This window comes from Scleropages formosus, chromosome 22 (assembly GCF_900964775.1).
Source record: "Scleropages formosus chromosome 22, fSclFor1.1, whole genome shotgun sequence".
NCBI lineage: Eukaryota > Metazoa > Chordata > Actinopteri > Osteoglossiformes > Osteoglossidae > Scleropages > Scleropages formosus.
The window spans coordinates 19773433-19917611 of record NC_041827.1 but is presented as its reverse complement, the minus strand read 5'-3'; the positions used below and the strand labels follow the sequence as shown (position 1 = coordinate 19917611).

The 144179-nt window shown below is 43.5% G+C and overlaps 1 protein-coding gene across 1 annotated transcript; it reads right to left on the bottom strand.

Annotated features, from left to right (window-relative positions):
* Nucleotides 1–82031: 82031 nt before the first annotated feature.
* cntn3b (contactin 3b) lies at nucleotides 82032–142738 on the bottom strand. Its single transcript, XM_018734052.2, has 23 exons — nucleotides 142692–142738; nucleotides 128906–129040; nucleotides 120542–120686; nucleotides 114859–115034; nucleotides 111168–111263; nucleotides 108122–108325; nucleotides 107510–107612; nucleotides 106662–106846; nucleotides 105944–106080; nucleotides 104922–105051; nucleotides 104105–104255; nucleotides 102118–102245; nucleotides 97667–97842; nucleotides 94013–94130; nucleotides 92826–92984; nucleotides 92028–92177; nucleotides 89846–89916; nucleotides 86498–86732; nucleotides 85877–85986; nucleotides 84705–84891; nucleotides 84087–84199; nucleotides 82995–83160; nucleotides 82032–82427 (listed from the first exon to the last, which is right to left on the bottom strand). The coding sequence occupies exons 2-23, from the start codon at nucleotides 128958–128960 to the stop codon at nucleotides 82330–82332; spliced, it is 3093 nt and encodes a 1030-aa protein (XP_018589568.2). The 5' UTR covers nucleotides 128961–129040; nucleotides 142692–142738; the 3' UTR covers nucleotides 82032–82329.
* Between the last annotated feature and the right edge of the window lie 1441 nt (nucleotides 142739–144179).

Here is a 144179-nt window from a genome sequence, read left to right as displayed (position 1 = left end):
CCTGCGTCCGCGGCGTGCCCGGACCCCTTCTGTTTAACATCTGTCTGCGTTTCCAGAAGCTTCTGCAGGTATTTCCAAACCAGAGGCTTAAAAAAAAAAAAAAAAACACGACGCCGAAAACGGGGCTTCTTTTATGTTGGCAGTGTTTTGTGCGGGGCTATTCTGAATTTAATCGAAGTTTCTTCTTCTTGCCTTTATGCGAGCACAAAGAGAGCGTCTTATCGGGAATCTGGGCTCTCCGCCGGTGCCGCGGTGCGAAGGCGGCCGATAAGCGCCCCGTGACAAAGGCAGCGAAGCCCCCGGGTCCAGCTGATTCCACCCAAACACTCATTAATGAAGCGGTTCCCGCCGGTCGGCTGCTGTCACGCTTCGCACAGAAAGTGTTTTTGCATTCCTGGGGGAGGAGGCGGGGGGGGGGGGGGACAGCAAAGCCTGACAGCCCTTCTCCCTACACAGGTTCGACTAGGGTGGGGTGGGGGGTGCTGCTCTTCCAGTTAATTGAAAAGGTACACAATGACATACTTGTTTCCCCAGGCCGACCCACCCTTACTCACTTACCCCACCCCCCCCCACACCCCACTCCTCCGCCAGGCTCCTTCAACAGGCATCACCCTCGACATCGCATCTCCACCCCTCCATCCTTGGGACGAGCTTCTCGTTTAACCTTTGGGTTTTACTCAAGATAGCCTTCTGTTTTCTGCGTTCCCATCTACAATTGGCCAGTTTGCTACGATTGCTTATAGAGTCACGATAAAACATCGATTACGTGTTTCGCCTCTTTTCACCCCTTTCTCGAATTGATGCGCTGTAGACGACACGTTCACTTGTGCGCGTGTACGAACTCCCGAACGTGGCGTTCGATCCTCTGCTCTTTATAATACCCTCACCCTTTCGTTTCCCATGGCCAGATCCGAGCGCACAAACACACACGCATGCGCCACACTATTAGAAAATGTGAACGAAACGCAAAATTCGGTGAAAGCGATGAACATTAATTTTATTCAGTTCAATTTATTTTTCGAGCGCTCTTCATACAGTGTGACACAGAGCGCTGAACAAAAGCAAAAGGGCAAAGAGACAAATACGTATGGAAAATATACAGAAATAACTTCCGATTACAGACTAGCGTGACACGTCACCAATGCAGGTATTAAAGTTATAAGAATGCCGACCGGCCGCGGAGGAAAGGACCCAACAAACTCCCAACTGAAAGTCAAGGAAGAAAAGAAAACAGGAGGGGGTCCAAGTGCCAGTCCATATTGACAGTGACGCATCTCCACGGTTAAAGTCGACACGGTCTACGCTCGGGCCGCGAGCAAATCCTCCTTCGGGAGCTCGCGCCGGACTCCGGCTCGACTCCACGCTTCGGCGACTGGCGGATCTGGTTCCCGCCGCGGTGTCCAAACGCAGGAGGGCGAACAAGAGGGAGCGCGGAGTGAAAACGCGACCCGCCGCGACGGGCCTTTTGTGTTCGGCTCCGGCAGGCGAGGGCGGCTGTAACCCGGGGTCTCCTTTGAGGAAGCACAATGTCCCTCACCCGAGCTGACACCATAGATCAAAGTGGGAGCCCACAGCCGTCTTAAATCATGCGCACGGCGACTGTTTCTCTGTTGTACCTTGATACCGTACCCCCCGTGACCCCCTCCCTCCTCGAACGCATCTAGGAAGCGCCTCTGTGCTTTATGGTTGTTCGCACCTAATTTATGGTTGTTCGCCCTTAGTGTGTCGCATGTTTCTCTTCGTTGATTCGATTATTTTCATTTACGTATTTTGCGGCTGCATAAACGAATCCAATGAACAACGTGCATTATTTTTATCTATTTAGTTGATTTCTCCCCAAAGAGGCCGAGAGCAAAATGAACCTTTTCACAGTTTTTGTCCTGTGTGTGAGATATTATCGTTTCTGTCGCTGACAGTTTCTGCCGTGCAGCTTACAGCGTTAAGCTACTGAAAGTGGTTAATGTATTTATACAGCTGGGCAGTTTTTACTGTATCAGTTCAGGGTAAGTACCTTGGTCAAAGGTGGGATTTGAACCCCGGTCCTTTGAGGGCAGCAGCTTTAACCAGTATCCCACCTGCCCAGTCCCCAGATTACGAACAAGTTCCGTGTCTCTAAGTCAGATTTGTATGGAAGTCGGAACAGTTAGATATGGTTTGTGTCTAACGTCACTTAGCAAATGTTTCTCTTAGTATATAGTGTATCGTGTACCTTTCTACGCATAAAAAAACATTAAAGAAACACTTCTGGATACACTAAAGTATCTTTAATATAACAATACAGTAATAATAATAATACAATGTAACGATATAATGATGATGATAACAATAATAAATGTAACTATAGTATTTATGATAGAGAGAAAGAGACAGGGGAGGGAGAGAGAGAGAGAATGTGTGTGTGTGTGTGTGTGTGTGTGTCGGTATAAAAAATATGAAAGAAACTTTAATGTTTGCTTTTCCAGCGTTTGTTGGCATTTTACCTTTTCCCGATCGCTTTATTATTTCCCCATTAGTTTCAGTTGTGATCGTTTCCCTTTTCTTTGATGCATCATCATCACTTTCATCACATTTACGCTTTGGTGCCATGGTTAAGAGGGTCAAAACAAAAAAATTAAAGCCAAATACAATAATACAAGTGACACCGTGAACAGCAACGTGGTCCGACTGAAAAGAAGGAAATCCTTGTCCTACCTCGGGCTCACGAGCCGACGAACTGCTGTAGATGCGCAATGTGTGTGTGTGTGTGTGCGTGTGCGCAAAGTAGCGCCGTTTTTTATTACAAACCATTGTATGTAACTCACACACACACACACACACACATTTTCAGAACCGCTTGTCCCAAATGGGGTCACGGGGAACCGGAGCCTACCCGGCAACACAGGGCGTAAGGCCGGAGGGGGAAGGGGACACACCCAGGACGGGACACCAGTCCGTCGCAAGGCACCCCAAGCGGGACTCGAACCCCAGACCCACCGAAGAGCAGGACTGTGGTCCAACCCACTGCGCCACCGCACCCCCCTCTGTATGTAACTCGAATTTTTAATATAATAGGCTTCAAGGGGGATGGTTTGTAACTACGGGTTGTACGCAAGTCGGACGTTCATAACTCGAGGAGTGCCTGTACAATGGAAGAAATAAATGTAAAACAGCGAGCCATCAAAAGTCAACCGAATGCAGTGGCCCTTCAGCTTCTTTAATATTCAGCTCTGTCTGTATGTATACGCTATGAGGAGGCCACACCGTGACCGAACAGAAGGCGACGGGTTCGAGAGATGCACCAGCTGGCTGAGAAGCGGGGAAGACGCGTGAAATGACACGATGCGCTCCGTGTCGGGTGCGAAGCGGCGCAGATGTGCGTTCCGACTTAGCGGGACGCTTCCCGGAGAGACGACTTCATGGAGCCACACGCACGTAGAAGAGCTGCTGCTGCTGCACCCCATCCCACCAGAGACACACAACTGCATGCAGTCCTTTTGGAATTTGGAAACTGGAACAAAATTTGGAAACTCCGAGTAACTCCGACTTTATTTTAGGCCGAAACGCATGCACTAATAATCAGCCGTCGCACACCGAACCTGGAAGGCTTTGCCACATTTGGAAATTATGAATAAAAGCTTTTTATTAACGGGCGGCTCCGCTGAACATCTAACCAGATCTTCCGTTTCTTGCAAAGACAGCAAAATATTTGACCTCAGCCGGATTTAATTTATGGGAGAGCCGTGCGTATGAGTTTGATGTGTGTGTGTGTGTGTGTGCGCGCGCGAGACCAAGAAACACACTCATTAAGAGAAGTGGGCTGTGTAATCAATGGCTCGGATGATTCGTGCTAAATTTAGACACGCAGAGGATACGCTTGTGCCGACTAAAATAGGCTGTTTGCTCTCTCTCTCCCAGCCGCGTCAGCCGCTGCAAAGGTTTTGCGGCGCGCCGAAATGTGGGGCGCGCTCCGGAGCTCCAAGGCGAGCTTAATTTCTCGTTTAATCCCATTACAATTTCTTAATGTAAAATTAGAGCAAAAGAGGCTGTTAATAACTCCGCGGCTTTACTTTCGCTCTCGCTCGAGAGCTCGCCGACTGGCGCGCGCGGCCGTGGGAGAGGGAGGGAGGGAGGGAGGCGACGCCCGGCACCGGGGATTAGAAGGACACTTGGGGGGGGGGCAGCTGCCGACCCTGCGCTCCAAACCCAATGCTGCCCCCTGTTGGCCGAGGCGGTTGTGTGGCGTTCTCCCGCGCGCGCAGCCGCTCTTCGGGAGGTCGCCCGAAATGCACCGCAAACCCCGTAACTATTTTTAAGGCCCCAACCCCACCCTCTCCCGCCTCGGCGCCTGGAAAAAGAACAGTTTGGACATGGCCACCTGGTAGTGGATGGGAGCCCTCAGCTGGCTTCCCCCTGTGTCGTCAACTTGTCCTTTTTATTTTTACATCTAAATAATTATTGCACGGTATTTGAATTACACGTAGTTGAGAACATTTTTTCCCATCTAATGCTGCATGTTTAGTGTCATGTGTGGGGTAATATAGCGAGACAAAGTCAAAGTGTAAGATACAGAGTAAGGTGCGTAAGCGAACTGAGTGGCCGCATCGCTGATTAAATCAGTATTAATGCAGTAAATTTGTACCCTACGTCTACCCTATATAGATTACAAATATTTTTTGCAAGCCACTGGAGGGCAGTGAGAGAACAGTTTATTTAATATGAAGGCTTCCCTCCAAAGTGCTGTATAACTTTGCAGAAAGCAATATAAATGGACAGTAAGACAGGGCGCCACGGAAGGACTATATATCTCCCAACTGGAAACAGACAGAATTGCATCTTTGTATTCTGGGGTCGTTGCTCTTTCTGCGCCGCTTCATCTTGTGGATCTGACACTTCTGCCTCCGCTGAGGGGTCTTTCTCAGGATGGAAAACGCCTTCCCGCGCCGAGCCCGGCCCGCGGTTCGAGAGCCGGCAGCCGCCGGAGTTGGCGGTGCGAGTCGGCCGCAGGGCCCTCGCCGCGCTCGCGAGCAAGCCGGCGGGGTGGGACCAGGTGGGCCGTCCGCATCTGGAGGAATGCTGGGGAAAAAGCCACCTTTCATAAGGCGCAAACACGGTCCCAGACCTTGTCCTTCAGCAAGGAGACCGAGGAAGGGCTCCGGCAGAGAGGATTCTGGGTAATGGTTAATTACCTCCTGAAAGGACGACATTGGATGGACGAAGCAGTCAAGGCTGCCCGCAAATCTCATTCAAAGTCACGAGTTTGTTGCACACAAGCAAACAGACCCCTTCCAAACTGTAACTTATTAAATTCCTTACTGCAGTAAATTACCCTGATAAGGAGGCCCAGCCCCCGTCGTTTCGATTCCCACATCCTGCTGCTTTTTATTGAAATTCTGTCCCTTCAAATACTGTACTTTGAACTAAAGACATTTAAACCTGAAAAATGCTGGCAGTTAAATAATTTTAAAACTAAAAAATAAATTTTAAAAAAAAGCACTGCAGTTTGCCCAGTTAGAGTAAATGTGAGTAGATGTGAATAAAGTCAATTAAACGACCACGCTGAGCAAATGACAACTTAAAATTTTCTTTTGAGTTTAGTTGGGTGCAAAACGGAGGAAAACAGCACAGGCCTTTGAGAATTATGCCCCCATCAGGTTGTCTGGAATATTTTAACAGGCGCGGAACTGCAGGAAAGTGTACCGAAGTCCATTTGAGACAACGGGAGCAATAGATCAGATGAACGCTCAACTGCGGAGGGTTTAGATTTCCTCTCCCACCGGTCCAGAGATAATCATCCTACACACTATGGTTTCAAGAACGCTCCCTTGAATGCACTGAATGGAATCATTTATATTTCTTTCCTATTTGAGGAGCAAATGCAGCATTCCTCAAAAACACTGTGGGTATTAACAAAGACTAACACCTTGAGCCAGGTAAAACACCAAAAATCTTCTTTATTTTCGCTGTCTCACAGCACCTGGGGGGTGCCAGAGGACAGGGGTTCGATCCCCGCTTAGTCTGTGTGGAGTTTGCATGTTCTCCCGTCTTTGTGTGGGATTCCCCGAGTGCTCTGGTTTCCTCCCACACTCCAAAGACATGCTATTGAGGTTCACCCATAGTATGTGAGTGACAGAGAGAGTGTGTGTGTTCCACTGATGTATGGATGAGTGACCCAGTGTAAGTCGTGTATCTAGCAGTGTAAGTCACCGTGGTGAATATAGTGTGTGGGCTGGTAACACTACATAGAGTTCATTGGAAGTCGCTTTGGAGAAAAGCATCTGATAAATAAATAAATGTAATGTAATCTGGTCTTGAGATGTCCATAAATAAAAAATATGTAAAGAGCAGAAATCAGACCCAAATAAGATTGTAAATTAACATCTAAAGAAGGCTAATGGTGAATAATAAACTAAAATCACAATGAACACAATTGTCCTGCAGCTACAGTCTTCAATGTGTGTCCTCGTAGCAGAAAGTTCATGTTCTCCTTGGCTGATTTGTCCAGTTCTTCGCAGCCGAAACTGTCTCCACTCCTCGAGCTGTTCCGAGGCTACTGAAGAGGGCCCTCATGCAAATGACTAGTTGGGACCAGGTTTGGAATTTTTCCTTTTTGCATTTGGACCAGATGCTGACAGAAGTGCCAACAGCTTTAGCTCACTCAAGGGTCCAAGGGAGCCTGTTATTGGAGAGCAGAAGGGCCTCGATACTGCGGTCCAGTGCAACGCGGGCCATTATGAAAATAGACCGATATTAGGGAACAGCCCTGACCTGCACACGTGGACTGATGCTGGACTGACTAACCAACAGCTGCTGTGGTCTAGATTTCATCAGCCAAGCCTGGCAGTAGAGTCCTACGGTCAACACCATCCCCTCCCGTCAATTACAATTATGCATTTATTAGACGCTTTTTTCCAAAGCGACGTACATCTCATAGAAAATACAGTGTGTGTATTACATTAGGAGAAAGAGAGACTTAGATGTAGACGTGTGATTCTTAAGTGCAGTCAATTTGTTTCTTTCCTCCATATGAACGTTCATCACACGAGTAGCTGCTTAAAACTTTATCAGAATATCGACGATTCCTGATCACCTTCCTAGTAATTAATATATTTTCTGAGATGCATATAAACATTTACGTTACATTACAGGAGTAGCTGTGTAAAAGTTTATTCGGACATGATCTTAAAGTTATAGCGAAGGAGCATTTACACGTTAGATGAACTTAGCAGATTATGGGTGAAGTGAGTCTGGAAGAGGTGAGTTTTAAGACCCTTTTTAAATGTGGACAGGGATTCAGCAGTTCTGAGTGAGAGGGGGAGGTTGTTCCACCACAACGGAGCCAGAACCGAGAACCTTCGTGTATTACCTTTCATGCATGGGTCCACCAAGCGGGCAGATGTGGAGGAGCGTAGCGGTCTGGTTGGGGTGTAGCAGATGATCAAGTCCTGTAGATACCTGGGAGCAGTTCTACTGATGCTTTTGTAGGTCATAACCAGGGTCTTAAATTTATATATACAGTAGATAAAGACACATTTTGGTCCTCATTTAAAAACAAAAAAATGGAGCAATGAACTCTTTGTCTTCACCCCCTGCTGTCCTCTTAGATGTATTCAACGGCTTGATGTCATTGTAAGCAGCCACATTTTGTAGAAAGTTGTTCTTGGACTTGACCTCAACACCTTGATTGAGTTTCTGCCGTTGGACCAAGCTTCCATCGATGAAACATTTCAAAAACTCATCCATCACTGGGCCAACGGGTTCCGTGACGAAGTGCAACGGCTCACGCTGACCCACAGCACTGGCGAGCACATCGTCCACAGGAGAACCAGGTTGGGGACTAGATCCGTATCGTACAAAGTGCCAGTTAGGAGGAAAAAAATTCAACGCAAAAAAACAGACCAGTGACAGGTGAAGAGTAAAAGGGAGATTCTACCGATCCTCAAAGAAGCAAACAACACAAGCCACCCTATAGCAGCAGCAGCACAGTGCATAAAAGTGCTGCTGTTGCAGGTTCAAATCTCTCCTCCTGCTTCTGCACCCTTGATGAAGGTATTTTCTCTGACTTGATATAGTAAAAATCGCCCAAGTGGAAAAATGAGTAAATCTCCACATGCTGCTTCGGAGAAAGCTCTTAGGGTCAGAGCAACGCCTCCATGTCCTGCATGACTGCCCAGCGGTCCCCTTCTGCATTATTTATCTTTGGCCTCGTTGGGAAACTGCCCCCGGGTGTGTTCACTTGTAACGGCTGAAAGGCAGCACAGGAGACAAGTGCAGGCGTTGGACGGCTCAGCAACGTGAGCCAATAGCCTTTCGCTCGGCTCACCCAGGTGTTTGCAGGTGCGAAAATAACCAGGAGAAGCATCGACAGGGGCGGCCTGGTTCCACAGACTGAACATCGGGTGCAACAGGAAGGGCCCGAAGGAACAGAGGGAACAGGGATTGTGTTGTTTTGTAATGTTCCATATCATTCATCATCCATAACCACTTGTTTGACATTGAGCCCTGGTGGTCCAGAGTCCATCCTGGAAGCGTAAGCTTTGAGGCAGGGTACACCCTGGATGGGATGCCAGTCCATCACACGCACGAAGGATCATTTAGAGTCACCAGTTTACCTGAAACGCATGTCTTTGGGCTGTGGGAGGAAACCAGAGCACCTTGAGGAAACCCACGCAAACAGAGGTAGAACATGCAAACTTCATGTCTCGAGCCCGTGTCTCGTCCATTGGACCAGGAGATGTGAGGCAGCAGCACTACCCGCTGCATCACCTTGTCACCCAGTATAATACTGTTTTTGAGTTGTTATTTATCTGACTTGTTGGTCCAAGACAAACAACAGCGTCAGGTTTGCGCACTAAGCTTTACAGAGCTGGGTCATTTTTACCGTTCCAGTTCGGGGTAAGTACCTCGCTCCCAGGTCCGCAGCGATGTGACCTGCTGGCCTTTATTGTATTCCACCCTGATGTTTATTTCACCACGTTATATCTTCGGGAGAAGGACACTGTGCATCGATTTGTAATGTTTATTCAAGTGCTGCTGTTTCACTTCTCGGTTATGTCTGGCTGCAGGCGACTTGAGCGAATCCAGTCTGAGAGACCGAAAAGGTTGCTTCATGCGAGAGCTGTGTCTGAAAGGATCGGCTGTTCTGGTTCTGGATGTGTTTTGGCCCTCGGATGCGCTCAAGGCTGCAGCGTAAATGCTCTGTGATGATCTTCAAACATCCCGTGTTCAAAATCCTCTGCAGCGCAGCAGCGATGCTCCGCTGAGCTATGGAGCCCATCTCCTGCTCCATCTCCACATCGTTCCCCTGGCGACGAAGACCAAACACTTTATATGCAGCAACTGGCTGAAATATCATATGCTGCTCAAAGTTCCTCTTTTCATAAGGCTCTGGACCTCGAGCCGTACACCTTGAGAGGGGGGGACAGCTGGTAGCATAGTGGTTCGAGTTACTGCATTCGGACCCAAAAGTCACAGGTTTAAATCCCACCTCTGGCTGTAGAACCCTTGAGCAAGGTACTTACCCTAAATTGCTCCAGTAAAAATTACCTGGCTGTATAAATGGGTAAATAACTGTGATCTTACCACTGCAAGTTGCTTTGCAGAGAAGCATCAACTAGATGAAGTCATGTAAATGTGTCCTTATAAAATACACAGCTAATTTTGTGCATGTTGAGAAGACCAATTATTTGGCTTGTTGTCAGTAACTATTTATGTGACACATGTGCCTTTGAGCTTCTTTTCATGATGTATGAGATGCTACTGAGGAACATACAAGAATAATATAGCAATGTACTGTAACAGACTTCAAAAATGTACAAATGTGACTCTGTGACTTATTACATTTAATAATGTTGCAGAAAAAAAGTGAACATCTTACTCAAAACGCAGGAGTGGGGTTGTAAGAAGGGAGCGGCACACACTGGTGCGTCTCTAGATAAACTTAAATAGTGTCAATTTGTCAGTTTTTTTTTTTCCTCAGATTTGCAACACTATGATGCCGCTGTAATGTGTCATGGATTTCGTTTACATTTATTTACTCAGCAGATGCTTTTCTTTTAAAGCAACTTCCAATGAACTCTATGTAGTGTTATGAGCCCACACACCTTATTCACCCCGGTGACTTACACTGATAAATATACTACTTGCACTGGGTCACTCATCCATACATCAGTGGAACACACACACTATGGGTGAACCTGAACAGCATGTCTTTGGAGTGTGGGAGGAAACCAGAGCACCCAGAGGAAACCAACACAGACACAGGGAGGACATGCAAACTCCACACAGACGGAGCGGGGATCGAACCCACGTCCTCTCGCACCACCCAGACGTTGTGAGACAGCAGTGCTACTCCAATACAGATACAATACAGATACATATGTGTGCAGCATAAGGATATACAGTTAATCTCTGTTTAAGCCTTGAATATCAGCCGTGTGTCTCCCATACCCTGTTTAACACATGTGTTACTATAGTCAGGTGTTAATTGTACAAACTTGGCCTCGATTGAAAACAAGAGACAATTGGCACCATGTGCACAGCGGAACCTGTCCCTCACGTGGGCTCTGCCCTTCACCATAGTTCTCTCTCCCACCGACTCAGAATGTAGGAAGAAATTTATGTCTGTAAGGACACACAGCCCACAGAGCAGGTGCAGTTCTTCATGTTACCATCTTGCTGCCTAAAACTGTACTTTACAGTATGAGAGGCGTCACCGTGAGTGAGATTTAATCCATACCAGCGTTTGGTGTTTTCAGATTGCAATCACACACACTCACGTGGCTGCCCTCTGCCCTCTGACATACGAGGATTTAAACCGATTGCGCTAAGCTGTCATTCGTCTTCATGTTTTCTTTGCCGGCAGAATCCCCCCAGCTTGAAAGGAGAAGAGGAAAAAGATGAGGGGTGGGGAGATGCATCCGGCTGAAGGAAGAAAGATCCGGAATTTCCGACAGGCACGGAAAATGCCAGAACGCCTTCATTGGTAGTCAGGAGCACAGGCCACACCTTCTTCGTCCCTCGCCGTCGTGCCCTGTGGCTGGAGCGTCAGCGGCAACAGCTGGTCAGCGCCCCCCCCCGCGCCACCCCCCGCACCCCATCCCATCTCCAGGGCTCCTGGCTTCGGGCACTTGGCATCCCCTGCAAGCCAATGCAAACTTTCATCTCCTGACAGTAGACAGCAAGTGCAGATGTTCGTTTTCATAAGCAATAAATCATTCATAACGACCGCAGCCGGCTGCCGTTTTGGTTATCGGAGCTTTCGGAAGGACACCGCCAAGCTATCTCCCGCACAAACTCCTTCTGGATTCCAACCTAGCTCATTAGTCGCTAAAATGGGATATTTTTCGACGAGCTATTCCTCCTCCTATTGACCGCTATGCAGATATGACACGCTGCTCATAAGCCTGATAAAGCCCGGCTTGCGAGGACGGGCCGGGCAGCATGACGCGACTGCCAACGGAGTCGGGGGCCTTCGGAGTCTTCCACTTGATTAAACTGCTCAATACTTGCTCTAATTTAAAGCCGAAAAAAGTAATGAGAAAATAAAATGCGAAGATGCGATGTAATTGACTTTGCCGATCATCCAGGAATCAGAGTATGTTTGATTAGCAGGACCTAATCATCCTTTAATGACCAGATTAAAAACAAACTCGATTCCGTTCCCTTGGAAGCGCTGATGTTTGGGGTCTGGCCAGCAGAGGGCAGCGCAGAGACCGGTTGAAAGTTTCTCGAAAAACGCGCTGACGGACAGTTACTTTTAATTCGCTTCGGATGTTGCATTCGTTGTCTTTAGATATGCGAGCGTGACAGCTCGGGGGCTGTTTTTATAGCAACGAAACTAAAGGAGGAGCGCCAGCGAAAGTTTCTGGCATTTTGTAAATGTTTTTTTTTTCCTCTCGATAATATTAGCCGAATTATGTGATGGATTGAACATTTTTCCATCATGTGCTCTAAGCACATGCACAGCGCTGTTAATCTCCATTAGGCTTTAGCAATGTGCAAGCTCCAAATTACATGGAAATAAATCACGGACGGACTAAATCAGTTAAGTACCCAGCAATTGCCTCCTAATTTTGCTTACCAAAGCAAGTCATCAATTTGTGGCCAAGATATGTCAGCCTCGAAGAATATTTTTTTTATAAATTACTGTGATTCACAAGACCCTCGCTGTAGGGGATGAGACTGATCTAAAACTGCCGCTCTCATCGCTTGCTTGGGAAAGCGGAGGAGCCGACGTGCCGCTCCGTGAAAGTGAGAAACGATTGTTGGGGAAACGTGGTTTTACCCAGTTTTTAACTGGCCTCGGATGCGATGTTGCGCCAAGGCCAACGACCGGTCAGCTGTCTCAACAAGGTCTTAGAAATCTCGCCTGTTCCCTTTCTGTCTAGCAATCTGTATGTGATTGACATCCCGAACACATTCTATTCAGCCCTTGTATCCAGGGATGTTTCTCCAAAGTCCACTTTTGTGGATCGCCACGGAAACACAAGCTTCTGCTCGACTTCCTAAGAGGCATTCAGATGAAGGGAGAAGGGGAGAGCGGATCAGGCTGGATGAAGGGCCGCGCCAATTCCATTTTATGTCCCGCTCTTGAACCACGGCAGCTAATAATGACTGGAGTTGGGGGTGGAACATTCTAGAACTCTTCTTAATTTAATGGCGCTAGTGTCTTGCTCCGCGTAACCTTTCTGCCAGGGATGTCCACGACGTTTTCTTCTGCTTGCTACACTACATGGCTTTTGCTGCAACCCACACAGAAAATATCCCACATTCTCCGTGAAGAAAATCTGTGCTCAGCGCTTTCATCTTTACACTTTTTCAGAGTAGGAACTGTATAAAACGGCTCAAGGAGCAGATGAAACGCTGTGCTATTAGTACCCAGGTTCTGCTTTAAATACTGTTTATGCTATATTAGTATACTGGTTTATGGTATTTTAGATACAGTATACTTTGTAAGAACTCCTTGGTTGACGTCACGAAAAAAATCACAAAGTGCCCTTTTCATTCTTTACTAAAGTTTTTTGACTCTAAACTCAGCAGAACTGCATCACTATGGTGTGACATGCGCCGATCAGCCACAACATTAAAACCACCGAGAGGTGAATTGAATAACATTGATTTTCTCGGTACAATAGCACTTGTCAAGGGTGGGATATATTAGGCAGCAAGTGAACAGTCAGTTCTTGATTTCGATGGGTTGGAAAGAGGAGAAATGGACCAGTGTCAGGATCTGAACGACTTTGACAAGGGCCAAATTGTGATGGCTGGACGACTGGGTCGGAGCATCTCCAAAACGGCAGGTCTTGGGGGGTGTTCCCGGTATGCAGCGGTTAGTACCTACCAAAGTGGTCCAAGGAAGGACGACTGGTGGACCGGCGACAGGGTCATGGGCGTCCAAGGCTCATTGATGCTCTGGTGGGCATGGGGTTCGAGTCCCGCTCGGGCTGCCTTGCAATGGACTGGCGTCCCGTCCTGGGTGCGTCCCCTCCCCCTCCGGCCTTACGCCCTGTGTTGCCGGGTAGGCTCCGGTTCCCCGCGACCCCACGTGGGACAAGCGGTTCAGAAAATGTGTGCTTGTCTAACATTTTAAGTTTACTCAGACAAAGCTGTACCTTAAAAGAGGTTAATCACACTAACTGACCGTTTTAATGCCGTTTTCAAACTTTTGCAAGCCTTTTTCGAAAATATGCAAAGCAAACAAATGTTAATGGACTCTGAGAAGCAAACATCTTTGGGAGACTGTACGGCGCTGAACAGTTTGAAAAGTTTTGGGGGAAAAACTGTACAGTACACATCTGTCGTTCGGTTCCTTTAAAGGAAAGAGAAAATGTACCTTGAAGGTGATGCATCGCAGAAGAGGGGCTCGTTGTACTAGTACATCCAGGGCGGCTGCATGAAAATAATAAAATCCCCACATATCCCCAGCTTTTTGACTATTCCATTGAAATTGCAATGAACGGGCGATGCCGCAGACCTTTCCCAGCCCCCGATCAATATGAAAACAGGTATCGAGTGGCATTTAGATTTAATGAGAGTATGCAGGCCCACCTGACAATTTGACTTTTTAGAGAAGGCGAAAACCTATCGATAAAGTACTAAACCTCCCTCCGTCCTCCGGAGGACTCTGAGAACGAGAACAAAATAAATAATACAAACAAATGCTGAATATTTTATCAAGTCTTGTCCAAAGTTTCAATGTGACCGTGCGCAACTACAGTAAGTTTCTTTTTTTTTTTTTTTTTTGATATTCTGCATCTGTTTTTAATTTTCACCTACATTAACGGGCCCTGAAGTGATACTCACATGCAACTAAAGGCATTCGCTTCGGCAAATAATTATATTTAACACAAGACGTGTTCTCTGCTAATTGCATTGCGAAACATTTTGCGCCGGGAGCCGCGTAAACATCTCGGTTTACTCCGGGAACGCTGGTCAGCGGTACGGCTTTCCTGCTGTAAAGACCCGTGTTGCAATTATCTTTACAAATTAAAGAACATTAGCGAGTGTCTGGTTGGTTATACCACGAGTAAATGACTTCATTAAAAAGAAATAATCAGTTCTTACGTCCGCATACTGTTGTCTAATGAGGTCATTTCGATTATCATCACACATCTTGCGGGCCAACTGTTTCCCTGCCCTAGAGAACCCCCCAGACCTCAAAAACCGCTTATGATCACGGGCATTGTTTTCTCCGTGAACAGTACAAGCTGTTGTTGAAAGGTTTAAAAGACACTATTTTTGTGTCATAATCTTGCAGGGGCAAAAACCACTTTCTGGACCAGCTGGTGATGACAGTACACTCATATATTACTGAAGAGTGTAACCTGTATATGCGCACACACACACACACACACACTGTCTGAAACCACTTGTCCCCAGTGGTGTCGTGGTGAACCGGAGCCTAACCTGGCAACACAGGGTGTAAGGCTGGAGGGGACACACCCAGGACGGGATGCCAGTCCATTGCAAGGCACCCCAAGCGGGACTCGAACCCCAGACCCACCGGAGAGCAGGACCCGGCCAAATCCACTGCACCCCTTCCTCTATTCGAGAATGTTTGCTGAAATCTGTTTTAATGCGGTGAAACTTTTTGTGAATATGTGGCTGCAACGAAATCGGTAGAACTCTTCTCACATAGATTTGAACTGGTCTAGTGTCCTGTCCAGGGTGTACCCTGCCTCATGGCCTATGCCTCCAGGATAGGCTCTGGGCCACATGGACTCTGCATTGAACAAGATGTTATTGATGCTGGATAGATGCGCAAGCGAATTAATGAATTAATTAAACTTTACTAAAACTGAACTTTGAAATTTCTTTTTACGTTACATTTATTTAGCTGTTTCCTTTCTCTGAAGCAAGGGGATGCGGTGGCACAGATGGTTTGGCTGGGGCCCAGCGTGTGGTGGGTCTGGGGTGCATTGTGGCAGACTGGCGTCCCATCTGGGGTGTGTCACCTCCCCCTCCTCCAGCCTTGCACCCTGTGTTGCTGTGTTAGGCTCTGCTTTACCGCAACCCTGCTCCGGACAAGCAGTTGCAGACCTTGTTCGTGCGACTTCCGATGAACTCTATGTAGTGTTATCAGCCCACACACCTTGGTCACCAAGGTGACATACACTGGGTCACTCATCAGTGGAATATACACACTCTCTCTGTCACTCACACACTGTGGGTGAACCTGAACAGCATGTCTTTAGACTGTGGGAGGAAACCAGAGCACCTGGAGGAAACCCACAGAGACAATATGCAAACTCCATACACAGACTGAGTGGGGATCAAACCCACATCCTCTTGCACCACCCAGGTGCTGTGAGACAACAGTGCTACTTGCTGCACCACCCCGTGTAGAAGAAAGAGGTTCTGAAGTGTGCAGGTATTTATAAATGATCATCCACTCCTATTGTTATCTATTCCAAGAATGTTTTTATGTCATCAGAAAGAGGATTATAGAACTGGCTGAAATATTACAAACTAAGCTCGTTTCTTTAAGACATTTTTGCCTGGAAGAGCTAGAAATCCCGGAGATGGACACAGGGAATATTGAAAATGTTTAGGTCGGGTGGCTGTTGGTTCGGCTCCATCTGTCCTGCAGTGGAGTCGCTGGACCCACAAAGTCATATGTTCGAATCAGACTCTCTGCTCGTCCATAATTATCACTGCATACACAAAATGCACAAGTCCCTAACACTCCCCTCCCCCACCCACCCCAGGGACACCAGGAAAGGGTAGCACTTTGAGCTTATTAAATATGCATTCTCTTCAATAATCAGCTACCAATTTGCAAGCACCATGTTGCCCTTGTTCTGATGTGACAGTCCACCTGTGTTTGGTTGTCCTGCAGAAAGTTCCACAAAAGGTGCCTTTGTTTTCTTCCAAGTGTCTAAATTAGTGCTATTTTCCCTCTAGGTGTCCAGTCCTTCAACAGTGAGGGTCCCTTTGACCTTTGTGATTGCACTCCTGGGGTCATTCAGAGGATGAGGGTCTGTAGCCTTTCCCTCCTTGTATTGTCAGTGTCACACCTGTACTCACACCTTGGTGCACCTGCTGGGCTGGTAGAGCTGGCATTCTGTTCCTTATGGTGAAGAGTGGCCAGGAAAGGACAGAGGGGTGAACAAAGGTATCCTGGTGACTGTCATACATTTGGATTTGAGCGGAGGGTACAAATTTCTGGCAACAATGTATCCAAATCCCACAGCCTGAACTGAGACTGAGTGGAGAATGATTTGATTCACTATTTTATTTACCATGCAGTTTCAGTCATGGGCCGTCTAATTTTAGTCTTTAGTCTTATTTTAGTCTAATTTTCCTCTTGAAATGCTGTGGCATGGTAGCACAGTGCGTAGTGCTGCTGTCTTACAGCACTTGGGTGATGTGAGAGGGTGTGGGTTCACTCCCCACTCAGTCTGTGTGGAGTTTGCATGTTCTCCCTGTGTCTACAGGGGTTCCTCTAGGTGCTCTGGTTTCCTCCCACACTCTAAAGACATGCTGTTGAGGTTCAGCTGTAATGTGTGAGTGACAGAGAGAGAGAGAGAGAGAGAGAGAGTGTGTGTGTGTTCCACTAATGTATGGATCAGTAACCCAGTGTAAGTAGTGTATCTAGCAGTGTAAGTCACCATGGTGAATAAGGTGTGTGGGCTCATAACACTACAAGGAGTTCATGGGAAGTTGCTTTAGAGAAAAGTGCCTGATAAGCAAATAAATGCAAATATCCACCAGCACAGTTATGCAAATTAAAAAGCAGTGTAAATATTATGATGTGACATTTTTCTTCTACTACAGTTTACTGCATGTTTAACAGCAGCACTGGTATCAGACAAGAAACGGTTTGAATCCATATGAGGGTGCTCAGAGTGTACATGTTCTCCCGCTGTTCTGAAAAGGAGAGGGACAAGACAGCAGTAGGTGACATTCTGGTTAAAGCTACAGCCTTTGTGCTCAAAGGTTGTAGGTTTAAATCCTGCCTCCTGAAGCAGTACCTATGAGCAAGACACTTACCCTAAATTGGTGAAAATTGGTGAAAATTACATGGCTGTTTGAATGGCCCACTCACTAGGTAGCTGAACATTGTGAGCTGATTTGGAGACAAGTGTCGGCTGAACTAATGAGTGCAAATGACGGGTTGCCTGGTGGTTAGAGCTGCCAACTTTGGACCCCAAGTTCACTGGTTTAAATCCCACCTCTTGCTACAGTACTGGTGATAAAGGTACTTACTGTAAATTGCTATGTTCAAAATTACCCTGCTACATAAATAGCATAGGATTGCAAGCTGCTTTGTGCCAAATAAACATATAAGGCAATCGAGAATCAATTCCTTGCCTTACCTTCTCAAGTTCGACTCAAAGACTCACTCACCTCAACCCGTATAAAATAAATGGTTAATCCGATACTGCCGTAGTGTTACGTCTCAGTGTTACCCTCTTGCGGATCGAGGGTCAGTATGATAGAGCAGTTGCTCCAGAAAAGTTGCAAGAGGAAGAATAACAGACACCTTCTTTAAGAGAAAATGTACATATTAACTGTGAGTCTGTTTATAGAAATGTGTAGGAATCAATTTAGGAAGTAGGTGGGTGGAGCAAAAATTAAGAAAAAAAAATCAGTGTTCAGTTTCGTTATTTGAATTAAATGAGAGAAAACAGGAGATACTCTATCTATGGAAAAATGTTATTAATTTTATCACATTGTACTGAAAGATATGAACAAATTAAAGTCAATTTTTAGTCTTGAGTGAGGAAGTGGAACGGTTGAGGACAGAGCTTCTTATATGTAACGCTTAATTTTGAAGACTCTTGGGTAAAGACCTTGGAGTTGTGTAAAGACTGGTCGTTACATAGTGAAAGACTCGAGCCTGTAGGGTACAGACACGTTTATTGGGGTAAACACACAGTTACACATATTGCAATGGAAGACTTTGCTTGGAAATAAAACTGTTGTGGATCAAGGTGCTTCACCTTTGTGTGCAGCCGGTCTGGTGACAATCAGTCAAACTCAACCCCCAGTAGAAGTCTTCACTGAATGGTCTGGATCCAAACTCTTCATAGTGATGACATCTGTAGGAGTGTGTATGCCACAGACTTCTCATGATGTGGAATTGCCGCTCAAGAGAGCAAAGAGTGGCAGTGGAATAGTGGTTAAGGAGCTGAACGTTCTTTGTTCGAGCCCCCTTTTCTGTTGATACTCAAGCAAGGAACTTCGCCATGGACCGTCCCAAACTCGGTTGAGAAAGGAAAGGGTTAGACATGGGGCTAGCTACCCCACACCGTTAAAACCTTGCCAGCTACAGAAGTGCCAGCAAGGAAACTTCACGACATCTCAACTCTTAGGGACACATGGAGATACCTTGTTGGCAGCCTATGCCCCAGGAAGGCTGGAAGGCATAAGAAAAAGATCAACTCAAGCGTGGAACTTCCTTTAATTGCTCTAGTAAAAATTGGTGAAATACTTTTCGTCGCTTTGGGTTGGAGTGTCTACTAAGCAATAATTTAATAATAATAAGTCAAGCTAAACAGGGTCTCCTTCAGGTTGGACCAAGCAAAAAATGATAATGACTCAAGATAAATAGGGTCTCTTGCGTTTCTACAGCCAGCAATGTGTTTGGTGGAGGCCAGCAGCATTCCTCTCCCCTACGTACTCTACAAAATGCACTTGATTAATTGCATAAATTAACGCTAGCGGATACAGACTTATTTTATGTCTTAATTTATTTCGGCTGGTTTATTTAGTGCAGCCCACACTTAGGGTCATACATATACCGTGGCGGTTCGAGGAGTTTGAATGCCCACCAGAGAATTTAATTGGATAAAAAGCCATGCGTCTATGTATAGCTGACATTACTTTCTCCTCCACCTTTTTCACGACACGCAATAAAGAATTTTATGTGGGCAATTATGATTTAGCTCCTTGCCCGAGGGTGCAGAAGCACTGTCCTAGCTAGTGTTTCATGAGTCGGGTGTTTGAAGCATTAATTCATAGAGCGGCCCAGTTTGCTCCGGCCATGCCGCCAACGCAGAGAGGCGACTACTGGTGTTCAAAACACGGCCAAAACCAAACTCAAGGAAAAATGTGTAAAATTGGCGTCTTAAAGCCCAGCTGTGCCTGAAAGGCTTTGGTTTGAAATTGGCCTTTTTCTTTTTTTTTTAATTTATCTTTGGTGGAAATGATCGTTTATACACCAACGGAGGGTCTCATGTTCTCTTGTTCCAGATTTGTGTTTGTCACTTCAGCAGAACAAGGAGAACAACGAATCTCTAAATTCCGCTAAGTCAACGGTGGAGGCTAAAGGTGTTAAGGCCACATACCACACCACTCTGGTTTTGGGAATGAAATCCTGAGAGGAAATTAGTGATGTGAGAAAATGTGTGGTGTTTCAGAGGTTTCTTGTGCATGTGAAGCCTGAGGGGTGTTTTTCCAATGTCGCCTCGAATCGAGTCTGAAGCACGACCTCCGGGTCGCCAGGTCAGAACAAGGAGACACAAACAACACCGTTGTACACATTACAGATACTCATTAGCTCTTCTCATTGACGTACGAGCACCTAATTAATGTGAAGCAAAGAGTCAAAAATGTCATCACCATATCTTTAATAAGGAAACCCATGTGGCACAACTACTTGAGACATTATTCTCAGATGCTCACTGATTCATTCCTAGCAAACATTTTAAGTGTATTTTGAAGTTTAGCCAGCTCAGAAAAAACCATTACAACTCCACCAAAATTTTTTATGCTTTTATTACACAATGATTCTACTTAAAGCCGACTAAAAAGTATTTTAGTTACAGCTAAATGTGACTAAAATGGATTTTAGTCACATCCAGTTTTAGTCACAGCCATATTTTAGTCATGTTTCAACACACAAACTCTGCCAAAGTGAACCATCCAAAACAGGCAGCCAGTGTGTACTCAGCCTTGATTAAATCCTGTTGAGATTAACTCAGAACCAGGAGTTAAAGAACAAGTGATTTTGTGAAATATTCAATAGCATTAATATCCAAGCTCCAAAATACAGAATTTTTTTAAAAGAGCAATTTAGACAATGCGGTCTTACCTCCTCATATGTCACTGGACATCTCTTCCAGACACAACAGCTGTTCCTCAGAAAACTCTATACATGTATATAATATTGTAATATTATATACGTTTAACAACTGTAACTGAATTAGTATGTTTTATGTGTCAGGGAAGCTGTGCATGTACAACTGCGGGAAGGAGATGAGTGTTTTGGATGACTACATTCATTCCAGAATTTTCCTCCCTATGGCTCAGTGGACCAGCTTTTGCTCCTCTCCACACTGCTGTGATTCAGCAAAAAAAAAAAATTAGCCTGCGAGACTTGTGTTATCAACTTGGATCATAGCCTTCTACATGACCAGAGCATACGGCGAAAAAAAAATTAGATGGTGCAAATATTGCAAAATTGGTTTGCACACATTATTAGTCTTCTGCTTTGAGATTTTCCTGAAGAACCTGTTAATTACATGCGAGAGCATAGGGACGCTTCCCATGGAATCCTCCTCCCGATAATGAACATACCAGCACATGCCAGGCGCCGTGCGGATTTCTGCCCTAATCAGTTTATATTTATCAGGCTCCCAATAGAGCCGCCGGCGGTGCCGCGCAGCAGCGCACAGCGATCGTCTTCCCCGAGTCGGCATCTGATTTGTCGCTCGCTTTCACCCGCCTCTTCTATGCATGAGGCCTTCATATATTCGCTGAGGCTTTTAATAGAATACTGACAAGCGGCAGGGATCGCGGCGTTGCGAAGAACCAGGCTGGGATCTTCACTCACTCACTGGGCTCCCTGGCGAAGCCTTTGCCGTGCCACCTTTGTGCAAATGCCCCGGTTCGAGACTCTGATCCCACGCAGCCCCCTCCACTTTGTCTAGGTAGAACGTGAATCGGGGTTCACCAACATTTGTCCGTATCCAGGCAATAGGAGCGCACCAAGAAGGGTGAGCGGCACGTTGTACGTTTGAGACACCGCGGGCCAAATCAGTGCCATCGGTAACTAGTCTCTTGTGTTTCCGGTGCTGCACATCTGGCCAAGACAACTGAAGGTGGTCAGAGTGTACTGCTCTCACCTCCACCACCCATGAAGGACATTGCGGACGCAGGGTGGTTCCGTAATTTTGCCGAAATTTCGGCCCATTTTCTCACCAAGCGTTTCTGGCACCATGTTCACAAAATGCTCTTTGAGAGACAATAATTGCAGAAATTCGGGACCGATAACAAATTTAAGAGTGCATTTCCGCTGTAATACAGGTATGCTCTGGTGGGAATTTACTTTAGTGGAGCACATGAGGGTCAAAGTAATCTTTTCGCAACGAGGAGTATGAAAAACAACCTTGACAAGAAACTCGGAGAGGAAATACATTTTATAAGTTTGCTGTGAATCTAAATGTTTGTAGATTTGTCGACTGAGGCCTGTTGGGAGGGGAGAGACTCGCTTATTTTGAGCAAAGCACCAAGAAAATGTATTGTAGAAAATCCTAGATAGGCTGAAAGACACAATATTTCGAACATTCAGGCTATATTCGACTGTATAAGATATATTTGCGAATTATGTGTCCTAAGCTGTTGTCCAGGGAGCCTTACATGGTAATGAGGCATTAAAACTGTACATTGCATTTTGCAACATAACATATTTATTTAATCTAAATTTCCACATCGCTGTCCTTGTAGAGTAAGATTTTTAATTTATGTGCCAACATGCATAACTCTGAGGGCTAATTTTGCATGCATACCCTGTTGTGCTGATCTAAAAACTTCACTACTACGGAATAATAGTGTGTTATTGAAATAATGCGGGGGGTGCGATGGCGCAGCGGGTTTGGTCTGTGCTTGCTCTATGGCGAGTCTCGGGTTCAAGTCCCGCTTGCGGTGCCTGGTGTCCCATCCTGGGTGTGTCCCCTCCGGCCCCGCACCCTACGCTGCCGGGCCGGACCCCGGCTTGGCGTGACCCTGCCTGGGACGAGCAGCTTCGGTCGGTGTGCGAAATAATCAGCGTCTCCGGTTTTCTGTACGGCCGAGTTTTTTCACGCTGCAGGGAAAGCGGCTGCTCTGCAGACAGCTGGTGACGGGATGGAAGCCACCGGCCCCGGAATTATGGGAAACTGCGGGTTCGGAGGCAGCAGCAAGAGTCTCATTAGTGGAGACATGATGTGACGTGACCTGTCAAAGCGTGAGGCCGCGACACACATAACACGTGAACGCGCCGCATCGGCTTCTATTCCCGCTCTCCATGCCACTAATGGAACCGGGGCTCTCCAAGCGGTTACATTTATTCTCTACTCTTCACGCTGGGACCTTTATGTTTTGTTTTTTGTCATAATAATGCCAGAATTAACTATCCCGCTCGTGTAACAGAAGACGAAGGTACATATGTTAGAGACGCGACTGGAAATGCCAGCCAAAACCACAGGGAAAAAGTCTAATAAATACCAAAGTGGATCAGCAGTCACGACACGACAAGGAAGCTCAGGAGCACGGGCTGTGGGAAAGGTCAAACTGCAGCTCTGCCCCCCAGAGCGAAACTGTAAATGAGTCTAAATATCATTCTGCTATTGCCTCCGTGCGTAAATTATCGCTGAGAAGGGGCAGGAAGAGGGAAGGTGGGAGACTGGTAAAGAAGGGCCTGAGCGTTAGAGCCTCGGTTCCACAACCGTAAAGCAGCGCCTTCTGCGTCTCAAACCTCGTTCTCTCTTCCTCCAGAGCATCTCCCACATCCCTGCCCCACAAATTAACTGCTGAGCGCAGGAGCTGAGTGAGAGCTTAACCACCAGGACCACAAGTGTGAAGAATGCCATATCGCCAACTCCTCATACTTCCCAGGTAGAGAGCACTCCTTACATTTATTTAGCAGACAATCTTGTCCAAAGCGACTCTCGATGAACTCTATGTAGTGTTATGAGCCCATACACCTTATTCACCGTGGTGACTTACACTGCTAGATACACTACTTACACTGGGTCACTCATCCATACATCAGTGGAACACACACACACTTTGGGTGAACCTGAGCAGCATGTCTTTGGACTGTGGGAGGAAACCAGAGCACCCAAAGGAAACCCACACAGACACGAGGAGAACATGCAAACTCCACACGCACTGAGCAGGGATCAAACCCACGTTCCTTTGCACCACCCAGGCCCTGTGAGACAGCAGCGCTACTCGCTGTGCCACCCACAATCTAGGTGAAAGGCTGTTCCAGAACAATCCACCTAGGTGGTTATGCTCTCACACAGCTCCTGTGCTCGCCGGTTAATTTGCAGGGCAGGGATGTGAGAGATGCTCCGGAGGAAGAGAGAACGAGGTTTGCGACGACACCAGGGGTGAAGGAGATGCAGCTCCCTAAATATAGAGGTGCATCCAAGGGGCAATGGAAAGGCTCTGCTCCTCGCTCACCTCTTTATTTATGTATTTATTTATTTATCCTTCTATCCATCTCTCATGGTCCGACATCTGTTCCCCGGCTTCAGGGGAAGCCAAAGACTGATGAGTTATTAATCGAGTACAGGGTGTGCGACGAGCAGCCAAAGTGGAAACACGCAGGCGCGACCGACACGGGGACCAGATGCTCGACTTAAAACGCTAACGTTTTCAAGTGTGCTTCCAGCTCCCGCCGGCGATCGTGAAAGGGGCCCCGAAGCACAGCGGACCCATCCTCCAGAAGGTCAACGGAAACACGGCTTCCGGAAGGAGCGGCGCAAGAGGCGAAGCGACGCCATTCTGTGTAATCTGTCAAGGCGGTTATTACCATAATTTTACGGCGGCATTTTGCATGATAATGCATACAAAAGGAAGTTCATTGTGGCGGGAAAAGGGAGCGGGGGGGGGGGGGGGGCGTCCCTAAGCGATGCCGCTGAAAGCAGCGGTGTTTGTATTGGCGATGGGCGGAAAATTCCAATAATGTTTGTCCAGCTGGCATGTTGCTGTCACACTGTTTCTTCCTGTCTGTCACTCCAGCTTCCTTTATTAGGGCATCATTATTCCATGACAGGGTATTAAAGATTCCGCAGAGAACAGATATGACAGGCAGAAGCCCTTCCCCTATACTTGTCACCAGTAAATAACTATAAATGGAGTCACTCAGGCTGAAAATGCGAACCACCGCCGCGATTTGGAAAATACCAGATATGGCATCGTGCTGCAGCGAGCACAATAAGCCCTCAGCTTCACGGCACAGGACAAATATATCTGGGTTTATATCACGCACCGTCACATTAAAGAGGACTCTTTGTCATTCCCAGAGACACGTTGCAGGAACCCGAGGATGAGAGAAGCCCGTTGCTGCAAGACACCGGCTGTTAAGTGTGTCATTTCCCACGATTCGTGAAAACACATGCAAGTCAAACGAATAGACATGGATTGTTCCGGAAAAGCCTTTTCTTCTAGTGTGTGTGTGTGGCATGGTGGCACAGTGAGTAGTGCTGGTTCACGCAAGAAGACATGGGTTTGATCCCTCCTCGGTTTGTGTGGAGTTTGCATGTTCTCCCCATGTCTCTGTGGGTTTCTTCCGGGTGCTCTGGTTTCCTCCCACACTCCAAAGACATTATATTCAGGTTTCCCCATAGTGTGTGAGTGACAGAGAGAGAGAGAGTGTTCCACTGATGTATGGATGAGTGACCCGGTGTAAGAAGTGTATCTAACAGTGTAAGTCACCACGGTGAATAAGGTGTGTGGGCTCATAACACTACATAGAGTTCATTGGAAGTTGCTTTGGAGAAAAGTGTCTGATAAATAAATACATGTAAATCTGGAACAGCTATTAGGAAACCACAAGGAGAGGCAGAAAATATGTCAGAGAGGAAGAAAAGCTAATTCATGTTGCATAAGGAAAAAGGAGCAATGACAATGCCTCTGATTTATGGGTAGGAATATTTAATTAGTCGCTGCCTAAGTAGATGTTGTAAGAGCGCAGAACGATACTGCGAAACAATTCTGTTGTCCCTGCACAAATTAAACTGTCACCTACATCACTGTGTTAGACCGGTGTGTTAGTGCACATTTGTACACCAGAGCCGGAGGCCCAGTCAGCGACAAAAGCAGCAGCAACGTGTGACTCGGTGGACGGTTTCCCCTTTTCGCGCTGAACTCTGCGTGTGGGTTACCTAGCGACAAGAAGCCTTGGCACTCTTCTCCCTCTTCAGGGAGCCGGGGTTATGTAAGCAGTGCGGCGCTTGTCTTATTTTGCAAATGGACCCGACTGCTGAACGTAAGAAAGAAACCCAGTGGGACATGTGTGTCACCATCACCTCTCGGGTATGTACCTCATGTGTGCCGATAGATAGATAGGTGGGTGGGTGGGTGGATGGATGGATAGATAGATAGATAGATAGATAGATAGATAGATAGATAGGTGGGTGGATGGATGGATGGATAGATAGATAGATAGATAGATAGATAGATAGATAGATAGGTGGGTGGATGGATGGATGGATGGATGGATGGATGGATGGATGAATGGATGGGCGGACGGATGGACGGACGGGCGGGCGGGAGGGAGGGCAGGCGGATAGATGGATGGATGGATGGATGGATGGATGGATGGATAGATAGATAGATAGATAGATAGATAGGTGGGTGGGTGGATGGATAGATAGATAGATAGATAGATAGATAGATAGATAGATAGATAGATAGATAGATAGGTGGGTGGATGGATGGATAGATAGATAGATAGATAGATAGGTGGGTGGATGGATGGATAGATAGATAGATAGATAGATAGATGCATGGATGGATGGATGGATGGATCGATAGATAGATAGATAGATAGATAGATAGATAGATAGATAGATAGGTGGGTGGATGGATGGATGGATGGGCGGACGGATGGACGGACGGGCGGGCAGGAGGGAGGGCAGGCGGATAGATGGATGGATGGATAGATAGATAGATAGATAGATAGATAGATAGATAGATAGATAGATAGATGCATGGATGGATGGATGGATGGATGGATGGATGGATAGATAGATAGATAGATAGATAGATAGATGCATGGATGGATGGATGGATAGATAGATAGATAGATAGATAGATAGATAGATGGATGGATGGATGGATGGATGGATGGATAGATAGATAGATAGATAGATAGATAGATAGATAGATGCATGGATGGATGGATGGATGGATGGATGGATGGATAGATAGATAGATAGATAGATAGATAGATAGAAGCTTTACTGGTCTTGCAGAAAACAACCGCATGTGGATAGACGCCTTGTTCTCAGGACTTAGTCCTAAAATGTTTACACAGGTGGGTTGGGGATCTACAGCAGCGCCTTGACATATGAGGTCATGGGAGATTAGGACCACCCACATAGGGGAGCATAACAGGCTTCGCAGGTTGACAAGTCAAGTTTTGGGTGATTCAGAGACCACAAAGGTAACGGACACCTGCTTTCACATGTGAGCGGGGGCGGCCATGCCCAGGGGCAGCGCTCTCCACTACAACCCCTCCTACGCTACCTCTCTACAGCTGCAATGGTGGACCGTCTACCAGCTAGTGGGGGGGAGGGGATCTGCCTGTCTGGTCATGCAACTGGTGTGGGAAGGGTAGCGGTAAGAGGTCACCCTCCTCTGACCTTGAAAGGCCAAAACTCTGGGAACTCTCCTACTTCTGGGCGGCTGCACGGTCGTCTACCCGCTGCTCTTCCGGCTCCGGCCACGGCGGATGGCGGAAAAGCCTCCCAAACCCTTCGCCAGAGGTGCGGTACAGGCATCATAACTCCATACCGATCGAAAGGGAACGCGGCTGAGTTTGCCGGACAGGTCATGGGCGTCATTTCCTAGGAATCAGCACTCGATTCCTGCCTCGAGCGTATGCGTCTACGGGATATGACGCGTGCGTGTCGCCGAATATTTCTCAAAAACGTTTTCGTGAAGTCTGCTTTAATAACTCTGCTGGTGGGAGAGACTGCCCTGCACATGACAGCCAGCCCATCCAGGGTGCGCTGCTCCTTCCGCCACGACCTCCTTGGGGCCGGTTCCAGATCGGCGCAACCGTGACCGGATAACAAGTTAGCGAGAGCGGTCGAACGCTCCTATGTAGCGCTAATATTCTGTACGGGCATCCAAGAAGGAATTTATTCATGCGAAATAAGCTGAGGATCCATCAGACCTGCGCCAATGCTGTCGCTGAAGATAATAAAGGTCACTCCTGGGGTTCAGTTCATCATTCTGCATCATGTAAACCGTGTTTATGAGCAGCGGCAACATGCTTCCTTTATACCGTCGATAATCGCACTGTGTTCCCGTTAACTTTTATCTGCCATGAATATAGTTTCTTTCATCTGATTGTCATGCGGTTTCATGAGATCCTCCACACCAGGCATCCGAACACATAAAATCAATGATCACCGCTTTCACTGAATTTTATGTGTTTCATTTGCATTTTGTACACCTGTGGTGTGTGTGTGTGTGTGTGTGTGTGTGTGTGCGTGCTCAGATCTGACTGCAGGAAACAAATGCACAAGACTTTAATAAAGAGCAAAGAGTTTCAAATGCTCAATTCAGTTGTCCACACACACACACACACACACACACACACACACACACACACACACACACACAAAGTGCTATTCTTTGAGGTAAATTGGGCATATAATCATAAATTCCAGAAAGAAGCGTAAAACTTGTGATAATAGCTAGGAACGGAAGGTTTAATGCAACATTAATTGATGATCTATGTTTCATAACTATTTATGGACGGTTTTGGGTGGGAACACCGGTGTTAGAAAATCATCTCACAGTGGATCCAAGAGTAGCTCATAGTCTAGTGGTTGGAGTTACTGCCTTTAGATCTGAAAGTTGCAGCTTCAGTTCCCATCTGGCTGTAGTGCCTTTGAGCGAGGTACTTACCCTAATTACTCTGGTGAAGTTACCCAGCTGCATAAACGGATAAATAAATATAAGCACTTTAACACTGTAAGTTGCTTTGGAGAAAAGTGTCAGCTGAATGAATACAGGCAAGCACTCTTGTTTCTGCTAGACTTGCCCTTGTACCTCTGGAGAAGGGAAACGAGGGGGTTATGCACTAATTTCATGTTGTTTCGGGTGAGAATGCACATTTCCTCTTGTTGGGTTACAACTTTAATTCAAAAACTGAGCGGTGTTGTTCTTTACTATCCATTTCCTCCCTGAAGGGATGCCCTCGTCAAGGTTTGAGCGTCTCACGTCGTCCGGTCACACCGGCGGCGTCTCTTGAAACCGCTGCATCTATTCGGCCAAAAATGCAAGGTGATGTTTTTAACCGGGTGAGAATAAAGTCTAATGACAGTGTTATAACAACGTGCGGAGCTGCTGCTGTTTGCAGACGAAGTGAGCTGGACGTGAGGCCTTTTCCCCTTCGCTCCTGCAGATTAGAGTGAACCCAGAGTAAAACGAGTCGCCGGTAGGTCTTGCTTTGGCCCGATTTATACGTAGAGTGAGTTACACGGTCGAAATTGGGATTTCCATTGTTGCGACCCCATGAGTTCATTCCTTTAAATCTGAATCGATGTTTTCCCCGAGGTGAACAGCAGCCACAGGTACAACGTTCACATTTTTTCTTGCAGCGGACACTTTTCTCCAAATTGACTTATAATTATTTGTCCATTTATACAGCTGGGTAATTTTACCGGAGCAATTCGGGGTAAGCGCTTTGCTCAAGGGTTCTACGGCCGGAGGTGGAACTAAACCCGTGACCTTCGGAGCCAAAGACAGCAGCTCTAGCCGCTACGCTCCCAGGTGCCCCCGGTCATCGCTCCGGTGCTGAGCATTCTGGGAACGAACACCGCATCAGTCTATACGTTCCCTCGAAATGTACGTCGTCATCATTCGCTGTCGAAAATCAGATAAATGAATCGTTTGACAGACCAGCCAGCATCTAGTCACCATCTGGCCTCTCAGTTCTTTAACTAGTTGAATTGATTGTTATGTTTAGGATAATATGTGATAAATATTAATCGTATTTTATGTTTCTAACTTTTTTGTCTGATGTTCCTTCCTTACTTTTAACCGTACTTACACTACATACATAACTTAGTACAGTACATGTGTACAGTACTGTATTCACAGCTATTTAGTGACAGTCGTCCGGATTTTTGTAATCATATTCCCTGCTGGGATGGGACTATTTATTTAATTTTATTTGGGTTTTTGAGTGATTTTCACTTGGCTACTACTTGGAATAAATTTAGAATCCACAGACACATTGGCTGAAGCTGCTTATCCCAAGTGAGGTCCGGTGAGCTGGAGCCCAAACTGGCAACACGGGGCGTAAGGCCGGAGGAGGAGGGGACGCACCCAGGACGGGACGCCAGTCTATCACAAGGCACCCCAAGCGGGACTTGAGCCCCAGACCCACAAGAGAGGGGAACACAGCCAAACCCGCTGTGCCACCTCACCCCCCCGTTGAACTTCGAATGTAATTGCCAATTTTATTTATGAATTTTCCCCTAACCAACATATTTCCAGGAATGAATTAGGGTTGAGGGGGTGCGGTGGCGCAGTGGGTTGGACCGCAGTCCTACTCTCCGGTGGGTCTGGGGTTCGAGTCCCGCTTGGGGTGCCTTGCGGTGGACTGGCGTCCCGTCCTGGGTGTGTCCCCTTCCCCCTCCGGCCTAACGCCCTGTGTTGCCGGGTAGGCTCCGGTTCCCCGTGACCCCGTCAGGGACAAGCGGTTCTGAAAATGTGTGTGTGTGTGTGTGTGTGTGTGTGTGTGTGTGTGAATTAGGGTTGCGAACCGAGGAAGGCAGTACTTTCCCACCTGGTTCAGAACGTAAGCGAATTGCGGCGAAAGCTCGGTTCCGCTCTTTGTAACACAGCGCACGGCACTTTTTCTCCCCAGCGCTGGCGAAATGCGAAACAAGATGTTCTCGGTGAAGGCTCGGCCTCGGGCATCTTCGACAGACCTACTCCCTTTGATGGTCGAAACACCCGGGCTGCCACGGTTAATAGAAAACACGACCACTGTCCTGTCTGACAGCTCCTGACACGTCTCTCATTGGACTCCCAGTTATCGCCGTACTCGTAGCGAAAGCCGCAGCGTAAGAGGTTCTGTTAAATAAAGCCCGTGGAGGTTTGTGCAGCAGGTTCTTTCTCAAACAATCCAGTTATTTGCCCTGAAAAATTTCTATATGACTCGTCTTGGGGGGTAAAATTATATTGCTGTAGCTGAGAATTTTGCCAGAAATATATTTGTGCCCGGGGGGGTGCGGTGGCGCAGTGGGTTGGGCCGCAGTCCTGCTGTCCGGTGGGTCTGGGGTTCGAGTCCCGCTTGGGGTGCCTTGCGACGGACTGGCGTCCCGTCCTGGGTGTGTCCCCCTCCCCCTCCGGCCTTACGCCCTGTGTTGCCGGGTAGGCTCCGGTTCCCCGTGACCCCGTATGGGACAAGCGGTTCTGAAAATGTGTGTGTGTGTGTGTATATTTGTGCCCCTCCTTCTGTACAGCGGTCACCCCTTATCCACGGTTTCAGCTACTCGCGGTCGACCGCGGTCCGAACATGTGAAATGGAAAATTCTAGAAATAACACGTCATAAGTTTTAAATTGGGTGCCGTTGTGTGTAGCGTGATGAAATCTCGCACCGTCCCACCTGGCACGCGAATCACCCCTTTGTCCAGCGTATCTATGCAGTATATGCTACCCGCCCGTTGCGTTGGTCACTTAGCAGCATCTTGGTAATGAGAGCAACTGTCGTCGTATCGCATTGCTTGCGTTCAAGTAAACCTTTTTCTTTTTTTTTAAAGGAAAAAAACCCTTGTTTATATAGGGTTCAGTACTATCCATGGATTCAGGCATCCACTGGGGTCTTGAAACATATCCCTGGCAGATAAGAGGAAACTACTGTACTTCCATTTACTTATTTATCAGACACTGTTCTCCAAAGCGACATCGAATGACCTCTATGTAGTGTTATCACCCCTCACACCTTATTCACCATGGTGACTTACACTGCTAGAGACACTACCTGCACCCGGTCACTCATCCATACATCAGTGGACCTCACACACTCTGGGTGAACCTGAAAACCAGATCACCCACAGACACAAGGTGAACATGTAAACTCCGCACATGCCAGGTGGGGATCGAACCCACGTTCTCTCACGCCCTCCTAGCACTGCGAGACGGCAGCCCTACTGGCTGTACCCCTGTGCCGCTTTGCTTCCTATACTGTGCCTTTTAGCATTTCAGGAGAGACACTGTTTAACTTCTGACAGAGCACTTTAAGTGTGATGTGTGAAGTAGGCCGGTGCGGCGCAAAACGGAGACCAGAGTGTCCCCCCCAGGCTGGGTTCAGGTCCTCTGCTCTGTGGTTTTGACCTTTGCCGAATGTGCATCTCACTGGCAAAATGTGACAGGTAACCCGGGGACAGATGGATGGTCTAACCTCTGACCAATTTATTCCAGAGCCTCGGCGCCGCATTGGGACACGATGACCGTTATTCCGGGGGCGGAACACGACTGCGGCTTGTCGTCAGAAAACTGCACCTCATACAGGATGGACAATATCGAAGCAAAACTCAGACGTATGCGAGGAGGTGGAGGCGTTACCTACCAGCATGTTGCTTTTAAATTTTTGTTTGTATCAAGCATTTTACTAGAAATGTTTTTTTTTTATGCATAAGCTGAATTACTTACTTTTGCTACCCTGAATTATCATCACTCATTCACTCAATATCTTTAACCGTTTGTCCGGCGGTCCAGAGTCCATCCTGAAAACACAGGGTGTGAAACAGGGTGCACCTTGGCCAGGATGCCAGCTCATCACAGAGGGAATTACACACTCATTCACAAAGGGCAATTCAGAGTCACCAGTTAACCTAAAACACATGTCTTTGGACTGGGTGGAAACCAGAGCAGCTGAGGAAAGACACTGAAACACGGGCAGAACATCCGAACGCCACAGAACTGAGCCAGATTCGAACCTCTGCCCGGACAGTTTCACTACCCACCTTGTGTTATTACTACATGTATTTAGCAGATGTTTTTTCTCCAAAGTGACTTCCAACGAACTCTATGTAGTGTTATCAGGCCACACACCTTATTCACCGTGGTGACTTACACTGCTAGATACACTACTTACACTGGGTCACTCATCCATACATCAGTGGAACATGCTCTCTCTGTCACTCACACACTATGGGCGAACATGAACAGCATGTATTTGGAGTGTGGGAGGAAACCAGAGCACCCGAAGGAAACCCACGCAGGCACAAGGAGAAGATGCAAACTCTATACAGACTGAGCAGGGATTGAACCCACATCCTCTCGTCATGCCACCTAGGCATTTACTTCATTCCGTGATTCTTATTCTTATTCTCAATTTTGTTGTTATAATAGCAGAAAAACAGAAAAAGCAACAAAAAACACGCAACCAAACACCCAGTTTGACAGAATCAATGGCGGTAAATGAGCGACGGGAGCATTGCGTGCTTTGAATTCCCGGTGGCTTTGAGGAGTCTTACTCCACTGTGTGAGAAAGGAGAGGGAGAATCCGGACGGGCGACGCGTGTTTTTCCCAGGCAGCTTCCGGACGATCGGCGCTCGCGCACCGCGACGGGTGACAGCGGCGCCGTAGCCCCATTGTGTCACATCAGAGGGCTGCGCTCGAAGACAGCGCTGAGGGGAACAGACAGGTTCCCCAGCCCCCGTCACGGGAAAATGCTTACATTCGTACCTGAACGTGGGCCTAGGTGCCCGGCAATTATTTTTGTCAGATGACAAAAGCGGTTTTGCGCAGGCCTCTGACCCACTTCCCGAACGGGGCCCGTGGACGGAGGACGCCGGCGGGCCGCAGGCGGGCGAGGTGAGCGGGGCCTCGTCTGGCGGACGCTCCGTCGGAGCCGTCCCGCTCGGTCCTCGCTGTCCACACGCGTCTGCCGTGCCGGCGTACAAACCCCCCATACCTCCACGTCCGCAGGTCGAGGTGCCTCGGCAGGAAAGGCGAAGCAAAAATTAAAGTAATTTGAAAAAACCCACCAACTGTTGTTGTGAAACAGTTCGAGCAGCGGCTAAGGTTGACTCTTGTAAAACTGGATTGCAAAAAACATTACTCAGAATTACAGTAGAGAATAAAACTACTGCTATTTTAGTAAACTTTTTTTTGTATATCATTGTGCTGTGATGTATTGTGACCTTTTTGCCTTGAATCCTCACTCTATGTATGTGGACATATTTATAATTTTTCACTGCACTGTCTCTCTATATGTTGCTGCGAACCTATGCCAATTTTATACGTATATCAATGATCTATATATATATGTAATGTATACATGAACGTGGGGCATGGTGGTGCGGTGGGTTGGACCGGTTCCTGCTCTCTAGTGGGTCTGGGGTCCGAGTCCCGCTTGGGGTGCCATGCGGCGGACTGGCGTCCCATCCTGGGTGTGTCCCCTCCCCCTCCGGCCTTACGCCCTGTGTTGCCGGGTAGGGTCCGGTTCCCTGCAACCCCGTATGGGACAAGCGGTTCAGAAACTGTGTGTGTATATGAATGTATTTTAATATGTATATATAATGTCTAATATATAATAATGTATAATAACAGGGGTTGCAGTGGCGCAGTGGATTTGACCAGGTTCTGCTCTCTCGTGGGTCTGGGGTTTGAGTCCCGCTTGGGGTGCCTTGCGACGGAGTGGCATCCTGTCCAGGGTGTGTGCCCTCCCCCTCCAGCCTTGCGCCCTGTGCTGCTGGGTTAGACTCTGACTCTCCGTAGCCCTGCATGGGATAAGAGGTTTCAGATGGTCTGTGTATGTATAATAATTACATTTAATTTAATATTTTTTGGTAAAGTTTTATGCAGCTACTTGTATGATCAACATTAGTTCATATGGTGGAAAGAAACAAACTAACCGCACTTAAGAATCACACACGTTGACTGAAGCCACTTGTCCCAAGCAGGAGCCTGATCTGGCACCACAGGGTTCAGCGTTGGAGGGGGAGGGTACACACCCAGGACAGGACACCAGTCTGTTACAAGGCACCCCAAGTAGGACTCGAACCCCAGGCCTACTGGAGAGCAAGCACAAGACAAACCCACTGCACCATCACATCCCCCTTGCTTGCAGGTTTGTCTCTCTTTATTATATTTATTATTATATTTTCTATGCCATGTAAGTCACTGGAGAAAAGCCTCGGCTAAATGAATAAATGTAAATGTAAATGTAATATGTATATATAATAATATGTAATAAATACATAATCTATATAATTTAATTATATATATATATATATATAGTGGGGGCGTGGTGGCGCAGTGGGTTGGACCACGGTCCTGCTCTCTGGTGGGTCTGGAGTTCGAGTCCCGCTTGGGGTGCTTTGCGGCGGACTGGCGTCCCGCCCTGCGTGTGTCTCCTCCCCCTCCGGCCTTACGCCCTGTGTTACTGGGTAGGCTCCGGTTCCCCGTGACCCCGTATGGGACAAGCGGTTCTGAAAATGTGTGTGTGTGTGTGTATATATATGCACACATATATATATATATCCATCCATCTTCCTCTGCTTTTATCCGGGGCTGGGTCGCGGGGGCAGCAGTCCGAGCAGAGTCCTCCAGACTTCCCTCTCCCCCCACACCTCCTCCAGTTCCTCTGGGGGAACCCCAAGGCGTTCCCAGGCCAGCCGGGAGACATAGTCTCTCCAACGTGTCCTGGGTCTGCCCCGAGGCCTCCTCCCAGTGGGACAAGCCCGGAACACCTCCCCAGGGAGGCGTCCAGGAGGCATCCGGAACAGATGCCCGAGCCACCTCAACTGGCTCCTCTCGATGCGGAGGAGCAGCGGCTCTACTCCGAGCTCCTCCCGGGTGACCGAGCTCCTCACCCTATCCCTAAGGGTGCGCCCAGCCACTCTGCGGAGGAAACTCATTTCTGCCGCTTGTATCCGCGATCTCATTCTTTCGGTCATGATCCAGAGTTCATGACCATAGGTGAGGGTAGGAACGTAGATCGACCGGTAAATTGAGAGCTTCGCCTTACGACTCAGCTCCCTCTTCACCACAACAGACCGGTACAATGACCGCATTACTGCGGACGCCGCACCGATCCGTCCGTCAACCTGCCGCTCCATTTTTCCCTCACTCGTGAACAAGACCCCGAGATACTTAAACTCTTCCACCTGAGGGAGCAACTCCCCCCTAACCCGGAGGGGGCAATCCACCTTTTTCCGACTGAGAACCACGGCCTCGGATTTGGAGGTGCTGATTCTCATCCCCGCCGCTTCGCACTCGGCTGCAAACCTCCCCAGTGCACGCTGCAAGTCTTGACTTGATGAAGCCAACAGGACCACATCGTCCGCAAAAAGCAGAGATGAGATCTCGCGGCCACCAAAACAGACACCCTCCGTTCCCTGACTGCGCCTAGAAATTCTGTCCATAAAAATAATGAACAGAATCGGTGACAAAGGGCAGCCCTGGCGGAGTCCAACATGCACCGGGAACAGGTCTGACTTACTGCCGGCAATACGAACCAAGCTCCTACTCCGGTCATACAGGGAACGAACAGCCCGTAGCAACGAGCCCCGAACCCCATAATCCCGAAGTACCCCCCATAGAATGCCACGAGGGACACGGTCAAATGCCTTCTCCAGGTCCACAAAACACGTATGAACTGGTTGGGCAAACTCCCACGAACCCTCCAGCACCCTAGTAAGGGTATAGAGCTGGTCCAGTGTTCCACGGCCAGGGCGAAAACCGCATTGCTCCTCCTGAATCCGAGGTTCGACTATCAGTCGGATTCTCCTTTCCAGTACCCTGGCATAGACTTTCCCAGGGAGGCTAAGGAGTGTGATCCCCCTGTAGTTGGAACACAATCTCCGGTCCCCCTTCTTAAAAAGAGGGACCACCACCCCGGTCTGCCAGTCCAGAGGCACCGTTCCCGAACTCCACGCGATGCTGCAGAGGCGTGTCAGCCAAGATAGCCCCACAACATCCAGAGACTTGAGAAACTCGGGGCGGATCTCATCCACCCCCGGAGCCTTGCCACCGAGGAGTTTTTTGACTACCTCAGCAACTTCAGCCAGGGTAATGGACGAGTCCCCCTCCAAGTCCCCAGCCTCAGCTTCCTCTGTGGAAGGCGTGTCGGAGGGATTGAGGAGATCCTCAAAGTACTCCTTCCACCGCCCAAGAACATCCTCAGCTGAGGTCAGCAGCGCACCACTTCCACTGTAAACAGTGTTCGTGGAACACCGCTTCCCCCCTCTGAGTCGCCGGACGGTTTGCCAGAATTTCTTTGAGGCCGACCGAAAGTCTTCCTCCATGGCCTCACCGAACTCCTCCCAAGCCCGAGTTTTTGCCGCGGCGACTGCCAGAGCCGCGCTCCGTTTGGCCCGTCGGTACCTGTCAGCTGCTTCAGGAGTCCCATGAGCCAACCAGGCCCGATAGAACTCCTTCTTCAGCTTGACGGCATCCCTTACTTCCGGTGTCCACCACCGTGTTCGGGGATTGCCGCCGCGACAGGCGCCAGAGACCTTATGGCCGCAGCTCCGAACCGCCGCCCCGACAATGGAGGCGCGGAACATAGTCCATTCAGACTCAATGTCCCCCACCTCCCTCGGGACCTGGTTGAAGCTCTGTCGGAGGTGGGAGTTGAAGACCTCTCTGACAGGGGCCTCCGCCAAACGTTCCCAACAGACCCTCACTATGCGTTTGGGCCTGCCAGGTCTGTCCAGCTTTTTCCCCCGCCATCGAATCCAACTCACCACCAGGTGGTGATCAGTTGAAACCCCTCTCTTCACCCAAGTGTCCAAGACATATGGCCGAAGGTCAGAAGAAACGACTACAAAGTCGATCATCGACCTCCGACCTAGGGTGTCCTGGTGCCAAGTGCACTGATGGACACCCTTATGCATGAACATGGTGTTCGTTATGGATAAACCGCGACTAGCACAGAAATCCAATAACAACTCACCGCTCGGGTTCAGATCAGGGAGGCCGTTCCTCCCAATCACGCCCCTCCAGGTGTCACTGTCGTTACCCATGTGGGCGTTAAAGTCCCCCAGTAGAACGACAGAGTGCCCAGTGGGAGCGCTTTCCATCATGCCCTCCAGGGACTCCAAGAAGGCCGGGTACTCTACACTGCCGCTAGGCGCATAAGCACAAACGACAGTGAGAGACCGTTCCCTGACCCGAAGGCGTAGGGAGACGACCCTCTCATTCACCGGGGTAGACTCCAACACATGGCGGCTGAACTGGGGGGCTATTAATAAGCCCACACCAGCCCGCCGCCTCTCACCTTGGGCAACACCAGAATAGTGGAGAGTCCACCCTCGATCGAGTAGAGTGGTTCCAGAACCCAAGCTGTGAGTGGAAGTGAGCCCGACTATATCTAGACGGTATCTCTCAACTTCCCGCACCAGCTCAGGCTCCTTCCCCGCCAGTGAGGTGACATTCCAAGTCCCAAAAACCAGAGTTGGCGCCCGAGGTTTGGGTCGGCCGGGCACTCGGCCCCGACCGCCGCCCAAATCACAATGCACCGGCCCCTTACGGTCTCTCCGGCAGGTGGTGAGCCCACCGAAGAGCGGCTCCACGTCATGGCTTCGGGCTAAGCCCGGCCAGGCCCCGTGGGCATAGACCTGGCCACCAGGCACTCGCATGCGAGCCCCCCCCCCAGGCCTGGCTCCAGGGTGGGGCCCCGGTGACCCCATACCGGGCGGGGTAAACGGAAGCCTTGCTTTTATTTTCTTCATAAGGGGTTTTTGAATACATATATATATATTTACATATATAATATAGTATGTATGTACATATATAATTTCAATGCTTCAATGAGGTCCAAGCAGCACCGGAGTCAAAAGTGGCAAATAAAAAAGAGCAGTTACTAACTGGCATAAAAATCCTTTACATTCACTGTAACGCGCTTCACCATCATAAGAAACACATGGGTAGTAAAAAATTAAAATATCCACAATTATTCGATGCCCGACACAGAGTAATCCTCCGGAGGAGCGGAGCCTCATGATTTCGGCGAGCTACATGAAAAACCTCTGTTGCGTGCCGTTTACACGGGAGTAATTTATGTGTGGATTCCATCCCCGGGAGAGAAGTTACTCCAGCAAAACCACGTCTGCCTGCCGCCGACTGGGTATTCCGCACCGTCTGCGCCGGTCTGGAAAAGAACGCCCCCTTGTACCGCAATAATTATCAAAGAAAAATTGCCGGCTCTTGCGAGCGCACCGCATACGTCATTTCACCGCGGGCTGTCGGCGCTGCGGACTCTTGGGCCTCCTTCCCCGCTCTGCCGCGCTCGCTGAGCCACTATTTAGCTAAAGCTGCGTCTGTCGGCCCTTTTAAAAGAAGGTATATTAAACAAATATCCGTAACCTCCTGAGGTCCGTGTTCTAGGAAGATCCAAATCCTAAACGTGATGCTTTGTTTGAAACGATAGGATAAGATACCATGTACGATACGGGAGATTCAGGTAATCCTCGATTTACGACATACGTGACTTACGACCACCTGGATTTACGACAACCGTTCTGAACACGTTATTATATTATTTTCGAGTCCCAGACATCGGTCATAGCGTTTAATGCCGATCGCTCCAGCTGCTGTACAATAACATCGACGGGACACGCAGCCGTATGGCACCATATTCCTTATTGACCCAGTCAGTGTGTCTATTAGATACTGCATTTTATTACAAAAATTTTTTATTTTTACAATATTTGTCTCTGACACCGTTCAAACAATTTTTTACTAACAACGGCTAACACGTGAAAAGTCAGTGTTCTCACGTGCGCAAAAGAAAAAGTGAAAGAAAAGAGATTTCAAAATGAAAGAAAAAATAATAGCGCGGCATGAAAATAAAATTAGTACTGTGCCGTGTTTATATTACAGTTATTCTACATTAGAACTATTTTAACGTAATTAATGTGTAAAATTTAACAAGGCCCTCTTATGAAATACCCATATGCACATTAACGGAGCTGCTTGTCCCCTTCAGGGTTGCAGGGAGCCAGAGCCTAGCCCGGAAACGCAGGGCGAAGGGACGCACCCAGGACGGGACGCCAGTCCGTCGCAAGGCACCTCAAGCGGGACTCGAACCCCAGACCCACCGGAGAGCAGGACCCGGGCCAGCCCACTGCGCTACAATGCCCCTTGTTATCAAACACTACTCATGCTAAATAATTGTTTATACTGTATATCCCTATGAGTTCTATAATAGAGCACAAAGGGATGGTGACCTACGACAGAATGGAGCCTCGTCTATAAGCGAGGGCTACCTGTAACTGTGTCCTCTGCAGTGGACATAATGGACAAAAACGAATGGCTGGCTTCGTCACTTTGCTTTTTCCTTCTAAGTCATTTCACTTTTAGGGGAAGGTTTTTTCTTAAAAAATTCTCCTGCGCACAGAAAAACAGATTTCTGGGAAATTCACCAAGCAAACCCCTGGTGGACACAGTGGACGTGGCGGGTGGGAAAATGAGGGATGGTAGGGGACATGTAGTAAAGGGGAGATGGCTTCCGCCGGACAGTCGCCCCAGTGGTCCGGTGGGCTTGAATAAAGGCGCCGGGTGAGTCTGGTTGGCGATTAGGTGGCAGGCAATTATTAAAAATGCTCCACTGCGGAAGGCAACAAAGAGAGGTCCACTCAAGGGCGCCGCAGGCTGCCGGTGGTCCTCACGGTGTGCGACTTCATAAACATGTCCCAGGAGTTACGGAGACGCCGCTGAGGCTCCGCAGATGCTCACAGTTTATGGACGGATTCCCGTTCATACTGCAGTTGGAACCAGCGGTCGGCGTGTGTGGTCTTCGCTGAGTTTGACACCGTGGACGTGTGCCAGAGGGGCTCCTGCCGGGAGGGCTGGGGGACGGTGGGTGTGTGGTCTGTCCAGCTCCGTCGGACCCGCAGGAGAGGCCGTTTGCATGAATCTTCCACGTTTCTTGGAAAAATCGGGTGAAAAAAATCAATCGGTGCAAAGGCGTCGTCCTCCCATGTGACCGATGGAGAAAAAATGCAGGGAAATAAAAGTACATTGAAAACGTGGTTATGCAAAACATAAATAACGCGGCAAACCGCCCACCCTGCGTAGAATGAAAAGAACGTCTCGCGAAATGTTTTCACCGTTGAAAGCGATTTGAACACCACGGCTTACACGCCATAACCGTTAGGGGTCAGAAGGTGGCGTAGTGGTTAAAGTCGCACTTGTTCGAATCCCACCTCCTGCTGTAACCTTGTTGCGTACCTTGTACTAATCCTGAATTGACAGAGTAAAAAAAAATCCCTAGCTGTGGAGCTGGGTAAAATCAGTGTAAGAAGCTTAATGCCGTAAGTCACGGTGGAGGAAAGTGCCTGTCAAATAAATAAACACATTATGTGCATTTTGGGTGTTTTATCTCGTTGCCTATATATCGTTTATCGAGCTGGATTCTAGGCCAGCTGCCGAGCCACTGCTTACCAGCTGCTGCATATTTTATACAGACAAAAGCAGGGTCTCAAATTAGAACAAAGAGTGTTGGTGGATTACCTGTGGGGTGTAAACATGGTAAAAGCGGACTAGTGTGAAAAGCACACAGTTATGGTCTCCTCACCTCCACACGGTGAAGGCAGACGGCTGAGGGTCGGGGAGGTCTGCTCGGCTGGGCGGAGCCGCTTCGGCTCGGAGGCTCCTCACCAGACACCTGTCCAGACTGTCCTGCCCGGAGGTCGGAGCGGGTGCCAGGGGTTCGAGACCCAGCTGCTCTATAAATACACCACGGTACGGGCAGCAAAATGACCGTTTCATGGGGTTCTCCTGTAGCGCTTGGGAAATATCAGCTTCGTCTTGCAGAAACGTAATGCTGGTGCCATAATTCGGGGGATGGGAAGCAGTTTTTTGGAGCCATCACGTTGCCTTTGACGGACAGGGTTCCAATCACGCCTCCTGCAGCAGTGTAGGTTCTGGAAAAATTAATAATACAGTAAATAAATGGTGATAGAGTTTAACAGCAACATAATGTTTATTGATATTGATAAACTGTTGTTCTAATGTCAAAGACTGTAATTTTTAATGGTCATTTGCTCTATGGAATCAGAGTCAAACACATGTTTATGTTCCCCCGCAATTCTAGGGTTAAACGGCAGGCAATTCTGCTCCCATGCACTTCACTGTAAAAACGCAGTGAAATATATTTACAGTGTGATCAAAGTACTGAACCAGGAATCAGTAAAAATCACCCATCTTTAATAAATGAGTAAATCATTTTAAGTAGCTTAAGACTCCAAACAGCTTTGGAGAAAAGTGTCGGCTATATAAATAAGTAATCATAACATTTTATACACTTGATAGGTCAACAGCGATCAAACGGCTCAGTTTTATTAACTTACATGAGCACATTATATTAACTTATATCAGCACTCTGTGGCGCTGACTACCGTAGTAAACATAAGAGTGAGAGGTTGGTGGTTTACCCTTCGTAGATATATGAATAAATGAAACACCGTGAATGTAAGTTCAGAGTTGGATGGCATGGTGGCACAGCGGGTAGCACTTCTCTCTGATAGCACTTGGGTGGGACTAAAGGTCACGGGTTCCATCCCCACTCAGTCTGTGTGGAGTTTGCATGTCTGCATGGGTTTCTTCTGGGTGCTCTGGTTTCCTCCCACAGTCCAAAGACATGCCGTTCAGGTCACCACGTTTTCTTTTTTTTGTGTGTGTGTGTAAATATAGCCGCTCTTTTCACGGTTTACCTGGGATCAGATGGGCTCACGCTCCGCGTGCCGAGACGCAGTGTCTACAGGGCCCCCGTGGCCCACGTTACCTGCGCACGTTTCTTTAGGCTCTCCTTCGTGAAGACCATATGTCAGCGTGACAAAGCAACACACCGATTCCTTTATTTCAGTCTTGGGGGAGCGGGGGTGCCGGGGGGGCCTCAATTGTAGAGTTAAAACAAGGAATCATTAACACACGACAAGGAATGTCAAGAAAATAAATCACGTATACGTTTATATTTAATGGTTCTTCATCCTGTTTATTAATAGAAAATAAACAAGAAATGAGCAGATATTTTGTACTTCATTTGGAGCAAGCGTCTAAAAAAACTGGCTGTTAATAAACAAGCGTACTATTAAATATGTTAATTAATCTTTGAAAATGTACCAACAGAAATAGATATTAAAATGGATGGTATCCAAATGAGAGCGCAGAGGAGAATTATTATAGCACTCGGTGATGCGATATGATGTGCTATGAAAATGTGCTTTTAATGTGTGAGAAGAGTCCTAATAGGGGGTGGGGGGGTGTGGGGACAGGTGGGCTGCCTGGACCGCAGAGACGACCGTGGGCATCCGGTATAAAGAAACCTATTAAAAATAATGAAGGGTTAGTAGAGGGGGAAGAGAGAGCTGACATGTAATAGAGTCTCTTAAAATGGTTTTATCCTCAGTCTTGTTCCAGTTTCTTTCTGCATCTCGGCGCCAAAATCAAGGCACAAAAGTGTGATGTTCTCAGCACCACGAGGGCTGTTCATATTTACCTGCGTTTTCTACCCAAAGTGCCCCAAAGTGCTGTTTTTTTTTTTTTTTTTTTTTTTTAAGTTATCCGTCGCTTTTCAACACTCTCTCTGGTTCTGAGCAGATTATTATTTGTCCGGCAGTACAAAATACCAGACGTGTTATTAGCGTGATGAACAAGCACACGCCGTACAGCCTGCTTGTTTGTTTGCATTTGTTCTTTGTGGCAAAGGAATCGGCAGCAACACGGCAGAAGGAACTTTCTGGGGGAAAAAAAATCTTGAAAAGGAGTGAAAAATGGATTAAAATGGGACTCAGTCATTATAGAGGAGAGCATAGAAATCATAAGCGCAGCGCTTTTGGATATTCAATACATACATAGATACATAGACATTGGAGACTGTTAGAGAGAGTATACATATATATGCATTTGTACTATATGTAATAATATAATATATGTGTATATATATATATATATATTTGTATGTATATTATATTTAATATGGATTACCAATATTTCTACGGATTTAACAATATTACATTAAACCCACTGGGTCTGCGTGTTTTTCTTTCAGGTGCTCCTGTTTCCTCCCACACTCCATAGGCCTTTCACAGACAGTTCTGGTGAATGTGTGTGTGTGTGTGTGTGTGTGTGTGTGTGTGCGTGTGTCGTTACCCTGCAATGGCTTGGCGCTCCATCCAGGGTGCACCCCACCTTAGCCTTTAACCCAGTGTTTCCAGGATAGGCTCCAGATTACCATGACCCTCCTGAAGACATAAGCTATTAATATTGGGTGGGTAATATAATATTTAAAAATACATATGATACAAAGATATTTAATGAAGAAAAGATCATGGGACCCAGGGGCTGCACCTGTATTTTTGACTTGACACCCCTGGAACATTACTTTGCTCAATGAATAACGGAAGAAACACGAAACCATGGGAAACTACACTTTAAAATAATCAATATAAATGGCGATCAAGAGACCGATTCCTCCTTCGGTGAAGAAGAGAGGCCCGAGTGCAGCCGGAGACGTGGTTCACGCCGCAGAGCCTTTCCAGCGCCGCCCTACGAGGAGTCTTTGAGGTCGACCTCCCCCTGCACAACGCGCGCCCTGCAGCGGCCGTTCCGCTGCCTTCTCATGCTTATTCAAGTGAGCCTGATTCACTTTGCGCGCAGCCGGGTCGACAGCAGCGCAGACGCAAACTAATGTCATTCCCGGAAATGTCACCGAGTTTTCTGGACTTAAGTGGGTCGACACGAACCCAAAGGTGACAGTACTTTTGGATTTTTTTTTCCAGCTAAACACGGTTTCCTTTGCGCATGTGAATGCAACCACAAGGTTGTTGATTCAAGTCTCAGAAGGGTCCTTCTGTTGATACTGGGGATATTTTAACCACCTGTATATACAATTGGAGCCAAATTAAAACCACTGTTGTGCTTTATAGGGGTTAGGGTTGTTGGTTTGGGTCAGTAGCTTCTAAACCACAGACAGCGTGGTGACAGGTTTGAGTCCCAGTGATGGTCACATATCTCAGTCGCTTGCTATGAGACACGTCCTGGGCAACTGCATACACCCCTTTTTTTCCCATACCTTTTTTCATGACTGCACCACTGATTTGCACCATTATTTCTGCGACCCCTGACATATTTAGTGGATTAAAATAACTGCAGTATCAATTTAATCATTTCCTTAATCTTATTTTTCTAGAGAACAAACAAATTTGGGTCATTCCCCTTTCCCATTGCATCCGGGAACAAACTGGCCTAACAATTCAGATGCATCCTATAAGCAACCGGGGCATGCTGGCACAACACCTGAGCTTCTAGGTGAGTGTGGGGTTCGAGTCCTGCTCAGGGTGTGCGGAGTTCACATGTCTCTGCAAGATGCTGGCAAACATCTCCTGTTCCTCCTTTGCCTTGGAAACTGCGTGACTCAACGGCACTCACCTCCATCCCCGTTAGTCCCACTCCTGTCCTGTGTACCTCTAATACCAGTAGTCAGCAGCAACCGGGGACTGTAAGGTATTGTATTGCATTACATTTATTCATTTATCAGATGCTTTTCTCCAAAGCGACGTACATCTCGTAGAAAATACAATGTGTTCATTACATTAGAAGGAAGAGACACTTAGATGCAGACGTGTGATTCTTAAGTGCAGTTAGTTTGCTTCTTTCCACCATATGAACCAAAGTTCATCACACGAGTAGCGGCATAAATTTTTATCAGAATATCGATGATTCCTGATCACCTTCCCAATAATAATTTTTTTTTTTTTGAAATACATATGAACATTTACATTACATTTATGTATTGCAAGACCCTTACGAATAGTGATTGTCTCTATGTCCGGATAAACCCCACTGTGGTGGTATTGGTGGTCCCAACCATTTCTCGAACATCCATGGACCACAAGGCAGCTAACAGAAAAAATGTGAATCGCAGTTAAGCGTGTGTACCCGGTTACGTCGTCACCTTGACTCTTAGTCGCAATGTGGATGAAAAGAGATGCTCAACGAGGAAGACGTGCGTGGTGCGGACCGAGCAGGAGCCACCCGGGGCTGGGAGGAAATGGGAACCACGGCCCCCGTTGCGGTAAAAATTTGCATAGGCACAGTAAAATAAACACCTGGGTCATATGTTTATCTCTTGGTACAAGATCACATGAATTAAACGCAATGACTGCCAACTATCGAATGCCAAAAAGTGCTTTGAAGAGTTTAAAGAGTGCTGCTTGAAGAGGGAGGGATCCTGAGCAGGAAAAGTAAACTAGGAGAGCAGCTGCCACACGGTAAGGGATGCGGCTCCGTTCTCGGAGCCCCGGAGAAGAGTGTCGGGCGGTGGAAAGGCGGTGAGCTGCACGACACGCCAGCGACAGACGTGTGCCAGGCTGCTGGATGGGAGTGACCTGGGGAGGCTTCGCACCTGCGGAGAGTCCCTGCTTTAAAGAGACAGTGAAGGTCAACTCTCTCCTGGCACCTGCTGGACAGAAGAATGGTTGAGTCAATGGATTCACGAGATGACCGAGAGACTGACTGACCGAGGCACCGATGGAGGGATGGATGAGCAGACAAGATACTTAATACATTAATTTGGCAAAACTGATATACCTTGTCTCTTTCCTGTAGCTGCCCAAATCAAGTTCCACACTCTGGTCATGGTCTACAAGACCATCAGTGAATGTGGCCTCCGATACCTACAGGACCTGATCACTCCCTACAGCACAGTAAGAGTGCTGAGCTCCTCCACCTCTGCTCGTTTGTTGGTCCCGCCCACAAGGGCCCAAAATCAAAAATCTCTAAATATTCTATTCTGTCCTTGATGTGGTGGAATGAACTCCCTCTATCCCTCAGAGCAGCTGAATCCCTGCCAGTAATCATGAAGGGACCCAAACCAAGCTTTCAGACCCACTTTTCTCCTGGCCTCCTGACTGCTACATCAACTATAAGTTTTTTCTACTAGATCAGAGTTGTTATTATTACTAGATATTTGAGCCCTTCATCCAACGCAGCTGACAGCGTAGGTTTGGATACTAAGCCGCCTACAATGATTGACCCATCGACGTGGTAATTTTTACACCATCCACCAAGGTTAAGCACTGCAAAGAAAAGAATCGCAGCCCGTGAGAGCCCAAGGCGGCCGTGCTAATCAGCGCGATACCTGCCGCTCCTCACTAATCCCAGCTGTGAAGAGTGAGCAGTTCACTAGGGATGTCGCTCCCCCGCTGTGGGTTTCTGCTCCACTCAGGACACCTGACAAAGGAGCAGTTACTCGAATTGATATTTGGTTAGTTACTCGAGTAAAAGTGGAAAATGTCAATGTGATCCATTTGGGAGTAGCAGCTGCTCTTGGAAACAACTTGGAAACTTCTGGTAACGATTTCCAAAAATGACAGGTAAATACATACAGGTATACCCTGGTATACAGACTCCTGATTTACAAGTTTTCGGTAAAACGCTCCTAGAAAAATCGTACCCATGTTCGATATACAGACCAACCGCTCCCAGTATTTGGTACTTTTTTCTGGTGTTCGAGGCACAGACTTTTCCCGAACATATAGATGTCACGAGCCAATCAGGCGCCGGCTTTTCAACAGCGTGTGATAACCTCTTCTCAATTTTCCATTGCTTTGCAAATTATTTCAATACAAAATTATTCTGAGAAATGTTTTCATTTTTTCACTCTCATTTCGTTCTCATACCTCTCTACATGTAAGAGGGGTCTCAAAAATCACCTGTTTCCGATTCACGTATCCCCTGATCTCGTAAGTGCTCGATAAACCCGTGCATGTTTGTTGAGGTTGAGACAACTAATATTTAATAACAATTTGGTTAATAATGGAAAAGCCTATTTGCAGATACTTGTGTAATGTATACTGGTTCATACAGCAAGAGGGGGCAAATTGACTGCACTCTAGAATCACACATTCAAATCTCTCCCGTGATGAACTTCGGAGAAAAACATCAGGTAAATGAATAAATGCGAATACGAATGGGAATCAGGACACCGGGTAATGTAGTGATTTGAGTCGCTGCCTCTGGGTCCAAAAGTTGCAGGTTTGATTCTCACCTCCACTTCTCGTACCCTTCAGCAAGGTACTAACCCTAAAAGCTGCTCCAAGGAAAAAACTTGTAGCTGTAATAATTTTCACAACAGCATTATAAGTTGCTTTGGGAAAAAGCATCATCTAAATGAATACATATATGTGTCTTTTGTATGTTTGAATGTAATAGCTGTAGATTAGTAAAAAAAATAACATTTCTGCCCTAATTTGCTCTTTTATTTCCTTCTTGACTATGTTTAATATCCTATGTTTTGATTACTATTTATTAGGACTGTTTTTTAGGTGGTTTGTGGCTGTTCGTGGAAAAATTTGGCGATGTCTATAAAGTCCAGGAATGGAATATTTTTCCCCCCATTTAAAATAATGGGAAAGGACCTCCCGGTATATAGACTCTCAGTATACAGACTGTTTTCGGCAACGAATTAAGTCCTTATCATGGGGGACACCGATATATGAAGTTTTTTTTTTTTTTTTTAGCAAATATCATCATTTCATTGATTAGCAGTTTTTCTTCACAGCAAGTCAGAGTTATCAATTCAGGCAGAATATTTCAATTAAAAATATCTTTGGTTTAGCATCTTTCTTCAAGGGTACAAGAGCAGGAAAAATGGTATTAAAGACAAGACCCTTGAGTCTCGACATCTGCGCGGTTATCCACCGGGACGCCTGTCTTCCACAACAAACCGAAGAAACTAATTTTCACATTTTGAAAAAAACACTCGCTTTTTAATAGTTACACAACGGTACGCGTGGCGTCGACCGCGATCGTGCAAACGTAAACACGTCGCTCGCGCCGTTTTCCGCTGCATCCGTTCCGAAAAATACCTGTTCCCGTACTTCTATGTACATTTTCTCTATTTTTTCGTTTTAGCGAAGGCAAAACTTTTGAGTATTCCTTCAGATATTTGCTGTCAGAGTCGACAATGGTGGGGGAGAAAAAAGTTATGAAAGAAAATCTGCGGGAGACGACATACAAAAGGGAGCTCTCTGTGTCGCCCATGAATCATTCATTAAGTCCATGCTGATTTTTACTGTCTTTCTGTTTTCCGCGGCTCCACGAATGACTGTAAGCACTATACATAATTTAAAGAGCAGGTCAAGCTCTGTATCCACACTCCACCCGGAAGCTTGATAGATCTGCAGTGCGCGGGGCTCCAGCGGGAGGGGGCCTGTTTTGAAAAAAATTGTCTTTCTGGAATCGTTCCGAATGCCCCCCCCCCCCCCCCGTTCCGTGCCCGTGGCGATATAGATGTAATATAATAAGCTTTCCCTGGAAGAAATCCTTCGAGGTAACAACTGACTGATGAAGTAACATTAGTGCATATCCACGCACCTTGTTTCAATTTCCAAACCCAAAATAACCTCAGAGTGCGGTACATGTGTGTTTCGGTTATCATATATCATCAGCGTAACAAGTCTTCTTTCATCGCCGAAACAAATACACACGATATCATTTGTAATGTTTTGCCTCCACAAAATATATTTATTTTTAGTGCAGCACAAGCTGCCTGGTGAGCACATGTGAGTAAGGAGGAGCCGTATGGATCTTTCACAAGTGTTTATCATCAGGGCCAGAAGGTGGGGTTGCGGTTAATGCAGCTGCCTTCACACTTGGAATATGCGGGTTCACGTCGCATTTCTTGCTCTAGTGCCTTTGATCGAGTTGAACCGGTGAAGAAATATCCCCGCTCAGTCCGCGTGGAGTTCGCGTGTTCTCCCCGTGTCTGCGTGGGTTTCCTCCGGGTGCTCTGGTTTCCTCCCACACTCCAGAGGCATGCCGTTCAAATTCACCCACAGTGTGTGAGTGACACTAGGCCCGTAGATTCGACAACGGTCTGTTTTCCGCGCAACTCGTGCAGCTTCTCTTTTACCATTTTCTAATGTTCCTGAATAACTGTGCAGAATATAAGCAAGATAACTGGGCATTGAGGACACACTCTTTTGTTTTCAGGTTTATTTTCGCCCAGCTGGAAAAATTTTAAACGATAGAATTGCTTCGTGTCACAATAATTTCAGATATATCAGGCCTTTAACAGCCATGAAATTGAAATAAATAGTCACCTTGCTGAGGTTTTCCATTTCAGATCGGGTGAGAGAAAGAACTTCCATTGCATTATCGAATAATTTCCTCACTCCTTACTAATTTTATGCCATTACTTAAAAGCCAGCCCATTTGGAATGGAATCAACAAAAAAGGAAAAGTTCGCCGGGGTCTGATCTGAGCGGCTGCGAACATAAACTCAGCACGAGCCTGATGTCAGCGGGGCGAGAGCCGGAGCGCGGTGGCCGAGCCCAAGCGGAGCCCAAAGAGTCCGCTCAGCCCTTCATTAGCACGAGGCTCCAAAGGACACCTCGTCATACATCCGGCAGATCTAAATCACACTTTATTGACTCCGAGTTGAAAAGTAATAGAATATATAGCTTATCGGGATGGTAGACGAGGGTGGATGCCGGCCAGCGCTGGCAGTAATGAAGAATCTGGTCCGAGGCTAATGAGATTGCATTGTTTCCTTCTTGGCATCTTCCTTCGCGCGAGCTTCTCATTCTGCCGAGCACTCGAGTGAATTTAACCCCAGAACCGCCCGCGTTCAATCATCTTATCGCGGTCTCTCCCGTGTGAGAGGCGGCGCAGCAATCCGTGCGTGGAGACCCAAGCTGGAGCGAGAGGGAGCAGCGGGCAGGAGGGCGCCTGGATTTCCATCGACATCTCCCTACGTCTCCCCCTCCTCGGCAAAACCCGTCGAATCATGGCTTTCTAAACGTGAACGCTCCAAAAGTTAGTGAACGCCAAGCACGTCAACTTTTTCAGGTCAGTCCCCGTTAAGCGAGATCAAATCATGTATCTGTGACTCATTTTTTGCAGTAATTCCCTCTCCTCTCCATTAATGGGCTTCCTGTAGCTGCCCGATGATATCAAGTTCAACATTCTGGTTGAAGCTATAAAACCATCAACAGGTCTGCTTCCGGATACTTAGAGGCTCTGATTGTTCCCTGCCATCCAACAGGAGCACCGCGCTCCTCCACCTCTGGCTGCCTACTGGTCCCAGTCACACGGCCCAAGACCGAATGTCTGAAGGTTGTTGGTTTTGCTGGAATGAACTGCCTCTGTCCCTCGGAGCGGCTGAATCCCTTCCGGTATTTAAGAAGGGTCTCGTCGCTTATGATCCTACTTCTAGAAACAGCAACATTAATTTGCACCACAACATCTGCCATGGTTATATATGGATTTTTTTATCCTTAATTCCATAGGCAGCTACTTGAGCAGCACTTACCAGCAAGATGTTGTTGTCAAACGAACAAGCTGTGATTTAATAATCCCTTAATCTGTGAGGTATGTGAAGTATGTATCTAAAGGTGATTGTCTGTTGTGAAATAGCTTTGTTTTTTCTTTCTAGTGCTTTCCTTTGGAAGTGGAGACACCCGTCCGACCCTGATCGCGACAGATGGTTTATGGAAATGAATGGATGGTAGCGGAGATGCCTCCGCCAAACACGACTGTAAATTGAGATTTTTAAAATGTGATTGTTAACTGCGTATGAGCTTACGTTTCGGAATTGCCGACCGCCTGTTAGGCCGCGAGGTGAGGAGAACGTTCCGGAGGGGCTGCCACAGGGATGCCGGCGAGCAGCAGCAGGCCGGCGTCACAGACGAGGGGAAGATACGGACCGGAAGAGCCGCGTGCCGTCGGGAACGGTCCTTCTCGCGTATCGGCTCCGCGCTCAGATCTGCCCGTTTCCTTCAGGGTAATCCTTCCTGCAAGATAACCGTTATCGGGAGCGCCCCGCCGCGCCGTCCGCAAGACACTCTCTCCGTAAAACCCAGTAATGCGCGTCCTCCGGAGACCGGCTCGCCTCTGTGCTCGCACACGTAGCTATTTCGCTGAGCCGTTCCGCCTCATGCATAATTATTTATTATGTATTTTGGAAGCACATGGCACAGCAGAGCAATGGGATGCAATAGTACAACTCAGGGAGAGCTTTCTTTTTCTCTCTCCTCACAACAAAAAATTGTCATGCCTTCAGTCAAGAATTCGCTTAGATGTATCTGGAGGAGAAGAAAAAAAAACAGGACGTATGACTTTGACATGCAATATATTCCCCGAGAGTCCTTTTTTTCCCCGACCAAAGAATCGTTTTTTTTCTGCTTCCTACGCTGGCTTACCATTAATCAGCATGTACCCCTGTGGATCCTGCTGATGACACCCACTCACCCCTCACCCAGACACACACGCACACACACAGAAAGGCGGCCGTTCTTACCCAGCCACCACATAACAAGGAGCTCAACCCATTTCAATACTCACATGACACCTTTACAGGTTGATTCCCTTCTCATTTGTTACTCGATAAATATACCATTTGTCATACAGCATTAGGTCAAGGTGAAAATGTTCATCCTGTGCAGTACCATGTAAAATGGAGGTAATATTTAATGTTTCAATATTTGCTTATCAAATATTTGCTGTTGTTTTTGGATGTATCTAAGAGCTTTCGTACTCACGAGACGTGATGCGTGGGCAGTCAGGAAACATTGCGCCTTCTTAAACTGTTTCTTCGGCACATTTTTTTCTATTTATAAATAATTTATGAGTGATTTTACTGTAAGTCATGTTTTTCCCTGGAATGTGCCCTGTAGTGAGGACCCTCTGCACAGCGCAGGTAGTGCAGCCAGTGCAGCCAGAGCAGCCAGTGCAGCCAGTGCTTAGATGTTCAGTTTCAACAGTTTGCCTGTTTACTCTTCTCCGATCAATTGGAGCACTTGAACACGCGTGTCCTCAGCCCCTGGCATCCTCTTCTCGACAGGACCCGTCTCACAAGGCTGTCACGGCTCAGGGAGGTGTTGCAGACGTGACAGATTGCTGACACCAATATGTCACTGTCCCCCGTTGCAGAGACTCCGGTGACACTCGCCTTGGCCTTAACCCTGTGTTTGCTTAACCCGTTTTTCGTGGAGGTCAAAGAAACAACATTTTTCTTGAAAGCTAGATGTACATTTCTTCATTTTGTAGATGCTTTTCTCCAAACTCTGAGTAAAGTGCATTAACAGCAGACTAGAGATATAGATACGGTTATCAAAAGTGCAGTCACTTTGTCCCATACCCATTTCTACTGATGCATTTACACCAGTTGTAGGATATGGACCTGATAGGTAGTACAGAGGTTATTGTAAGATGCAATTTTATGGAACAGATGGGGGATCAGGAGAGAAATGGGTCTGAAAGTTTGTTTTGAGACCTTGCTTGAATGTTGAGAGGGATTCAGCAGCTCTGAGGGAGAGAGGAGATGGCAACACATCACAGCTGAAAACCAACAGACTTCTGATTCACATTTATTCATTTTGCTGACACTTTTCTCTGAATGTTAAGGTAGCAATTATTTACCCATTATACAGTCAGGTAATTTTCAGTGGAGCAATTTCAGTGTAAGTACCTTACTCAAGGGTACTACAGCAACACATGGGGAATTGAACCTATAAACACTGGACCCCAAGGCAGGGGCTCTAACCACTATCCTACCAGCCACCCTGATTTCAGACCCTTCTGAGTGGGACCATCCAGCATGCAGATGTAAAAGAGCACAGCACTCCTTCTGGGGCGCAGGTGTCGGGAGCACCTCCTTTGACCGTCTTGCAGGCCGTAACCAGAGCTGAACTTAATATGGGCAACAACAATGATGACAGACAAGGAAAGGAGGTCTGTGAGCCAGCGAGTGGTACAGTGGTTAACTCCTCCATCTTTGGACTTGGGTAAAGCAGCTTCCAATCCCACTCACTGCTGTAATACCACTCAACAAGGTACTTACCCTGAACTGACACAGTAAAAATTACCCAGCTGGATGAACATATAGACTGGACGAAAGTCAGACAAAACCTGCGGAAATATCCACACTCAACAGTCCTGTCTTTCTCCAGCTTCTGCTGTGAGGTAGGTTGCGAAAATGCTCCCGTTGCAGGGAAGGACAATGATGGGCGAAGTGTGAGTGCAAGTACCACGTCCCCCAGATCGTGAGTTAATGGGCGCCAGCTTTTCCGACCTCGGCCGTAACCTCGAAAGGCGGCTCTGGGAAGAGATGCTGTCCAGCCATCCTCGGTCTGACTGCCCGCGGTGGCTCGTCCATCGAGTTCGAAACGGCAATTCCTGACTTCCCGTAAGAGGGACCCCGCTGACCGGCTGCTTGTTTTCTGCGCTTTTACGCCTCTTGCTTCATGGACCCCACCCCCGACCCCCCGGGACCCATCGCGGCCCCCAGACTTCCCAGACTGACACGAGCCGGCTCATGAATGCGCCAAGAAAGCGTGTCGGGAGTCCGACCTTAAATGATGCGAGAGCACCCATCGGATTTGTCCATGTTAAGTTCCGTCAGTTTGCGCGCCGCATTACAGCCGGGACTCCGTATATTTCGGTGCCAATAAAAATTTTCCTACTCATCTGATGCAAGTTGGTTGGGTGCCCGAGGAGCAGCGAGGCTCAGAGAAGCACCGAGGGACACATAAAAGCTCCATTACCGCACGAGGCAGCACAAATTCTTATTTATGCCAAGCAGGGAGCACATTTGTTTTATACCTGAGCGCTCCTCTCCGAGTATCGCTCATCCGGTGAGCGCCGTCGCTCGCGTTCCCGCACCCGCGCCGTTACAACAATTATCTCAGTGTGGGGGGGCGGGGGGAGACTTGTCCTCCCGGTGTCCAAGCGAGTTTGAAGCGTCCTCCCCATTATCTTACGTACCTCCGCTGACTTGTGTTGCTGCTGTGTTCGGATCCCCCGCGACACGCGATTGTTTTGTCGAGAAGAAAATTATGTTTCTGAAAAATATTCCTGAATATCGTTTGTTTGACTGATAGCGACCAATCAGAGGGCCATTGCTGCTCAAGTCACAGAGTGAACAAAGTTATGGGAAATGCCTTTAATGCATTTACTGAGAGGGCAGCAGGTGGTGCAGTGGTTGGCGTTGCCTCCTTTGGACCTAAAGTATGTGGGTTTGAATCCCATCTCAACCTGTAGTACCCTTTGAGGTACTGGTATGGTGAAAATGACCCTGATGTGTCAATGAGTAAATCAGTGCAAAGCTCTTTGGAGGAAAAGAATCTGCAAATTCTTCAGTCTCAGTTGAGCACGTCGTTCTTTTTTTTTCTCATTCCCGGAGGTGTGTGAGCGCTCATTACACCCAGGCCGCTTCCACACCGTCGCAGAGCTGCCAAACACACGCTCTTGTCCGGAACGACTTGAGCCGCTAAGAATTCAAACGCTCTTCCTTTTTTTTCATACTGCTGGAAAATTACTGAAGCGAAGCGGAGAACTTAATTAGTTAGATCTCCATTCACGGCCTGACAGTCCCTATCACTGCGCATGAATAGAACACATATCCAGAATTATTGCAATTCTTTGATCGGTTCAGTTGAAATTCTGTGTCCCGGCTCCATGCGGGTGGACGGCAGTGAAAATGACCTTGTGTTGCTGGTACAGGAAAGTGCTCTGAGGACTGAAGAATGTTCATATGTGTAATAATAATAATAATAATAATAAAAATAATAATAATACATTTACATTACATGCATTTATTTATCAGATGCTTTTGTCCAAAGTGACTTCCAATGAACTCTATGTGGTGTTATCAGCCCACACACCTTATTCAGCAAGATGACTTACACTGCTAGATACACTACTTACACTGGGTCACTCATCCATACATCAGTGGGACACACACACTCTCTCTGTCACTCACACACTATGGGTGAACCTGAACAGCATGTCCTTGGAGTGTGGGAGGAAACCAGAGCACCCGGAGGAAACCCACGCAGACACGGGGGGAAAACATGCAAACTCCACACAGGGTGGGGATCGACCCACAGATTTTCAACAGAAATCACGGAAGGACCATGTTTTTGCTAAATCATATCCTTAAAAAAAGAGAAAAAAAAAACCCAGGGGCAGCTCGTCGTTCAAGATTTATGTCACAATTTCCTTAGGATCTTGAAAACGGCAGAAATTCCCTTTAAATTTGAATGGACTGAGGCTCCCGGAATAGACACAGCGTTCCATTAAAATGCTCTCGGCCGTTTTGTTCTGAGACCAGGTGCCCGTTTTTGTGTGTTTTAACATGTCCCTGGATGCCTGCGTCAGGGACAGAGGGACGCCGGTTTCCCCAGCACCGTCTACGTGGCGTGAGCGATGAGTGATGGCTGTGTGTGCCGTCAACCCAAGGACATCCCTCTCTGTCATGCACACTGACACACGTCCTCCTGGCGGCCTGTCATCCACAATGAACACACCACCTGTACTCCCCCCAGTGAGATGGACGCATTAACATACCTGATTAATGTGATTAATCTGTGCTGGCGTAACATCTGACCCTTGCGGTACGAATGCACAAACATGCAGGGCATTTGGGGGAAAAATGCGAGCGCTTACCAACCAGGGCGACACCATGGAACAGCTACACTGGCACTGTAGCCACAAATAGAATTGATTAAATGCAAAAAAGTCTGCATTTTTGACAGATGTTGTAACGCAAGTTTATGGAGCAGGTAGATTGGGGAGAAGAGATGATGTTGGTTTGAAAATGTGTTTTGTTGGCTTGAGAGTCTGAGTTAATCTTGTTAATTCACACACGTGTTGGCTGGAGCCATTTGTCTCGAGCAGCGAGCCGGAGCCTTGTTAAATCAGTTCAATCCAATTTATTTTTATAGAGCAAACAAAGTTCAAGAAAGAGAACAGAATACAGTGTAAAGATACAACAGAGAGTGACAGCAGTTAAAGCTAAATTATTGCAATGAAGCTGGTAACAGTGGAGAGGAAAACAAAGAAAAAACCTCCCACTGCAAAGAAGTGGAGAAAAACAAACCTCCTGGAGTCAAGTAGCAGTGGATGCTCATCCTTCCTGGTCATTCTGCTGCGGTGACTAGGAAGCTGTGTGGACATGTTTAGTATAAATACCAGTATGTCTGTCAAGGCAGAGCTATAACGTGAGGATGATAAAGTCACTGTCCAGGCCCATGATTGTTGATCCTTTAATTAGTGTTCACAAGAGTATTAATTAATAGCCATGGAGATACTGTACACAATTAAACCTGCTGGAAAGTTCAGCTACGAATGGCCCATATTTGGTCACTCCCTGAATCCGATGCACCCCAGCTGCTGAATGGGATTCAGCAGCTCCGAGGGACAGGGGGAAGCTTGTTCCACCACATTGAAGGCAAAACGGAGAACCCTCGGACTTTCAAATTTGCACCCATGGTGAGTGGGGCCATGAAGCTACCAGAGGTTGAGGATCCTAGCGGTCTGTCCAGGTGATCAGGTCCTCCAGGTAACTGGGTGCAGATGGCCTTGAAGGCCATGACGAGAGTGCTGAACTCTATACAGGCAGCTAGAAGGAGCCAACAGAAGTCATTTCCATCTGCAGTCCCTGAACACACAGACTTGAGTTGGCTGTGTTGCCCCTTGAAATGTTGAAGTTGAAGATAAGGAATTAGAGTCTTGGAGAGCAGCTCGGTGCCCCGCGATGAGCCTCTTTAGGAAACCATTATGACTCATCGAAAGTGCTCGTCATCCTTTGGGAGCACCGCCGAGGCGGAACGGGGAATTCGCCGTAGAGCGCTGGGCCCTGGGAACACACTGTCCTACACATTGTGATGAACATCTGACCGGGGTGATAGGAGACTCTCGGCCTGACCAGATATCCACGGGCCTTCGGTCGGGAAGCCTTATCGCTCAAATGGAAATCGGAGAGCTAATTACTTGCCGATTCCCTCCGTCTCGCTTCAGATATTGTATGGCACAGCACAACGTGTCACTCCTTTGATATCAGCTTGTGGGTTGTGATGTAAAAAGTTCATATTCTACATGGCTCTTATGAAGAAATCTAACAGCCCTGGGGGTATATTTGCTTTATGGACAGAACATGGGGATCACACCAGTTATGCTGTAATTGCTTCCAACGTCATTTATAATGAAAATGACAAAAGCTGCTCTGTAAAAAAAGGCTCTTTCTTGGAGTTTTCAGCCCCTCCTTCCCCAAAAAAACAATATTAAAATAAAGGTTTAATTTCACCGCGATTATCATCGAGCTCAGTGTGATCATTAGAAGCTTAGACTTACGGAAGCATTTACATTTCAATGGAGCGCGCAGGATGGCGGAGCCACACGGTTATAAGGAAAAACCTCATCTGCCGGAGTCTATCTGCCAATAAAATCGAAAGTGATAAATCCGGCTGAAGACCGATCACAGCGAAGTGATCATTGTTGTTTTGCAGTAATAACACCCTGCTTGACCTTGCCTTTGTACAGTATCCAAACCTGGAATTAAACCACTATTCGGTGGTAATCACTGTTCTGAGAGATCATCTTGAAACCATTGTGATTCGCTGCCAAGCGCCTTGTCCTCCTGGATAACAAAGGCGCCCGGTCGGAGAAGAGCGGGACTGTAAAACAAGAGGATTCTCCGCACTGACGAGAGCCAAAGTTGCCACTGTGTCCTCGGGGAACAGCAGGGGGCGCAGTGGTTAGAAATGTCACCTTGCAGTTAAACACTTTGGTTCAGATCCCACCTCCTGCTGTACTTGGTTAAAGGTACTTTTCCTGAGATGATAAAAATGATGCTTAAAATTACCCAGCTGTATAAAAGGGTAAGTCGGTGTAAAGCTTAATGTTGTTAAGATAACATAAGATACTTTATTGTCACTGTATGCAATTAGTCATTGTATGTTATGCGCTTTGGAGAAAAGCATCAGCAAAATGAATAAAAAAATTGTCAAATTTTCGTCGGAAAAGGTTAAAAATAGTCAACGGACACGTTTTCTGCCCGTTAATTTTAAACTGACTGCAGTTTCGCACGCGAGAGAAGCTCCGTTCGTGTCCCAAGAAGCCGGGAAGGTCGCGAACCGGTTCAGTGCGGTTTCCTCAACGTCGCCCCGAGACCGAAGGCCTCCCGGTAAATTTGCAATAGCATATTTGCTCCTGCATTCAAAACAGATGCCAGCGCAACTGCTTCCTCATATACATTATTTATGTGGAAATAAAATAACTCCACGCTCGCTGTATATAACATCGACTTGTAACCGTCTCCAAGATGAACTATGATAATTTAATGTTAATGCAATTTTCATCTGCAGACAGCTCGTCATAAACGAAAACAAATTCCAGTTAATACAAGATAAATGCTAGTGAAGGATGAGCAGATATTGATGGGCTTTCAGGTGCCCCAGCTCAGGCGGGACTAATACGGCATCTTAATCGCCGGTCGTTGAGGCGGTGGTGCGTTGTGCTTTGTGCTCGCCGCTCGTTGCAGCTCTTCTGTACCGTGAGGGTCAAATCCCTGCTCCTGCTCTAGTTCCTTTGAGCGTTTTCCCTACCAAACTGCTCCGGTTAAAACAACCACCAAAAACTACCGTCCCTCGGGGGGGAGGGGGGTGCTCACCGCACCGGGTGACACCATCAGAGGGGGTGACGCCAAAATGACTGTCCACAAAATTTGTGTGCGGTGCTTCAGCAGAAGGGGGGGCAGTGGCGCAGTGGCGCAGTGGGTTGGACCAGGTCCTGCTCTCCGGTGGGTCTGGGGTTCGAGTCCCGCTTGGTGTGCCTTGCGACGGACTGGCGTCCCGTCCTGGGTGTGTCCCCTCCCCCTCCGGCCTTACGCCCTGTGTTACCGGGTAGGCTCCGGTTCCCCGTGTGGGACAAGCGGTTCAGAAAGTGTGTGTGTGTTTCAGCAGAAATGCATTATTTTTAATGAAAACATCCCTGTTGTTAGAACAGAAAAATTGCTCGTAATAAAGCCCAGCTTACATGTATCGATATACAGGTGGACCCAAACTTACGATGGAGCTCCGTTCCGATAAACCCACCGTAAGTCGAAAATATCGTAAGTCGAAAATGCCTTTAATACACGTAACCTAGCGAACACCACATCCTGGCATACGTGCGATGGCCGTTACGGGCTTGCCGCCTTGTCGCTGGGCAATTATCTTGAGTCTCTCTTCAAGAGTAATTGCCCTCGTCTTCTTCTTCCCACCAGTAGCAGGAGGGACAAATGGGTGTTTCTGTGACATTATGGATGCACAAAACACAATGTAGATACGGGGGGGAGGGGGGGTATCTGTATAGCGACGTGTGGCAGACTGGGAAATGTGGATCGCTGCCACTGCCCAGCATCGCACTGCATATCGCTTGTCCGGGAAAAAATCAAAATTCGAAGTACGGTTTCTACTGAACGTCTATCGCCAGCTCACCATCGTAAGGTCGAAAAATCTTAAGCCGAACCATCGTAAGTTGTGGAGCTTGTGTACCTACAAGGCTAAAACTCTGCGCTCGTTTACTTTTTGAACCTTCCAATGCGCTCCGCTCAGAGCTCTCATTACAATTACAATTACAATTACAAACCAATTACAATTACAGTGACGCTTCGAATCACGTGGTTTCGTCTCCACTCAAGCTCACGCTCATGTTTCCGTCGCCGCTGCCGGTTTTATAGTCGCTGATTTTGTCAAATGTTCTGGTGTTTTAGCTACGATATTGTGGTAATTAGTATTTGGGAAACAATATCAGTAACGTTAAAATAAACATAATTTTGATGTGGTTCTAAAACGTTTTTTTATCGAATTCTATGGTTTTCATACCAAATTTTCACTTAAACCACATGAAACTATGTAACTAAATACATTCAGGCTGTGCATATGATATTGTAATTTAAAGGTGTAATTTTAATTTTACTAGTTGTTTATGTCACTGCTATTGCCGTTACATTCAGTGATATATGGGAATTACAATTTACGAGTAACATTAGTACAAAAATCAGGGACGGCCGGTAACGTAGCGGTTAGAGTTACTGCCTCTGGATCCAAAGGCCACAGTTTCGATCACCACTTCCCTTAAGCCCGGTACTAACCCTAAATTGATCCAGAAAAAAAAAAAAAAAAAAAAAAAAACATACCCAGCTGTATAACTGGGTAAATAGCTGTAAGTTTGTAACTGTAGTAATAATTGTAACCTTAACACACTAACTAAGTCACTTTGGAGAAAAGTGTCAGATAACTGAATAAATGCAAAACATTACTAAGGGTCTGGTACGGGAGGAGCTCCATGCGACACCGCGAGTGACCTCACCGGGTGACACCAACCCTAGCGACGCCACAGTTGGCGTACGCTGTACAAATGGGTAAATCAGAGTAAGAAGCTTCGTGCGCAAGCCCTGCAGCGGGCCTCCGTTGGGGAGCGGCTGCGCTACCGAGGAGACGGGGCCACCCTGAGCGAACGTCTCGGCTGCGGCGCTCCCGCTTCCGCAGGCGGACGAGCGGATCGACGGCTGGCGACGGCTCTCTCCCCGGCACGGGGCGCAGATGTCCGGCTAGACGGCAGCTGCGCTCCTCTTCCTCCCTCCTCTGAAATGTCTTCTTTATTTACATGGTTGCCGATGAGTGACAGGCTCTTAATAAGACATCAAAAACGAGCGCGTTTTTTCATCCCGTCGTCCCATCGGGCTTCTGTCAAGTGAAGGTCTAAGAAGTAATTATTTCTACTCTGCGAGAGCCATGGAAATAGTCTGTTTGGCAAATAACGCAAGAATATTTAATATATCGGTGCTTCTTTAATGTCAAAAGCTGCTTTTAATTTTCATTAGCATATGTAAATATACATATACTCATATGTGCTGGTGAAGTAAAGGCACATGCACAAAAAACTCAGCCATGCAGGAGGAAAAATACATATGTGTTGCGTACATAAAGTTAAACTTAGAAAGAAATATGTATTTCTGGTATATAGAACAATGTAATTTTTTATTTTTGGAAAATCTGAGTTTTGTGTCATATTTTCTAAAACATTCACTATCAATAACCACTTGTCCAGTGGAGGGTCGAGAGCCTATCCTGGAATAAGAGGGCGTGAGGCAGGGTACACGTTGGATGGGATGCCGGTCCATCAAAATGCAATCTCGTGCACGCACACACACACACACACACACACACACACACACACGGTAAAAAGAATTTAGAGCTACCGGTTCACCTGAAACACGTGATCTTGGACTGTGGGAGGAAACCAGAGCGCCTGGAAGAAACCCACAGAAGCACAAGCTCCACACAAACTGAGCTGGATTTGAAGCTACACTTGATTGCAGCAGTCAGGTAAAAAATAGATTATTATTCTTTTTATTTAGGGATGCATGTTCTGCACATACGTAATGCCAGCGGGTTCACACCCCAGTCCCGCGCCACCGCAAGGAGATGTGTTGTCAGCCGTCGGTCGCGTCTCCCGTGATCACCTGGCCGAAGGTGTCCAGCACTTCCTTAGAGACCCCGAGATACCGAAGCCCGTCCTTGATGCGTTCGCTCCACCGCGTGTCTTCCGCCGCACGTAGATTCCAACACCGCATTCGCGAAAAGGCACGCAATCAGAACGATGCAGTATGATTTTGGGCTGCGCTGGTTTTTTGCGGTTCTTATTGAGGAGGGACACCTTCACACGTAGTGAAATAGCGCCGGGTGGCTTTCCACGCAGCCTAATGCACACGTGCCCTTTCGAATAACCCAGATAAAACGGCGCTCGTGTGCACGCTGACATTTTTTGTACTCGAAATGCTGGAGTCGGTGACCCCGGCGAATATCGCGACGGGCCTCAAATGTTAATAACTTTACAATTCATTGCTTTATTTTTTTCTGCTAATGCACATGTATAATTCAAGTACAAGTTTAATTTGCTGCAGGCTTATGTGCAGAACACCAAATTAGAGTGTAGCCAAAGAATATATTAACATATGTCAGCCCCTGGGCTCTGGTTTTATGGTTTTATTCATTTTAATGCATTCAGCAGGCACTCTCCTCCTAAAGTTAAAAAGCCTTTTCAATTTCCAACCAACAATATAATTGTATTGGCTGTATACTGTACATGCCCAGGGACAGCGTTTTTGCATTTTTGACATCGTGATTACAATCTGCAAATGGTTGTATTCCGTCTTTCGACGGGATGGCAAACACTTGACATTTTTAAAGACTTTTTTTTGTTTTCAGAAGCAGAAATGACAAAACAAGGGGCGATCTTGTCGACCTTCGAGCGCGTATTAATTTAAAATGTGCCTCTGCATTTGTCTCCGTGTCTGAATACGCTCGGCACATTAAGCTGCTGTCATAGCAGGGAAATTGGAAATTTAGATTTAGCTGCAAAGCATCTCAAAGGATTATTAAATTATTAGGATACAAGTTGAAAAGGTAGGATGTGACAGAAACCTCTTCTCCATGTGGGCACAATTCAGTCTGCGTGTGTTCCCACTGAACGTATCATCAGTTGTTCATTACAGTTGCATTCAACTCTACACTCATTATAGGCTCACATCTCTTTGGTTACATTTATTTATTTATCAGACACTTTTGTCCAAAGACACTTCTAATGAACTCTATGTAGTGTTATCAGCCCACACACCTTATTCACCGCGGTGATTTACACTGCTGGATACACTACATCACTCATCCATACATCAGTGGAACACACTCTCTCTCTCTCTGTCACTCACACACTATGGGTTAACAGCATGTCTTTGGAGTGTGGGAGGAAACCAGAGCACCCAGAGGAAACCCCCACAGACATGGGGAGAACATGCAAACTCCACACAGACTGAGTGGGGATCAAACCCACATCCTTTCACACCATACAGGTGCTGTGAGACAGCAGTGCTACTTGCTTTGTCACCGTGCCGCCCCGTTTGTTTACCTCACACGTTTCTCCACAGCGACTTAGAAGGTTTAGCTACTGCAATTTTTTACCCCATTCATGCAGTAAGGCAGCTTTCAGTGTATCGATTCACAGTAAGTACCTTGATCAAGGGCACAACCTCAGGAAGTGGGATTCAAACCTGGATCCTTTGAGTACAAAGCAGCTCTAACCGCTACGCCACCTGCTGTCCCTCTGTACATCCCACAGATTTCAGGAGAGTGTGAGAACGTGCGAGGACTGGCATCACGTCGCTTTGATGGTTTGAGCCCACGGGCCGTTTCACAGACTGACTTCCGACTTCTCAGCATTCGGATCCTTGTGCCTCGTCGCTCCTCTGGAAATCTCTTCATGCGTGCCTTCGTTTCTCACTCAAGACCCCTCTTGGATAATTGAAAAACAATATTGTTTAGACAGTGTGTTAACCCCCTTTGGCTTCTTTTCCTTCTGCAGTGTGTGTGTGTGTGTGTGTGTGTGTGTGTATTTCGCAGACAAAACATTCCATCAAGATGTGTGTGTATGGTGAACATTAGAGTTTTGTAAACACAAACTAATAAACATTTTATTATTAATCATTAAGGAGATACTTTTCTCCAGGGTTCCAGTGTTGGGTTTTGTACACTAAGCTATAATAATATCTATATATAATACAGCATAGTATACATATGTAGCTGTATGAATTTATTTATACAAAGCTATATATATATATAAATGCTGTATTGTATACAGATATTATTATAACATTGTGTACAAAACCCAACACCGTTTTATATATAAATATATACAAAAAAAAATTTAAAGAAATTTACATACATATATATATATATATATATATATATATATATATGTAAAATATGACAGTTTTCATTGGAGCAATTCAATTCAGTTCATACCTGGGCAAAAGGTACTAGAGGAGGAGCAGGGATTTAAACTCAATTCCTCCAAGTATGAAACTAGGCAGCTCAACCCACCACCCCTATGACCAGCTACTCACCTAGAGCATTTATGGGGCAGCTGGTGGTTAGAGCTGTTGCCTTTGGACCCCCAGATTGCAGGTTTGATCCCCCCTTCAGCTGTAGTACCCTTGAGTAAAATTACCCAGCTGTATAAATATATAAATCACTGTAAACATGTAATAATTGTGACCTTAACACTATATGTCACTTTGGAGAAAAGTGTCAGACAAATGTTGAAGTATTACATCCTATTATTGATGGACCTGAATATCATCAATTTTTCTTTAACTGAAACTAGAGTTTACCTTGAATTAACTTGAATTTGTTTCATTTTCAAATGAGTTGTCCAGAAATTATAAATTGCATTAATATTAAATCAGCGTAGTTCATGCTCAGTATTACAAGTTGTAGTGGGCATGGAGTTCTTTTCTTTTTAACACGCGCCACATAAATAATGTATGTGAAGAAACTGTTGCGCTGGCAAACAAACAGTAAGTTTTCCCTCTCTCTTTTTTTCTCGGAATACAATAAGATATAATGTATATTATTGGAATTGCAAATGTACTGAGAGGCCTCGCTCTCGAAGACGCCGCACCAAATCGGTTCACGACCTTCTCGCCTCCTTAGGAGACAAACACGCGGAGTGCAATGAGATGGGAATGAACTCGTCCGAAAGCAGCTTCGGAATAATGGGTCTCCCCACTTCCACAGGTATCTATTATTCAAATCCCGCAAAAAAAAAAAAAAATAAAAAAAAAAAACAAAACAACAGCAGTGCTTCACACAGACCCTCATCCAGTGTAAATATTTGAAGACATCCCTCTTGAGAATTTGAACCAAAATGTGTTTGTGGAGGTTAAACTGATTAAGGTCAACCTCCACTTCAAAATGACGCGGCTCGCCCTGGTTTTAAAGTCTCCGGATGAAGAATGTTTTCCTCTTGTTTATTAAATGATGCTCTCCTTCATGCACCTTTCATATCGCGGCTGATAGACACCGCGGTTCTCTCACCTCCCTTAATTACCTGCTACCGATGCCGGTGGGGCCAGTGCAATAAAAAAGACTGTGGAAATATTAATCAAAAAGAATTTGCTGAAATGCCATGCAGTATTAATAACACCTCCCTTGTTGCAAAGTCTTATATAGCTTCTTCGGGGCATTGTGTTGTTTGACCTTTTGTTCTGATGGGAGGAGGCTACCGCTCCTGTCAACTGGCTGTTACATCCCATCCCATCTGCAGTGACCTTGAATCATAATGAGTATTTTTAATTGAGCTCAAACTCCCAGCAAAACACCCGTGTATTCAATACTAAAGCAATCAGTGCACATGACAAAAGATGGACTTTCATAATGGATAATGGACTTTGCCGTCTGGGTGCCCTGCTACTGCCATCTAACCTCTACAGCTGGTACAGAACGCTGCTGCCCGAGTTGTGCTTGACTTGCCGAAGCTTCCCCGTGTATCTCCTCTACTTGTTGCTCTGCACTGGCTTCCTATAGCTGCTCGGATCAAATTTAAGACTCTGGTTTTGACCTACAAAAGCATCAGTAGAACTGCTCCCAGGTATCTATAGGACTTGATCATCTGCTACGCTCTTCCACATCTGCCCGCTTGATGGTTCCACACACAAAAGGTAAAGCACAAAGGTTCTCGGTTCTGGCTCCGTTGGGGGAGAACGACCTCCCCCTCTCACTCAGAACTGCTGAATCCCGGTCCACATTTAAAAAGGGGCTTAAAACTCACCTCTTCCAGACTCACTTTGCCCATCATCTCTAAAGTTCATGTCAGGTGTAAATGTTAATGCTGTATAACTTTAAGATGATGCCCAGATAAACCTTTACACAGCTACTCCTGTAAAGTAACGTAAATGTTTATATGTATCTCTAAAAAAATTACTAGGAAGGTGATCAGGAATCGTCGATATTCTGATAAAGTTTCATGCAGCTACTCCAGTGACGAACGTCGGTTCATATGGTGGAAAGAAACAAACTAACTGTACTTAAGAATCACACGTCTGCTTCTAGGTGCCTCTTTCCTCTAATGTAACGAACACATTATATTTTCTATGAGATGTACGTCGCTTTGGAGAAAAGCGTCTGATAAATGAGTAAATCTGAGTGTAAATGTAAATAATGTTTCCATTAGCCAAGATCCTATGTGACGATGGCTTTCAAAACCAGAGGGAGGTGTGGAGCACTTTTGGTCCTGCTTGAAAGTTTAGTGCACAGCTAGTGCCTGTCTTTTGTGGGCTTTATTGGTGGACAGTCTTTCTTACTCAGGTAATTCTTGAACCCTTTGTAAGGTGAGTTGTCAAAAATCAAAGATATAACTACCAGCAGCTTCTGTGTTGCTAAGCGACCTTCGTTCGTGTTAAAATATCACCAAATTCTATTGAAATGTATACAGTTACGGGGATGCGGTGGCGCAGTGGGTTGGACCACAGTCCTGCTGTCCGGTGGGTCTGGGGTTCAAGTCCCGCTTGGGGTGCCTTGCGACGGACTGGCGTCCCGTCCTGGGTGTGTTCCCTCCCCCTCTGGCCTTACGCCCCTGTGTTCCCGGGTAGGCTCCCGTGACCCCGTATGGGACAAGCGGTTCTGAAAATGTGTGTGTGTGTGTGTGTGTGTGTGTATACAGTTACTTCAGTAAACATTAGTTACTACAACACAACATTTACTTATCTGACACTTTTCTCCAAAGCAACTTCCAATGATCTCTATGTAGTGTTATGAGCACACACACCTTATTCACCACAGTGACTTACACTACTTACACTGGGTCACTCATCCATACATCAGTGGAACACATTCTCTCTGTCACTCACACACTATGGGTGAACCTGAACAGCATGTCTCTGGACTGTGAGAGGAAACCAGAGCACCCAGAGGAAATCCATACAGACAAAGGAAGAACATACAAACTGCACACAGACTGAGCAGGGAATCGAACCCACGTCCTGTCACACCACGCAGGTGCTGTGAGATAGCAGCGCTACTTGCTGTTCCACTATCCTTCCATTAACATTGATATACACTGTACTGTATGTATATATAGGACCAGACACACAATATACGCATATACACCCACACACACATTTATATAGACATATATATAGCATGGATAGTACATGGATAATGTACATACAGTAGACATGTATCTGTTGGTGTATTATATATACTATGTATACATATTTATTATTAGTTAGTATTGCATATCTGTAACAATACATTCATACAGTTTTTACTTACATTTCTGTTGAATTATTACACTCTTACCGAATGCATAACGTTCATCATGGTTGTGACTGAAATGCCACTGAAAATCAAAACTAGAGGCAACTTCTTAAGCGAAATAAAGGTTAAACGTCCAGGGAACATCTCGGAGCACATGGTACAGTTGAGAACTTTGCCGAAAATACCCGTCTTGTGCAAATGCTCACAGTTGCACTGGAGCGTAATTAGCCTTTGGTTAATGACCAATGTATGGTGGGCTGCACGCCGGTACTTTTCTCCAATTTTTCTCAAAGAACGTGACATTTCCTTTCTATAAATAACTGCAAACTCTTTTAGTGGCGCAAAAGAACAGTTTTTTTTAACGCGTTCGAGATTTTTATTGCACTTTGAACGAGCTACTTTTAAAAGTTCAGCTCGAGTAGATGGTGGACAAAAAAAGAATATGGTGTACCGAGACATGCGTGCGATATCAAAATTAATACCGCAGAACAGAGGTTCTCTATCCATTCTGTGTTTACATAAATGCGGCAAGAGCCAGTAGCAATACAGCAAGAATCGTCTTATAGAAGTACTTTCAACAGAAATACACGTCGTAAACTCGAAAACGAAGGAATACATTTTTATTTCTGTCTCTTAATGGTCCACAGATGCCATCATCCATGAAGGTAAAGTGACAAGTTCTCATCATACCCATAAATAATACATGCATATGAAAACAAATAAAAATTTAATGCAACTCATCCAAAATTCAAGGGAAAAATGAACCGCTTTGGTAAATATTGGTGGCAGTGACTGATCTAAGGTCTGAGATTAGATCATGTTGGCAGAAATAAACGGAATGCCAGTGAAGGCACCACAAAGTGGTTTGACAGTGTTGTAACAGTGCCGTAAAAGGGCAGCAGGTGGCGTAGCGGTTAAAGCTGCTTCTTTGTAATCAGAAGCTCTGGGTTTATATCCCACCTCCTGCTGTGCTGTAGTACTCGATCAAGGTACTTACCCTGAACTGATAGTCACATTTACCCAGCTGTGTAACTGGGTAAAACAGTGTAACTTGATGCTGTAAGTCGCTTTAGACTACAATGTATCTGAATGTCTAATCTATACCCGCTACATAGAAAGCTTTTTTCTCCTCTCCATCTGTATTAATTTTGAGTATGAAATCATTGCACGGCCTTTTGAGGAGCACAGATTTATAGCATTAAAAAGAAAAAGAAACTTTTGCTATATACCAGTGTGCTCTTTTTCTCACATTTCAGGCTATTAAACATGGGTTGAGGAATCACTTTTCCGGAAGGCGCACCTGTGTTTGTGACACTATGCAGTTTACAGGTAATACAGAGCCGCTGTTGGGTTTCTCAGCTTCGCCGAAACCATGTTTGCGAAAACTCTTCAACACATTTTCTCAGCATGTTTGGCACCTGCTCTAGCGCACGGGCTGAGAATATCTGCTACCTACTTCTGCTGAGAAAAAAAAATTCTGATTTTTTCTGATGACACAAACGTTCATCTAACTGAATTTAACCGTCAGAGTGGGAACTATGCTGGAATTATTCCGTTGAAAGTCTAGCTAAAGTGTATTGCACTAGAGTGTAGAGCAGTCTATCTGTTTATTATCAGTCACCCTGTGTGCACTGCAGGGTCATGGTGGTCCAGAGTCTATCCCAGAAGCGCTTGGTGTGTGACAGAGTACACCAGGAGAGGTCATCAGTCAATCGCATACACTCAATCACTCACACGCACAAAGGGCAACTTAGAGTCACCAGTTCATCTGAAACACATGTCTTTGGAGTGTGGGAGGAAACCAGAGCACCCGGAGGAAACCCACTCAAACACAGGGAGAAACTCCACACAGACCAAGCTCGATTTGAACCGACATCCTATCGCCCCTGTGGCACAAGCTCTGCCTGCTGTGACACCCTGTCAACTATCATGAGTGGCATATTTCAGTGCCTATAAATAATATAAATTGGCTCCAACCCTTTTAAAACCAATCAATCAATGAATCAATCAATGGACGCCTTCAGATTATTTAGTGAAATATGACATGGGGGTTTATCATGTTTTCTGCGCTGTCAAAGCTCCAGAGCTGTGAGTTGTGTTCATAATGACAGTAATTACTCCTTGGCTGGAAGAACTTGAACTCGCGTCTCTTCTCACTTAACACGCTAAACCTCGTCGGGTTTGTACAGCGCTGCGAAAAAGTGTTTGCCCCATTTACTCCTTATTTTCTCAAGTTTTCAGCATTGAACATTTTCAGGTCTTCCGCCAAAATCTAATATAAAGTAAAGGGCACCTGAGTGGCAAAATAGCACACTTTAAAACAAAAAAAAAAAAACATCTTCAATTAATTTTATTAATGAAATTTTAATGAATAAAGTTCATATAATGAATTTCATTTAATGAATAAAGTTGATTACAGGAGAGATTTACGGGCCCACAGTTACTCAAGCGCTTGTGCCTGGGCATGTGGAGCAGCAGGTGGCGCGGTGGTTAAAGAACTGGAATCAGGTTGTCCCACTTTCGGCTCTAGTACCCTTGATCAAGGTATCGACCCTGGATTTACCCTCTGTAGAAACGAATAAGTCAGTGTAGGTAGTTTAAAATAGCACATTTCTCTGGACAAAGGTACAAATGTAAATTTCCTGCTTAATGCTGGTGTTTAATTAACCCCAGTTCTTACTCCTCAGTGGGTGTGGTGGTGTGGTGGGTTTGACTGGATCCTGCTCTTGGGTGGGTCTGGGGTTCGAGTCCTACTTGGGGTGCCTTGTGGTGGACTGGGTGCGTCCCCTCCCCCTCCAGCCTTGCACCCTGTGTTGCCGGGTTAGGCTCCGGTTCACCGTGACCCCACTTGGGACAAGTGGTTTCAGACATTCTGTGTGTGTGTGTGTGTGTGTGTGTGTGTGTGTGTCTTACTCCTCATGAAAAAAAAAATTTTCCTTTTGCAACGTCTAAATGTTTGTTTATTTATTGCTCTGGTTTTGAACCCGTTTCCTTTTTCCTGCCTTACATAAAGATCAGCAACGGCCTCACACAGACGGTGGCACCATCATCTGCAAATAGGACAATGTTTGCAAGTGCTGGAAAATTTGTGAAATCCTCTACGATGTTTTCTTTTTCTCTCTCGAAGAGCCGGAGCCGCTTGACATCTCGCCTCCGAGCGCTCGGTCTGCAACGGCTCTTTTTTTCTCGTGCTCGAATGAAATTAATCTACAAGGCTGCTCTTAGTTTAGGATGTAATTTATACTTATGCTCGGTTTTGATCTGCAATATGAAAGAAAGATTTCCAAGGTGCGCTTGAAGAGGAGCGCTGGTCTGGGGGGTGCAGCGTCCTTCATAAAAATGCACCTTTGATGTTGTTTTAAAGCCCTTATCATTATTTGTATGATGTTTGCATTTTTTTTTTTTTTTTTTACAATATTACCGTTAAAACTGAATATTTTCTGACACAACCTTTTCCCTCAACACACTTCAAAGGCGAGAAAACACAAACTACAGTTTGGAAAAGATTCTGCCCAATTACACCTTTAAGACCAGATGTGTTCTGTCCTCGCAAAAACAATAAAACACACGGACATGACTGTGGATGAACAAACATTAATCCGTCCGTCCATCCATCCATTTTTAATAACCGCTTGTTCTGATCCAGGGGGGGGGGGGGTGTGGTGGTGCAGTGGGTTGGACCAGGTCCTGCTCTCCAGTGGTCTGCGGTTTGAGTCCCACTTGGGGTGCCTTGTGATGGACTGGCGTCCTGTCCTGGGTGTGTCCCCTCCCTCTCCAGCCTTATGCCCTGAGTTGCTGGGTTAGGCTCCGGTTCCCTGCGACCCTGTATGGGACAAGCGGTTCAGAAGTGTGTGTGTGTGTGTGTGTTGTCCTGATCCAGAGCCTGTCCCAGAAGCATTGGGTGCAAGGCAGACCTTGGATACCCCCTGGACAGGACAGCAGTCCATTGCAGGGTAGCTGCTCACACGTTGCAGGCAGTTTAGAGTCACCAGTCCACCTGAACTGCATGCCTTTGGACTGTGGGAGGAAACCAGAGCACCTAGACAAAACCAACACAGGCATGGTGAGAGCATGCTAACTACAGACAGAGTGGGCATCAAACCTACACTCTCTTGCCATGCAAGCACAAGTTATTCCCACTTCTAACATCTAGAAGAGGGAATGTCAACCCCCCACATATTGTATTCATCTTTTTTTAGTGAAGCGATGTTTTTTTATATACTTACTTTCTGCTGCCTAAATGGTTGGAAAAGACCTCTAGTCCCAGCCTCTGATGGTGGTTCTGTGGTCACATAAAGAACAAGTCACATTTTAGCCGCTGCTGATTGGCTGAATTCACGAATCTCCTTAATCGCTTCCAAATGAAATCTACACTAGCAAATATTTCCCTGTGTATGCTCTGAACGGAGGGTTTTCACGTTGCCAGATCTTACCTGACATTATCCATGCGCTCTTGATCCATGCACTTCTCATATTATCCACACGCTGTTTCTTATGCACTGATGATGTTGAGCATAAGCAACCAACAATTAATAGGATGAAGGTAATTTGTACAATAATAATAAATAATCCAGCCTTTACACATAAAAGTGGTACTGTATGCTTTGTAGTCATTTTTATTGTAATATTTTAAAATTTTTTTACCTTTATGGAGTACCACCTTTTTTTTAGGCTTTTAACCCTTCCTTGTCTACAGATCACATAATTAAAACTGAAATGTAATCCTGCCATGGGTGTGGGGACCGGGAGATCATGAACGGTACTGTACAGTAGCACACCAAAATAATTTTTATTGATACCTTTGCGGGTATTGATAGCTACATTATCTGTGCATGCTTTTGCTCTGATTTGAATGTCTTTATACCCCTGTTCAGAATTGGCATCAGATGATCTGATTATGCTTTATTGGTAAAATGTGAAAATGTCTATTTCAGAATGCAAATGCAGCTGCAGAATTTCCCTAAAGAATAAAATTATTCCAGTTCAACATTTCCTGCATAGTAGGACGTATGTCGCAGAAGCCTGGGCTTTTGAGAGTGACCAGCGCTGCAGTCCATGGTACCCAGGTGCTCTAGGAAGTTCCAGAATCCCAGTTCTCACCCGTTCATCATCCTCCACCTTCCCCATATCGGCCCACTAGTCCGTGGCCAGCCAACAGAATGGACTCCATATCTTTCCAAATATTTTCATCATTTCTAATATGACACATAGGTGTCGATCATTTCGGATTATTTAATCGTTGCATTAAAGCTTGAGGGAACTGCAAATAAACATGTTTAACCACTGAAAGTGCAGGCGAAACTGTCCAAGGAATAGTAATAATATTTTTTATCATAAATAGATTCTGGTCCAAGGCTGTCATACACTTCCATGTGATCTCACATGTGGAAAAGCAATTTTAAGTGTAAGATTTAGCTATATCTTTGTTTACTATCATATAAACAGGAAAAACCAAACAAATACATAAATAAATACAGACAGCCAGATAGATAGATAGATAGATAGATAGATAGATAGATAGATAGATAGCCTGCAGCTATTACTGAGAGAAGAAGAAAAAGTTCCCATCACCCAGTGGGTTATGTTCTATGCTGTACCAGCAGCGTGTTGCACATCTCTGGGTTACAGATTACCATGTCGTTGATAAAGACGAGAAAATTCTGTAACTTTTACGCTTCGCAAAAAGCAGAGGGAAAATAGACCGGAAACTATGTTTTTCTGTCCAGAAAAAAAAAAAAAAAAACCTTTTTACAATGACGAGGAACTCTGCCGTAATGATAATATTTCACTGTTCTCTCTTCCTCTTCACATTTATGGAAAGCATACATGGCTATGAAATCGGAACAGGGCTGAATATGCGACTGTGGAAATGTGTGATGTTCGTTCTGTCAGCGCCTATTATTCCCTCTGTTTTACATGATGACAAGATCTACTAAGTGGGCAATTTAATCCTGTGAAATGGCAAGAGCACTCCGGCTTTTAAAAATTGTGACTGCGGTCTTTTTTCATCTGTCACGGGGGTAACTAATTAGGTACTGGTCTCTTGAAATGTTTTTGCAAGTTTTCCCTTTGGTTGTAGAAAATATCCAAAGTTCTGCGTTTCAGAATATGCGTTTGCTCATACACGCACCCACTTAGCGTATGTACATTTAATTTGTGAGCGTTTACGGGCAGGAAGACGACATGCTTCATGCTATTCCTCCTAAAGCATAACACTTCTTGTGATACATCGTAATTCCGACCCGGCAAAGTTTTGCTTTATGATTTATTGGAACCGGCACCCAGATGTCTGAGGTTGCGTAGCTGACCCCGCACACACTCATCAAACACAAGAAAAATTTGCATACCTGCCTGACAACAGGCTGCTGACCCATGGCACACACCCTCAGAAGGGTCTGCGAAATCAAATTCAAGTTCAAGTTTTATTTGTCACATACGCAACCATACTTAGTACGACACGGAGTTGAATGCTTTTCCGACTCTCCGTAATACGGCCTGATGGAAGAGATAATATAAATAAGGCAATGCAAATAAAGTACAAATTAGAAACATACTGCAGAAGTATGAAGAACATTATGTGTGAAAAACAGGATAGAATAAATAATAAAATAAATAATAAAATCAATAAAGTAAGATAAAAATATAGCGGTAAAAAAATTGAAAAAAAAATATAGTGGTCTAAAAATGTGGAATAACAGAAACATAATAAATATGTATTAGAAATATAGAGCAAAATACAGATGTGGAGTCCAGTATTAAAGGTTAAATAAAAAGGTGCAATGTGTGGAAAAAAAATCTGTGCAATATTCGGCTCAGCCAGCGCTCCTTGTGCATACAGTCCAGTCTCTACTCCGTGGTGTTATCCTGGTTAAGAGCCTGAACGGCCTGCGGGAAGAAGCTCCTTCTCATTCTCTCCGTGTTGGCTTTCAGGTATCGAAAACGCTTCCCTGACTGCAGCGGGGAGAAAAGTCTGTTGTTCGGGCGGCTGAGATCTTTCACTATCTTCCTGGCCTTGGTCCAGCACCGCTTGCTGTAAATAGACTGCAGGTCTAGGCCATCGGAAGGAGGGAGAAGAAGAGAAGAGGAGAGAATTTCGTGGGCCAAAGTCCGACATGATTTCCTTTATTTCTATGCGTTCCTGATCAGTTCCATAGGCAGCTACTCATGTGATGTGCGCTGCTTGTTGGACACAAAGACTGTACTTTTATAATTGCCTCTCTGTGTCTGTAACTCTTTGTTAGTGAAATGCACTCTTGTTTATTCTGGGTTCTACACTGCTTTGGAGGAAATAAATGCAAATGCAAATGTGACTTTAACGATGCATCTCAACAAGCTCTGGCCACTGAAGATGCCACGGATTGAACTTTCCTCATTAAAATGATCCTTAATTCCACTCGAGTGAGTGCGAATAGAGCTGGAATGCAGGACAGCATGGCGCCATCCCCAGTGATGGACACTCAACCCAACGCTTTCGGCCCCCAGCAGATCTTCAAGGAGTGAGGAGCAGCCAGAGCGGTCCGCCCAGGCAACAGCACACTTCCGTATTCGTCACGTGGCTGGATTTTAGTGAATGTTTGCAGCAGCATCATAAGAGGTACTGGTGTCTTGAAATGTGACTTCTAGAAGTACCATGTCAGTATTTACATTTATTTAATTAGCAGACACCTCTGTTCAAAGCAACTTCCAGTGAACTCTATGTGGTGTTATGAGCCCACACACCTTATTCACCGCGGTGACTTACACTGCTAGATACACTAATTACACTGGGTCACTCATCCATACATCAGTGGAACACACACACTCTCTCTCTGTCACTCACACACTATGGGGGAACCTGAACAGCATGTCTCTGGACTGTGAGAGGAAACCAGGGCACCCAGAGGAAACCCACACAGACAAAGGAAGAACATACAAACTGCACACAGACTGAGCAGGGAATCGAACCCACGTCCTGTCACACCACGCAGGTGCTGTGAGATAGCAGTGCTACTTGCTGTTCCACTATCCTTCCATTAACATTGATATACACTATACTGTATGTATATATAGGACCAGACACACAATATACGCATATACACCCACACACACATTTATATAGACATATATATAGCATGGATAGTACATGGATAATGTACATACAGTAGACATGTATCTGTTGGTGTATTATATATACTATGTATACATATTTATTATTAGTTAGTATTGCATATCTGTAGGGGGTGCGGTGGCGCAGTGGGTTGGACCACAGTCCTGCTCTCCCGTGGGTCTGGGGTTCGAGTCCCGCTTGGGGTGCCTTGCGACGGACTGGCGTCCCGTCCTGGGTGTGTCCCCTCCCCCTCTGGCCTTACGCCCTGTGTTACCGGGTAGGCTCCGGTTCCCCGTGACCCCGTATGGGACAAGCGGTTCTGAAAATGTGTGTGTGTGTGTGTGTGCATATCTGTAACAATACATTCATACAGTATTTACAGATATGACAACGATGCTACTTGCTGTGCCACCATGCTGCCCATTTAATTTAATAATATGATGTGTTGAAATAAATGCACTGTGTCTGGGGACAGCTGGTCACATAGTGGTTACAGCTCCTGCCTTTAGATTCAAAGGTTGCAGATTCAATCCCCACCTCCAGCTGATGTACCCTTGAACAAGGTACTTACTCTAAATCGCTCCAGTAAAACTACCCAGCTGTATAAATGGGTAAATAATTGTAAGTTGCTTTGGACAGCATCAGCTAAATGAATAAATGCAGTAAGCAAAAGGGCTGTAAGATGTCAAGAGAAACATGAATGTGGGAGAAAAAAAGAATTGTGAGAGATGCATTTATTCGAGAAGAAGAGAAACACCTACTTTAGGGGCCAACTGTTGGGGCAAAGTTGAGGAAGAGAGCGAACAAGGAGCTCTGCATTGGGAGCCCATTCTCTTTGAGAAGCTCCTGCCCAAATCGGAGACGACTTGAAAGTGCCCAGCACCTACAGCAATGCGGACAGAAAGAGCACACAGCTCCTATTCATGTGTCCTTGGATCTTAAAGGAAAGGTTTGTTGGAAGTCATTTTTTATGAGAAAATGGTACACATTCAGCTGTCTCTGGAGAGATGCCAAGGAGTGTGACAGAGAACGCCCGCGGGACAAGAAAATCAAGAATAATTGGGAGGAAGCTCAGCTGTGACACGCCGGGTGCCGGTGCCTCTGAAATCCAGCGACACCACTCACAGATTTAAGCTCAAACAGTGCTGGCGTGCTGCGTACAAATAAAAACTAGGGTTCACATTCAGGTATTGCCCAAATACATGGTAAAGAGCCTGCCACTTACCCTTAAGGGAAAAGCAGAGCGTTTTCACAAGTCTGATTTTTCAGCAAACTGCCGAAGAATACATAAATGTTTAAGAATCGTTCACTGTATTAATCGCAATTAAACATTTACCATTGGAGCGAATTAAAAGAAGTAATTACGGTGTACTCAACAAAGTGAAAACAAAGGGGGTCGTTCACGCGCTGCAGATCATTTAGCGGTTTCGAAAAATCTGCACATTTGAGTTGCAGGAGAAAGCCCTGCTCTGTTACCTTTGAGCAAAGCAAAAATGTGCTCCGTCAATAAAATCTTAGCAAAGAGGTAGTAAATAAATAAATAAATTCAGATGTTCAAATGGGTAGGAATTGCAGGTATATCTGCGTATATACATATAGGAGGGTAAGTCAAAAAATATTCACAAGTCGTTGTTACGTAATTCATTTTCAGAATATAGGACTCCATATCTATATGAACATATGACATGTTGAAATATATATATATATGTAGTATATATATATATATGTGTGTGTATGTAGGCTATATAGGGTACATACATACTGTATATACACATACACACATGCTCAATTATCCGTATTATATAATATATAATATGTGTGTGTATTCACACACACACACACACACACACACACACACACACACACACACACTGAGCACCGACGTAACCAAACGGAGCGCTTGACGTAGCCGCTGCTTTGAACGTGGCCTTGGCGCTGACCACCTTTCTGTACTGCAGAACAAAAACACCGAACGACTTTGTTTACAGAGCATCGTTAAACAAGTTATTAATAATTTAAACCAAGCCAATCAAATCACATTTGAGGAAAGTTGCGATTAATGAATTTTAAGTGTTTCGGAATTACTTTTTGTGGTGTGTATTGGAGTGATTTTCTGTGTCCGTACATGGATATGACACAGTACATAGTGCAACATTACTGTGAGCCTTTAATCAATCAATATATAACTGAATGAAGGAAAGAATGAAAGCTTGTTTATTGACAAGCTTTTTTAAATTTGCTGTGAGAAACACAACCATACACACTGCATGAAACATCTATAAGGGAATAGGGATAATTGAACGAGTCCTAGCTGTTTTTAATGTAAATAAAACAAATAACTTTATGTAACACAGTGTAAGCTGTAGTCCTGAAAGAGGCCAACACAGAGACTTCAGGACTGTTCTAATTCTTTTAAAATGAAAACATGATTATAAGCACAGTAATTTGTTCAGCAAACAGCTGTGGTAAAATGTAATCCTATTTGGATCGTTGAGAGGAAAAAAAAAATCTTACTGTCAGTGTGTGAATCCCAGGAGCGGCGCTTCCTGGGACTTATTGAACTTTGCAATCCTTTCATTAGATTAGAAAAGGAAACTGCCTTCAACCTAATTTAGTGTTATGTTTTATCCATGCGCATACAAAAAGAAAAAAACAAGTTTAACGTAACACTTACGTATTGGTAATTCTATCAGCGTCTCTAAAATTATGCCCAGCAGTCAAATTGATTTACAATAGCTGCATTAAGTGTGAGCTGAGGAAGATGATTATGGATCAGATGAGCGGTTGAACACAGCTTCCTGCGGGAGATGTGGTTTGGACTTTTTTATTTGCATCACAATAAAAAAGAACTCCCTGCAACATGATATTAGCATATGCACTTGTAATCACTTGAATTAGAGAAAGTAAGTCTTTGGAGAAAGTATTCCGTGCATGATATATATAGTCCTTCAAAGTGGAACAGTGGCGGTGAAGAACAAACGGAACGAGTAACCGTAAAAAAAGTTTGGAGGAACACCTAGATACCAAATAACACACACAGCACACAGCAACACACAACTCAGCTACTTTAAACATTTTTATTAAGGTATATTGCTAGAAAATTCAACACAAATGCACCAAACAATATTCCACATGCACGACTTCAGTATACAAGACAAACCAGTAACTTTTCAATATGAAAACAGTTTAGAATATTTTATCTCATGGAGATAACAAGAACAGCAAATTAATACACTTGTATTAAAATCAAAGGCCAAGTGTTGTACAAAAATACACAAAAAACATTTTGCAACTCTTCATAGTCCAAACCAAGAATAAACTTAATATTATCATATATTATCATGTTTATTACTGCCTATTTGACATTTGCACATTTACAGAGAAAACACTTATGCTGCACAAAGATGTTTAAATCAATTTCATGACAAAGCACACTGTATTTTTAAAAAATAAATACATGATGAATAAGCTTCCAATGTTATCACATTTATACATTTGAAACAATACACATAGCAGCTGGGAACATAAGTTACAAAGAAACTTGATGCTGTATAAGCTCATATTCATTCAAACACATCTGGCTGTTGAATATAATCCTGCTAAGAAAATTATGAACGTCAAAACAGTATGTTGAACAAAGTCATATTTATAAAATTTCATAAAAAAGCAGTGTAATTTGTAAGCAGTTTTCTTTCATTTTGCAATTACTTTTAAATGATTTATATTATGTCCTGTGTACATATAGAGATGTACCTTTGTGGCTATTGCATAATTACATACATTTTAAATTCTCTTGACTATATTTTTTTATAAAAACAATGAAAAACAAAACCGTGTGTGGAATCTAATTAAATTTAGATAAACTAAAAATTGGAATCTCCAGTATATACTAGAGAACATACAGTTGTTATCTAGATATATATATATATATATATTTTTTTTTTTTTTACATTACTCTTTTTAAATCTGGAACAGCTAGAAATCCATAATGTTAACATCTCAAAAATGTCTACAATACAAACAAATGTTACAGCTCATTTTCCTAAAAAGTTCTCTTAACAACACTTGACCTTTAAGAAAGAACGAATGAAAATATTATTTCCATTCTGTAGATCTTACTATGCTTAACATCAAAAATTAATCGTTTTACTACAGTTATTGAACGCAACAAAATAACAACATATCTGAGTTGAATTTCACACAGCAATGCAACTAAGGGAGATCCTCAATACCAAACAATGCAGAATGAACATGTACAGTACAGGCTAACGCAATATTTTTTATGCTGAATAGGCTAAAATCCGTTAAAAAGTGCCATTTTAACTAGTTTTAACACTATTTGGTCTGCACTGTGTTCCTACGAGACAATGACAAGGTTTGGGGGGGGGGGGCAGAAAGGATGTATAAAAACATAACCTCACACACCTGTGACAGGGACACTGGTGTCAATCAATCAGCCATCCCAGGTGTGACAGCTGCAGTAATAGGAGGGAGAGATCAATATCCCATCGACTTGGCTGCTGTGGACTAATCAACGAGAGCAGACCCGTGTAAGACTGCCAACAGGGGAGGGTGCTCAGCTTACTTTGGGGGGCCAGACTCCTGTTCCGCTGGCTGAACGGGGATGCCGTGTCACCTTGGTTCATTTCCTTTGTGCTTTTGTTTCGACTTTGAGAGGGAAGTGCAGATGCCCGAGGTTCTCAACCCAGGAGGCAGCCGGACGGAACGGCCGTGGGTTTAGCAAAGGCACGGCGCCCAGGAGTTAGCAGCAAACACCACACTCTTCTACGCAAAAGAGCAGGTATGCCGGTACATGTGTAGTTTGGGACTAATTCCTTGCACAAGAAAATACAACAGATGAAAAGAAAAATGTCCTCAGCTGTCTTTATTGGCTTGTATCTCATGATACCTTTCTTTAAACATGGTATCATTAGTGTGCTGCACTTCCTGTAAAAGCATCATCGATCACCGTTGACTGTGTGTATACGCGCGCGCACACACACACACACACACACACACACACACACACACACACACACACACACACACTTTGCACTAGGTTGGTGTACACTCTGCTCCAGAATCATCCTCCTCTCTGTCAGTCTGTATTGTCTGTATAACAATGCACTGTTTCTCAATCCACCAGACCAGGCTCAATATTTCTGCATCTTTAATAAACTTTCCCATTTCCACTAATGCGCTCCACATCTCACCTCTTGGCCGCTACACTTACTGTAACCGTCTGTGTCGTTACTTAATAATTAGCTTAATTACTATGAACATACATACACAACAATTAACATGGCTCTCACGTGAAAAGAGTTAAATCTACAACTCCTAGTGAAGGCACTAGTTTTTTCTTCTGGAACGCTAGTTTGTCACAACTAGTTGAGTTGATCAGCCCAAAGAACTACCAGTCAGTTTGTGGTGAAGAGCAAGTTTGATGGGAACAGTAATAACGTAATGCACTGCGTAGAGATACTGGATATCATGCTGTGCATTCATTATTGATGACCATAAAGTATGGCACAAAATAAGTCCCATCAAATATGCCATGAGAAGATTCTGAACCTTAATGGTTTTTTTAGAAGATGCTGTAAGATTTTATCAACCGAAGTGACGATTAAGGGTGGTTTCAGAGAGGCACAGGTGATTCTAGTGGTTTCTAGCCCTGGTCTCCAGTGCAGGCATGCACACACGGTAATGTACTGAATGTGCTGTCTTCGTGTTCTTGTTTTTTTCTCAAACGCCCAATTAATTATTTATTCAGTTTAATTTTGGTGTCTTAAACCAGATTTAGCTGACAACATAGATCCTTTAAATGTTTTTACCCTTATGCTTATTGTTCAATAAATTTAAAAGCTAAACTATAATACATATTAGTGGTTCAAAGCAGAGCTCATTATATCCTGTTTTATACTTTTTTTTTAGCTAATATGGTTAATTTTTTTATAGGTAAAACTGAAGCTTACATACACTATTTAATCAGCAAACGTAACCAAAAAGCAATTTGTTGAAAATTTGAATTGCCAAACATGTAAACATGATGCACTTTGCATGATCTTATAAGTCTGTGGCGACCACAAGATTTTTTCTTTTTTTTTTTTTAACCAGAGTATGCACTGTCTAGCTTGATCTCACAAGGAGGACAAACCATTTACATTTTTTCAGCACTTTAAAATATATGTTAATGATCAAGTTGCATATGAAACAGTTATAATATGTAAACCCTTACTGTACTGCAGGAAATAAATGTTTGCATTATTATTTATGTATGTGTGTGGGTGAGTGTTTGTGTTGTGTGCCATGTTTTGTAAACAGAAAATGCTGACAAATGTAAACTGCAATTTTCATCATGAGATCAGGCTGCAGTATCATACATGTGGACCGCCATTTCATTTGATTCATTTTATGATGTTACAGACAATTACCTAAAGCATAAAAACAATTAAAATGTAATTAACACACACAGTACAATATGCAAATCATTTTTTGTCATCTACTTTGGTATGTAAATGGAATTAAGGCATTTGTATTCTTTAAAGATCATCAATGTGAGAAGGAAGAATAAAATTAAAATTTTCTTGTGAATGAATGTATGCAGAGTAAACAACATGAGGGTTTTATAACACAAGAGATGACAGTCATCATTATTTTATACCATGTCATGTAAACTCATTTTGCTTGTGAACAAGTAGACCACTTAAAATAAATCTGAACATGTCTGCCAACACTACGCACAACCTGAAATGTAAAACTTCCTGATTTTGTCTTTGCTGATATATTAATTACGGTAATTCAGGGTACAAACTGCCACGCAAAGATGGGAAGTGTTCTGCCTGGGCTTTTGAATGACAGAGAATTGTGTTTTATGGTGAACTCGGAGAGGAGCCTTGCTTGCCTGTTCAGGTGAGTGGTGTTGTCATGATGTTAAATTTAACATGAACAATATTTTGGCGCAGATGATGGAGAACGTCAGGCCACTGAGACAAGATGATCCAGACCCTTGGGCTCCCATGCCTGAAACACAGCAGCGAAAGCACCGATAGTGAACAATGAGAACAAAACTTACAGCAAAGTCTAAACATCCTCCGTGGGGCCTCCTCGTGAGCCCGACGGCTTGCCGTAAATCACAGTGCCATGCCGAACACAGAATGCTCTCCGTATCTACATTATTAATGGCTTCCAATGGGAAAGGCCATTAAAGAAATCAGGAGCGATAAGCTTTATATCACGCCGGAAAGCAGGGCTCTTCAGGGTGAAAATGAAACACATTTCAATCCTGAACAAAATAGCAGAGCATCTAGTGTTTTCTTTTTTTTAATATATGCCGCAGCTCTGTGAAGTCAACAAGGAATAATAACCCAGTGGCAGAGATGGATTGCACTGCACATAAATTTCTGAAAAAAAGATCATATTTCTTGCACTCAAAAGGGATCTTATTACAAGTGGCTGGAGAAAGTGATCTGACACGTTGGAAAAATTCTAGCGTGGCGATGATCGCCATCTAAATCTTATCAGTTCACAAAGGATTATTTCAAGAAAGAGAGCAGGCAAGGATTATTTCAAGAAAGAGAGCAGGCTTACTTAATTTGTGAATATGGATGAGTTCGCTCCCAGCACCCTCTCCCCCCTCGCTTAAGGATTTGACCTGGATTACAAAGTCATCGTTGATGGGAAGTGTCAGCTCCACCGTGGTTTTGTTTGTTGTGATTATATTCACCATGTTGTGTCTGTGTCTTCCATATAACACCTTGAAAAAATAAACAATTACAGAGATCAATGACAGTAATGACAGAAAAATGAAATAAATCCAAACTAAAATATTGTAATTACAACATATATATGACAATCAGAGGGCAAAGGGCTCTAAAAAGGTCCTTGCTGGTAACTTCTTGAAGTGTTAAAACCCTGCTCTTTCAAATAAAAATATTCACTTGCATGAATTGAGTACATGTTTTCATAGTTTATATGAATAAATGTAAATCTGTAAAAGGGTGAAATTTATGCAACATCAACTAAAACCACTGTACTTAAATAGTGTACAATAAAACAAGAGGATCATTTGTACATAGATTTTTATCCAAGCCTTTTGAAGAATTTACACCTATTTAGCTTTTCCTGATGGTCATTTAACTAGCTAAGAATAAAAGTTTCTGTTGAATGAAAAAGTGTACATGTAATGTGTCCTTCATTGGCAAGTATGCAAGGCTTTTGGTTACTGGTTACACCAAGCACTGAGATTAATCAGATGGTGTTGGGTAATGGCATTTGTTGTACTTTTTATGCTTTCATAAAAGGATAAGAAGATGTGCCTCACGTAGCTATGTGTATAAACTCAGCAGAAAGACCCATGTAACGTCGATATGGGTGAAGAGGAGCGAAGATATTGCAGATGGAGATTCTCGTGCTGCACTCTTTGAACAATCACCATGCACACGGCACAGGAAAATGCAGACATTGGACTGGAGAGTGACAGTTAATGTTAAGTGTATTGACATGGATGTTGTATTTTTAAAAGACAGCCTTTGATTGAAGAGTAGTAACAACTAACTTACAGTGAAATGTAATGAGTGGAAGAGAGAAAATCACTGACCAACAGAGGCCTAGTTGCCTTGGTTACCTTGATAGATGTGTTAGTGCATTAAGGTGGTGGGAAATGCCACGTTCTTTCAGTACCTGATATCCAGTGACCTCCGATTCCATCTCCAAGGCTGTCACAGGGTCCCAGTGTAGGGTGAGCTGGGAGCCGAAGAGGGTCCACTCTATGTTTGCTGGGGGTTGTCCAGGGGCTTGGCCAGATAAATCCAAAACCCTGTTAATTTAATCTTGACCCTGAAAAGGTTTTTTGTCCCTTACAAAGGCAATGAAAGCCTTGCTATAGAAAAGCTCTAATGGCTGTATATGGTCATTGAGTTTTACAGTTGTCTATTTCCCGTCCTTTCAAATACAGCAACAAAACTATACTGCTAAATTCAAAGTGCTGAATTTAAATTTTTAATCTTAATGTAAATTACTGCAAAGAAGGTAAATACACCTGAGACAAAAGTGATCCATAAAGGACCCCATCACTATAATCAGACAATATCAAATCATTACAGATTGAACATATATGAACAGATGACAATACAGCAGAAACACTATGTAGAAATATATCAGCTACATATATGCAATACACAAAGCACACAGAAAATCATTTTGTCATGTAATACAATACTTTGAAAACTGTGATTCTCAAAAAAAGGTATCTATCAGGAGAGTGCATTGCCACGTAAGAGTATCTTATTTGCTACTTACGCGGTTTTTTAGTTGTTGCGTTGATGGGTGGAGACGGCGGTCCAGTTCCAGCGGTGTTGAAGGCGCACACAGATATGTAATACTGAACATTTCCTTTAAGGCCACTGATGTTAGCCGATGTATAATTTCCCGATATCCGAACCTTCCCTATAGTGTCGGGTTTGGTATCATCTTCCCAGTACATAACCTGTTAAGCACAGTGAGAAAATGCTGACGTAAAACTTCAAAATACCAAAACGGGATTTTTTTTTGTGCTTTCAGGTTTGAAGTATTGTCAGACCGTATTGATTTTCTTCTATCATCACAGAAACAAAGTTTTAATCACTTGTGCATTCTGTACACATGGGAAAAGGTAGCATGGGTAATAAAATAATCCACTATACCAGGCATAAAAATAAATCATTAATTATCATTAATGAAGAGAAAAATAAAATGTGCAGTATGCCCTAAAGAATTGAGCTATGCTAATGGACTTTTTCATGAAAAGGTAATCTTCTTAGCAACACAATTTGAAAGCAGGTACGTTTGAAACTCATGAAGGCCCGTGTCTCACAATGCAACAATTTTCAATCAGTTTGAAAATGAACAAAAACGTGCTGTTCGAACACACTGCATTTACAGAATGCATTCTTCATTTTAGGACTAATTAGGAGAATATTTTATTGGTTTGCGTATATGGTTCATTGAACACCACAGATTTAGTAAAGACCACTGAATGTTTTAACAAACCATTCTAAAACCCGGGGCTCTGTCTTTCATTGCATTTTTGTTTATTACAGTTCTGCCGTGGTTCCAGAATCCTGTGTGTTGACATAATAGTTATCTTTATTCCAGGCTATATCACAGTGCCATGGTAACGCTTTAGTTATATATTTATTTCATTTCTGTGGGCCAGAGGTGATAGACACTGGACGAGTGCTGGGTGAAAATCCACTACACTCCATGAATCCTTAAAAGGGCCAGAGTGCATTTATTGGTATTGACAGAATGTCGCAGAGCAGGTGAAACTCGTCTTTAAACTCCACTTTTTCAGTGTAAAGGTTCTGAAGCATAGCTGAAACAAAGTGGGCTATGGACATCGGTCAGAAAAAAAATAAAAATGAAAGTATCCAAATGAAACAGAGGAAAACTGCATTTTACAGATTAACACCCATCCTGAATAGACAGGGTACCTCGTGTCCAAGAATCCTTTCCGGAGGGGAAGGAGGGCTGTCCCAGCTGACTTCGATCTGTGACGCCGAAATACTCCTGGCCGTAACTCTGACTGGCACTACGCTTGGTACTGAAAACAACACAGGTGGAGTTTCAAGCAATATAAAAGCAAAAAAAAAGAATAAAAATACCGTAAACAGAAAGAACAGCTATATAATCTGTTTACAAAGAAGATGGTTTTGTCTTGACCTTGTTTAAACGTGATCATCAACTGACTTAAGGTAACATTTGTACGCATCACATTCAGATTGCAATCAAAGTCAATGGGAGAAGAGTCAGCCTGAGTTTCCTCTCGTGTACCACTCCAGCAAACAGCAGAGCCACCAAAGATATTAGTACTCCCTTGCGCACTATCGTTCACTGTTCGTCAAAGTTAGGACTGAAGCAGTCCAGCGCCTATCTCGGAAAAACAGCATACCAGGCTAGTAAAATTACACTCTGGATGAGATGCCATTCCGTTGCAGACATACTGCAATGTACTACCACTACTGATAGCAATAATAATAATAATCAAATTTCTACACATTATGCATACGTGACTTCCGTATGATCACCCCTTACACTTGTCATATTTCCATTACCTTCCTCCGCTGAAAAAACAGTAACTATGGAGCTGAAGGGCCCTTCTCCTTTTTTGTTGTATGCGCCAACTTTTACGTCGAATGGCGAAAAAGCTGGAATGGTGTCATTTCTGAACACGTAACGAGCCACACCAGGTGTGGATATCACAGCCCGAGTCCAGGTGACGGTGCCCACTGGCCGGAAGGCGATGATATAGCCAAAGTCTTCACCGTTCTGCAGCTCCTCTGGCACGGGCTGTGAGTGAAACACAAGACTACAGTGATATTAAAACACATAGGGACAGGAACACAGACTTGCCTCACTTCTGCCTGCACAGTCCTTTCAACTGTTCAACGGAAGCACCTGCAGGAACTTTAAAAGATGTTTTTTCTTGTGGTCTGATTACAATGCTATGCATTAAAATGCTTTGCGATGCAGCCTAACCTCTCAGCCCATGTCTCTCTTGAGCCTCCAAGCTGGGGGATTAAAAGGGCTTCCAAGGAAAACTTTCTATTTCTGTGTTAAATCATACTGGTAAGAAATAATGACATCCCGGTGGTCAGCCAGAGAAGATTAATACCTTTTCGGCATCCGAATATCATACCTGTGGTGTAAGTAGATCTACTTAATTTAACACTATTGTTGTTTATTGATCCCTAGGTCAACTCAAAGAGGAATTCCAGCTTTCTTCCCTTCCTATTCTCTACCCACAGCACTTCTGTTGTCTCAGACTGACACACTCATTTTGAATAGGCACCTGTCAAACTACCAGAAACCACCTTTGATCCTTCCTCAGTACAGGTGTAAAGGCTGAGTTCTCCAAAGAACTTCCACTGTTAAACACCCTAGAAACATGCCATATATAATAAAAAATGTTCTACATTACATTTTTCAGTTCACCCAATTATCTGATGCACCAGCAAAACCTTATATTGAAGAAAGGACAATACCAGGAGCAAATGTCCATACGATGATATAAGGGCATCTGTAATACTGATAATAAATATATTTATATGTCAATTTACAGCACAATATTAGGTACCTCTGGTGCAGTTGCAAAGTTATAGTGACAGTCATATTTAAAATTAATGAAATTATGTCAGCCTTTACCTCCTGGGGTTCATAGATCTAAAGCTTGTATAGCTGAATTCACTGGCATCATATTTTTATGACAATGAGCAGGGAGACTGATTTTGAGTTTAAACCCCTAAGCAGAGTCTGTTTCAGATCATCCTCTTGTGAATACTTTTTTTTTTACATTTTAACATTTTTTTTCCAAATTTATTCACACCAATTACCTGGTTCTTAGGTTTCTCTCTCGAAGCACAAAACCCACAGCGCGTAAATAAAATAAATTTAATTAAACTGCAACACAGAGGACCGTTCATAAAAGAGTCTTGCCAATGAGAAGCTCCCTCAAAGCATCATCACTCATATCTGAGGCCACTTTGAGAACACATGTTTTTTTTTTTTTATTGTGATTAAGAGTTTGTGGCTAATATTTTATTTGCTTTTTCCAACACTGAAGAAAAACTACACTAGAAGCTGAAATAATGGCAGGCAAAGCCGTTCAGGCTCTTTCAGTTTGTGGGGTGTGAAGTGCGGTGAAATGAGACAGAGAAAGCTGGTCCATTTTTAAGTGTGTTCATAAATAAAGATAAGAAAGTTAACAACTAATCACATTTTAAACAAAGGCACACACATACCCCTGGAAGAAAAATCAGCTGTGGATTCCTATGAAGTCCCGAAAAACTAGCAAGAGACAGATTTCATGTGCACTCAAAACCGTACAATTTTAGTAAAAGTAATAAATAATACATATTGAATTTCTGAACCAGAAATTCCAAGGAAAGGGGATTTGAGGAAAAGAAGCTGTGGCCCACAGGAATTTTCTGCCTGTGCAGTACTTCACGTTGAGGGCGTGTTGCGCTCTCCACGCGGAGCCGCTTCAACTTGCACAGCTAACAATACGCTGTTTGCTTTCGCATAGGAGAAATGTGCTTCAAGTCTCTCCTTCCAGAGAAATGTCCACTTGGAAATACTCTACTGGCACATTAAAGGCATTTAGCTGAATAAATCGAGAGTATAAAATATTAACGCTTCAAGTCATCTCCATTGACACACGTAACATAGATACGAGATACAAGTAACAAATGGAAGTACCATTTCAGCACAAACTGATATTTTGTCAAAACACCTTTCGTTCTACCTACTTGTAGCATTCTCACAACAAGAACATACTCTTTTGAAACTTAAGAGATCGATCACACACACACATTTTCTGAACCGCTCGTCCCAGAAGGGGTCGTGGGGAACAGGAGCCTACCCGGCAACACAGGGCGTAAGGCCGGAGGGGGTGAGGACACACCCAGGACGGGACGCCAGTCCGCCACAAGGCACCCCAAGCGGGACTCGAACCCCAGACCCACCGGAAAGCAGGACTGTGGTCCAACCTACTGCGCCACTGCACCCCCCACATTTAAGAGATCACATTAATGAAAATTATTATTCATGTTACAGAAGAAACAGTAACATAATAGTAACGGCTTATCGTTCCACCATTAAAGGTTGACAGTGCGTCACCTCATGCAAAGTTGGCTTAAGACAACTGGAAAGAACACATCATGATATTTCACCATTAACTGCATTTAAGGGAATTATTTCATTGTTTCGATTTTCATAAAGTCATTATATGCGATCAGATTTAATTCTCCAGAACCACCACTACACTGAAAAAACCTGAATTTAATGATCATGGTGATGAACAAATCCCAACCTACTGTCAGCCTGACACCGGGGCAGCAAGCAGGATAGTGGCTGGAGGTGCTGGTTTGCACTCGAAAGACCCAGGTTCGATCCCACCTCCTGCTGTAGTATCCTTGAGCAAGGTACTTAGCCTCGATGCCGCAAAAAGGGCCCGTTTGTATACATGGGTACAGCATTGTACTGTAAGGTATCAGCTATAATGAATAAATAATATTAGCGTTGACTGGTTGTCTCCCAAGCTAAGTAGATACCTTTCCAGATTGTGCACAGAAACTAGACTAAAGTAACTAAACCTGTCCAGTGACTGCAGCATAATGCTCAATACCTTACTTAATTCTGTTTCAACCAATCAGTTTCTACCTGTGGCAGTAATTTTAGTTCTGTATTTATGCCTCCACCTCCCCGGTCTTAAATATGAGCACAGGTGCATTTTCATACTCTACTGGAAAATTGCATGTCACTGTAAAAAAATCTGCAGAACAAATGAACAGGATAAATAACAAAAAGAAACTATGTGGCCTTGGTCATAAACCGTCATGTGCAATTAAGCATAACCATTATCCTGCTGCAGTGTGGTCTTTGCAACGTGACAGACAACTTACCTCCCACGTTATCACCAATTCCGATTTAGTGCCACCGCCACCTCCGACGTTCGTGGGAGCGGTATCGGGAACTGCAAGGCAAAAAAAAAAAAGAATTATAATGACGTTAAAACCACACCGATGAATGCTTTAATAGCATTTCACAAACACATTGTCTTGTGCTGCTTATTATTCCATTTCTTACAATACTGTTTGTGTTCTGCTCGGTAATGCCAAGCCAGTATTACTATATATCTGGAGGAAAACACTCAGTGAGAGACCTCAGTGACTGCCAAACCTACCTGTCAAACAGCAATGCTAATAAATGTAACGGGATAAGAAGTGTGAAGAACAGTAGTAAGTGATATGGCCTTGCGCAAGCACCAAATTATGATTTTTGCTGCAAATTATCTGCTGTATTTTTTTCAAAGACTGCATTTCTATGTTGTCTTGTTACACACTCGTGCTAGGACCAGCACTCCTCTTCAAACAGACGTGACATCCATTGTGGAAGCCAGTTCCGCATTTGTTTGGAGTTTCTCTTTATTTGCGCTAAATCAGTATAACACTGTGCAGCAATAAACAGTATACATTTTTTTATTTTAGTTTTATGCTTTTTCTCTCAATTTGGTCATGGTCAATCACTGTAGTCTTTTCTCTTCCTGCAGAAGCACTGCATCCACGCCAAGGAGAGCTGAACATGGGTGCAGAGTTTGCTCTATGGCCATGCTGTGACCCACCTGCTTCTTTTCGCTCTACAGGTTCCATCAGGCAACACAAGGAATGATACTTGGGGTAACACACTTCAGGTTTCAAGTTTATTGTCATAGGTACAAGTACCATGTAAAAGTATCATGAAATTCTTCTTGAATGCTTCTCCACAGACTATGAACAAAAACAATAGAAATACTGCTTCAATACAGTAGAACACAATAGAAACAATAGAAATACTACTTCCTTTGGCTCCAAAGGCACATGTGCTGCTTTTGGAGCCGAAGGGTACCGGTTTCAATCTCACCTGCTGAACCACTGAATATGGCACTTACTGTAAACTGCTCCATTAAAATTGCCCAGGTGTATAAATGGATGAATAATTGTAGGCAGCTTAAAGTTGTATGTTACTTTGGAGAAAAGCGTCAGCTAAATTAATAAATGTAAATGTAGGTGTCAATTTGAATATAACATGGGGGGGAAGTCCAGCTGCCTGATCTACTCAAGCTCTCCAGCTCCAACTTGTGTTCCTTGGACCTTTCTGCCACAGATCACGAGAATGGTAGAGCAGAGTTGAACCCAGATATTCACTGTGGGGCACACTGACAAGTTACTGATGTGCCTCTGAGAGGGCTAACAAAATATGTTGTTTTCTACAGAAAATTTCCGTTAAAAAAAGAAAACAGATGGCATGCTAGTAAAGTAGCCAGCTGGCCAATAAAATTCCAGTCTGTTCAGGAAACGGTTTCACATTGAATGTTATGGTGTCTAAAAACTATAAAAAAGTTTTTTGTTAGTATTGATTTAGGCACCGATCAAAAATGGCACTTCTGGTGTAATTCTGTTGTTATTTTTCTATTTGTTGTTAAGTGTCAAAAATACAGGTTATACTGAGAAATAAAAAAAGAAAATATTGAAACCACAATTGCTGTGCAGCTTATACACAAGAATCCAACAAAAATTAGAACCAGTTATCAAGATTGTAATATTTGGATAGCTGTATTAACTATAGCTATCATGACTTATAGCTCGCCTCTATACTACACACATTTCGTGCAGTAAAAATAGAGGGAGAAAGCAGCCGTAACTGGATGTTCTGGTTCAAGACTTTGTGTATAATAACCATCTTTCCAACAGCAATCTCTGTGTAGGAGATCAGTGGCACTGTACCACGCCGTAATGACCACCGACAGTGTGGATGCCTGTGGTTCCATCATCACTATGGTGCTGCGTAAAGTGAAGCTGCTATAAAATTAAGTGGATTAAAAGGATTAAATAGCTAAGTGCGCCATTCAACGCATCATTCATCAGCTTCATTGCTCACATTTTTCTCGCTTCACAAATACGGTATTTAGAGAAAGTACTACCAAATCACAGCACATCTCCGCAGCTCTTATAGCATACACATTTATAAAGAAGCAGCTGCTTTTCTCAAAATCAAATCTAGCAGAGGAAAAATGGAGCAAAAGGAAGTGAAAACGGGGAAATTCACCTGCATCCTCTGTCCTGGTTTTGACGGAGGGAGGACTGGGCTCCCCTAGTCCAACGCTGTTGCTGGCAACCACACGGAACTCGTATTCCACCCAGGCATTCAGGTCTACCACAGTGGCTGTCAGCATGTTGCCGTCAATCTGCTCCGGCACTGGGGGGTAGTTGTGATAGCGCAAGGTGTCATTTACTAAATCTTTACTTCTGTCAAAAAGTCAATGACAACAGCCATGGCAATTTGACAACACACTGAAGGGTAGAAAATTTACTATATTCACCAGATACACACACACACATTTTCTGAACCGCTTGTCCCAGAAGGGGTCGTGGGGAACCGGAGCCTACCCGGCAACACAGGGCGTAAGGCCGGAGGGGGAGAGGACACACCCAGGACGGGACGCCAGTCCGCCACAAGGCACCCCAAGCGGGACTTGAACCCCAGACCCACCGGAGAGCAGGACCTGTCCAACCCACTGCACCACCGCATCCCCCGTATTCACCATATACTAATATACATATGCACTTAAAGAAACTGAACTTGGTTTTAAAGGAACCTGGGGGATTTCAAAAGTAACCTTTAGTTGCCATAGCAACAATTATAATGGCGTCAACACCACAGCACAGAGCTGAATATCTTAGAACAGCCCTGCAACCACATTGTCTGCTCCTTATAATTCTTCCTGTTATTTTTTCAAGTATAAATTACAAGCATTATAAGCATTAATAAGAACAAAGATTAAAATTAAAGTTCAATCCAGAGATGGCAGTCAGCCTGGTACTCTGTTCCACCCTGGAGTATTACCTGTGTTGACGCCCTGCCAGCCCACTGTGAAGGGCGTCCTCCCTTGAACGATGTAGCCGGTGATAGGGCTACCGTTGTCCCGGCCAGGGCTCCAGGACAGCTGAGCGGTGCTGTCCGTGATCTCCTCCACCATAACCGTATCTGGGGGTCCTGGGGGGCCTGACTCAACCCGACAATTAGCAAAGTCCGTTTCAACACCATCCCAAACACCCACCCCCCATCTCTGTCTCTTCTGCCTGCAATATCATACCTATTACATTACTTATAACTAAACTGGTTTCCTTTTCTGCCTGAGTCCCTTGGCAAATTTCCAACAATCTGAGTGTACAAGCAGGGTATATACACGTGTTTTTTGCTTCCTTTCAAAATGCACAACAATGTCATTTTATGCTTTCATGCCTCATTCTGGCAGGATCTGGAGAGTCTGAGTGGCACTGTGCTCTTCTGTGAATTCATCAGTTAAAGTCATGTTCTGTGATCTGCATTATTTCACTGAATCTCTTTTCCAAGCTCAGTTGAGATGCTGGGCGCGTGAATACCAGTGCAAGTCACCAGAGAATAACAAGAAAACACGTCAGACCGCCATCTCCTTTACTCCTGGATTTCGGAGTGAATGGGAAGGGTAAACAACACTTTTTGAAAAGATGTCAATTTAGACATTATTGTTGTTGGGAGGGGAAAAAAAAAAAAATCACAGAGGTCGCATCCCTGTATGCATGTCAAAACATATTCATATCAGGACGGGAATGTTTTTACTTTAAACTCTGTGTAATAACTGTTTTCAACCACAGGATTTAGGTTACCATCAACAGAGCATAAAAAATACTGAAAATTCTGGAAAAAGAAAGATTTATTAATTAATATTTGATTAAATCTTGTTTTTTTTCCAGAGTTTTCACTTATGTACTGTACATATTATGTACATTACAGATTTTTAATATTTTTCTTATATCTTTTATTTAATTTTCAGCAGTTTCCTGCCTGTTTCACACATTCAGTATGACCTAGTCGGAATGAAATGCAGTCCTCATTTAACGCCTTCTGTGCTCACCTTGAAAATGGTGTGATGTTAGCATACATACATCAAACACACAGCCTGCATTTTAAATTTAATCTAAATGAATTATTCCACTGAGTACAAATTCCCCTGTACTTGAAGGATAAAAGGGTCTTTGTGGTTCTCTTACCTTTCACGATTAAGACTGCGGCAGCTGAAAGACTCTCCACGTCTGTGTCGACAACGCAAACATACTTCCCACCGTGGTTCAACTGGATGTTGCGAATCATCAGATCCCCGGCGACAGCCTGAGAAATCAAAGCGGGCAAACACAATGCCATCAGTCCTAATTGTCACAGGGTGACAATTTTCTACAAAGACATGAACACTCTCCCTCCCCAGCACCCAAACTCTCACACAACAATGTCTGGAAAAGCAGCAGCTGAATAAATTTAGAAGAAAACAAGGAGATGCAATAACTTTGGTGTAGATGAAATATAAAAGAAATAAAACTTCTTCTGAATGTGAGTCATAACCTTGATCATGGTACAGCAGTTGCGGACACCATAAATGTACTTAATTGCTACATTTAAGTGCCTGAGCTCTCAGACTCATGGAAATTACCATAAATTTAGCTCACGTGGTATCCTGTTGGCGATACTTTGGGCTCCCATCTCTCCTCTCTACTTTCAAACAGGAACCAACAAACAGGCAAGATGCCGGTGATAAATGCATAATTTCATAAACATGGACAGAAAAGCAGTTAGACTAGCATGGTAATTATATCGCTACAAAATTAAACGTCATGTGCAGTGAAGCCTTCAGGGAAGGCGAGTTTAGAACAAATAAAGATAAAGAAGAAGCACCATAAGAAAATGGTCAACTTTCATAAAGAGTGGTGTAAAGACGACCTCCTTTGTTCATCTGAGACAAACGCAATGCATGGCCAGGAGCAGCGCTAAATGCATCCTTTGAAATTAAAGTTCTGCATTTATTCCATGTGGACATTAAACTGTGATTACAGCGGGTTCGAGTATCCATGTTTGTATTTTCCCAACAATCTAGCTTTTTCAAAAGCCACCCCCACCTTGCAGGGCAAAAAAATAAGAAAGCCTGATAATACAGAGGACCGCATCTGAAATGTGCAGTTTTAGATACTTTTCACCAAATTGACCATGAATATTAGTTACCATAAATAATCTTATAGTGTAAATACGAACGCAATCTAGTTTCAGCACTTTCCACGCAGGAGCAGATCTCCTTCTGGGACTAAAACTTGCCTCATTTGGTCCCAGATCTCCTTCCTTATTCGAAAGCCTTCCTGCTGTGCATGTAATGACAACAGCAACGACTTCCACAGAAAACCCCAAAAAAGCGTGTTTTGCAGCGGATGCACCCATGAGGGCCCCCAACAGGAGGGTGACACTGGATTTCATCAACCGCTCCATGTCTGTGGCTCATGGGTTTGGGTGTGTGCATCAAGGGTACCGCCGCAGTACAGGTTCGCCTGGGGGATGCCAAACGCAGAAAGTCCCTGACTCAGCACTGGGATGGTCACATGACAGCAAGCTGCCTTCTCCTTAGACTGGCAACAAGATGAGGTCGTGTCACCTTCTCAAGACACCCGGCAGCAGCAAGAGACTGTGATCAGGGTTAATTCCTTCCTTTGGTAATTGAAAACAGAACAAGAAGAAGGTCTGGTGCACTTATGTTAATTAATTCATTGGATGAGGTTAAAAACATGGCACGCTGTAATCTCTAAAGGAGACAAAATCTGAGTGTTCATAGCCGTGTCTTTCCTGCCAGTCCACTGGTGTTTGCATGTGTGTACGCACATGTACTGCAGAAAGGAACATTAACTTTATTTAAGCTCACCGTCACTCTTATCACTTATTCATTCATTACCGGTAGCCAGTTGTCTAATGTGCATCTGGAGCAATTTAGAGTCATCGATTCAGCTGAAACACATCTTTAGACTGTGGGAGGAAACCAGAGCAAACACAGGGAGAATATACAAACTGCACACAGAGCAAGGTGAATTCAAACACACATTCAAGACCAGACCACAGGTAAAGTGGGGTGTCAGCACTACCTAATAACTGATAGGACGAGCCCGGAGAAGTTTCATTTTGCCTTAAAAATCAAGACATTTTTAACAAGCAACAGAACAGTTTGCTTTTTGCAAGTCAAGGGCCTGCACTGCTGGGCAGCAATGTATTCCAACTCATGACTAATTTACATTGGCGAACAAGACTAATTGATGGAAATATGAATGTAATTAAAACAAAAACGTCCCACTTCAGAGAATGCCCCAAATGCTTGTTGAAGCTGAGGTCCAGACAGGAGAGGCCAAAGAGATTCAAAATTCATCTGAACATTCCTTCCGACAAGTGACAAGAACAGCCCAACGGACAGAAGCACTTGCACACCGGAAGGCATCCCTCCCAAAATGGGAGAAACCTTCCATTTGCGGCATGTCGACAATCACACAAGGTTGCCACGGTGCACCGAATGACAGACTCACATTTTGAAAAATAACATGCTGCTGGGGAAAAAAGGGAATGCCATTCTTTAACCTGGAGGGCCACGGGAATCTGCGGTATGTTAATGGAGCTTGGTGTAGCGCGCTGGACAGCTCCTTTGTCTGTCCCCACACGCTGTCACAGTCATTCATCCGAAGGGTGTTGAAGTATGACTAATCGGACCGCATCGGAGCAGCACGCACTTTAATACCGCAGTAACCAGGGAACAGATGGCAATGGTCAGTTCTTAGAAACCTGGCTACAGTATCTCTGTGCCCTGTATCGACCCCAGCGGTCGTTCACATGGGCACACGTTCCTAACAACCTGAATGAAATTCTCACACAGGTTAGCACTCATGACGTGTTGCTTAAAACCCTGGACTTCAGTAATATCTAACCACTTAAAGTATGGCGCTACCCATATATTGCATTTACTCTCGTTTAACAAGCCATGAAATTTGCTGCACCCACATTTTCTGTCCACTGCATGCAGAAAACTGACAAAAACATTTGGTCGGAAAAACCTGCATACAATAAGGGAAATAATTTATTAGAGGCATTAAATATTTAATGAGCCTCTAAAATAGGAGGGTAGTCTATGCACCCTTTATGAAAGTGCATGAAAACATTTCTGTGACGCTTCTTTTTTTTTTTTTTTTTAACTGTTGTGAACCTAAACTGATCCACTGAAGGACAAAGACAGCATGACAATTATTCTTTCAACAGGCAAACTTCTTTACATTTATTCATTTAGCTGATACTTTTCTTCAAAGTGACTCACAATGTTATGTTACTTTTAATGATTTACCCATTTATACAGCTGGCTAACTTATCAGAAAATGTGCTCCACTTAATGTCAAGGTCAAATTGAGAGCTAGGGTGCTCAAAGCCGACGAGTGTACACAAAATGGGAGCGTACACACAAGTTTACCGCAATCATTTCATTGAACTCACATGTCCTCTCTCACAATTTTTACTGCAGTAGTTCAGGGAAAGGACCTTGCCCCAGCATTATAGCAGCAGAAGGAGGAATATGAACTTGCAGCCTCTGGGTCCAGAGGAAGCAGCAATAACCACTACAGAACATACTGCACCTTTCTTCCCTCTGACTCTGTCTATTGTTAAAGTACTTCAGTGTTTATCAATTTCCCTCATGTATGTAAATTTACCCAATGGATTTTATTTAAGCAGAAAAAGTGAATTTATTTTTATTGTGAGGGAGGGTTTTTATGGGAGGCAGAAACAAAAACTCAATTTTAACAGTACAGAGGAAGGTCCAGACCCTCGACTTTAACAGAAAAAAGGCCACTGCACTGACTCACCCCTCCCACTCTCTCGAAATGATCCCCATCCCTGTCGAAGTCAATGAGTTGACCGTTGAAAGCCCAGGAGAAGGAGACGTCAAGCGCAGGGTCACACGCAATCTGGCAGGGCAGGACGATGCTCTCACCCACGATGATCTCCATGTTGGTGGGCCCCTGAGTGATTCTCGTGGGCTCTGCTCAAAACAAACAAACCAACAAGCAATCTGGCTTGAAACATCACGTCTCCTTCTGATCAACTGTGGAGAAACTACAGTGAATCTTGTTATTTAACATTGCAAGTCAACAGCAAACAAAATCAAAATTACAAAATTAATTTGCTTAATTTCTACAGCTCCATCGTCTGATCTACTCAGAGGGGCGGCAGAAGAGTGCTGCTGCTATTCACAGAGAGGGTATTGGGTTCCAGCCTGTCAGCAAGTGTCTCCTTGGGTAGAGTTTGTGTACTCTCAAGAGTCCTTGCGTTTGCGTGCAGCTTTGCGAGGCCCTTCCCAGATCTTACAGGCTGCTGAGGTTGATCCAAATTTGAAAAATGTTCTAACTAGCGGTCCTCTTGAGACGGCTTTCAACAGCCCCTGTGTCTGTCCTCCGCTGGCGTCTTTGAGATCCACTCAGTGAGATACGTGTGAGACTGATGCGTGTGGTGCAAGTGATTTTCACTTCAAGACTGCTCCTTCTCTGGCTGCTGCTGAAAAGGTTTGCAAATTAGTCAGTAGCTGTCATGCGCAGCCGTGACTTCGAGAAAGGAAAAAATACGAGATACTTTCAGCAGAATCGGTCTCTGCTTTTATAACACAGAGGGAAGAGAAGTACTGGAGCCCCGAGTGTAAGAAAAGTTTGGTTCACTAAATTACATCAGATTTAAGGGTTTATCCAATGCTGCAAAAGCAAAAGTTAAGGAAAAAATATGGCAAGAAGCACGGATGTGGCATAAACAAGTATAGTTCTACACCTGAAATAAATGTTCTTTTCTAAGTTGCAACTTTCTTAGTGCCATTGGTGAAAATGTTGACAACAACAACAATAACAATCATAACTCTATACAGTTACAATAATTCCAATTCAACTTGTCTGTTCAATTAAATATAATTTCATGTAGCACCCTTCCCAGAACTGTTGCCTTGGAGCACTTGAAGACTGCACATCAAGACAAGGACAGAGGAAACAAGTGGCTTTTGCAATAAAAATAACTGGTGTTAGTTACAGAGGAGCACCTGAATGATTTAAAAATAAGTGTGGAGAAAAAGAGCCAGGAGGCAATGAAGAGGAGAAACAAAGCTCCCCTCCTGGGGATGTTAACTTTAAACTTGTACTAGCCATAATTATTATAGCCATCATCACAGTCAAAGCACAGCCCTAATATAGTCCCATGAGAGTAAATGCTGCTAGAATGGTTAAAACGACTGCAGTATTAGCTCTAGCCTGTAGGCAACTGCATGGCTCGGGTCGGATGGAGAAGCAGCCAATTCACACCGAATGGCACATTCAGATGGGAAACTAATGTGTCAGAAATGCAGGAATGGAACAGCTATAAATGGCAGGGTACGGACACTCATTAGACAGTCTTTGGTTTTGCTTGTTGAACGTGAACTTGAGTTGGTCCTCTCCACAGTGTAAAGGCAAACATCTGACATGACTGCCAAGGAGCATTTTTTTAAAACAAATCTGAATGAAGGCAATAATCAACAAAAGTCACGTGGGTTGTGACTCATGTGATGGGAATGTTCAGTTTGTCTGAGGTCAAAATTAATTAATTATGCGTTTGAAAAAAAGAAGCTTCAGTACAACACACACACACACACACACACACACACACACACACACACAGAGTCTGAAACCGCTTGTCCCGAGTGGGGTTGCAGCGAACCGGAGTCTATCCCGGCAACACATGGTGTATGGCTGAAGAGGGAGGGGACGCAGCTCGGACGGGACGCCAGTCCACTGCAAGGCACGCCAAGCGGGACTCTGCCCCCCTGAGCACAATCATCCACATGCAAATTAGATGAGGAACAAAAGCAAAAATTAGCTTTTTCCAACTGGATTATTTTGCTGTATTGTACTGTAAGGCAAATATTCAGAACAATATTTACCAAGTGCATTTAAAAAAATTACAAAAAACAATGGACATTTTCGACAAAAGACAACTTAGCAAAGAATTATTTTGTAATTCACAGGGAAGATTTTTAAGGACTTCCTCAAAAAAGGTTTGACAACTGATTGTCTGAAGTTTAAAGAAGTAAGAAAAATTACTTTTCGAAAATCAAACTGAACTGAAAATCAACATTTATTCCTTTCCGTTATCGATAACCGCTTGGGCAGTGCAGCCTCAGAGTGCTTCTGTCCCAGTCCTTCACAAGGAGAAGATTCAAATGGCAAAAAGACAGAGTATAATTCAAACTCGGGTCCAAACCTACAGTCCAAGAGCAGTGAAACATGACTTGTGGCACAGAAAACTTATACCACACCTAATAAGATCAAATACAACATAAAACGAAATTTCCCAAGTTGCCTTTACTCAGTCTTGAACTAAAAACTGAAACATACCTGGACAAGATACGCAAATAACTTGCTTGTATGCAGTCGATTTAGTAAATGGGCAAGGACAAGTCAATGGTGTCATGATCTACGTGCAGATTTGTGAGGGCTGTGTGTTAATGATGAGAGCTGACACTGTGGGATGAAGAAGCGATGCAACCAATGGATAAGTCAGTGTCAGCACTGTGTGATCACGGAGAGTTGGAGCCGCAGGCGGCAACTCGGAGACACAAAATTGTTTGCTGGTTGAGCTGGAGCTGTCATCTCCTGTTTCTGTGATTGAAATTCAACATGTCACTTCATTCTAAATCACTTGAAATTGTAACCAAGACAGGACAGTTTCATATACTGCCAAAATCAAAATGGCTCGAGAATTATTATGCCAAAATGGCAATGAATACAAAAACGCACACGTAAGCATGAGCACTTTGTAAACTGCATGACAAAAAATGCAAAAATTCTCTTTTAAAACAATAATCATTAATATATTTATGCTATCATATTCTAATACCGAAAATATGCCTTCACTTTTGGACTCGTTTGAGCGGTGTACAACTGGGAAATCGTGACATCTCGTAACGTTAACAGCCTGGTACATTACCTCTCATTTCTAAACCATGCACATGTTTTAAGCAGCTTAGTTGTAATGACATTTCAAAACAAAGTAATTTGTTAAGGAGGCTGAAAAGACTAACACAAAATGTAATGCAAAACTGTCCCGTACACCAAGACATTCATTAAAAGTATTTTAATTTTCTGTTGCTGAGACAACATACAGTAACACTGTAGAGACTCTGACAGGGACTGCAACAGTGGTCTCTTGAAACAAACGCAAACTATACCATAGATAGGTCAAGGGCTCTTACTGAGCCCTGCGGGATCACCACACATTACATTTTACATTTACATTTATTAATTTATTAACACCACCTCCCTTTGTTAAAACAGACACACTATTTGCTTTCATTGCACTACTTCACTTATGACAACAAGGCCACTGCTGCACTGGTTGTAATGTATAGTGAGGTGAAGCACTGGCCGAAGGCCGGGTGGAATATGACGGGCAGCTCTCCATTGCCTGCCCCTGCCAAGTTACCTTAATGACAATGCTGTGGAATTTGGTTTGAATGGACACACAGTCTAAAATGTTAAGGCCTTTATACCTTCCAAGTATCCGTACAAACGGCATGCTGGGAGACATCTCCAAAGAGAAGCTCCCCGAACAATGCATGCACCAGTGATGGGTGCTTGGTGTGTGCAAAGGACGAGTGCTGACTGTTTGTACGAGACAACTTGCAGGTCGCACAGAGATATGAAGAGCAGAGGGGTCCATGGGACAGCATGGCTAAATAACAGCAGTCCCATGACATGCACAACAAGACTGAATCAGACAAGATAAAGAATCTGCTTCATGATTAATTTTCTCTCATACAACTGTACAGCTGCTGCCGATTGAAGAAACAAAGTATCTCATACATTTAAGCAGCTGATCTGAAAAATTAGGCTTTGGGAAAGGAACTGCGAAGCAGAACTGCTGGTAGTTGGCAAATGACTGGTTTGTCATTTGGGTTTGCTACGATTTCTGATGGACCTTATGGTTGTTGGCTGTTGCCAGTCTCGTATCTATTCCGATCTGCTTTAAATAAAGATCTGCTAAGTGAATAAATGTAAATGTAAATGTAAATATCACCAATCATCCTTTCTAAACAACAGTCTGAGTTGTGGAAAACCTATCCTTGCTGTCCTTGGTCTCTGCCCTGCCCATGTAATCGCCTCTGTTACACAGCCACAACAGGCTTAGGTAACTTAAGAGACCTTTTATGAAAAACTTGTTTGATATCTGGATATCGGCTAAAGCTATTCTAACCACTCTACCTTACAAACATGTTACCATACTCTTGGGTACAACATTGCACCTGTAATAAGCAGTCTTCCTGTTGTGCTGGCAGTTCCAAACTGGTTTCTCGCTATACACGTGTAACTGCCCCCATCCCTCTTGGTCACGTTGGTGATTTGTAGCGATCCATCAGGAAGGAGGGCGACCCTGAGAGAGAAGTAAGACAGAAGTGAAGCCTGATTACATCAAACACAATGTGCCTAATGAAAGCTGTGTAAAGCAGAAAACACAGCAAGTTCTATTCATTTCTTCCAGATGCACTCTATTAGAAGTAAATTATTGCATTTCATAGTTATAGTATCTGGACTTACTGAAGACTCATACCGCAGTAAAGTTTAAGAACCTCAGAAAAGTCTAAAACCAAGAACAATTTCAGTAACTGATATGAAGATACAAAAATGCTGGCTGGAAAATGTTTATAAAAGCTTCAAAGATCCTCAGTAGAAGAATCTGTTTGTATCGGAACTGGGTTCAATGTAAAAAAAATACTTTAATACATTCCTTATTTCATATTTGGCAGCCCCTGTACTAACACAGTACTGTGCAAAAGTCTTAGGCACTGAGATGTTTCACAAAAATATTTGTTTTATGCGGTTATTTAACGTCTTCTGCTTCAGTGTCAATGTGACAGAGCATATTTTAGATTTCCAAGCATTTTCTAAGCATTCCTTTTGCAAAAAGTTACAGTATTACAGTAAGGGTTCTGTATGTTGTTAAAGAAAGAAAGTATATGCACACACACACACACACACACACACACTCTGAAACCGCTTATCCCAAGCAGGGTTGCAGCGAACCAGAGCCTAACCCAGCAATACAGGACGCAAGGCTGGAGAGGAGGGGACACACCCAGGACGGGATGCCGGTCAAACACAAGGCACCCCAAGAAGGATTTGAACCCCAGACCCGCCAAAGAGCAGGACCTGACCAAGTCCGCAGTGACCGCACTCATGAGAAGTGGTTGTTGACGATGGATGGTTACTAAGTTTTGTAGGAAGTTTATTAATTAAGAGCATTATTTTTGGAAGCATTCTCAATTTACAGCTTTTTCACCAAGTGCCTAAAACTGTTGCACAGTACTGTATATTTCAGCCCTGTTAAAACAGTTCACCAGATTGCACTAATGTCCAGAAAAGAACTCAGATTATAATTTTTCATCACTGTTTGTGAATAATCCTTTTAAACATCTTAAAGATAAGGAATATACAGCACTGATTCCTCCCTTATCATGTGTCCAATTAAGTGGGCGATTTAATTTTATCCACATTATGTAAGTTAAGGCTTGATCAGTATTCAGTTCTGCAGTCGAGCTCCTGGTCCAGTTATAATCCACTGATGGCGGTGCTTTTTAAAGGACGAAATGGGGTGATATAAGGGTGGATGTGGTTAGAACTCAACAGCAGAACTGATGCATTTTGTCTAAATCAGCTTAATTTATTTTACTCGTGTTATTGCACAATTCCATTTGTGAAGTTTGTTTGAAGTTATTGATTGTAACGCACATGTAACATTTATGAAGGATACGCCTAAAGACACATGCTAAACCTGAGCCCCCAATCAACCGTATCGATATCCTCATGAGCATCATTTTTCTAATTTGAAAAAAGTATTGATGTATGATTTTTTTAAATATCTGAAAGAAAGAAGACACAAATTTTGTGTTGATGTTCTAAGTCTGTATCACCATTTCTGATTCCATCTTGCAAACTTGGTGTAGCTGCACGGAGTAGGTCCATTAATGCGTTGCTGATTGCATTTCATAATTTCATAATCATTATCATACCTTGCACAGTATTCAGCAAAAAAGACTGTCTTAGATTAACATTTTCTCTAAAGGAAGAATCTTAATTTTTTTTTTTTTTACGAAATAGTTTTCATTACTATGAAAATTGGTATATGCACAGATGTACAGCGACTGTAGGTTTATTTACCGTCACACATGCTCACTCTCCATAAACATAGGTGAGTTTTGATTAAAAAAAAAAAAAAAAAACCAGAGGAACTACCTGTCGTTTGGATGCAGAACTTCATTCCCTTTCTTCCACAGTCTGACTGCTTGGGGAGAGGCCTGGGGCGCGCACTTCAGAAGGACTTGGCTGCCGGAGCGTGCCTTCAGCAAGGCCCTCAGCGGCTCTTTGGAGAAGCTGGGCGGTGAAGCTGCGAAGCACAGAGGAAGCCCCTGAGCGGCATGAGACGTGGCTCAAAGGAGGCTGGCTCTGCGGCCACCCCGAGTGAGGAGACAGCCCCGTCGGTGTTCATTCCGCAAGAATGAGGCTAGACCCGGGGCATCCACACTTGCACTGCACTGCACTAATTTCAGCAATGTGGATGGAGAGCAATTTGCAGGCAAATCCTTCCCTCAGCCTAAACTGCTGTCCTCATTAAACTTTTTCAGCAGTTATTTATGGATGCCTTTTATCTTCGGTTTACAAAGGAAATATTCAGCCTCCTTCATTGTTTGCCTTGAGAAGCTTCTGATTACAATCTTGACAAAACCTGCTTTCTTTCTTTCATCTGACAGACAAACCGAGTCGATCCAAATCGCCAACAGTTTTTTCCTGCAGGCTTATCAAGCACAATATGTTGTACATTTTTCACATCCAAATTCAAAAATCAAGTCAGTGACACCTGAAAACAAAATAAAACAAATCTCCCCACCCGTTCCCTATAGCTAGAGTGTTCTTTAACATGCAACAGAATAGACTTTTGCTGGAACTGTTAGCAATGCTCATAGCTGGCAAAATTATGCTAAACATAGGCACTTTTTGGCATTTAGTTCAATGCAAAGAGGAAGAAGGAAAGAGAGCAAAAAAACAAATTTACCCAAGACCATCAGCTCGGCACTGGAATAAATAATCCCATGTTTGTTTTCGGCAACACACTGGTACATCCCAGCATCTGACAGGTTCAAGGAGGCTATCGAAAGAACCCCATTTTCAATATGCACTCTGCCCTGAAAACATGAAACACACACATATACATTCCTTTGTTATTCAAGCCATATGAGGAATACAAGCGACACGCTCATTTACCTCCTGCGGACACCCAGTTGAAAAGGAGCTTGAGGCAAGGGGAAAATGCTGGTGATTTTCAACTAAGACGTCAAGACTTTTAACCTCATTGACTTTTACTTGGGTTCAGGTTGACTGCCGCAGAACATGGGCACTGAATGCACACATGTAGATTTGATGTGTCTTCTGAGGCTGACGTTTTAAGAGCACTTGGCGAAGATGAGAGATGGCACAGTGGGTTGCACCGGTGCCTTACAGCTCTTGGGATGTGCAATGAGATGTAGGTTTGATCCCCACTCAAACTGAGTGGAGTTTGTGTGATCTCCCTGTGTTCTCTTAGGTTTCCTCCAGATTCCTTGGTTTCTATATGTTTCAGGTGGACTGGTGATTCTAAATTACAGAAATTATGTGCAAGAGAATGAGTGCATGTGTGTTACATTCTGACATGCAAAATATCATATGCTACTTAGATGTTTCATGACTGGTTGGTTTATGCTGCTTTTAGGATATTTGAAATATTCCAAAAACAGCCTCCTGGTTTCATAGCTTTAAAACAGTTTAGACATACTGATGACATTCTTGGTTTTATGGTCTATTCCAGAGACAGGATCCAGAACATACTATGGGTTTGTAAGACGCAAAGCAGTTTACACTGTATGTTTTCTCTCATGCTGCCTTATACGCAGATAGTTTTTCAACCCCTTCATATTTCTCCAATGTATAAATGAGTGAATAATTGTAATGAGTTTAGTGTACTGTAAGTCAACTTGCATAAAGATGTCAACTAAATATTACACAGTACATTGCTTTTAAATGAATAACTATAAATGTTACCTCCGAGGTCAGGACCTCCCCATTCTTCAGCCAACTGTAGGAGGACTTTGGCTTCCCGTTGGCTTTGCACTCCCACACTAGGCTGGACTCGATGGAAATGGCTGCGTCTCGCATCGTCTGGATCCAGTGCGGCTTTGCTGCAGAAAGCGAAGAACTCCTCACTCACAGGGGCAATGACGATGTCACAGAGCACTGCCCTTGTGCGCACTTACCGCTTGTAATGCATTTACTGGACAGGCTTTCAATTTGAGGGGCAGATTCTAAGGATGGCATTAGCAATTTTAGTCCCACAGGAAAACTGTTCTCTCTTTAATTCTGAGAGGGTACATCAGTCTTTGCCAGCAGCAGACCTTTAATTATTATAATGCCAATTCGTTTAGCAGCAAAACATATTATTAATCACAGGTCCTCGCCCTTCCCCTCTCAGGTTACCAAAGCTCTGTGTCAAGGGCCCTTCACGGGAAGCAATTTAGTGCCATTGTCATTTGTTAATATGCACAATCCCTTCTGCAGCAATGCGTTTGTCAGCTCCAGTTACGAAAAAGCCTCACTTTTCCCGGCAACACGACCACAAGAACATCTACCGAAACAAAGCAGGTGCTGTATGAAACATTAATATGAAACACGTCCTACACATGATAATTTTTTTTTTTGTGGTCGTGGATAATTGGCACTTTTTCCACATTCCCTAACCGGCGACACTCAGCGATTCACCTACAGTGGAAGGAGAGGCGGCCTCGCACGGTGTTTCGTCCCCGGCTGTTCTCGGCCACGCACTCGTAAGTCCCTGCATCTTCCTGCTGGAAGTTAGGAATCTCCAGGATGGCATTATACTTCTTCATTTTCACTTTGGTGGGAAACGGAATACCGTTGGGCCGCCTCCAGATGATTTCTGGAACGGGGCTGTGAGGTCAAAAAACACAGACACCGATATGGTTTGAGCTCATCTGGGGCGAGGAATTCATTGGGCAGATCAGTTCTTAAATCCCTTATTTCCCAATAAAATATTTCCAGTCCATGTAACAAGTCTTAATGGACATGATATTGCCAGTCCTGCCCACCTAGTCTTAGTTACCATTGTTAAGTATAACTTAAATATGTTCTTCAAAGTTTCACGGTTCACCTGTACTTGATTTCAAAACAGGATACTTAATGATATCTGCCTTCACCACGTAGCGTCCAGCTAATCTATTCCACCCTCCCATTTATGAGTAAGTCTCAATCATATGAATGAGTGAGCAGCCCGAGCTTGAAATTGACCTTTTCTGGCGAAGTATATATGGAATGATTTTCCCAGTCACTACTGAGGAGCGGGAATTAACTGAGCGTGAAACAAGGAAAATTCATCAGAAACTCGACACACCACTGACAGTGAGACTTAAAAGAAGACTGTGCCATGTATAATATGAAGAACTGAAGACCAGTATTCTAAAGGTGGAAAAGGAGATTACTTGAAGCGCACAACTGCTCCCCCGGCTCTATGATGATAGAAACTGGCGGAAGGGGATTTTCAGGTGATCTTTGCCTTAAAACAAACTATACATGGTTAATTCTCTTGAGACTTACTTTCCCAAAGCGAAACACTCCAGTTTAACCACAGAGCCCTTTGCGGCAGGAACAGCATCCGGGAAATGAACTTCGATTTTCGGTTCATATTCACCCATTGCTCCTGCACCAGAGAAAGTCTGCATTATCTATGGCTCTGTATCAGTAATTCCTGTTTTATAATCTAGGCACTTATGAAGACAACTGAAACAAAATCCAGCAAGCACAACAGAGGTTATATGTTTTCATTCAAAGAACATGGGAAAACAAAATAAAAAAAAAAGGAAACAAGTAGCATTACACGGGCAATTTGCAATTCTTAAAAGTGCTACTAAACTGGATTGTGAAATTAATTTCTGGGTGTTTCTCAGACAGACTGCAAATATTTAAACAAAGCAGTGAAACGTGTCGTCTTTGTGCTTGTTTAAAACTTGACAGCAAAAAAAAAAGCTTCAAGAGGTTCTCCATGAAAGAAAAGCGTTCATTGTCTTCCAGAATCAACCTTGGAAAATTAGTGAAATATGCGCAGCATTTTGTTTACCTAAAGTGCTCCTGTCAAAAGGGCACAGGAGCGATTACTATGAGGATTAATCAAAAGGACACCCTACCGCAGTACGATAAACACGGTCGTACCGTCTGTCCTCAGGACGAGGGGTGTAGGAGAGCTAAGCGCCTTCTCCTTGGTCACCGTGTTGACCACTACACAGGTGTAGTTGCCGACATCAGAGGGCTCAACCTTGGCAATGTACAGATTTCCTGTCTCCTGGGACACGAATCGACGATTGTCCTGCTGGACGAAGTAGGGGTATTCATTGAATACCCAGGCGAAGGTGAGTTCTAAGATGAAGGAGAAGGAATTAAGAAAAATAATTTCATTCATTACCTACTCAAAGATTCATATATGAATATAGACATAGAATGTGGCAATAGTTAATATAGTCACCTTGCAATCTGAAAGTCTTCAGTTTGAATGCTAACAGTCAAGTTATTTACTTAGAAATGATACAGTAAGAATACCATGCTTTGTACCAGGTTTATACATTTACATTTATTCATTTAGCTGATGCTTTTTTTCCAAAGAAACTTACAATGTTAAGGCACCTACAGTTATTTACCCATTTATATTAGTGGGTAATTTTTCTTTTAATAATTGTCAATAGCTTGTTGTGGTACAAGCCTAAAACTGTAAGTTGCTTTGGACAAAAGTATCTATTAATGAAGGCAATAATAGTGCACATCCATATACACAGCTTTCATTGTTCAGCTTTTATGTGCTAAGTACTTGAAAAACTCCTCTCAGATACACCTGGCTGCACTGATTTTATTACAATACATAAAGACTGTAGAAAAAGTATAAAACCAAATCAACTGTCTAGAAAAGATTTTTCCAGATTTTTGCAAATTTTTTAGTTTGAAACTATTTGTGGGGTGCGCAGTAGTGCAGCAGGGTCCCACTCTGGTGGGTCTGGGGTTCGAGTCTTGCTTGGAGTGCAGTCTGGGGTGTGTCCCTTCCCCCTCCGGCCCTGCCCCCTGTGTTGCCTGGTTAGTTCCAGACAGTGTGTGTGTGAAACTATTTGTGACCTTTTTAAGGTAATCTTTATGAACATGGTGTACATTTATATTAAAAATGCTGAAAGCTGATCTTGGAAATATTGTTTCCTTCACTATTTTGCTCAGGGAACTGCACTTCAGCGAACATTATGAGAACATAAAGAAAGAGAGCTGCCGAATGGAGACCTGCGCAGTTTTTGGGACACACTCCTGGCGTCTCATCCCAGGCTGGCTGAGGAAATTTCACTTCATGCATTTTGCCATGAAGCACTGTCCCCTGACACACCCAGGGATGGGGCGCCGGCTTGGAGAGATGCCTGGTCATAACAATGTCCTGGCATTTAGGGGAACTGGTGCTAAAAACCAGTTTAATCTGATCCATCTTGGAAGTCACACACAATCAAGACACACACACACACACACATTTTCAGAACTGCTCGTCCCATACGGGGTCGCAGAGCCTACCCAGTAACACAGGGCGTAAGGCCGGAGGGGGAGGGGACACACCCAGGACGGGACACCAGTCCATCGCAAGGCACCCCAAGCGGGACTCGAACCCCAGACCCACCAGAGAGCAGGACTGTGGGCCAACCCACTGCGCCACCGCACCCCCCACAAATCAAGACATTGAGTCATAAATAATATCTACCTATACATATATATATATATATAATATATATATATTTTCTAAACACTACTTCTGTCAAGCTGGATGTGCATAACAACTGAGTTGCTTAGAAATCACTCCAAGCTCTTCCATTAATGAAGTACAAAGTTATAGCTGCCAAAGACATCAACTGGGCTGATAGCTCATAATTAAAAATGCCTCATAATTAAGCCCCAGAGAATAAACAAGCATGCCTTTATTTGATTAAAATAATAATGAAAAAGAAAAAACAACTAATTTATTTTGAGTGCTTTCAGCTATTTTCAAAAGGCAGTGATATGAAATATGTTCTTCCATAAAACTCTTATAATGCAATAATTAACTGTATTTTCAAACATTGCCAGCAACAAGAGATCTCCTTAGACTGTGCAATTAATGGTCGGCAACTGAGGGAAGTTCATGGGGATACAGTAGACTTCCTTCCACGGAAGGTGGTAGATATTAAACCTGCCGTATCACAGCTCAATTAAAGGCGGAAGAACCCGCAGTGCGGTTCTGGTGGGAGCTGGGCTGCAGGGAAGCTGCAGTGGGACTGAGTGGGAGGCTGTCAGGAACAGTTTCACACTGGCGGCCACAATGGGATTGAGGGGAGCCGTCACGTCCGCCATCGCTGTAATCTCACCCAGCCACATGGTGAGCTCATCAAATGGATCACCTTGTGAACCTGACTTAAGGGTGACTGGACTTGTTCCCACCGCCACTTTCACACTGCTGTTGTTGTGTGTCTCTGTGTGTGTGAGATTTGGTCCGTCAAAAAAAAAGCTGTAACAAATAAAGTTAGAAAAAATGTGCACTAGTTGCAAAAGCTTCTAAATGTTCAAGCTGAGTGGTTGTCCCCATTCTGCTAAATGTATCAGTTATAATAAATTACGTAAATCTATTATGTTCTTCTGCCAACAAACAGCAAATGCCATTTATTAATTTATACTTGCCTTGGAGTATTAACCTAAAACAGTACCAAATTCCAATTTAATCAGCATTAAAATTTGGCCAGAGTAAATGTGAAATTGATTATTTAATCTGGGCTGCAAATGCGCTCTGCTGGATTTGGATTGCCTTGCAATCAGGTCAGGACTCCGAGGAAAACACATTTTCATTTGCCTGCAGATTTAGCTCTAACTGCATGAATGGGAGAAAATGAAACAAAAGGTGCCAACTTGATGGGCAATTTACTTATCTATTAATTTAAACTATATATACAAATACGTATATTTAATAGCAGTTTAACCAAGGGAATCCAAGTTAATGTGTCCTTGTAATTGCATTTGTTGTTAGAAACAGTTCTGCAAAATAAGCCAGGAAGCATCAGAAATATGTGGAAATATGGGAAATGATTTAAAATAAAAAAATGTAAAAATAAGTCACTGCAAAATACTGAGTCCCTTTTAATATGAAATACCCAATACATTTTACCCAGAGTTCACACAGAATTTCTTTACCTTTCATGTGCTACAATCTTACCTCCAGAATGCATTGGTGGTCCACACAACAAAACAACCCCTTGTCCCTCTCGAACCGAGACTGCACTTCTTGTCTGGGGTCTGAAAGTTTCCAGGTCTACAAAAGGAAATAAAGAAATGCACAGCTGTGAAAAACCCAGGTATTACAGTGACAACACAAATGTGCCGTGTGTTCCAGAAATTTCTTCTGCACTTACTGCTACACTCCTGCTCTCCTTCTACTCCCTTATTCACTTTAAAATATTATTAAAATGCATATCTGACAATTGTAAAGTGACTTGCACAGATTAAAAGGATGAACCTTTAATTATATAGCTGATTACTGAAAGAATCTGGATTAGGCTCCTTTTGTATGAAAACAAAAGAAGTGTTCCATATATCTATAGAAACCAGCTAGTAATTTTCACTAACCTCCCCATGGAGAGGGGAAAAAAAACTTATCACAGCACAGTATTTAGTTTTTATGCTATCTGCGTTTAATTTTATACATAAAACAACCCTTGTAATTACTTCTTGGAAGCAACACAGTCAGAAAACCTTCAAGTAATAATTAATTATAAAATATCAAATTAATAAATCGCCATAGATTAACTACAGTATGTATCCACAGCTTTCAATTGTGTAATTGATGAAGTTTCATAAAATTAATTTTATCTAGGAAGTGATGGGCCCACTGCAATACGGTGCTGAGGAATGTGTGATTAACGTCCACCGAGATGTGAGAAGATGGCAAGAATAGATGTAACAACTTTCCAGAGTAAACACAGAGCACACAATTAAGCGCAGCTCTCTCTGCCAAGAAGAATAACCAGTATCAAACATGGTTTAATCTCACACTTTAAAGAATTAGCTTCCATTCGATACGTGCAATGCAAGTCATTTATGTAAATTAGCTAGAGCTGGCAGGCCTCGTTTGTACCTGGCCCGACACAGTACATCTTATCCCATGAGAGATGAGCCACACGCTGGCGTCTGTACCAGTATCTCCTCATGGGCAGTCTGGCCTCACGTTCAAAGATAAACAAAATAAAGGTTCAAACAAGGTAAATCACAGGAGATTTCTTTTATCGTATTAGATTTCTGAGATAAATGAGAAGTGAGTCACTTGACAGGTTAGCGTTCAGAGTCTCGGGTCCTACGAGACATTATGCACAGCTACGATACAGTTGTGCACGTTGGTGTAAGTATTAAACAGCATTTAATGTCATCTTCTTATAAGAAAGGAAGAAAGGAAAATTCTCACAAACTGCCCATGATTAAGTGCATTTTGGACAGAAATCTGTATTAGTCAGTTTACTCAGATGTCCCAAGGGTTGGAGGATAGGATACTAAGCCAAAACCTTCATTTAGATGAATCCAAAATAAATAAATAAATAATGTCAGAGCACAGGGGCCTGCGGATGCAAAGTGCTCAAAAACCCATATTCTACTGTACAGCAGAGGGATTGGGCAAACATTCATTACAATACCATCATTATATTTTAGCTTCTTTTCATTTTTCTCTGACAGTTCAATTAAATTCAATTCAATTCAATCTTTATAAAGTGTTCTTCTTATCGGGGTGTCACAGAGCGCTAACAACCGAGCACTAGCGATACAGAGATGATAAAAGAAAACCAAAAGACAATGATTGTCAAGCAGTATGTATCTGAGCCGAGTGACAACTGAGGAGAGGAAAACAAAAAAAACCCTCCCAAAATTGAGAAAAGCAGAAAAATAAACTAGGGATCCAAGTAACAGCAGCTGCTCAGCGCTTCTAGACATTCTAATGCATTAAATAGGGCATGTCTACAGCATGTCTATAACTGAGAAGTCCAGTTCATTTAGGAAATATAGAATTGCTGTTGCAAAGTGTGATGTTGACCCAGCTGATCACACGGGTATCATAATGCATACTGACGCCTGCTTCATTCCCTTATCTGTACATTAATCCCTTTGTAACAGTAACACGTACATATCTTTGTTCTTCAAATATTGAACGTAAATGCAGAGGACTGAATAATAACCAACATGATGTAAAGGAAAGCTTTAGAAGTATTTAGAAGAATTCCTCCTGTTTTTCTCCATTATTCCTGCACACATATTATTGATATCTGAGCTGTTGATCAATATTTTTCAATTAATATGTAACAACACTTTCCATTACCTATTACATGTTTTAAATACTGGATAACAGTTTACATTGGGAAAGATTACATTCAAGCTGAAATTATCCATAGTCTATGCATACAAAATGTGACACCATTAGAAAAGGTGAGTCAACTATTGATGGTCTAAATCCAATATGCTGTATGTGCAGCAGGCTCAGTAATCTAAATATCTGTGCTCATACCATTATGACACCATTACTATTCACCTAACCCACGGAAAATCAATAATCAAAATGTGACGTGCGACTGTAAAACCACCGCTTACGAGCAACCATTCTTTTTGTGTTACCTCAGATGAAAAGTGAATTCTGACTGCACACGCTGGTGTGAGTTGCATTAGCCATGAGGACAAAAAATAACAAGATCGTGAGACGAGGAGCGAGGTAAGGGATGAGTCACAGCGAGGCCAGAAGGCTATGGGTCAAAATGAAACTCATAACAGCTTAAGAATCTTTCAACCTGCATTACATTTAAATTAAAAAAAAAAAAAAAAAAGTTTTTTTCTTGAACAGAGTTACACCACCCTATGCGTACTTCAACACTGGAAATACTACATTATTTCCAGTGCTGAAGTATGCATAGGGGGGTGTAACACAGAAAATAACACAGAAAAAGTATCAGAAGAGTGCCAGATGACTAAAACTAGTTCTTGGAGAGGTTCTCTAATATAATATCTACACACACTTTCTTCTCGTTTATTTTTTGCCTATTAGAGCTTATTTGGAAAGTACTTAATGTAGTGGTACAAGACGCAGCCTTGTGTTTCTTAAGTTTCATTTGCATTTATTAATTTAGCAGATGCTTTTTTCCAAAGCAAGGTACAATGATTAACTAGGATTTAACTGATGCCTGTCTAAGGTGACTTACACTGCTAAACACACGACACTAAGCTCCCTGTAATCACTGAAACATTTATTCAAAAGAGCAATGTAAAACACACACACACACACACACACACACACACACACACACACATACTTAATTCAGATTGTCAAATCTACCTAAAATGTGTTTTTGGTCTGTTGGGGGGAATCCCACACGGACAAGTGGAGAATGTGGAAACCTCATAGAGACTGGGCCAGATTCAAATCCACATTCTAATGCACAGCGCAGAAGTTGCGAGGCACCACAACCACCTGCTGAGCCACAGTAGTGCTCAAGTTTCAGAACTGTCTCTGCTGTAGTACTATTGTGTACTTTTTTACTCCAGACATCTTTCCATATATTAACGCGGTAAAGCTGCAGTCTGCTTTGGATAATAGTATCAGCCAAATATAAAAACAGATATAATGATCTCTGTGCCAGCAGGTGGTATAGTGGCTCGAGATATCGTCTTGCAAATGAAATGCATTCAAATCCAGACCTTCAGCTGTTGATAGAGTAAAAAAAAATACAGCTGCATTATTAGATAAATGATAGTAAATAGCCTAAAATGCCATCCTAGCTTGATAAGTTATTTTACAATAAAGTGTCAGCTAAATGAATATAAATTTGCATTGTTACATAGAGGGGCAGTACAAGAGATGTAACGCGATCACTTACAGGCAAAGGTCAGACTGGCTCTCCTGCTCACGATCGTTCCCAGCGGATTGCTAGCTGTGCACTGGTACATTCCTGTGTCTTGGGTCCTGTCCAGGCGGCTAATGATCAGGTTGCCCCCAGACATGCGACGCCTGTAGTCGCTCCTGAGATCAATGAGCGTTCCGTTTAGCGACCATCTGCAGAGGCACAAACACAATCAGCCGCAATCAGCCAGCCGGCCTCACGGGAGACGCTCACACAAACATTTCTCCTGCGCATCGATTCCTTTCGCGCCCATTTGTTATTTTTAACAGATCACAGGTGGAAGAGGAAAAGTTTATTTAAAAGACAAACGTTTTTTTTGTTTGTGATTAATACTCCACCTTGAACTGCAGCTACTGTTACAGTAGCAAAAGTATGTTACATTATTACAGTAAAAATATCTATGACGTGAAAATTTAAACATTGGAAACCAAATGTTTCCTCATCAAGAAAATCATACTTACTTTATCCAGGCACAACTATGTAAATTGTGTCAGTCAGTGCATCTAAAAAATGTCACTGCACATCAGTGGAAGATGACTCACTATACCAGCTATTTACAGACATTATTTATTTTTTTACTTACTTGGTTACTTACTTGTCAGACCTTCCTTCTCAAAGCAAATGGAATAGCTGAGAAATTAACACTTTGCATGCTAATGTGCAAGGACTCCTTAATGGACCAGATCAGCTGTATAATGTCCTACGAAGGAGTAACAACACCAGAAGCGGTTTCCAGCTCAGTGTCTTAATAAGTAGACAATGCATGGCACAAAAAAAGCCAAGAATACGATTTACACAACTTCTGTCTGCATGCAAGTCGAATGCAAGATATCGAATTACAAAACAATTCCGCCCCCATTGATTGTAACCAGCCTCCTGTGCTCATCTTGAGTTTCTGCGTAGTAGAAACCGCAGAGCTGACCACGGAAATGCATGTGCCACAATTGACTGAGGATCAGGTTAACAGCGTCTCCACTGCCAATACACCGCCCTCCGATCTATACTTGTCCTTCCCAAATCTGATATTCAGGCAGTCCTGAATGAGATGTTTATGGACATGTGGGGAGGTGCTCATTCCCTCATTAATAAGGGGCAGCAGGTGGCACAGTGATTAGTGACTTCACAATCGAAGGACACAGGCTTGAATTCCACCTCCTGCAGTACTTCCCTTAAGCAAGGTACTTACTCTGAACTGAGACAGTTAGAGCTACCTGGCTGTATATGCAGATAAATAATTTAAATAGCTTAACACACCGTAAGCCACTTTGGAGAAAACTGTCAGCTGAATGAATAAGTAAGTAGATAAATTAGTACATTTCTACAGCGCCCAAATTGGGTACTGGGTGATCTCCGGGTGAGAGACGGGTTCCTGAGGAGGACAGGTGAGGTGGTTTGCAGGTGGCTGGTCCGAGCTGGGCAGAGTGCTGGGCTCGGCGCTGAGTGGACGCTGCACAGCGCACTTCCTTCATTGAGAGGAAGGCCGCAACACCTCTGCCAATTCTCATTTTCCAGACTCTCACACCATCTGGAACTGTGGTTGGTTTCTGCTGGCAGTATCAGGCAAAACTCAGCTCAGAAGCCCGTTCAACAGTCATGATGAGGTTTTAGAGACAGCACTTTTTTCTTTTGTTTTTTTTTTAAACCTCCTGCTTGTAATATCATCCTGTGTACTACCAAGCAAAATTTCTAACAGTGATCGCTGGCTGACGCGGTGCATTCACTTCTGTTTCATGCAACAAGACATAAAAGGTCTCATAAGATTACTAAGATCTATCTTCTGCACTTTTTTTTTTTTCTTACTGTTCACTGCTGGCACCGATGAGAGATTCAGCCTGCGGCCCAATGCAATGTGAAATGCAGAACAATGGAGTCGTTTATCGGCCACCGAGGTCTGCAGTGACTTAATTACCTCAAGTTGATGGCCACAATTGTGCATGGGATATTGCACCTTTGCATATCAGGACATTTTCTGCCTTTTAAATTGATTTTGCATGGGAATCAACAGCCAAATTAATGTCAGGCGTGCCTTATAGGGTGCGCGCCGGTTTTAACGGCAAAGATGTGGCGATCCAATTAAATCCAGGTCACGGCTTCAGGTTATGAATGCATCCATATCTTATGTGGTTGTAATACAATTGTTTGCCAGTTGCTGCTGCGTGCTCTCCCTTGTGGCTTCGCTGATTTGGTTTTAGTGTTTGCTAACGGATCGGTCTTGTCAATTTGTACTGCCAGAGAAAGCTCTGCGTGAATGCTTTGCCTCATGCAGCCTTGCTGCCATTTTTTATCTATGTTCTTTGCCCAGATTGGAGGGGAAATCTTAGGCTACAGCTCCCCTACGGTTTACATGTTCACCAACAGTCTACTTTTACTCTGTAGCGCTCCCTTTACTGCTTTCTTATTGGTTGAAGTTCACTTAGTGCTGTCTGAGGGCTGTTTCAAGTTTATTTTAAAGTCCTACATCACCGACAGCGACACTTGAGGCAATTTGGCTTATCTGCACACTGGCTCTTGCGCTGTACGGGGTTTTTAATTATTTTTAACATTTTAGTACCCCTCCGTCTGATACTTGAGGCTCTGAGGCCGTGAAGCTGGTATGGGGCAGTACTTTCAGCACTGGTAGACGAACGATCGGCTGGCCCAACATTTCATCATCCGTTCGAGGTCAATGAGCTTTGATCGTATTTCATGTCTCTCCACGTCTCTTGCATGCCTCATGCATCAGCACTTGTGTCAGTCATTCAGTATAAATTCAGACCAACACTAGTCAGTGATGCGGGAGGCATTAGCTGAGACGGCCTCGTTCAAGGGGGCTGGGGGTGGCAGGGTTGGCCTTGTGAGCAGCCTGTGCCATGCAGGCCGATCAAGATTGCATGTGACAGGCTGGGCATCCAGAAAGTTAAGGCTTTAACACCATGGAAGTTGCTACATATTGAATGTAGTTTAATAAATTATAACGCACTGTCTCATATAGGGAGAGACTGTGAGAGCAAGAGGGAGACGGAGCGAAAAAGGGAGAGAACAATTTAGTGGTGGTGAGCTGAGGGACGTCATTCCGGCACATTTTCATGTGTGGGTACAGAGCTGGGCCGGTGGCACAGGGGGACACTTTTCCAGCGGTGCGTTATGTGCTAACGAATTGTTTTGCTTTTGCAAGCGTCTCGCTTTTGATCATCGGCACAAAAGGCCGCACTTAGCTGGAGGGAACATAACTCACAGTCAGTTACGCACACGGACTCCCAGGACCGTGCAGAGACAAACACCGGTCCCTCTGCTGACGGTACACTGCTGCAGAGAGGAGAGCTGCCTTCCACACTCCTTCAGCCATCCTCGCAGACAGATTAAAAAAAAAGAAAAACCTGGCCTCTCCTGCATTCGCAGCATGAAGGATTATTTACATACACTATCTATTTAGCTGTGGTCATAACTGCGCTATGAGAGCAAACAAAAGACGACATATAGCTCATATCCTTCTCAAATCCCTTTAGCAAATGACCATTAGAAACTTTATTTCACCTGTTCTACTCAGTAATGAAGAGAAACACAAGGCAGATACAGATGCTCTCCTCTGCTAGGCAAACTGACTGGAGCTATACTTGATTTCATGAATATGTACAGTACAGACAGACACCACATTGACATATTAGATTATAGGATGCTTAATGCAGTGAATATTGGTGTCAGCTTGGATAACCTGAATGGTCTAGACTGTTCCCACTTCAGATGTCTCAGATGTGCCATGACATACCTCCCATGCTAGAACTTTCGAACCTTTTCCATGACCACCGTGCACATGCTGCATTTGTACCACAAGACAACATCTCAGTAAGCTTCTACGCACTGTTAGTAATGCTCGGGGAACTAGTGCTGTAAATAGCCACATTATGAATTTGCATTTTCTTCACTATTTTCGAAAACGTCTGTCTGTAGCAGAAAGAACTGTACATGTGTTTACCCGCAGAACTGATACACGTCAGTAAAGATCACATCAGCAGATTAGGAGCGTGGGACCACCTTAATCCAGCTCACTTTCACAGTGTTTACAGCTCATATCTACCTGAATAAACAGGACAACAACCAGGACTGAAGAGTAGTTTTTGGAGGAAATGTATTTTAAATTTTAGTCATTCTTAATGAATTAATGTCATTCCAAATTAAAAACAATAATTAAAAATAACAAATGTCTTAGAACATATTATTTATCATGGCTACGTCCAAGCTTTTTACAGACCCTAACCCTCAAGTGTTGACCTTTTATTGTGCAACAAGTAGCACAGTGGCTAGAGGACCCAGGTTCAGATACTACTCCTGTCGTAGCACCTTTGAACATTGTACCTACCCTAGAAACCTCAGGTTAAAAAAACCCATGTACATAAATAGGTAAACATAACATGGTAAGATGCCTTGGAGAAAAGTTTTAGCTAGAGAAATAAATGAAGGAGCAAGATGTGATTTTAGAGCTGCAAATAAAATTAATTATGAGCATACTTACAGTACTAATTGTATTTGTAATTTTGAGAAGCTACTGTATTCAGTTTAATTTACCTAGTCAACTCAGCAATGTTGTCCAACAATTACGGCAGAGGAAACACAATGACAAACAGGCACAATGTTCAAAGCGCGTACAAATTGGGCAGTTAAAACACTGTACCATTACGCTTCCTTATGCTGATTAGTTCGGATGAAACGCTAACACAGAAACTCCATGGCTTGATTCAGGCATAATGTCAAAGTTGGCTTTGAAAGGAGGAAAATGCATCCCCTTGTATTTTCCAAGCAACGGCAGTCTAATGTTCCACTCATCCCTAAATTGCTTCGCTTACACAACAAGTATAATGATACTCCCCGCTGTTTCAAGACCACGCTTTCAGCACAGACACGTTGGAGGAAATGTAAGCATTTAATCGAATGTCAGTCACAAGGTTATAGCCTCTCTCAGTTGCTTGCCATGCATTTATGCGTTGCTGACCGAGCTACGAAACACAATCTCACTCCCAAAACAGAGCTGACTATTTATTTATATATTTTAAGGAAAGCTGCTTCTTGAAGACGACAGTTTTCTCCACAAGATGGATGTTCAGAACAACATGGTCAATTATCTTTATATTTTCATATGGACTATTTGTAATTGGCACATCCAAAAATATCGCAGCTTTAGCCTGACTTTTTATAAATTCTTGCTGCTGACACCAATATCCATGAACATTTTCATCTTTTTTCCATTTTAGTATTTTTTTTAATCCAGATGAATGTGTACTGAATTTCTGCTAACACACCTATTTCACAGAGACTGAAGTCCATACTGGGATGGTGACTACAATCTTGATATCTCCATTTATAACAGTACGGTCGAAAGAGCAAGAGAAAAGAAATCCCTGCTGATATGCACTTTCAAGAAATAACAAATAAATAAATTTAGCATAGATTTGTTAATAGGTTCTCAGATTATTGCAGTTGTGTCCCAATTAAACCATCACAAAAAGCAGAAAACAAGAACAAAGCAAACAAACAAAATTATGCATGAGGAACTTCCACAGAGGTTAGAGTCAACAATGTTTTATTAACAGTAATGATGGCTTTTCAGTATCATTCGTCTCCAAATTTATTTTGCCTGTATGATGCCGATGCTAAAAATATAGACTCAAAATTTAACCAGCGGTACCTGTACTGTGGGGAGGGTGTTCCTCCCGCTTCGCATGTCATTGTGGCCTCCTGGTCTGGGGAGTCAATGGGGAGTATCTGGTCACTGGGCTCCATCCTCCAGCTTGGCCCAAGGAACATCACATCTTCTGTACAGGATGTTGGGTCTGAGGGGAACAAACAGAAGCCGCTCAAAACCTACAGCAGTGAAATGAGTCTGACATGATCTGAAAGAAACAAAAGGCCCTCAATATTCCTGTGAAATTACAAAATTAAAGTATTCATGCTGATCGCTTGATGGGTAGGCCTCAAACATTTCTGCTCATTTCAGGCCATTTATCGTTATCAGCCTCACATAACAGCACATTCGCAGCTGCTTTGTGTACTCTCAACGCAAGTATGATATATCTATCTGTAATTGCTCCCCATAATGGAAGCCCTTTATGGCTTACACAGGCAGCGAAATACAACGGCTGGTTAATGAATCCCACTGGCAGAACCCCACGACAAGATGCAACACAACTTGTTAGAAAAGTACTATTAGTAAAAACTATGTGTTCATATGAGTATGCGTGATCGCTCAAGCAGGTTGTAAAGTTCACATTTAAAATTCAGCCATATAGCCATGCACACACACACACACACACATTTTCAGAACCGCTTGTCCCATATGGGGTCACGGGGAACCGGAGCCTAACCCGGCAACTCAGGGCGCAAGGCTGGAAGGGGGAGGGAACACACCCAGGACGGGATGCCAGTCCGTCACAAGGCACTCCAAGCGGGACTCGAACCCCAGACCCACTGAAGAGCAGGACTGTGGTCCAACCCACTGCGCCACCGCACCCCCCTCTATAGCCATGCATCCGTCAGTTATATAAAACCTTTTGTCCGGGGTAAGGTTGTGGTGGACTGGAGCCTATGCTGGGCAGGTTTTGAGGAAGGGGACACCCTGCAGAGTACACCAGTTCAACTGAAATTCAGTTATCTGAAATATCTTTTCACCCTGCAATGGATTGGCTTCCCATCCAGGGTGTACCCCCCTGAGCCTTGCGCCCAATGCCTTTGGGGTAGACTCACAGCCATCCTGCTCAGGGCAAGTGGTTATTGAAATTGGATGGATGGAGAACCTTTAATGGACAAGACCAAGCCTTGAGAAACAGGCTGCTTTCATGTAGTTTTCTGGAATATATTTACATATTCTACCTTGCAAAAAGTGCCGCTAGTTCATATGAATGATTCAAATTAAATACCTAAAAAAATCTAACCTAAAAAAGTGTGCTGGTTTTGCAACTGGGAAAAAAAGGGAAAAATGATATGTAATATTAACACAAAGTTTTCTCTGAAGTCACATATGCACTCTGATACATACAGTGAGACATATATTTATCATCTGTCATTCCACTTTAATAATACTCACTTGTTTTTACAAGAGACTGACACTGGGCATCAGTGAAACTCACTACGTCAGTGCCATAGTGAATGATTAAAAATGTAAGACTGAACTGCTTAAAATTCACTTGTCTGCCAAAAACTTGGGGAACAGAGAGATAGGAACAGACTACACAGCAAAGCCTTTGGTCCATCCTTTCAGTTAAATTCCACTGACAGGCTTTCAAGGTTCATTTATTCCTTTTCATTCGCTTTTTGCAACTGGCAAACAATGGGAGTCTTGCGTTCTTGGCTTGTGCCTTTATCAGGGGTGTTTCTTCAGGCAAGAACAAACAAGCTACAGCGGACGCACATGGCGGGAAGAGAGAGGGACATGCATGACATATTTTCCACTGGGCCTTATGCCAACTGAATAAATGATATCACTACAGGAATGGAATAAGACCCTATAATCTTCGTTTTTTCCTTAGATAAATCCATGGGATAAAATGCTATCAGAGCTGTGACCGGTGATGTTTTAAATAACATACTTTGGATTAAGTGTCTTTGCTTCCCTATTAAAGCTCATTATGACAATGGGGAATGTCATCCGAGGTTAAGATAAACTAACAGACTCAGCCATTTGATATTGAGAGAGAATGTCATTTACTGCCAAAAGCCTTGCCCTTACTACAAGTAAGCTTGTAAAGCAAGCATGTGACAAGGATGACGCAAGAGTGCTGCTTGATTGATGATTAACATCATATGTTCTGGGGTCGCTGCTGGCATTGCCGAAGCAGTTGTCCAAGCTTGGATTTACTTTCTATTCTTAGAGGAAAATTTGCAGTGAACCTTGAATGTGATGCAATCCAGGCAAAGACCCTCGCAAATGCTACATGTAGATGGTATGGTATGTTGCTGGTACATGTGACAAACTAAAAGACACATCAGGACTTAGATCATCAAAAAAAAAGGTGTGATACAGAAACAGGTATAACGTAAATATTAAAAATTACAGTTCAGTCAGGTCAGTATGTATCACAGAAATTATAATCCAGACATTGCTTTTCAGTATTTCTCTTTGTCATGGTAACACTCTCCATTATACAAATTAATTCAGGCTGCAACTGAAGCGTATACTGCACCACTATTTATACAAGTGGATTATGGATATTTTACATTCATTAATGTTCATATTTGATTAAATAATTAATCTATAAGATAAAATGAAATGTCCCAAATGCATAAACATATTTCAGTCAGGCAACAAGATAAACTTCATACTGGGTTGCTGTCAACATCTGGAAAGCTAAACTCTGACTGTTAGATTGCTGTGTTAGATGTTATGGTTTGCAAAAAAGCGAGTGACTGAGGATGGACTCACTGAGCTGAACAGGGCACCACTCACCAAGTCAACTAAAAAGAAGCACGAAAGATGTAAGCACAGAAAATGTATGACTGAATGCAGTTTATAATTTCTTGACAATATGAGAGACAAACACCAAGCACCACATCAAACTCATCTTCCTGCTGCACGAGCTTCTGGAAGTGCATTAAAGGAACACATGCTATCCATGCCCAGGACTTCCCTTCACCATTCCAACACCATGAAGCTACAATGAGTGAGAAGACAGAGTACACCAGAGAAAAGTGGGAAACACACATATGGGGGGAACTGGACAGAAAAATTAAACCAAAGCAACCCACAAGTGTAAGGTTGGCATATCCTGTTCAGATGGGGTTTTTTTTAATATGGAAAAAGCTAGGTTCCGAGAAGTGTACTCAGACTTTTAACTGACACTGTATACTTGACCCTTCTCACTTCTGAACTGCACCTCAGAGTCTCAGGGTTGTCCCAGAGACAAGTGGCAAAAATCACTTTCAAATCGCAGAGTTTTGGGGCTGCCTCACTGACTGAGGTCTTCAGCAATAACGTGACACAATGTACATGGAATGAGAGCTTCGCAAACTGAGAGCTACAATCACTCAATGTGGAAACTTCCCTCAGAAATTCCCAGAAAGCCCTTACTGCTCTTACGATATTTAATGGCTGTGTGTGGAACAAGCTAGTATACTTCAATATTAATCTTGGAATGTAATATTGTTGCTTTACCACATTTTTTTGATAGCGGCATGAAGAATGGATTGAGCAATTCACAGCCCAAAAAAAAAAAAAAAACAACAGAAGTTTCAGACTCAGGGTCAACAACAGAACAAACTGTATGCTACTGGAGGAAAGCTCTGGACAAAGCTCTGGAGAGCAACACTTGGAGAGGGTACTAGAGAGAAGCGTTCTGAGTGAAAATATTTTTCAGTCGGAAAAATCAGAGGATATACAGTCAAAATAGAGATACCAGTGGCAACTGGCACTTCCGAAAAATGAAAAAGGAAGTGACGCGTGTGCATAATGGCAGTGGTGGTAAGAGTTGTGTGACACGATGTTAAACTAATTTACAGAGAACAGAGTGAAGTCATTACTCACCCTGAATTACAGTGGTGGTGTACCAGTCTAGCACAATGCTAAACTAATTTTCAGAGCGCAGAAAGAGGTCTCTACTCAGCCTGAATTACAGGGACACCGTGAGAAAGCAGCTCGGACCTGTCTGGAGTGGACTCATTTCTGTTGCTTTTCAGATTCTGCAGCTTATTCATTAAACAACTTAATTGAGGAACAAACTATTGCTCAATCAAAGGACGTTCTTAGAAGTCACACACTTAATAAAAAACAGACCAGACCATCATTATGCACTGTACGCTTTGCATGTTTGTAATTAATTTGTATGTTTTGTAATTTTCTTCCTCTGGAGTTCCAGCCTCCCCCCACAGCAGCCACCGTCTTTACTCCAATTAATTCTCCAGTTTGTCTCATTGTCTATAAGGTTGTTAACTCACAACGAAGAAACTTGAGTCTATAGCTCTGTTGACACAAAACTTTGCATGCATAAGCAACTCTGCAACCTAGTGAATATAAATAATATTTTAAAATGCATATATGTTTACACTGCTCAAAATATTTCTAGAACAAAACTACAAACAGCCTTAATGTGACCATCCACTAACTGAAACAGAATATGAAACGTGCGTGTGGCTTCTGCAAGCATAATATGCACAGCTAGGCATATAATTTGTAACAAAAATGCTGCTACACTGAAGGCACCTGTTATAGTATTCATGAAGGGAGGCAGTGAAACTGCTGGGACAATGTGGCTGTAAATTCTACATTAATTGCACAGTGTCCGTGCAGTGACCGCAAGTCACCGCTGTGCCTTTAGTGATGTTGCCAGGAGCCATGCCCCTATGCAAGAGGTCTTAACATCAGCCTTCAGTGCTGAAAACATTACAGTCACTGGGGGGAGAATCCAAGGCTATCGTCTGGGTGAAACAGACGTGGCATCCTGTTAATTCTCCTCAGCTCTGCTGTTACCAAATACGTTATTTATTTAAAGCTCATGTGAACAGCACACACTATTGTTACAGGCACAGCAGCTCAACTCTAACAAAATATTGCACCAGTTAATGTAACAAATGGTAACAAACAATCAGAAATTATCCTCTTACAAGTAACTCCCAGTATTTCATACTGGGAATAAATGTAATTTTCTCCAACATGTTTGGGGATTAATATTATCCCCTGAAAGTGGCAGTGTGAAGATGTCCTCATATGCTGCTTAATATTAATTTTCTATTTTTCTATATATATATATATATTTCTATTTTCCAAGTCTCTTGTGGTAGTCTTGATGTTTATAGAATAGAACTGACCTGGAACGCCTAAAAATGCTGGTTTCTGTATGGGCTACTGTTAATGAAATCGGATTTATCCCTTAAGTTGACAAGACACTTCATTTAGATGCTTTATGTGACACTGACTATATATGGACAATTAATTTCAGTCTGCAAAGAATCAAAACTGACTAGGTACCCATGTATCCATTTTGCTCTAATATGGAGCTTCATTCCACACAATTACATAGAGAATGAAAGTGAAAGAAACTGTCTGATAAGAGCATTATGCATGCAGAATGTGTCGGGGCAACCCCCCTTGAGACACAGCTATGAACTGCTTATGAGTCACATCAAAACAATTTAAATATTATTAAATATTACAAATGCAGACAGGATATGATGCAATTCATGTGGGTAGGTTACTACATTAGAAAAAAAAAATATGTTTAATGTTGAAGATTTCTGATTGCATGTGGACCTAATTAGCCACAAGAGGAGAGATGTAGTTGGCTTGGCAACAATCTAGTCATAGACCCACATTTGGGATCCAGCTAATCATCTCCGACACAATGTACTCGGCAACGGGGGTGAAATCCCCGCAGTCGTGGCCAATGCCACAGCGGTGGAAATGGTCACATGGGGTATTCTAGCTGCAGGGCAGCAGGAGTAACCACAAGAGGAGCTACACTTAATCAGTTTAACCTTGTCAATATGAAACATTATTTGATTTCAATCTAATGCCAGAGGCAACAATCTCCTCCTGCTCCACATGTGAAAGTAACAGTAATGCAACCAAATCAATCAATCACAAATATCTTCAGCCATATTATTGAAAATATCAGTAAACACTGGCAGAAACAAGGAGAAAAAAGCTCTCATACAGTACTGTACGGTGTGTTTTAGAGATGTCTTTTTGTCATGCACAACATTTTTGCAAAGATTATGTAAGGTCTTCTTAACAAGCACAGTAGAGTCATGTAGCTTGTTTCTTTTTGACGGAAACTAGAGTAAGAGAAAATAGCCTACAGAACGTGTTAACCTTTTGATGAGAGGGAAAGGAGGTTGTTTCTGGAATGAGCATGACACCCTCCTTATTTTACAGTTACACAACCTTTGTGTTGGGAGGGTTTCTCATTCCTATTCTAGAGTTGAACACAAGCACAAGCTGAACATGACCCCGTCAGTGTCTTCTTACGTCTAATTTCCGCAAAATGTTTTAGGCACAAGTGACTGTTTAAACTGGGATGTAATGAATAATTTAATTCTCATCTGATTTGCTGTATTACAACTCACCGCACGCGCTCTTCTTCAACGTCAGCTTAAATATGCAAGACATGCTCTCCAACATTTTGCCAAATTTATTGGTAATTGATACGACTGTGTTTATGGGTCTCAAAAGTTGGCTTGCATTCCACATAATGATAATTACATTAGAAGACTTCTGTGAAGTAGACGACGCATACTAGATGAATGCCTTCTAACTGGTCTGCAAACATTATCACACTGCTTGGCTTAAAATTCAAAACATAACCCTAAACACACTGGATCGGTGATACATATATTCCATTTAGTTTCAAATTAATTATGTCATGAATATTTATAAAAGTCTCCTTTGGGATCATTCAATGGAAATTTCACCCACCTCCCATGTTCTTTCAAGCTACTACCTGAGCTTTATATGAAAACCATTTACACATTGTGCAAATCTGACACCAAGACCAAGGTGTTCCAACAAACCAACACGAAAATTTCCACAATTCGGGTCATTATTAACTTGCCTCTCACAACCATGAGGGAAAAATGGGAGTGAATAAAAAATTTTTATACCTTACATATAATATAAGTTTGGTCAGACTATAAAATTTGTTAATGCGTGTACAGTCATGTGTCGCTTAACAATTTTTCATTTAACGACTGACCACAAATACGACGGTGGTCCCATAAGATTATAATGGAGCTGAAAAATTCTTATTGACTAGCGATGTCGTAGCCTTCGTAACATCGTAACGCAATGTGTTACTGTGTTCATGGTGGTGCTGGTGTAAACAAACCTACTGCACTGCCAGTCGTATAAAAGTATAACACATACATTTATGTACAGTACTTTATACTTGATAATGATAATAAACACCTATATTACTGGTTTACGCATTTACTATACTGTGCTTTTTATCATTATTTTAGTGTACTCTTTCTACTTATAAAAAAGTTTACTGTAAAATAGGATGCTGTGTTACAAATTTTGTGTTTACTGCGTCTCTTGACTGCATTGAAGTTATGCCATCTAGGTTTGTATAAGTACACTCTACGATCGAGGCTATACCATCTAGGTTTGTATAAGTACACGCTATGATGTTTGCACGATGACGAAATCGCCTAACGACACATTTCTCAGAACGTATCCCCACGGTTAAGCGATGCATGTGTGCAGTTCGACATTTATTGTCACACCTGACCTCAGGGGTGCTGAGGAGTTCATGATCTATTTCTAATGTTGAACAAACAGTGTCAAGCGTGAAGTATGAGAGCTGAAAAGAGCTACACTTTTTATCTCCACACAGGTACATACCTTAAACAAAACCTTGTATTTTTTGTGTATACAAAACAATGTAAAAAAACTGCATGCAAAACATCAAATGCAAAGTAGCTGAATTGGGAACATCAACTACAAGCAGTTTCTAACATGTGGAAAAAAAGTAACACCCTGGAGGCAAATACATTTTCATATTGCTAGACAAGAAGTTTGATCATGACATAGTTAAAAACATTTTCAAGAGTTTAAAACAATGCCCCAACAAGCCCAAAATCATTCAGTGGCTTGGATTTATGGCAATTCACTTCAACCGTATCAGCAACACAAACAATCATGTCCTTAAAATTATGTCCAATACTGTGGTGTTTTCCCTATATCATATTCTATATATTTTCAGTCTGTCTATGGGGACTGCGCTTCGCATGAAGAAGTGACATCATAAAGAAATACATTTTTTATATTACTGGGAAATTTAACCTAGTTTTATGAATGGCAGTTTAGCCCAATATTTCAACTTTAATGTCCTTTCTTTTACTCCAGCAAGATGAAGTGAAATTGATCCCTCTGAGCACTATCCAGCAACATTTTGTGCAGCACACTTATTTGCTTCTCTGAAACATGCTGACTAAACCTTTCACATAATATAGTGAATGAGACAACTCACAATATAAGTCAAAACACAATCTCTAGATAAATACATGAACTGAATACAATGAATTTGCATGGAATCATTGTTAAATATCCAGGAATGAATTTTACCTGCAAGGCAGCCAATGATTGATAGCAGCACAAGTCGTTTCCATAGTAACATCATCTTCAGTTGCCAAGGGCAAATAAGACTCTCATCCAGTAGCTTGTGAATGGAATACTTTCCTTTTGAATATAAATCTTAATCTGTGGGGAAAAGTAATTACAGACATCATAATTAAAATAAAACATATAATATGAAACACAGCATGTATTTACATGCATAAACATTCACAGACAAACACAAATTAAACTTTTATGTAGCTTTCATGGTTCACTGTCCAATTAAGCTGAAAGTTGAGGACTACCCTGCACATTCCAAAAAATAAAGTAATTAAATAAATGACAGATAGTGATGATGTTTAGACAAAATCCCATTAACAAACAAAAATGCATCTTAAGCTATTTTTAGGCTGCTTACAGTTTTTAACACCAAATAACTGCCTGCTACACTATTATCCCTGCTATGATCACATTTCCTGTTAAAGTTCCACTAAAAAAGGAATAATAATAAAAAGCTTTCAGGGAGCTGTGAAGAATCCCCTGACAGCTGAGTGACTGATATATCATTTCCATAGTTATAGTCTCAGTCATGCCTTTACAATAGACTGATGTGCCCTTTAATAGATACGAAATGTCATATTTGGGAACCAAATTCATAAAGGCAAGCAATATTTCATATGCGCATTTTCAATAACCAATATCTTTAAATTTGGACATTGCCACTTTTCCAAAAAGCTTCTTTTGTTAAAATTCTGTCATTTTCATTACATGTATGTATGTATAAATGATGGTGAAGTAACAGATGATGATAAGTGGCATGTTCCGCTCTATTTGTTAATTAAAAGTCTGTAAACAGATTTATTTCAGAGATACATATTTTTGAGCAGTCAGAAATGAAGCAAATGAATGGATACTTTTTAGCTCATATGCCAGGCTGACCCTTTATACACTGTCCAGCTAGAAACAATGAAGCTGAAACTAAGCCATGGACAATTTAATATCCTGAATATGAGAGAATTTAATATTCTGAACGTGCTCTGCCACATGCAGACTGGAAAGAAGAATCCTTGTCTTCTCTGCACAGGAGGGGGAAAAACCCTTCAGATCTTATCAAAAACAGGAGGAAAATGGCTTTGACATTCATTCAAGGGGCCTAACCATTAACATGGTACCATAAAAGGTGCCCTGAATTATACAGCACTTGTCAACCTGGGAAACAAGCGCAGCGCGCCACATCAAAAGAATGAGGCGGCTGAATTTTACTGACCTCAAAAGCTACTTTCTTCCTATTAATAGGACCTGGTTGTCAACCTAAATACGGTTCGCAATGTACCAACAAAGATTTGTACTGTGCAGTCCTTAGCCTTTCATTTAAGGAAAACTGTTCTGCTTATGGGAAAACATAAACACTCAACGTGGGTGGTGTGGGGGGGGGGTGGTGTGGTGGTGCAGGGGGCTTGACCGGGTCCTCTCTGTTCTCTGGCAGGTCTGGGGCTCGAGTCCCGCTTGGGGTGTTCTGCAATGGACTGGCGTCCTATCCTGGGTGTGTCCCCACGCCCTGTGTTGCCTTTTGGCGATCAGCCTCAGCCTGTGTGTGTAGAAAGGAGAGCTAAAGGAAACCATTTCTGTGTGGGTGAGGGGCAAGACTAGCAAACTAAACGATGAGACATTCATGTTAATCGCTGTTTATGTGTGTATGCAGGTCAGGTCTTATCATCCATAAGATCTCTTGAAACGAATGTTGTCCACTTAAAAAAAACAAAAAGTAGCAATACAGCCTCTGTAGCATTTACATATGTTCCAATATGCAAAATAATGCACTTGACATAAATAAGGCAGTAGAAAACAAATAACAGTGCCAGAAGTAGTGGAAGTTCCAGTGTATATTGTTAAAGAAAGTACTTGCATAATCTCCTCAGTCTTTAAATATGCTTTTCATTCTTTGGCAGTACATCTGAATATGTCAAGTATCTAATATTTATACAGTACAAAGAAAATATATAGACCTGTTTCCACAGCACTTTATTTGACATCAAACACCACAGACGCATCAGTGTTTGAAATTATATGGTACTCGTGCATTAGTGTTTGAATACCATACCACAGTCGCGCATCAGTGTTCATCGGTGTTTGAATCATACTCATACATCGGTGTTGGAATATCAATAATGTCCTCACTAAATCAGCCTGAAGTACCAGGTCTGCGTTGTCTTAATGATAAATGCAGCCAGTGTTTGTAAATCATGCTGGTTGAGAAAGCTGCCAATATAACGTCAGATAATCACCTTTCCCTTGATTTTCAGACACATAAAACCTTACAGGGACATGTCTACATATACAGGACTTTCTTGGTGGCAGGTTGAACAATCACTTGCTTCTGAAAAGTCAGAACATTTTCACCTTGTATTCCCTTAAATTAAAAATGCTACTTTTGAGCCAGAGGTTAAGGAAAACTGTGATCATTGTACAGTATTTTCCTAACAGATTCAATTCTACAAAAAGGCAGTAAGCAGCCGTAGCTATCAGAAACCTACTGTGGTGCTCTAAATCAGTTTAACCTGCAGGGTCATGCTTAGCCAAGACCTTCAGAAAACAAGGAGGATATACAAGGTTTATTTAATTCCTTATACTCAATATTTAAAACATGAAAAACTTCCAACAGAACTGTAATTATAATCCACATATATACTTGCTTGACAAGTTTTGTGCAGTCTTCAAGATTGTCTGTATGTCTCGGAAGGGCTGCATTAGCAAAGGCCACTTATAAAATGGCTTCAACAGCAAAACCTACACTCTGGATCAATGTTATTGATATTGACACATTGCTGATGGCTGTGAATCCTCACTCAGGGTCATACCCTCACAACTGTATTTCTCTGGAGATATGAGACATGTGCATATTACATATTTTAAATTGTGAGAAACTGCTTGAGCGGTAATCATGCGAATGCCCTATCCCCATCCAAAAACCTGCTGCAATCTGAAAAGTGCTGATGTTCTACTATCTTATTTATCTTAATGTGGGGCATTAAGATCTGTAAGTTGAGCAATTTCTAGTTCTACACTTAGACCTATGTATAGCGGTATATATGAAGACGTACATATTTTTGAAGTCCTTTTGTACTGCAATGATCTGCGTTATGGAAGACTGTCCTGTTCAGGCGGGAATAGATGTTTATTGTGAATAGGTTACATTCACATTTATTCATTTAGCAGACGCTTTTCTTCAAAGCGACGTACATCTCATAGAAAGTACAACGCGTTCATTACATTGGCAGAAAGAGAAACTTAGATGCAAATGTGTGATTAGGTACAGTTAGTTTACTTTCCACCATATGAACCAATGTTCATCACATGAGTAGCTGCAAAAAACTTTATCCGAATATCCACAATTCCTAATCACCTTCCTAATAATAATCTTTTTTTTTAAATGTATAAACATTTACGCTGCATTACAGGAGTAGCTGCGTGAAGGTAATCCGTTGTTTCAGAGGTATGATCTCAAAGTTATGTGATTTTGAACGATGAATGATTTGAATGATGGGAACTGTGGGAAATGTGAAATAGTGTGTCCTTCTTTGCCCCATCCAAACCCGGAGCAGCACAGGCTACGGTATTATTCTTTAAATTACTTTTTCACTCTGTAAGTTTTGTTTAGCCACAATCATACTTTTGCTGCTGGTCCAAGTGGTATGATGTCATTATTTGTCACGTGATCTCTGGACTTATATACATATACACTCACATATGTACACACACACACACACGCGTCACAGCTTATGCAATACACTTACCCGCTGGTGAAGACATTCTGCTGCAACGCATCTTTGATAAGAAAATTAAAAAACCAGTTTCAGTGACTTCTCTCATTTTCTTCCTAATTTTGTGTATAGTAGGAGGATTTCAGCACCCCAGCTCTCAATTTGGTCTTTATATAAAGCTGAGTGTGTCTTTTAATTATTTCACTGCAAGACTTTATCTTAATGTGACCCATAACTATCCAGAATATCTTCAAAGTATACTTTGCCTCTATGTTATGTAAAAGTGAAAAGGAAGAATTCATATTCTCAGTAAATCAAATCATGCTACATCCCCAAGTTTCACTTATGCTATTTATCCACCCATTCATTTTCAGAAACCAAGTGTCCAGTATTTAGTCATGCTGATCCATAGGTAATCCCGGTAAGTACAAGGTGCAAGGCAGGGTACACCCTGAATGAAACACCAGCACATCACATGGCACTCACAAACTATGGGCAATTTATTATTTTTTTACTGTAACTGATGGCTTTGTTAAAGTTAACTTAGGTTTATACAAGAGCAAGCTAGTCACGCCCCAAGATACGGATTTTTAACTTCCAAAAGTTCTTACAAAAATGTTTAACTCTTTCCTATTCATGTAAAAAAATAAAAGAAAGAAAAATTTAATTATGAAAAGTACTGAGGGGCAGTAGGAACTCCATGTCAAAAAAATAGCCTATTTCATCCTTCAAAGCCATCTTTATGCTGATTGGTGAAGCACGTACACTGCGGCTCACCAGGCGGTCATCTCGGCAGCTACGTTGTGGGCACGTGTTTGGTCAGCACTTATCTGTTTACTCTAACATTTGTGCTGTCATTTTTCTAACTCTTTAGCGCACTGTGGCCACACTAACTAAAAATATGACAGAAATGTGAAGAAGGTGACAATGCACACTCACACACACAGACAACCGATGAGTTAGAGTCACTGGTTCACGTGAAAAGTGTATTTGGGAAGAACTCACAAAAAACACAAGCATGATATATAAAGTCCATAGAGGAAGAGTCAGGGCCACAACCCTAGATGTGTCAGTGTTATTCACTATTCCTTTGTAGATGCCATCAAATCTAAAGGTGTGTTTAAAATGTTAATTTACAAATAGGAATAAAATAATTCGGAATCATTGTTTAAAGTCAAACTTTGGAATTACTGTTCTTTCCAAACTTTAACAGCCATTCACTGTACTTCTGCGGGAGTGAAACCAACTTAGTCATCAGCACCTACTCTGCCAAATGAGACCAAGCATGCTAATGGAAGAGAGCTGAGAATCGGAGAGTTCAGGCTTTCCCGTGGTGTTCTGGGAACTCTACACTGTAGGCACTTGTGGCCACCCAGCTGCTCATTCTGCAATCAGCTCTTTTGAAAGCAAACACAACATTCACCATCCCACACCACTCTGTTACTTCTGTGGCATGGAGACTATCATGGCTCACTGGAAGTTTTTAGGGCTTTTTGGTTTGTGTGAATGGAGGCTGAGGTTACCGGTGAGTAGTCCAGCTTGTCAGTTATAAAACCACAAATTACAAAGTTTGACTGACTGTGAGGTTGCTGATGCTGTGGGTTTTCAGGGGATGTATTACTAAAGCACCCTAGAGGAACAGCACACAAGCTGACACCACACCCATGTGATGAACTCCTATCATCTGGCAACCAATGATATACCCTTAAGAACAGCCTGAGTTCAGCAGGACACTCCTGACCAGCGCAATCGCTCAGTAGCTACTTTAATTGCAGCTACAGTGAGCTTGAGAAGGGACTTCCCAATGCCATTCACCTTCCCGGGGCTCATTCTGTTACTGTAAACCATGTCAAACTGGGTTACATGATTAGACTTTTCTTATGAAATTCAAAATAAAAAATAAAAAAATGTTCCACTTTGTTAGACTTTTTTTTCTTGATTTTTCTTTTTTTTTTTTTTTTTTTTTTGCAAAATTGGCAGTTGCTGTCACCTTTTTGCATTCTGCCAGCATTTCAACAGGGTATGTTCCATCTTAAAATAACTGCAATACAAGCTGTGCAGTGAAATATGACAATGTGCAGCAATGTGGCTGCCTATGGAGCTCATCAATGCCAAAGAAAGCCTGAAAATAAGAAAAGCCCTATTTGGTTTTGTAAGAAAAGGGTAGTGTATCTGGAGCCATTGAGTTTTCACTGTGAATGATAAATATGAGAGTGCTCCTGCCAAAAGTAATGAGGCATTAAAGTCTCACCTCCTTGATAACTGAGCCTAATGGAAGTCGTTCGCTAAATAGAGTCCTCAGCAAATGAGATGACTTCTTAGTTGTTGAGGCCATTGTTTGGCACATAATTGATGTGGTGGTTGAAGACATTCATTTCCCCCCTAGGGCTTCAGCTGATTGCTTAACAAGCTAATGTGCCAAAATAAGAGGGGGAGATGCACTGAATCTAGAAACTGTATGTGCAGAGAAGGCACAAAGATGAAAACATAAATACTGATGTTGAACAATTTACTATCAGACACAAACCTAAAACCACAGTGGTTGAAAAAGAGTTGTGTTATGTAGCTAAAAAGTTGTGAGAAAACTCCACGGACCGAGAAAGCACATACAGTCATACATGTGAAGAAAAAATAAGCTCTTTATTATGTTAAACCCCTATTTGCCATGTACAAGAAAAACACCTCTCATTAACTAGACATGAACGGCTTGCACGAGCTGAGAGCGGTATCATTTTTCCCTTTATTTGGACATTAATTCGCAAGATGGGCCCATATAAACCCATGGAAACATGACACAAGAAGGTGATCTCTGCATTGAGAGAACTAGAATTTTTTTTTTTATTATTATTTTTTTAAATGTTCCGCTTAACTGCTAAAGGGCAAATAACAATGGCCCCAATTTCAAACTCATTATTAATTTAACTAGGAAATTAGACCAATTTAGGGGGTCACATCTATTAGGGCGAACGTTTTAGATGTGTTCTGCACCCTGTGCTTAATAGATTATCTTATGAATAATAAGAATAATGGAATGGCCTTATATGAATTATATCAAACTAAGAAGGAAAACGCATACTGCCAAGCTCATAATTTATCCCTTAGGATAGACTGGCATCTCTTCTTTTATTGACAATGCTTCTCAGCACTCTACAAATATTTTCACAAAATCCTTAGTAACTGCTTCTTGTTACAGAACAAAGATTGGAAGCCTCATAAGTGAATATGTTTTTCAGATTCTTGTTGACAAGTTACATGTTGACCATTTAGCCATTACTTTACATCTAAAGCACTATAATCACGGGAAGACACAATAACAGTACAGTACAACATTATACCAGCAGTACAGCACATCAGTACGACCCTAAATTTAGTTATAAAACAGAAATTCCAAAATAAACAGTATACTGGACAAACTGCCAGCATACTGTGGATTATCAGGTTCCTGTCTTGTCTACAGCCCACTGGACCAAGGTATTCAACATAAAGTGCTAAAGTAAAACAAAGATATGTATAAGTGGGTAAACGGACAGGAAGCCTTTGATAAAAACATTAAGGGCTCAAAAAGCAGATAACAGCAGATAATACAGGAGTTAGTCTTACAAAAATCTCTCATCACATTAAAAAAGATCAGGGTTAATCTCGCTGATCATTTCAGATAATATGTACTGAATCCATTCATGAGACACATTGATCCTCATTATACTGGGTCTAAACAAAGCTGACAGTCATCAGATCACCTTTCACATTTTCTTCTTTTTGTGTTTATTATTTGCTGTGTTTATATGCCCACTTTCCAAAACTCTCAGTTTCATTCTGTTATAAATCCAATGCAGTGCTATGACTACATTTTGAATTAAATTACTGTGTGGATCGCCTTAGGCGAGAATGAAAGCAAACTGCACATTTTTCAGACCTTTTTTTCATTTCTAAAGGACTGCCACACAAAAGTTGTCCCTCATTTCTCTTATCTACTTATCTGAATATCACAATCACTCTTATTGTCACACATTTAAACAATAAGAAAATGTAACTATTAATTGCTAAGCTGATGCTTTTACCCAATGAAACCTACAGGTCTTGACCCAAATATACACTTGATTATTTCTGCAATAGACTCACTCAAGGTAGTGCTCTAGTAGCAGGGACTCGGGCTTGAAGCGGCAACCTACAGTTTGTCACCTGCCTGCAAAATGACTAAAAATCAGGGGCTTTAGGGGACCAAAAATATTACTAATAGTACTCAACGGTGCTTTACAAAAATATGAGGTGACAAATTAGGCTTGCTTGAACAGTAAAGCTTGCTAAGAACAGTAAGGCACTGTCAGGGAGTCAAACCAATAACCTTCAACTTACAAGCCCATTACAGTATCACACAGCATTCTTCCTAGTACTATTAGTGGAGAATCTCGGTTACATACAGTACTAGCGAAAAGCAAACCTGATTGAATCCTTATTTTCCTGAATAATAAAAAAAAAAAAAAAACACTGAAGCCATGTGTATGAGGAGTACAAGTTACTGTTTACACACCAGTCTGTCAATTTTTTTTTTGTATTTGGCCCCAACCACAGCTTTGTCAGATGCAGAGCAGGTTAGGGTGTGAGAGGTCCCCACCACCCAACAGCAGTGCCACAGTAAGGGGCTGCATCGCTGGTCAGAGTTTGTGACCTTTAACAAGTCCATGACAATCTCAAACAGCACGATTGTCATTGCATACTTCAGAGGTACACCATTTCATCAGGGTTACGACTACGTAGGCAACTCTAATTTCCTTGCTACGCGACTTTGTCAATGATGAAAATAAATAAACACCTTTTACATGTATTTATTTACCAGAAACTTCTCTCCAAAGCAGCATTCACTATTGCTACAATTAAATATACAATTACTGTGCTGTATTCTGATGACACCTTTGTCCAAGCCAACTTAGAACACTAGACGCACTACATTAAACTCCTTACAACCTTACAATTCATCAGTCTATGCACCAATGCAATGTAACATACACACATTACATGCAGTTTAGCGTCACCAATTTGCATGAAACACATCTTTGGACAACGGGAGGAAAATTACGCAAGCATAGGGAGAATGTGCAAATAACACACTGACAAAAGAATGGATCTGTAAGATCTCTATGTTCGATTGCAGCATCCAGGTGCTGTGAGGTACCAGCAATACCTGCCATGCTACTCTGCCACCCATTTTAACTGGTAATGTAAGCCTACGTAGACATTATTATAGTCTTACTTTGTAGTTTCAAAATAATAATTCTTGAAATTGTTGACATGTATTTCATACTAAACTATTAAAAAACTGCTACCAGTCCAGATGGACTCACACAAAATAGCAGAGTTCCGCCAACAGGTCATTTGACGAAAAACAAAAAATCATGGTTAATTACCCCATGCTGTGAATGTAACAGTGGATGATATTCAAGGAAGAAAATACTTCTCCTACCTCCATTACCAACGGGGTCAACAAATTGAAAACGAATAGCTTACCAGTGATAAATAAAATATATCCATTTTAATGTCACCAGTCCCTATTTTGTAATTTTTCCCAATTTTATTAACTCGCTTTCTCCCTCCTGGGATGGGGGAGACCAAGAATTATCACTGGAGTAATCTAGCAGGTTGAGGACTGGCACAGATAAAACTAAATTACTGGGACACATAATTATTACTGCTCAAACTTCTTAAATTGCTTGGGCAAAAATTGAAAAAAAAATTAAGTACTACCCTCTTAACTTCAACGCAAAAAGTTAATTAGGATAATAGATAATCAAATAATGTACTCCTTTAGATGAATATGGGAGATGACTGAGGAATTTAACAGCAGGAGCAAACCTTAATCTTTTAATGCACCTTTCTGAAGAAATCCTTCCTTTGTATTAATTCTTCCATGACAAACTTTTCATCTCGGATCCAAGGGCATTAAGCACTCTTTGAAAACAATGGATTCCATTTGAATATTAATCAAATTTAGAATAAATAAGACATGTCTTCTTATCTTTCCTACATTTTTTAGCACTAAGAAATCTCATTATTCCTCTTTTATTAAGAAAATAAAAAATGATACTGTTTTGAAAAAAGGAGACAGCCAGTTAAGCTGATCCACAAACTTTATCAGGCACTGAATGAAACCCTCTCCAGCTGTACAGACTGTACAGTATCTGAATTAATGCAATAAAAGCATGAAAATGATCTCAGGGAATGAAGTGAGAGAATCAGTGTGTTGTTTCTTCCAATATTACACACAGGAATGTGTTTCAGACCTGCAGGCTGGCATGAATTCTACCCAGACATTTCAATTCTCTGTTGGACGTGCAAAGGATTTATTGCATACATGATATGTATGTAGGTTTTGTGAGAAGATGGCTCCATTCTTTGATAGCCTTTCATATTTAAGAATTTGCATTTGATACATTTAGGAGATGGAATGGAGCAGATTGGCAATAAATAATGAAGTCTGGTTTTGCCATTTTTGTTAATACTAATATATTTTCACAATGATATTTCTTCTGCTATGTGAGCAGTCACTTCTCAGATATTTTTGACTGAACTGTGATTGTTTTGAAATGGAAAAAAGATTACAAAGGATTCGGACAAAAATGTTAGAAGAAATGGTTTCTGATTATGAATATTTACAGTGAATTACACGAAACTTTTTTTGTACAGCCTGCTACTAACGAGTAAGATACATATAATATGTGATGACACATATTGGTTCCTGAAGACAAAAATTGCTCCCGGGTGACAAACGTGTGGAATTGTCACTCTTTGTCGCCATGTCTGCATTCACCTGGCAGGATATTGTCAAAATAAAGAATGTCTAGAGTTGAGAGCCAATGGCCATTTGCAAGCCAACAGCTTGGTTAAGGAGGATTATGACTCTTCTGTTACCCCACACATTTCTTCACCTAGCAAAACAGCAACACAAAATAACACAAGATGAATATAGGCAGCACATGACATATTTTCTAAAATCATAACTTTGGAGTTGAAGGACCCAGATTCAAACCCCAGCTCCAGCTGGAGTACCTCTGTATAAGGTGGTTACAATGCATGGCTCTTTAAACAGCTATGAAAATGGCTAAATCATTCGAAATTGATTATCATAAAATCTTGTAAGTCGTTCTTGGAAAAAGCGTCAGAAAACGATTTAATAATAAATGAATTCAGCTGATATGTAACTATAACAACAATGAATCTGGTGGTTATTGTACTGAAGGGCTTTAGGATCAGGTGATGGAGGGAACAAGGTTTAGGAAATTAAGAGACACAGCAGAGGAAAGGCTGTGTGATGTCAAGAACTGTGGCAAAACTGGGCTTAACTATCCTTATTTCCCCTCAAATGTTATACATACATATGCAACTATATTTTATATAATCTCAAACAAGCGCTTATGTACACGACTCTCCCAGCATTTGCAGAGGAATATCCTTCTTGGCAGAGTTCACATTTTATGTAAATGTAATTATTGAGACGTCCCGCCCGTTGTTTTGAGAGCCGCTACCATGGAAGCGCACGGCATCACACAGCTGGGATGGGCGTGATTGATCGACGTGCCACAACAGAAACGCAAGGATGGCATCCGATAATGCATCCGAGCTGACAAAACCTCCAAAACTGAGACAACAGATGAGAAAAAATAAATAAATAAACTGTAACAAAATGCTGCATGAAACTGAGTAATGCACCCAGCAGAGAAACAAGAAAAATCCCCATGTGATGTGGTAGCTGTTCTGTCACTTATACACACACAAGACCAACGGCAGATTAAACTCAATCCCTGGCAAGAGAGAACACACTGACTAAAACATAATCAAAATAACAACCTCGCCCAATGAAAGCAGGGAAACAAAACAACAGAAGCAATTCTATGTAGAACAACATGCATCATCATACTGCAGCTGAACCACAAAGAAATTAAACAAAAATGAATAATCTGCATTTATGGTATTTTTATTTTAAAATGGAATGCATAGAATGCATTTAAATATCTGTTAAGGCTCACCATTTCATAAAAACAGAAAAGACAACATTAACGAGTATAATTATTGAACGTATTTCATGCAGCTTCACATAGTTTTCCACACAGTTTTTGTAAATCCAGCCTCAATATTTAGCAAATCTAACATGCCACAAAAATCTGAGGCGGAGGAGAATATGCCCTGATTTTTAGAGTAATGTTTAAATAAATACATTCTACATTCCCAGTTACAGACCTTTCATCTGGGTTGGTCCTCAAGGAGTACGCAACGGGAGAATTCACGAAATCACACACCTTGGTCTGAGAGCTGTCTGGCACTTTGGCAAAAGCCTAGACGCATCAGTGAGACCCTAACCACGGGAGCAGGAGCATCTAAGTGCACTTAGTGGAGAAAGGGAGGGGTAGAAATGATCTGCCGTACTCTGTCATCACCCCGCCATGCCCTGACCTCAGCCACATGACCCCGTGGACACCCAGATGCATCTCCAGCTCGCGCAGAAGAGGCACGCGGAACAGAGCTCCCACTTCTTCCTCCTCCACGAACTTCTCCGCCTCTGAATGCACCTCAAACATCAGGGGACAAAGTTCGCAAAAACGGCAGATCTTGTCCCAAAAACGCCCGGTTCTAACAAAGCAATTTGAAGCCAAGCGTGAAGGGAAAGGAGGTTGGCTGTTGGAAACTACCTTACTTCTTCAAGGTGAGTAACTTCAGAGGAGACAGCGCTACACTGCAGTCGTCAAATGTAAGTCAGCGCTCCCATCGTATCAGAAAAATGCCTTAAGGTGCCGTCTTTGATCTGGCTGTGTTCATTACGAAACACATCTATAAATAAGCGCTACAATCCCCACTGAACAGCCGTCATCGGAGGATGCAAATAAACTCATCTTATTGATTTACATGTAGCTGAGGCCTTTGCTTTGTCAGGCTGACATATAATGGGTGTGAAAATGAACTTTACAGTGATTTACTATACATCTGCGTAATTTTTACTGCATCAGTTCAGGATTAGTACCTTGATCAAGGGAATGACAGCATCAGTGGGATTCGAACCTTGGATGTTCCTGTTGCAGATGAGTGTAAACATTGTCACGGTAAACATCATGCTGTGACAATATTTGTCACTCCGAAGAGGGCTGTGCGCCACCGGGTGGGTGTGGGCTCTGGATCACCGTCCCTATTATCAGCACCATGAAGAGCTGATACCTGAGCCTGAGGAAAAGTAACAGCAGTGTGCTGGAGAGCCCTGTCTCAAATTTATATTTACTATTATTACTATTATTACTATTATTATTATTGCTCCCTGCACTAACACACACATTACGACAGAAGAGTCGGTGGCTAATCGGCCTCACGGGAATCCCTGACAGCGAGGAGCCCGTGGCGACACCTGTTCAGGCTGAAGACGTTCCAGGGCTCTGCTCGTAGTCTGTGCACACGCGCGAAGCACGCGTGCACGCGCGCACGGGCGCGCGCTCACCTCTCGCACGCGCGCGGGGCCCTATGCCTGCATATTCATATTGGCGCTAAAAAATTGGGAGGGAAAGCGCGTGAAAACACAGCCACACACAGAGCGAGCTAAATCTGGTCTGCTACGATGTTCCGACGCTCCTCACGGAAAATGCGACCGGCGCCGCTGCATTAATTTACTTGCAAGTTGCATTAATTTCGCAGCCTACCTGACGAAACTTTCATTAAAATTAAGTATGTCCCAGTTTCCCACATGATATTTCTTCGCGAAACTGTCGTTGCGTCGTCACGACATACTAACTGTTGTGTTTCACTAAAATACTAGTCTAGTAGTTATTATTCTGTGAATATTTCGGAAAAAGAAGAAAAAAAAACGTCAGTCCAAATATCAAGGACTGCATACTGAGCAGACACGCGGAATAACTTCACACAATTGACTGTTACTCTCAGAAAAGCATTTTTTTTCTTTTTTCTGAGGCATGTGAGTGAGTGTTTTAATAATTAAAGTTAAATGGAAGAGGTATTTTCGTGAAGCGTTCCTCGCGATCTCACGCGGCTCCCATGTGACTCACCAAGGTGCTCGATCCGCGGCTCCGTCCTTTTCCTCATTCAAATGGACACTCTGGACACCGACGGCTGTGAGCCGGACACTCACCCGACCGCTGCTGTGACGTTATGACCACACCACCACCAGGGCACGAGCTCATACCCTGCCTGTGTGTGTGTCCGCACATGCCATATCTCTCTCCGGCAACACAACACCAGTTTGGAGGAAAAAAAATAATTAAAATAATACTAGAAATAGTAATAATTTGGAAAATATGTGGCACGGTAATCCCCACGCGAAAACAGTCCCGCGACCGCCGGCTCCAGTTCCGCCGCGCAGACCGGCTCCTCCTCAGCGTGCCCGGACCGCGGACCTCGTGCCCACATTCAAGCGCGAGAGCATCCCGCCCGCGTGCTGACTCTCCTCGAGACTCCTCCGCAAGCAGCCGCAGAGCTCCCGCGCGCAGCACACGCACCGAGTCGCGCGCCGGCTTTCAACTGCGCCACCAGCCGATCAGACCGGGAAATCCTCCCACCCAGAAGATGCTCTGCAGAAATACCGTCTCTCTCTCTCTCTCTCTCTCTCTCTCTCTCTCCCCCCCCCGAGTACACCGTCTCGTGCCCGCCGATCGTCTGACAGGGTCCGGCTGATACGACGTTTCGTATCTTACACTTCTCCAAAACGTCGTACAATTAAGACGAATTCAACGTTTTCTCCGTTGGTAAAGCGGGATAGTTCTTGTCAACATTTGCGTGTTTTCTGGTCGCCACTAATTGTGTGGACAAAAGAACGGAAACACCACATCGCCGGGAAAACAGCACCTCACGCAAAAAATGAGTTTCACACTGAAGTAACTGAATCACAAGGACAAACGCAGCTGCTATCATGTTAAGTACACATGACATGTGTCATTAGATCCATAGAGAATGTGTGAGCTATAGGGGGTCTAACAATTACTAACCTTGGTAGGTAAGTTTGCAAAGCAGCTAACAGAGTTCCAAAGAGGCCAAGCAGTCGGTGCCTAAACTGCTGGAAGATTGGTCACAAAAACTGCAACGTCATTTCACGTGTCGAGGCCATCAGTCTCAAAAAACAACGGCAACGTAAGCCAAACGTGGACAAACTGCGCGGACAAGGACCGGCTGCAAGTCAGGGCTCACCGACGAAGATAGACGGACACTTCGCAGGATAGCTGCTAAATGCCCCAAAAGAACAGCCTCAAAAATTACCGCAGAACTGAATCCGCACTTCCGTGACCAAGTCTCAGCAAAAACTGCGATGAGCTTCACGAAGATGGAATTTATGACAGGTCTGCCGCTGGGAAGCTGCTTCTATTCAAAGCCAGTGTATAGAGGTGCATAACCTGTTGTAAAGAGAACAAAACCTGGAATGCTGAGCAATGGAAAGGAAGTAAAATGGTACGATGAGTCAACTTTCACCCAGTTTCCTACATCTGGATGGGTTTATGCTTGGAGAAAGCCAAAAGATGCCTTCAAGTCACAATCCCTGGTGC

What these genes read in the sequence shown, in the direction of transcription:
- cntn3b (XM_018734052.2), bottom strand. Translation starts at nt 128,960, where the DNA reads ATGATGTTACTATGGAAACGACTTGTGCTGCTATCAATCATTGGCTGC. An exon ending in AGCCAGTCTGACCTTTGCCT is followed by an intron (nt 111,264 to 114,858) that starts GTAAGTGATCGC and finishes TTCCTTTTGTAG; the next exon opens with ACCTGGAAACTTTCAGACCC. An exon ending in ATTTCGAGAGAGTGGGAGGG is followed by an intron (nt 94,131 to 97,666) that starts GTGAGTCAGTGC and finishes TTGATTTCTCAG; the next exon opens with GCTGTCGCCGGGGATCTGAT.